This window comes from Staurois parvus, unplaced genomic scaffold (genome assembly GCF_062004578.1).
Source record: "Staurois parvus isolate SC_StPar_1 unplaced genomic scaffold, SC_StPar_1.0 ptg000126l, whole genome shotgun sequence".
NCBI classification, from domain to species: domain Eukaryota; kingdom Metazoa; phylum Chordata; class Amphibia; order Anura; family Ranidae; genus Staurois; species Staurois parvus.
Window position 1 is genome coordinate 487,869 of NW_028317922.1, and position 144,179 is coordinate 632,047.

The window sequence follows — 144,179 nt, forward strand, 5'->3', positions numbered from 1 at the left end:
CGGTTATAGAACTGAATAACCAGATGAATCAGAAGGACAAAGAAATCCAGGCTAACAAAGAGGCGTGAGTAGAAAACCTTTTGTTATTCTTTACTTTTTATGATTTGTTTTGCTTTTGCTTCACCTGTTATTTCTGAAAATGTAGCTTACCATGTTACAATTATCTTGAAGTGACCTTGTTGTTGTATAACCCCGACAGTTTTCTGCCATTCTGAAACCCCACTGCACTGTCTACTTTTTTAGTATAGAGGAATATATGCGTTCCATTAACACTCTGGAGACAGAGTGCCAAGAATTAAGAAATAAACTGCAAGAACTGGAACGAGTTAATCAGACCTTAAAGGACGAATACGACGCCTTGCAGATTACTTTTACCGCTTTGGAAGAAAAACTGCGGAAAACCACTGAGGATAATCAGGAGCTTGTAACCCGCTGGATGGCTGAGAAAGCTCAGGAAGCTAATCGCCTGAATGCAGAAAATGAGAAAGACTCAAAGTGAGGCTCATTCACTTTCATTTGTACCACCTTCAGAAGCAGTAATGTTTATTGTTTGTGTCACTTGTTAGGCTAGGTTCATACCACTGCGTTTCTCTGGCCGTGTATGCGCACACATAGCAGCCTGTTCATTTGAATGGGCTGCTGAAATGCAGGCAAAAAGTCCCTACACCTTTTCAAAAACATGGCCGCAGGGAAATCACATTATGTTTTTGCATCGTGTGTTTCCATGTGCTAGAAACTGCGCTGCAGTTTCTGGTGTGAGGGAATGCCATTAAGGGTTAATGGCACCTCAGAGTGTCTGCTTAAAAGCAGCACATTTGTGATGTGACTGACAGCATGTGCAGGGAATGCATGTGGTTAGATGCCTTCCCACACCAACAATAGTGGGAACCTAGTCTAAAGGCACAGGAAATACTGTTTTTGTTTTTAAAAAGTGTGATTTTAGCTAAACCAATTAAATTAACATGATCACCTACTCTAAAGGCAGACAGGTGGGGTGCTTTATTATTCTGTTCTTGTTGAAGGACACAATCCGCAAAACAATGAACAATACATTTCATATTTAGAGTACTTTGCAGAGGGTAGATGGTATCTAGAAAATATTATAAATAGAAAGTGGGCAGTAAAAGGCTATGTATGCTATAGGATATTGATTCCTTTTTTTCTCTGTGCATTAGTGTAAAGATTTTATAGCCTCCAGCATGTATGCTAGAGCAAGCAGCACAATCAGACCTTAGAGGACAGTACAACATCCTTATCAATAACCTTTAAAGCTTTCATGGTTGGTGGACTACAATCCTCTGAGCATGCGCTTCTAAAGAGAAACCAGAGATGTGATTTTTTTTTTTTTTCAAATATCTGTTAAGCAGCAGGTTGTTTTTCTGCCTTAGGCCAACTATAGATAAACGGATCTTTTCTACAGAATGACAGGCAGGGAGACAGCTGTCCTTTTAGTTATAGCTTCACAAATCCACCAACCCTGCTGCTACTTTTTGAGTTACATGCCTAATGGACTATAGCTTCAGACGTACAGTTGACTCCTCTTCTCATTGGCCAAGTTGCACAGAGACAATTCAAGTTGTAAGACAAGTGCTCATTATTCCACTCTAGTGTAGTCCTTAATGAGCCAATTGTTCCCAAAGAAAATTGTTAGGCAGGCCATAGAAGATGTAATTTTCTTTTCTTCAACCATGGTGTTCAGGAAAGAAAATTGCTCAAGTTCCTCCCACTGAGCTATTGTGTTCTCCTGGTGGGAGGGTGCAGGGAGCCTTCCCTGCTGGGAGAACACCTCGATTATTGCTAGCGGCTATGATCGCAAGAAAATTCCGACAGGCTGGTTGTACCCAAGTTGTACAACAATTGAACTGGGTACAATCTGCCTGCCTGTAGATGGTTCGAATCTCAGATAGTCCCCACTGAACCATCTGTGGTTAGCTTTAGGCTTGGGAGCTAAATTGGGCTTTTTAAGGCCACCCATAACCATCAATGAAAGTAAAGTTGAAGCTTCTTAATCAATTATACTGCCAGATGTTATTTCTCAGAGACACAAAAACTGTTTAAAATTTAGCATTTTTGTGTCTATTGCATTTATTTAATAATTACATAGCATTAAGCAAGTCTTTAAAACTTTATTTTAAAGTTAAGTATATGACTAAAAAGTGTGTAGGATGAGGTTACTTTCAGATGACACTGAACACTGGTTTAAGAAAAAAAACATTCTATTCAAGTGTATTTTCTTAGCTGCAAAGTGTACCTACTGTTGTTCAGCCTCCTCCAAATTCCTTTTTCTTTTTTTTTTTTTGTTCTCTGTGGTCCCACTATATGTAGGAATGTAGCCAACCTCCCTTACTTCCTCCTAAGCTGAACTCGGAGCTATGGGATGTGTAGTGTGCATATGACAGCAGCTAACATGCACTGCTTGTTCCAAACAAATAGAAGTGAGAGGGAAAAGGAGAAGTTCCCTTAGCTCTTGTTCACAATGTGCGTTTTTTCATTTTGGGTGACATCACTGATCAGTAGTGAAAGTTAAGATTACAGGTGATCGGTGTGTGTATATGTATGTATGTGTGTATGTTTGTGTGTGTATGTGTGTATGTATGTGTATATATATATATATATATATATATATATATTTATATATTTTTGTATTTTTTCTTTCAATTCTCTAGGAGGAGACAGGCACGACTTCAAAAGGAACTGGCTGATGCTGCCAAGGAACCTCTGTCTGTGGAGCAGTAAGTATGATCATTTTATCAAGAGTTCTTGTCCAGGTAACAGGAAATTAGCATGTTGATATCTTTGTTCAATGTAAGTTGCCTAGCAACACAAAAAATAAAAAAATACATATATGTATTATATATGTCTAGAGCCAAAAAAATAAAATGTCAAAAATGTGCAATATTTGTAATAAATAAATAAAAATGTACCATTATATGTGCAATAAGCTACTCTTAACAAATGTATACCTCACACAACAATGTGACCATCAAGTAAATATGTCAACTCAAAAGTGCTTACAAAGTGCAAAGTGCAAATAAAGTGCTTCACGTTATTATAAAGTGTTTATCCTCCTGTGTTGCAAACAGTGTTTTGGCTGGATACCCGTCGTCCACCACAGAACACACCACCAGTAGAAACAGACTCACTGAAAAGAAGTGACCCCTTATAGTAATACGTAGGTAGAAAATCACTTGTTTTCTAAAACTGACACATTGTGGGCTTGTTTATTGGAAGTGTTCCTCCTCCAATTGCCAAGTCCACAGTATTGCTAGCAATTGCATGAAAGAGAGAGACCTTCATAGGCAGACATCTTAGTTGCAAAATAAAAACACTTAACCACCTGCCTACAGGGCACTTATACCCCCTTCCTGCCCAGGCCAATTTCCAGCTCTCAGCGCTGTCACAATTTGAATGACAATTGCGCGGTCATGCAACACCGTACCCATATGAAATTTTTATTATTTTTTTGTGACAGATAGAGCTTTATTTTGGTGGTATTTAATCACCTCTGGATTTTTTATTTTTCTTAAACAAACCAAAAACCACAGAAAATTTTGAAAAAAAAAAATGTTTTTTCTTTTTGTTATAAAATTTTGAATGGAAGTGATTTTTCTCCACTGATGTGCGCTAATGAGGCTGCACTGATGGACACTGATGAGGAGGCACTGGTAGGTGGCACTGATGGGCATTGACAGGCATCACTGATGGGCACTGATATATGGCACTGATGGGCGGCACTGATGGGCAGCACTGAAAGGAAGCTCAGATGGGCACTGATATGTGGTATTGATGTGCACTGATAGGCACTGATATGTGGCACTGATGGGCACTGGCACGTGACACTGTTCAGATCTGACAGACAGCTGGCACTGATGGACACTGACAGGTGGCACTTCTGGGGTCACACTGATCATCAGGGCACACTGATCATCAGTGCCCTGATGATCAGTGTACATGTCCCCTCCGCGGAATGCCGATTAACAACTCTCCTCTCCTCTCAGCTGGAGAGGAGAGAAATGCCGATAACAGGCATTTCCTTGTTTACATGTGATCAGCTGTGATTGGACACAGCTGATCACATGACCGAGCTGACATCTTTGGGTCTTTTTGTGGATTGGTGATCCGCTGTGTCTGAGGGACACAGAGCACCGCCAATTGCCGCACTGCGCAGTGAGAATGGGAGGATGTCATATGACGTCCTCCCAGAACGAGAGAACCACCTTGTGCCCGTCATTGCACTATATGGCAGGGGGAGGTGGTTAAAATAACACTTGTACAACACTAGTGCTTCACTCAGCACTAAAGAAACTAATTGCTCACTAATGTTAGGGACGTGTGCATCACACTGCACCTTTCTATATGTGTATGCGCGTCCTGGCAGCGTAATGACCTCACCATGTCTTAACCCCACCTGTCATGTTTTATTAAAAAAAAAAAAATACAGTTATGATTAAAAATGTTAAAGGACTTTCAACCCATGCTTCATAGACATTAATTTAAAGAAAATATTTCCAGATTTTCTTCAGCTCTCCTATGAACAAGATTCCCAGTTTTTGAAAGAAGATAGTCTTAACTGATTTAAAACGAACAGTAGGGGCCTGTTCACACTGAATGGAATCCAACATATTACACAGCAACATAGTTTACCACAACGCTCAGGAGGTGACCTATCTGTGCTTTATGGTGCACTGCCTTGAAAAAAATTAGTTAAAAAAAAAAAAAGATGTATGCATGTATTTATTGGTAAAGTGATGGTCTAGCATTAGACTAGTGTCACTGGAAATGTTGAACTGAATTCTTTATCTTTTTTTGTCTGTCACACAAATAATTTTTTTTTTTTTTTGCCATCGGAGGATAATGGATCAATAGCATATACCAGGCTTGGGCATAAAACTGTTTGCTGACATTTCCTGTACCTGGGCAGGGATCTTTTTCATATTATTTGACAATAGATTGTAATGCAAAACTTTGTACAGCTTAAGGATAATGGTCAAATGTGACAAGTACACTGTTATGCCTGTGGGTAGCCAAGTACACAGTTTTTTGGAACACAAGTATCAAGCAGGTTTTATAATAGCAAGTGTTTTACTTGTGAACTGTTTGCTTCCTTTTTTTTTATTTTTGTATGGCTTAGACACAAAATAACATTGCCTGTTTACTTGAATGTAAAGAATACTGTTTCTAATTTAATTCACTTTCTGCCTGTCTGACACTGTTGTCATTCGCCCTTCTATTGTATACTTTTAAGTACTTGAACATGCTTTTTCCTGTTTCTAATGGCTGTGCATATTGATATGCTAACATAGCTGCTTGGTGTAAAGCTTCAATGGGCTGGTTAGTTTAACATAGGGTGTGTATTTCCCCTCCTACAGAGATGATGATATAGAGGTGTTAAATGATAATGCTGATGTCTCGGGGGATGCTGCAGCAGCACCACCAATTGGGCGAACCTCCAGGTGAGTGGGGACTCCTTGTATGTTAATAATATAGGTAGGGAGTTTACTGGTCATTGTGTCCTCAAATCAGAGAGACTGCATGGGGTTATAGTTTGCTACTATGTGTCTTTTTATATTTATAAACTTACCAGCTGTTTCATCATTTTAACTCTTGAGAATGTCCTGTTTTGTTTTGTGTTCTCACTTGTAGTAACCCTACTCTTAACTGAACAATCTCCAGACACCCAAAGAACTATAATTATGATAGATAATAAATTGCACTGATTTGTGTGTCACCCCTTCCCCCCATGCAGAGACACATAAATGCCAAACTATGTGCACTTATCCTCTATAAACCTTGTCAACATTCCTGCAGTGCTAAGCCTCACACATTTTAAGGCTTTGTTTTACCAGGGTTGTTGTCATACATTTTGCTGCAGTTCACAACGCAAGCAAAATGTAAGGACACATAACAATGTTTTCCACAGAATGTGTTTAAACCATTGTGTCTCACTGAAGTGTGTTTTAAAATAGTTCACAATTCAAGTATCCAAAATGCAGGAGTTGAAGTTTACCGTTCAACAGAATGTTTCTGCAAAACAGTGTGCTGGTAGGCACTCTGTTCTAAGGGGAGGCTTTTCACTAAAAGCTAAAGCTGACAATGTACAGCAAAGTTGAGAATTTGACTTCCAGATAATCATATTTTGCAGATGAGTGTACAGATATGTAAGCTTATGTGTTTTAAATATCTGTGCAACAGACACCCCTGATGCCAGCCTTGCCTAGAAAGAACAATAGTAGTTAGCTAGGAGGAAGGTCAGACAGGTTCAGTAACTTCCACTCAACATCCACATAATCGTAGTCATACCTTGGTGCTTGCCTGGGATAAACAATATCCATAGATATTTCAATATTTGCTTAGTGTATCCAAAATCATCGTTATTGTGCTATGGTTATCTTATATCTATTGATGAGTTTACTGGACCCAACATTTAGCGTGTTAAGACAAAAATGCTGGTAAACGCCACTTTCATGTTTGCTTGAGGAGGTCCTCTAGTGATAAGTTAGCTGGAGCTCCCAATATGTTCTGTCCAAGACACCATATTCCTGTGCAGAAAGGATAAACTTGGATGTCTGAGTAGATGCTTAAAGAGACCCTGTCACCAAACCATTCATTTCAACAAACATATCATAATATTATATGTGCATTTAACATATTTTACATGTTATTTACCTGTGTAGACATTCAAAAGCCTTGCTGCTGGGCACCGCCATATTGTCAGCAGACTCTGAGCTTTCGCCTAATTTACACTCAATAGTATTCCCCTTTGCTTTCCCCATCTCCCCATCTTTTCCCCCCTTATTTAATGTAGTCACTGAATGTTTGAAAATGTAGTGATAGTGGTAAAAATAGACCCTAAATGCTCTCCTGTTTACTCCGAAGTATTAAGAAATGAATGTGTTTAGTGGATAAAAGTTACTAAACTTTTAAATCTTAAGCTAATATATCATAGTGTTTGCTAAATATAGATTGTATTCTAAAAACTTTAATATACAAACATAATCACGTGAATATAGAATTTAAATTAAATTTAAAAGTTCTGTATTGAAATGTGTTTCAACTAGTTTGTTGTGCTCCTGGTGATTTTTCTTTAGTTTGTGATAGCAGGGAGTGAATTTATTTTTGTTACTTTGTTTCTTTCCTCTATCATTCATATGCTTTCCATAGTAACTAACCTGCATGTATGTTGCCTACAAACGTACATTTTGGCACTCCGTGTAGGATCCATTTCATACTAGCTCTTTAGTTTGTCTTGCCTGTAGCTGAATGTTGTCTTGGTGTCTTGTTGTAGGTTTTGTGGCCATTCATACACGAGTTGCAGGGATATATTTTAGTTTGAATCTTACTGATGATTTGGCTTATTCCTCTGCTCCCTCTAGTAAGAGACTCTCTCAGCCTGGCGTAGGAGGCCTTCTGGATTCTATCACTAATATTTTCGGGTAGGTCTGCACTTTTCCTGTATGACATCTCTATGATCTAGAGATTATTTTTATTATTATGGTGGTCTAATATAGAAGACGAAAAGGCTGATTCACTACTGTTTGTACAGCTGCATATTGAAGTAGCGATGAAGAGTAGAACAGGACTCAGTTTGTGCAGAACATTGCCTTGACTTTGTTTTTGTAGCTTTCACATTCTCCACAATTGTGTCAATTTAGTCAGTGTCTTGGTTCTTCTTTTAATGTATAATCAACTGCTGTTGCACTGTTAAAGACTAATTGTTCAAAACAGTGGCTTGGTTTAATTAAAGATATGCATATATTTTCACTGTACTGGCTGAAAATGTGTACTTTTGAGCTCAAAAACAAATTTTGTTCTGATCAGGTGAACTTTTATTTCACTGATCTCACATTCAAAAATGCCAAGGAAAATTGTGCTTTGTAGGAAGCTTAAAAATAATAAATCGGCATATTTTTCATAGGTTCAGAGTTTGCTTTTCTGTCCTGATTTATACTATGTCAGTCACCTTAAAGTGTAGCAATGTTCAAAACTTGAGCCAAAATCAAACTCCTCAGCAAATGTATTTTGTAGGGTATATATATTTTTATATAGGTTAGATCAGCTTTTTTCAACCAGGGGGCTTTTAGGTTTCTTGAGGGGTGCCTTGGCAAAATGATTAAAAATTACCCAAAAATTGTGTACAAGCCAGCAGGTGGATTAAGCCTGCTTTTTATTTACACAATATCACAGGTTTGCATTGTGCACCATCAAAATCTTCAAGCTGCCAGCGTCCTAATAATCAATTACATTATCAGTTGATAAGGAGGACATCGCTTGGCTTTTTTTCTCTTCTCCTGCCAATCTCCACCAGCATTGGGGTCACATAAGCTGACTGAGGGAGAGAAACATTGTAATATTAGCCAGTATCAGTGTACAAAGGTGTACTTGCTTTGGAAGAATAACTCATGTTGGGTGTCCTACATGTGCAGATGTTGCTGCGTTACGTCAAGCTATTAGATTAGTTTTTATATTTTAGAATAGGGTGCCTTGAGATCATACACTGGGTTAGTTTCAGAACTTCCTGTGTTGTTGTTCAAACCCTTAGTGTATCCAGTACCTAGGAGCTTTACCAGTTTGTATTGTTTTATTTAGGCTGTGTTGCTTCCTTATGCCGGCCATAGACGGGTCGAAAATCGGCCAATTTTTCAGCCGAAAAAAAAATCGGCCGATTTTCTCAATGTCGGTGGGGTAATTGGTTGGCTGTTTTTCGCACATTTTTTTTTTTTTATCGGTCATGTTTTTACGGTTGGTGATAACGTGGGCCGACCGAACGACCGTTTTTTTTTTTTTTTTGCCGAAAAATCAGCCGATGTTCGACCCGTCTATGGCCTGCATTACTCTGCTCCTAGTTTGCTACACAGTAGGTGAGATGGCACTGAATAGATACTTTTGTCTCAAGCAGGCAATTGCAGTTATAGGATAGCTTTACCTGCTGTAGTGGATTGCTAGCCTTTCTACTGAGCAGTTCATCAAAAACCAAAATTCAAATGAAGGCAAATAGTATTCTTTGGCCTTTTTCTAACTTCTATGGTTTGTAACTTTCTTCTAGCTCTTGTTTAAAGAGAATCTGTCAGGATGGAAATATGGGAGCTTCCATTGTTTTCTTGTTTCATAAGGCGCATACTGTATGACTGTCCTTTTTACTTGACTGCTAAAGGAGTCACTGACCAGGAATAAGTATTTGCATATACGTTGTCACAACATCACATCTGATGTACACATAATTTTTTAAGTAAGAAACTCAGCAAGTAGTGAAACAAGTTGAAGGATGATAGCCCTGGAGCATGCAAAGATCTACTAAACAGAATATTTAACTAGATGATGTAAGTTTGTCACTTTTTTTTTTTTTAAGGGAACATGTGGGAGGGTCTTAACTCCCAAATGGCTCCCAGTCCTTAGGACCGACACCTCCAGGTCTCTGTTTTTCACTGTGGCAAGAATAATTAAAACATGGGGGCAAATGGGGAGGACCGTTTTTGTCACAGATCTGAATTGCATCTTGCCCTCCTCTCCGTATTGTTGTCCAGTAAGGCCATCCAATGCATTTGGTGGCCAGTAAAAAGGTGCTGTGTGTGGAAATTGGACCAAAAGAGTTACCAGTAATAGCCATTTGCATGCTGGATGTTTAGGGGATTTCGGAGCACAATGAATAACATTTAAATATATGATTATGCACCTGGAATAGACTGCCTAAAAGGGGAACACCAGTAAACATCTAAATAAACAGATAACAGCTGTATATGAGAGCTGCTTTATCTGCCATATGGTTTGTGTCTCTATCAATCAAAGTCTGAGATGCACACAGCACAGCTCTCTCTCTTTCCCTGGCATATTAGGTGATCAGATTTTTCTCTGCTTTGGTTAAAGCTAAATGCTAGGCAAACAACTAAAATACAGAAGAAATACATATAAAGGAGCTGTTTCTCATCCATTGAGGGACACAAGAATTCTTAGACTGTCCTGGTATGCTGCTTCCTTCAGGAGAAATGGACACTGACAAAACAAAACTTTGTTATTGGCTGGATGTATGTAGGAGAGTGGACATATTTTCTTCAGCTCTGCTGTTCCCTGTTCATTTGGAATGTTTTCCACTATCAACAGCTGCTGGTGGATTTATGCTGGAAAAAAAATCCTGGAAGTTTTACTAGTCAGCCGACAAGTGCAGGTTTATCTAGTTTTTTACTGGTATTCCCTCTGCAACAGGTCTGACATTCTGAAACTTTCTCCAGGCATTTACAAATATTTGTAGCTTCAGGTCAGATATTATTATTATTATTATTACATCGAGTTTATATAGCGCCAAAGGATTTGCTCAGCTCTGTACAACAATGAAAACCATAGACCGCAAACCAGGTAACCACTCAGTGCAGGTATACTGTTTTTTATATGCAACAGGTCTATAGTTCACACAGGATCTTACAAGGAATGTTTTGTCATCCCACCTTGTGGTCTCTGGCTTTACCAACATGGTTGTTGAAGCCCTAGTTTTTTTAATTCAGTTTGAGATATTTTGAGTCAGAGACATCTCTGAATGTGTTTCCTACAATGCTAACAATTAGACTGTATGGGATGTAGCCTTCCTATCACTGGACATGGAAGGTATACTTGGCGAGAGACAATAAACAAACAGAAGGTGCTGCCATCTAAGTGTATCAATTTAATTAAAAACAAGTAAAGGGAAGGAATAAAATACACTCAAAAGGATGAGAGTAAGTGAGCATATCATCAGTTCTTATTCACTGGCAAGCCTCGGTGGACAGCGGGTGGATGGATGGATAACATGTATCCTTAAAACAGCTCTGCAGGATAAGTGGAATAAAGCTGTCAGAATGCAGATTAAGTCCATATGACAGGCTGTGTCTTCCTCCAGCAGCAAATATAGCCACACTGGAACGCAAGCCAGCGCTAAGACCAGAATCAGAGGTGATGTCTGGACGTAATGACGTCAAAGCCTGATGGGTGGTAACATGTTTTGGAGCCCACAATTGCTCCTTTTTCAAACTCATGGTTTGATCAGTTAGCCAGCTTAAGCATGTATTGCAATATATGTGAGCTAAATATCCCTGTTCTTTATTGCAAAGTCTGCTGGAAAGGGTATATACCAGCGTGCAGAGGGTCCTTCAGATTTTCTAGTGCTAATATGTGGTTACACCCCTTTAGCACCTGATAGATAAATACATGTAGTAGCTATTGGGATTTAAGCACAGGTATATCTTGTTTGTCATACAAAATGTATGGATGCAAATCGCACTGCAAAGAAGCACATGTGATTTGAACAGGAATGTGGTGTGATTCCTGTCCAAATAGCATGCGGTTTCCCTGCTGCTCCTGTGTAAACCCAGGCTTGTCATAGCCTGAGTTCACACAGGAGCGATGTGAGAAACCTCCCTACATTGATCCCATGCTGTCACACAAGGAAAAGCTGATTCACAGGTCTGGGGATTTGAAATCCCAGAGCCTCTCCTCTCTTCTCACCCCTCCCTTCTCTCCCCTCCCTTCTCTCCTCCTTTCCCTTCTCCCTCCTCCTTTCCCTTCTCCCTCCTCCTTTCCCTTCTCTCCCCTCCCTTCTCTCCTCCTTTCCCTTCTCCCTCCTCCTTTCCCTTCTCCCTCCTCCTTTCCCTTCTCCCTCCTCCTTTCCCTTCTCCCTCCTCCTTTCCCTTCTCCCTCCTCCTTTCCCTTCTCCCTCCTCCTTTCCCTTCTCCCTCCTCCTTTCCCTTCTCCCTCCTCCTTTCCCTTCTCCCTCCTCCCCTCCCTTCTCCCTCCTCCCCTCCCTTCCCCTTGCTGACCAATCCGAAATCATCTAGCCTGTACTGTAATCCCTGCAAGGAGAGGCGAGAGAGCCAATTCACAGATCTGGGGATTTTAAATCTCCACAACTTCCTCTCCTCTCCTTGCAGGGATGATAGTATGAGTTAGATGGCTTCTGAATGGTCCGCACCATGACTGCAAGGAGAGGAGAGAAAGCCGCAGGGATTTCAAATCCCTACACCTGTGAAGGATCATAATTAATGTTTCTGTGTACTGATGTATGGATAGTGGCTTTGTCATTCTTCAAGAAAGCACTGTGCATAGCGCAAAATATTATGCTTATGATTAAGCACGCGATTGTGTGAAACGCGTTAACAGGTCCTGTATTCATGTCCTGGTGTTTTGTGTGACCTATGGATCAATTAATATACACTATGTTCATCTATCCTCTGGTGTGCGGCTGACCCTTCTTCCTGTTGCATCATGTGTGGTGATGAGCCAGAGCCTGCACCTGTTATGGATTGATCTGGATTTTTTGCCTGAACGGTATACCTCTGTTCTTTGGATAGCACAAAACATGGCGAAATACAACTTGTTCCCGCTGACTATTTTTAAAAAAGGAAGAATAATATTTTTCATCTCGGTTTGCAGCCTTCCTGTTGCTCTTACAACTATTAGCCTTTGTTGCTATGTTGCCACTGGTTGCTTTTGGATGTCCTGTTAGTATAGGAATTCTAAGAATTATTGTTTCTCTCAATGAATCAGGAAGAAAATAGGATTTTAAACTCACTGTAAAATCCTTTTCTTGGAGTCTTCTGAAGGACACGGGCTACTCCTCTGTGTTTATTTTTATGTTCTCAGTACTACTTTGTTACAAATTTTAGGCTTAATAATCCTTTGCTTGACAAATAGATTTTTTGTTGTTGCCAGTTTCTGTTTCTCCTTTAGGCAGCAGTATAACCTCACAGTCTGAGAATTCCTGTCCCTCAGTAGACTCCAAGAAAAGGATTCTACAGTTAATACAATAATCCTGATTTTCCTGCAATATAATTAGTTATACAATGCTGCCATACAGCACAACCCCTTTTTTCCCCTGATGAACACTTGCTTTTCTCCCCCACACCCCCAACTTTTGATTGGGCAGTGAATGAGAAGCCACAGACCCAAGAACTTAGCCATCTGTCACTTGGCTCTCTCCTTGCCTGCATATTAATTGATTGGATCCTTGTTTCTAGTCTGAGCTCTGCTGTACAGGAAGTAACTGAGGCTCATGCCAGTTCAAATTCAGGTATCTACGCTGCTTGAGTTAAACATTAATTTAATGATGTATTAATGAATACAGAGCTGCAATATTTTTTTCTTTTAAAGCTGCCTGGTGTTCAGCTTTAAGTAACAGCTACAGGTACTGTCTGTCTCCAAGCCCATGACTGTCCAGCCCATGGCAGTGAAAGTAGAAGCAGAAGGCTGATGAGCATATCTCTTTGTCATTCTACTTTTCTCCTGTCAGCATGTTCCTTGTTGGTATTTGAGTACTGTAGCGCAACCGATTGGCTCTTTGTGCTGCTTCTCCATCTCCTAGTCTAAGCTCTGCTTGACAGGGACTGCAGGAGGCTGATACTAAGCCAAATTCAGGTACTTGCACTACTTGCATTTGAAAATACATTTAATGATGTATTAATTAATACAAAGCTGCATTTATTTGTATCTTTTATATCTGCCTGGACTTTAGCTTTAAGGATCAGGAGCCGTTTTGGCGGTAAGGACCTTCGACTGGGTTCCTTTAAAATCCACATGACACATATTTGAATGGCTTAAGGTTGTCAGATATTGAGTTCCATTCTTTGTGCCCAAAGAGTTAATTTCTATCTTCTGTTTCCTGCTTCCCTCCCTGCCCTTCCTGTGTCTGGCTGACCTCTGAACTCTCCCTACAGCCTGTCTGAGTCTCCCCTCTTGGGTCATCATTCTGACACTGCCAGGTGAATCTTGCTCTCCTCACTCTTCTATCATTCTGATTCCTGTAGTGTGTAGGGATGACGGTTGTGTTCCTCAATTTTTTCCCTTTTCCTTTGCATATATAATTGATTTACCACTCTGTTTTTATACTGAATTAAAGAAAAACTCCACCGAAGGGCTGTGGGTAAATGGGGTTGGTTAAAAGAGTAGAAAAATATTGCTTCTCCACTTTACCCTCCACATATAAAAGTTTGGTGACACTACTATGGCCAGCTTTGTGTCAGAATTGGGATTTAGATGTGTGGAATGTAGTATCAAAATTTGCACTTGGACTGTATGGTCTGTTATTAATATTCTTTCCCCATACCCAATATTCCTGGCTGGAGTTTTTCATTAAACCAACACCATTCATTTCACTTCCTTAAACTTTTTTTTTTTTCATGTTTGCATATAAAGCAGCAATAAAATTTAAAGTTTCGTTCACACAGGCATTCTACGGCATATATACCCATGTGAGAGCCATGTTCGCCCACATGGGGATGCACAGGCAGTTCTATTCATGTTAAATAGACTGCAGCATCTGCATGGACCCAGCTGCTGCTCCCATTTTTGTAGCACAGTCCTTGAATGCAGCCTGTGTGTTTTGGGCTGTGCACCTGCATAGCTGTCAAAATGTGAGAAGTCGCTGTGTCCATGTAGTTGCTGCATCCCAATTGGCATGAATGGGACTGCTTACACGGGGATACACAGAACACCTGTGTAGGAAGACACAGGCCTCGTGTGGGTGTACACGGTAGTATGCCCCTGTGAATGAGGGCTAAAACAAAATGTTGAAGAGAATTTCCATTTATAAACTCCCTGCTACTTGATAATATTAAGTAGTCCAAGCTTTTCCTCTGTGTCAGAGGTGCATTGGTAGTTACTCAAATTGTTTTAAAAATCAATCACTACCTATTGTACTTGCCTGTGGACCTTAGTCTTGCTTTTTGTTATGTAATTAAATGTATAAGTTTGCATCCCTGATTTAGATGTGGATGTTTTGACTGAATAAGCTGCTTCTATGAATTGTCTAAGAATATTGCTGTTTTTTTAAAGACAACATCTAATATTGTAGCAAACTCATCTGAGTCATGGATGAATATGCCAGTAGGAATAGTGGTCTGTTTTGTTCCAAATATCATATTTAGTATATGTACAGCTAAAGCTAGAATTATTCTTAGACCTAGTGAGAGAAATCATATTAAAATTATGTCATTGACTGCTTGGCTTTTTGCTATTCTTTTGTAAGTTCTTGAAAATTATTTATTTTATAAACTTGAAAGTAGCCTTGCCTGAGGTATATAAAGTACACAGTTTAAGTTATTCCAAGGGCATGATTATTTCATATGTTTTTAGCTTATTTTTCTGTATTCTGATCACCTATTGTTATTTGCACTGTAAGGAAAGAAAGAAGTAGGCTGGGCCTTATTTAATATTCGGGAGGAATTTACCACCTTTTCTTGTTGGGATAAAAGGGAGTGTGTACAGTATACCATTCTTTACATATGCTAATCTTTTTCAGGAGAAGGTCTATACCCTCCTTTCCATCATCCCAAGACTGTGCAGATGCTCAGGCTGGTGGTAATCGGGAAGTACGAGTTCCAGTTTCTGCTCTCCACTCTTTTGTAAGTAGTCACAGCTGCTTGTCTACATTTCATATGTTTTTGGCTTGCAATGTATTTGAACATCTTGGTCATTATTTTGATTTGCCGTGAAAAGTGACTGGGTCAGTGATGATTTGTAAAAGGTCTGATGGCACTCTGTTTCTCTCACAGCCCATTCAGCTCCCAGCAGGCTCTGTTTTTATCCCATAACACACCAGTTGTGTAGTATATGGTATTGGAGACTGCTGACATAATTGGATACTTTTCATGCTGTGTTACCTGCAGTATAAGGTAATGCAGCTGAAGCCGTTATCCCACATACATTTTTAAGGAGACTGGGGAATGCGGGTGGAATCTTTTGCAGTGCGTGATCACAAGTTTTCAATCTGAGACCTCTGTGTTGTTTTTTTTTTTCACTTTGTTGTAATAACAATATAGGGTTCAATGCGTATAAAACACCATGCCACTGTAAAAGATATTTTGATAACAATAACTTATGCTTATGTAAAAGTGACAGGGCTTATTGGAAGTTTGATATAAATTTTTGCAGTATAATATTCTTCTGCACCAAGCTAACCTGTAGCCCAAGAGTACCCCACAATGCAATTAACCTTTCCTCCAATGAAAAAAACAAATAATGTAAGATCAGAGACCGCACTCAGCTACACATAATGTTAGTGTGAAACATCCCAGGTCCATCAAAGTATGAGAACTTAGGAAGTTTTGTTTTTGTACTTCCCTTGATATGTTTTTGTGTAACTTTTGTTTTGTGTTTAGTGACTATGTATTTACTATGTTCTGGAAAACTTTTAAATGCTCTCTAGTCATGGGTTATTATTAAAGTCACCTAAACATTTTTCTAAATGACTTGACAAAGGATGCCCATGATGGAGAAGTTAATGCTGTCCGGTTTAGCCCAGGCTCACGATTATTGGCAACAGGAGGAATGGACAGGCGGGTGAAACTGTGGGAGGTTATTGGAGGTAAGTTCACACTTATCCAGTTAGCATGTAAGGAATTCATTTACTGTTGTAGAAACCTTTTCTATGAAGCTTCTAAAACTGGCTGGGAAGATTTTGAAGATGCCTTCAAGGTTTCTGAAAGGTTTAAACAATCTCTTCCATACCAAAACCTTCTTATAATAACTGCCTTATGAACAAATTACTGAATAGGCTAATTTATTTGAAAATGTTGGCAACTGTATTTAAATCTGTTTGCTAACAAAATCCCTGGAGTCTAGAGGTGTCTCACCGGCCACCTGTGCTAGGTAGGTGAGCATTTATTCAGGTAAAGTGTTGTGGTTAATTTGTTATGCTTCTTGATCAGCTTTGCATTCACCTCTTTTTCTTTGCATATTAAAAACAATTCCAGCCCACTTTGGCTCTGAAAAGGGTGTCTCTGAAGAGGGTGTTTGCAATATCTCCAGGAAAGAAACAGTCATCTACAACAAAGCTAGTTCAAATCCTTGTACTATAGTGGGTGTGGTGGTTAAGAAGAGAGTGCTTCACTTTAAAAGGCATACATAACACTTGAGCCCAAGATGACTTCCAGCTAGGGATGCCTGTGGCCTGGTGATAAATGCCTTTGTTATGCGTTGTAGCCTTCTTTTCCTTATGTTTATCATGAAGCACACTAATTAAGGTCTTACCATTGTTTTTTGATTCTTCAGTGTAGGTGAGTTAGGGGGTGAGGTTTATTTCCCTATGAGGTGGCTGAGTCCATCCATTAGGTGTGCTGTCACAGACATAAAAGGGAAAATAATAAAAACAAAAAATATCTTGTGCTGTCCTTTTAAGAAATCCATAAACCAAATATGTATCATACAAATTACAATAAATGTGCAGAAAAAGTGACCAGTGTAAAATTCTTAGTAAACTAAGTTTAAAATGCAGCCAGTGTCACTCTCATCCACAACCATAGATAACACTCCTCTTACAAGAGATTCAGACCCCTATCAAGGATAGCTTCCTCCACCAGTGACCTCCACAACATCTGATTATACAATAGCATATTGCTATGCAAAAGTTATTTTTGTTGCACATTTATTATGAATTGCATGATATATATATATATATATATATATATATATATATATATATATATATATATATATATATATATATATATATAATATTTTGGTTTATTGATTTCTTAAAGTGATAGTGCAAAACATTTTCTGTATGTATTATTTATTATCTGTTTTATTGATATTTTGTCGATGGTGCTATCTGTTTTCACATATTAAATTTGTATTTTTCGCTGAGTGGAGAGTTAACACAAGTTTATAGTTGGTGTCTTTTAATAGTCAAATAAAATTTTAGTTTTTCTTGTTCTATTGAATTTTATCCTTTTTTGAAGATAAGTGTAAGTAGTTTTTAGTGGTCTGTGATGAATAGTAAAAGGTCTGATCGCACTTCTGTCACCCTGCAGTCAATACGCTCCCAGCAGCCCCTGCTTACTTATCAGGCTCAAGTTATGCCTCGGCTTTGTTTCCAGGAAATGCTGACACTTTTGGATAACTTGCTTTATGTGTTTCTGAGATTTGCGATGCATAACAGCAAGAGCTTTCCAACATGTATGTGAAATGTGGAGTCTGGCGAACAGGAAGTGGACAGTTTGCATTGCATGATCTCTACTTTTTATTCTGAGACCTCAAGTTTGTCTTGTATTATGTCTTTACCTTGTGACAAAAATAGTCCATTAAAGCTGAAATTCTTTGTCATTACAGATAAATGTGAGTCAAAGGGTTCGCTAACAGGGAGCAACGCTGGAATTACCAGCATAGAATTTGATAGTGCTGTAAGTAACCCTATTGCAGTTTGCTTCTGCATTTATTTGTCTTCACGTTAGACACTGTACACTTTTTTTTTTTTTTTTTTTACAATTTTAGTTAAAGTTAAATCTAGAAAGAAATCAAAACCATGGGGTGCCTAATACATATCACTATAATTATTTTATTTGTTTTTTAGGGCTCTTACTTATTGGCTGCATCCAATGATTTTGCCAGCAGAATTTGGACTGTAGATGATTACCGGCTTCGGGTAAGTTTTACTATTTGTTAGATGTTAAATTGTTTTAAACTATATGAAGTCTGTGATGACTAGTAAAAGGTCTGATAGCACTGTATGTTTTCAGTATACATCCGACTCCCAGCAGTATTTCTGTTTTCCTGTCCTGCTGTAGATGTGCACGGACTGGTAATTAAATCTGCTGACAACTAGGATAACCCAGACATTCACTGCTCCTTTAGTACTGGAAGCTGTGCTAATGAGGGGGATCCAACACTAACATATTCCATGGGGTCTGATGTGTAAAATAGAAAATTCAGTGCATGAAATCTTGAAGAGACTGAGACTTCTTGCTTGAAAAGCTTATACATTTCATTTTTTCAAGGTTTTGCAGTTAAATACATTCCAAAGTTGAAGCGAACCTGTAGTTTGCAATGCAGACTTTAATGCTGGTCCTTGATTTTGCTTATATTTTACCTCCTTTTGCTCCCCAACACTTTTTTGGCAAGTGAATAGAAGTTCCCTTATGTAAGATACCAGCTTCAACCTGAAGCTTTCACAGGGCCAGTGACTCTTAAATGGGTACTATGTGGCATCACTGGATGCTTGAGTGAGATGTGCTCATTCCTTTGGTCACCTAAGGCTCATCTGAGTAAATTCTAATACAAGTGCTTTAGACTTGTGTATAGCTTATAACCTTTGAAAGGTATATCCTAACCTGTATTTACCTGATTCCTTTAGCACACCCTAACTGGACACAGCGGGAAGGTTTTGTCTGCCAAATTCTTACTAGACAATGCTCGAATTGTTTCTGGTAGCCATGATCGGACATTAAAACTTTGGGACCTGCGCAATAAAGTGTGTAAGTGATTTGTTTTTATAATGTTTTTAAGTGTACTGAAAAATGTGGGGTTCCCTCGTGAACATTTTTATTGCAAAGTCGGTTTGGGTTATATCTGTTCTCCAAAGTGTCTTTTTTTATTCTTTAAGGGACACTAGAATGATGTAAAGTCATATCTCCGGTTTTAGTTAGTGTCCCAGGAGTGAATGCTTTTTTTTTTTTTCTCAGCTCTGCTAAGATAAACTCTGCTTTTATTTTTACCGCTAGATCAAAGTTTGTAGGGCTTGCCTGTAATGTGACCATTGTGGTCTGGGATCTGCTTGTTGTGTTCCCCAGACACCCAGTGTACTGGTTTATTAACCAAAAGGCACTCTACAGGTTCAGGGACACTGCTTTGTTCCTATCCCTGAAGATTCCCTTGAAGGTATACCCATGAATGGGGTGCAGTTATACTCGAATGTTGCATTCGGGAATGGACTCTGCTTGTGACCAGGTTGGTTAGCTGCCGGGCACTCTTCAGTTTCACAGCAATGGTGTATCCTTGGGTATAACTCAGATTCTTGGGTTGATTGAGCACTAAGATGTGCATGTTAGAATTTCCAGGTCTCTATGTCCTGTGTCAGTTTGCTGCAGACTGTTTTTCAATTAGAGCAGTGGTACCTCTTTTAAGCGGTATTAAACCCAAAACCAAAAATGGAATATATTGCAGTTTACCAATCATTAGATGTGGTTACTGCCTTAGTTTTCTTTTTCTTAGGCTTCCCCCTTTGTTTTCACCTAGTAATCTGGCCAGTAACACATGTCCTGTATTGGAGTGCCTCCATTCTCGATGAAGGAGCAACACAGACACCTTTGGACAGCAGCATTGTCAGTCAGGGGGGAGGGGAGTTTTAGATGTAGTAGCAGATATAGATACACTAACAAACTGAAGCCAAACTCAGCTCACACGCTGATCATTGTAAGCACCCCTGTCCATAGTAAATGGTCTCAACCCTCTAACTGCTACATCTGAAGGACAACTTGTTCTGTTGGAAAATATCAGATCTTGCAGAATCACTAGGTGGAAATAAAGGGAATAAAACCTAAAAAAAGAAAACTAATGCAGTTATCACATCCAAGAATTCGCAAGTTGCAATAAAATAAATGTTTGCTTCTTGGTTCAATACTGTTTTCAGTGTAATCCAGTCTTGAATTTCCCTAGGATGCACATGCCTTTGTAACTGGTGTCTATGCTATAAGCTCTGCATTTTGGTACTTTCAATTAATTGTAGAGTTTAATCAAGTTACCTAGTTTCTAGTGTTCCTGTGGCAGAGATATATTGGAAAGTGATATCTACATTATTAGCTCTGCATAGACACTTTCCAGTCCTATGAGTATTGGTCAGTTAGCGCAATGGTAATGCCTTTAGTGTATCCCAGTCTTATATTTTTACCTAAAAACGTGACCTCTGGAAATAACACATTTTTCTTGGTATGCTACCTTCTAAACACCGCTTTCCTCATTATGCTATGTCCATTAGCCATAAGAATGCTGTCATGCTGGTAACAGAGGCACATGTTTGTGTGGGGGCTGGAGGGCTTAAACAATTTATTATTTTTTATTTGACACTTAAAACTTTTATTTCTCAATACTTTGCTACCATATAGGAGACCATAGCCCCCTATGCAATAGCATATAACCTGTGACAGATTGTCTTTATTAATAATTAGACTTTTGTCTTCTGAACGTCACAGGTCAAGCTGCAATATCTGTTTTCCCAACCAGCACACCTGGAGAATGGCTGCTCTAATCCAGGAAGTGATGTAATACACATTGCTTCTCTGTTCGTTCAAGGGAGGAGAGGATCAGTAAATGGTTGTTTGAGCTCCCCTCGCCCTACCCAACACCACCCCCAGTGGCGGTCCCAGACCTGCATGTGGTGCAGCAGAGCCCAGGAAAATGGAGGAGGGGGTCAGTTACGATATCTTTACAGCAACCCAAATCACTTCCAGGAGAAAGTCAACAGTTGGCTTGTACAGCACATACATGGCAGTACATTCAGGGCAGCTGCAGATGCCAGGACTGTGTGTAAGAGCTGCTGTTGTCATCGAAGTAATCCTTACATTGGTGGCAGGGACAGGGTTAAGATGGTTTTTCCAACTCTGCTCTCAATCTTAGAGTTTTCCAGCTGTTTATGCAAGTGAATGAAGCACTTCAAAAAATAGATGGCAAACTCAGCAATGGCATGCATACCATTAGCATGCATTAAAAAAGGTAATTATTCAAGAGATAAAACTTTAATTCTACACCTTTATAAAACTCCTGCCACATCTTCAATATGGGGTTCAGTTATGGTCACTGATCTTCAGGGAGAGAGTGCCTGAACTGGAAAGTGTCCAGAGAAAGGTAACAAAACACATAAGAGGGCTACAGAACCTTATTTATGAGGCACAACTACAAACATTAAAGTGGAACTTTAGGTAAAATAATAAAAATGAACGAACAGGCAGGAATTTTAATGCAGATGAGAGGTGCTTTGTCTCTTCTGCATTGAACTTACCTGCCTGTCCGCCCTGTACAGTGAGCCACGCATGCGCAGCTCACTGTACAAATTCTGCAATGCCGAATCTGACTGTGCGGGAGTGACAACATTCCCACCTGGCCAATGACAGCGGCCAGAGATCGAGACCCAGAAGCCGGCCGCTTAAAGATTTCAGTGGCTGAGTGGGGACTAGAGGGACTCCACATTACTGGAACTGATGCGAGTATAGTTCTGCTTTAAACGTAATCTCTGTAGAGAAGAGATGCTTAAAAGTGGATACGTTCGCAATGTACAAATCTTTGACTGGTGACTCTAGCATTGGAAGGAAACTATTTAACCTAAGGTCTCACGTGACCACACAATGAAGTTGAAAAAGAAGCGGTTCAAGATTAAAATGTACAAGGTATTCTTTACTGTTAGAGTGGTAAGGATGTGGCACTCCCTTCCACAGCTGGTGGTGTCAGCAGGAAGTATAGACCAATTCAAAAAACTTTTAAATATGTTTCTTAGTGAACGCAATGTACAGGGATATGGAAAATGATAGTGATATAAACACGCACGCACATTCAAGTTGAATTGGATAGACTAGTGTCTTTGGTCAACCTTACTGACTAATGTAACAAATGTAACTAAAACCTCTCAATACCCTGTGCTTAGGAAGCCATAAATAAAATAATACTAATACTGTGCAATCTGTTTAAGATTGCTGCCACCGAAAAATATAAAAAATAAATGTAAAAGAAGGAGAGAATATAACCAATTTGTGTGTACTCTCTGGTAGCGCAACCAAACGGAACATATCATAAATGTAAAAGTACATAAAACACCCAAAACAAAAGTCCATAATGGTGAAGTCCATATGAAATTCATATAAAGTTCATAGATGCATGCACACATCAATCTGTGATACCTTTCTAAACGTCAGCAACTATTATACTTATTCAGGTACTTTGTGCTATTACCCAATCCTCCACCATGGTGTAAATAGTGTAAACCACTCCCATATGTCACCACAATCACCAAAAATAATTGTTTCTCATTTTACTCATTGGCAAAAGGGCATTCAAGACTATCTCTTTTCATGCTGCTCTGCTCCTTTAGGGATACCCAATTAGCTCCTCATAATCTCCATTTTTTGGTAGGGCTGTGTGGTCTGACATGGCAAAAATCCCATGCTGTACCTGTGGTGGCTGTGTATTCAGAATGGAGACCGAGAAACTCAGGCCACCACAGCCACCATACACACATGGCCACCTCAGGTACAGCATGAGATTTGTTTATACTCTGGATTTTGGACTAAGCACTTTGTTAGCCCTTGATATGTCAGATCCCTTTTTTCCTCTGTGTACATACAGGAGCCTTGAAAAAGTATTCATACCCCTTGAAATTTTCCACATTTTTGTCATTTTACAACCAAAAACATAAATGTATTGGGATTTTATGTGATAGACCAACACAAAGTGGCACATAATTGTGAAACGGAAGGAGAATGATAAATGGTTTTCAAAATTTTTTACAAATATGTGAAAAGTGTGTTGTGCATTTGTATTCAGCCCCCCTGAGTCAATACTTTGTAGAACCACCTTTCACTGCAATTACAGCTGCAAGTCTTTTGGGTATGTCTCTACCAGCTTTGCACATCTAGAGAGTGACATTTTTGCCCATTCTGCTTTGCAAAATAGCTCAAGCTGTCAGATTGGATGGGGAACGTCTGTGAACAGCAATTTTTCTAGTCTTGCCACAGATTTTGAATCAGATTTAAGTCTGGACTTTGACTGGGCCATTCTAACACATGAATATGATTAGATCTAAACCATGCCATCGTAGCTCTGTCTCTGTTTAGGGTCGTTGCCCTGCTGGAAGGTGAACCTCTGCCTTAGTCTTAAGTCTTTTGCAGACTCTAACAGGTTTTCTTCTACAATTGCCCTGTATTTTGGCTTCATCCATCTTCCCATCAACTCTGACCAGCTTCCCTGTCTCTGCTGAAGAAAAGCATCCCCACAACATGATGCTGTTCTTTTAGAGGTTCACTTGGGTCTTATTTATTAGAAAAAGATTCTCTTATTTTTTATTTCAGAATGTCACACCTTTCTGTCAGGTATTGATGTGTTCGATATCTCATCATCTCTTCCTTTTGAGGTTCCCTTTGTTTTTCTTTTCCTATAAATCAAGGATGGGATTTCCAAGGCTTTAGCCTTCAACTCATAGGTTTCCATTTTGACCACCTTTATGTTGGTCCCAGTTTCTTCCACCCAATGTTTCTTGGTAGTGTTTTTTTTTTTTTTTTGACAAAGTAAAATATGGTACAGTGGCATGTTATAGTACACAACAGGTGATACATAATACACATCCAAAATTTACAGGCTGAACATTTGTTGAACTAACAACAGATAGTATATGCAGCATACTGGAAATTACAGTATTATTATGTCAGTCTCCTCACACAAGGGTTCTTAATTTGAGAACTACTGTACGGTGGAGCTGGATGGGTAAACCTGAACTCTCCAGCACATTTTAGGTCACACAAGTGTTTGGTGTATCAAGCCATCTATCCCATATTTTGTTATATTTCATGGGGCATCCTCTATGGATATAAATCCATTTCTTGTCAGGAAGTGTCGAGTTGACTTCTTTCAATTAATCTTGACGTGTTGGGGATGTGGTCTGTATCCAGTGGCGTGTAACAAGTTTCCGAGCACTAGAGAGGATGTTTTGCAAAAAAGTGACCAGAAACTTGTCATCTTCTAAATCTGGGAGGAGGCCCAGCAGACATGGGGGAGAGGTCTGTATGTAAACAATACTGATCTCTCCCCTGTCAGGTCCAGCACACTGCTTTGTATTGCTCTGCATAGCAGAGCAATACAAAGCAGGGTGCTTGCACAGTAAAACACAACACACAGTTAACCCTTTGATCGCCCCAGATGTTAACTTCTTCCTGCCCATTATCATTAGTACAGTGTCAGTGCTGTTTATTATTGATCACTGTATTAGTGTTACTGGGGATGTAACTGACATTCAGTTCCCCCCACAGTGTCAGAATGCCCGCCGCAGTACTGTAGTCCCGCTATAAGTTGCCAATCGCCGCCATTACTAGTATAAAAAAAAATTCCAGTATATATACCGCCATTTGTAGACGTTTTCACGTAAACCAATTAATTTACACGTAGTGGGATATTTTTTTTTAAGCAAAGACATTTATATATATATATATATATATATATATATATATATATATATATATATATATATATATATATATATATATATATATATATATATATATATAATATATAGATGCAATTGTCAGTTAAAGTAAAGCAGCGCCGTATTGCAAAAAAAATACCTGGTCAGGAAGTGGGGTAAATCCTCTGGAGGACAAATGGTTAAGAACAATATTCCTATAGATGTAAATTCATTCTCTCTGTTCTCTCTACCACTGCCATCCTTGCGTTTTTATTTAAATTGTTGTATTTTATCTTCTTGTAATTCCAGGTATTAAGACTGTGTTTGCTGGATCCAGTTGTAATGACATTGTCTGTACAGAGCAATGTGTGATGAGCGGTCACTTTGACAAAAAGATCAGATTCTGGGATATAAGGTAGGACATTTTCTGATGAAATTCGTTACGGTAGGCATGTTTATCTAACTGGATTGTTTTGAAAAATAGCCATATTCTGAATTAAATCTGTAAGCTTTTCTGTAAACTTTAAAAGAGAAGTATAGGATTAAAAAAGAAAAAATCTTTTCCAGTTTGTTGCATTGCCTTTTGGCCTATCCTGTGCGCCTACAGTATTCACAAATGTCCCAAAACTTCTTCATACCCTTCTAAGAACTCAAAGCATCCATGTTACAGGTTATCTGGAGGACCTTCTCCTGAAGGACTCATCTCCCTTACACCTGTCTGCACAACACAATTCAGATGCTTCAATTATCTGCTCTCCAGCCTTCTCTTTGCCTGGAATACTTGGATCTGATCCTGGACACATCCCAAGCAAAGGCTTTCCTTCTCTAATTTTTTTTTCCCTCAGCCTATGCTCGAGATTTGTGATGAAAGAGACCTTCTCAGTTCTAGGCTATACCATTCACCCAATTTAATTTGAGACAACCTCCAACACAACATCTTATTGACCTGGAACATACATGTTATTTCTCTTGACCAACCCAAGCTCCTGTCCAGCAAGGGAAGGAATTCCCAATCTTGGCGGATGTCCAGCCGAGCCTTAACAGTAGGAGTTTTTTTGTTTTTTTTTTCTTCTTTATCAGTGGAAATTGATAACAACAGATGCCAATCTTTCGGGCTGGGGAGGAGTGTTCCAGTCGAGGAAACGTGGTCACCTGTGGAAGCCAAGATCCCCATCAACATCCCGGAGCTCAGAAAAATACAAATAGCTCTGCAACACTGGACCCCCCCCTTCTGTGAGGACACCCAATCAGGAGGAAAACACTGATTCTAATTGCACAAAACTGGCCCAGAAGAACCTGGTACACAGACATACTCGGACTTCTAGCAGACCTCCCCTGGTTTCCTCCCAGCGATCAATATCTACTGTCTCATAGCCTTCTATTCCTTCTTTCTTCTCAGTTTCTGGCTTTAATACCGTGGCTGTTGAAGCCCAAGTTTTAATAGATAGAGGGGTCTCTTAGACTACTATTCCTACTTTGCTCAAAGCCAGAAAAGCCACTTCCAGAAAAGTGAACTATCTTACCTAGGAATTCTTCTTTACCAGGAGTGAACACAATGCAATTCAGTCCCAGAGATATGCCTCACATTCTGGCCTTTCTGCAAACAAGTGTTGATCAGAATTTGATCTTAAGCACTCTTAAAAATTAAAAAAAAAATGGATAAAGCCAAGACCTGTTCTTTCAAGGACATCTCTCACTTGTAAAAATCAAGGTGTCTCTCACGTCAGTATTCACTAGCAGCACCCTGTGCTTCCTTGGGATCTCAACTTGAGTCTCGCCACCCTGCAGAAACCACCCATTGAACCCATCAGGGATAGTCCTTTGAATTACAGCTGCTGTATTTTTATTGCTATCACATCTGTCAGATGTGTCTTTTAGCTGGCGTCTCTCTTATAATGACATCCCTTGTCATCCCTTTTAATGATAAGTTCGTTTTTTTGCCCAAAACCATTTTTTCTTCCTAAGGTGGTATCGGGATTCCACCTCATTGAGAACATAGTCCTTATCTAGGTCAATTTCTCACATTTTATGGCTACCAGCGAAGTAACGGGCTCCAATTTTATGCCCTTCCCTTTCCCTCATTATAGGCATTTGGGATAGACCTTTCAAGCCTTATAACTTTAAATCCCCCACTGTCCACTAGCCACTATACTTCACAATAAAGAGTTCAACCCGGGCCTCACCCCCAGTACATTTGATTGGTGGTCTAACAAGGGTCTTCTATGTATAGCTAATCTTTGTGATCACAGAGAATTTCTGTCGAAACAAACTCTAATAGAGAAGTATCACATGACAGAATCTGAATAATATAGATATGCCCAGATAACGCATCTCCTAAACGGAGGCCTTCCTCCTTTGCGTTCTTTGCTTACCCAACATTGCTTGCTACAAAACTGAAGACTCACAGTGGGTGAGATTTATAGTGAGGGTGCCCAGGGGGTGTCCTCAAAATCTCTACCAGTGTCCAATTACCTAAATGTATTGGCCTATGACGCATGGTCTAAGAATTCTTTGCCTGTGTTCTCTACTGTACTCCAGGATATGGAATTTACAGGAAGTAGTCAAAATTCCTCTTTTCCATATATGGCAACTTTCATGGTTCTTAGTCTAGGATTCAATTTTTATACCGTTGCTTCATATTTGTTCTTTGATATTCTAGAACTGAGAGTATAGTACGGGAGCTGGAGCTTCAAGGAAGGATCACTGCTTTAGATCTGAACCCTGAAAGAACAGAGCTGCTCAGCTGCTCTAGAGATGATCTCATCAAAATTGTTGACCTTCGTGCCAATGCTGTTCGGCAGACTTTTAGGTGAGTGAAAACTGTGATGCTTCTTTATTAGTTATTCTTTTAATGGTGATGTAGGAATTTAGGTTTTATACATTTGGATTTTCCTGCTGTCAGTGTCAATACAAAGCATTGCTTTGTAATATTTTCAATGCAATGGTACAAAGGTTGCTGACATGCAACACCCAATCAGATCTCATCTTCAAGCGATGCAGGATCTAATTAGATGTAATTGAATGCCATCATTGGATATTGCTGACCAGAATGACCTTTACATTGTGGCCTGAGTATATAGATATACTGCTTGAGAATCGTACTGCACTATTTAGATGTTCACTTCAGATGTTTTTAATTATTATGCAGTCTGTAAAACTTTTTTTCTAAAAATACATTTTCATTACTTTGATAATTGCCGTCCATAGTGGTTGGTGTGTTGATACCAAAAATTATACTGTGTTTATCTGCTAACTGCACATTATTTGTATTTTTAGTGCTCAGGGTTTCAAGTGTGGATCAGATTGGACTAGAGTTATTTTTAGGTAAGCTTTTTAACTATGAGAAAAAGGATTGTGGGAATTTTAATTCCCAGTAATTTTCAGTGTTTTATGCTTTGGTAAAGTGGTTCTAAAGGCAGAAGTTTTTTACCTTAACGCATTCTTTGCATTAAGGTAAAAAACCTTCTACAAGCAGCTCTCCCTAGCCCCCTTATACTTACTGAGCCTGATCTAGATCCAGCAATGTGCACAAGAGCAAAGACTCTCTCAGCTCTCTCCCTCATTGGCCCAGACACATCCACATCTAGGCAATCACAGCCAGTGCGTGGGGAGCTGGAGGCAGAACAGGTGACTTGCTATTGTGGTACCCGGCAGGGGAAGGGCCTGAAGTGCTGGCAGGGAGACCACAGAAGAGGAGTGTGATGGAGGTGTGGGTAGAACAGAACACACACAGATAGCAGGAGTGCACACAAGGCTTTTATTGAAAGGCAGGGATAGCAGAGTTCTGCTAGACAAGGGGCTAAGTCTGCAACATGGGGCTGGTACACAACAGTGGCCTCAGCAGAGGAGGTCTAGGCAGAGTGGCATGGAGAAGGTCCAGAGGGCAGAGGTTCTTCACCAACAAATCATGGGTTCTCAGAGGGCTATGTACTGGCCGCAGCTTCAAGACCACACAGGCAACAGTTGACAGAAGAGCAGAGGATAGAGTGAAGTCCCAGTGTCTGGAAAGCCACACAGATAATGCAGAACTACAAGTTACAGCAGTTCAATGCATCTTCTCATGAGACCTGCAGCCATGAGCTCCTCTGTCCATCACAGAAGTAAGCTCTGAATGTTCTCCCAACATAGGTACATTATATTTTCCTTTCAATTTGACCAAACCTCAAGCCCCCTGGTGCCGACACGTCTGGCTTTTCCCAGCTGCAGTACACCATGCTGTCTGTGCCTCTTGCTGAGATCAACCAACCTCATCTCCCATTCCCTGCGGGGCACAGGAACTCATAGATTTAATTAAAGGATAAGTTCACCTTTTGGACAAATATAATAAATGCAATTTTTTTTTTTTTGCACGTAAAATAATGTGCATTTATTATTTTTGTCCAAAAGGAACCTGGAAAGCATTGCACCAGCAATCAGAAGATCGCTGATGCCATGCAGGTCTCCTGCAGACCTGTCTGAATATCTGCTTGCCCTACAGGATGTACGAGCAAGCAGATATTCTTTCAGGAAGCTTCAATAAAGTACTACGGTGTCCCACAGCACCATGGTAGTTCATTGAATACTACAATCGCACAGCCGCTGAGGCTGTCGGGACTTGTAGACGCTCATTCACAGAAACCTGTGAATGAGTGACACGGCCATGTGTTGGCGGAGCCCCGCACGGCTGCACTGTTTTCAAATCTGACAGATCGTACAGGGAAACTTCACCCCATACTATCTGTCAGAGCGAGGGGGCAGCGGGCGTGGCTGCAGTTGCGGCTATGGGAAGATGTTACATGTTCCACCCTAAAACCGCGTGGAATGTGTAACATGTTCTAAAAGTGAACTTATCCTTTACGCAGACAAGCTGACTGCTTGACACACTTGTTGATTTCAACAAAACAACACAAAAATAAAATAATATTTCTGCTCTCCATCACAAGGAGGAGCAGGGCTGCTTTGTGCGAAAGCACTGCACTGAGCAGGCAAGTATGACATGTTTTATTATTTAAAAAAAAAAAAAAAATGTTATCCTTTGCAATCACTTTAATTCCAGGACTGACTGACTAATGCAGGCTATTTAGTAATCATTCATATCATTTGTGAAACAATGGCCTTGGTTACTGCATTGTACATAAAAGTAGGCCTACGTTTACTTTGTCTTCTGCATTGTATATAATCACTTCTATTCACATGGAGTGGAGTTTGTAGTGACTCTGCCACTGAGAGAAAAAAAAAAAGAAGAATCAGCAGCCTGTAAAATGTGATTATCAATTACCTATCTGTCTGGTGTACTCCAGGCTCCATTGGAATGCAGCTGCATGAGTGTGAATGGAAAATGCAGTGTTTAAATTAAACACCATTGACATGAACCCATAGTGAATTCAGCAGTTCCACATTTCCTGGCTTTAATGCCTTTTATGTTACATATTCTAACAAGAGATATTCTATTCTACATGATTTATTTTTTTACTAATCTATCACATGGTTTATATTTCAACAAGTTTAAAATGGCAATGCACTATGATTAATTTGTAAGTGAATCTAATAACTGTGTTATTTCATCAGTCCGGATGGTAGCTATGTGGCTGCTGGGTCTGCAGAAGGAACATTATATTTCTGGAATGTGATGACTGGGAAGGTAGAGAAGATCCTTGGAAAGCATCATAGGTAAAACAGTATGGAAATTGTGTGTTTTGTTTTTCTGTAACTCATAATATACAGGCCTTTCTTAAAGCAGGAACTATACCTATAGCAATTTGATAAAGAATAATGTTGTTTAGCAAGAAACATACATCCACATGAATAATTATGCTACTAAAATTAGTGTGTGCTGTAAATTGCTTCCAGCATTTTTCCTGTTTCTTCTTGCTGGAGGCTGCCAATGCGCTGAAGCCCAGAGCCCCTGAGCAGCAGTAAATCTTTAGGCTGTCAGCAGATTGGCCTCTACATTGTTAGCATAGTGCCAAAAAATAGAGAGCAACTAAACTTGAGCAGAGCAGGGTGAGGCAGTGTATTACTGGATTGTAAACCGTGTTTAATGTTTTACATAGCTATACCTGCAAAAGGGGCCAGGCTGAAGTGACCTAGCAGGACTTAGTTTTCTGTCTGAAGTTCCACTTTAAATACTTGGCTACTAATATGGCTGAGACAGTTTATGAGGGAAAAAAGAGAAGGTTGTTTTTGCAGTCCATATTACAACCTTTCTTGTATTTTTAGCTTCATTTTCCCAATGACCGTTAAATCTGCTTGTTTTGGGCAAAACAGGCACCTCCATGATAAATCTACTCCTGTGTCTATTTTTTTCTTGGGCATTATTGGCACACATTAAGATTTTTTTTGCTTATTACAGTATTGTTATTTTTTAGGATTGTTGGGCAGAAAATGTATAAATCCATTTAAAATCTTTTTCCTCTGCTTCTTTAACAGTTCGTCCATTAATGCTGTTGCTTGGTCTCCGTCTGGTACCTACGTTGTTAGTGTGGATAAAGGAAGCAAAGGAGTTTTATGGTCTGACTTTTGATCATCATGAACCAAGAGCCCACGCTAGTGATGAGTGGCGTCAGTTATTTGATGCTTTGCTGCTTTGGTGACAACCTCTTTGGAAAATAAATTCTCAATAGAACAGCAGTGTGTGATGCTGTGATGTGCAGACCACAATATTGTGCACAAGGCTCTGCACAGGATGCTCCTCACTGGTACACTGCCGTGGAATGAAGGACTTCTAAGTGCTTTATTGCTATGACACAGAGGACGTATTGTATGTTAAGAGATTACTATATAAAGATGGGTGAAAGAAGACTTTTAATATACACCCAGAGCATAATGTATACTTCTGTTCTGTTCTTTATTGAGAGATCATTTGTTTTAAATGGGCAAATATACCTTTTTAACAAAATATCAATCTTATAAGGGGGAGATCTGAGTTTCCAATTAGGAGATACATTAATCAGTTTTACAAGCTGATACATAGGGGCCACAAAGACTTTTAGAGCATATAAAGAAGAAATTGAGTTTATGGTTAGACTTCAAAGGATGTTGTTCAATGCCAAATATTTGTGTCAAGGGTATATTTTCCTATTTAAACATATCATCTTAAAAGGCACTTTAAATGTGTATTATTAAATTGCCACCATATTGGTTAATAGGTAATGTATTATATGCTTTTATGTGTAATTTCAGGTATAACCTTTTTGATTTCAGAAAGGCTTCTGTGTGCTGCACTTCAGGAATGGAAACAGCCCTTTGAAAACAATGGAGGGAGCTTTATGGTGGCCATACACAAGCAGATCTATTGCTATTGTCAAAAGGTTCCCTTCCACATCATTGCACTGCATGGACCAGCATCAGCTGTTCTGAGCTTAATGAACAAGTTCATGAATGTAAAAAAAAAAAATACTAGCCCCCTCAATAGAATAAACTGTCAGAACCCTCCCACCCCACTTACCATCATTACCTTTTTCGATGGCTATGGCTGCACTGTCTGGTACATCCATTGCATTTCTTGCCAATATCAAGCTGTGTATGGCCACCATTAGTCTTTACCTATTTAGCAGTGAATGTTTACATAGTTATGTAGATGTTAAATATATGAGAATTTTCTCATGATAAAAGTGTGCACGTGATTGAGCAATAGCTATTCTATTTGGTCACTGAATATATGTTTTAGGGATGCCCTGTTTTAAGTGAGATGATTATTTGTGTAGTGGAAGTAAATTGTGCTTCCAGTGTAATGTGCCCCTGAATGATTTACTTTTTTGTGTTTATTAAAAAACAAAGAAATTAACCTGCATTTTGTTGTTCCACAGCAACCTGCTGGTCATGACCACATGGGGACTAGATAGTCCACACGATTTTGGAACATATGGGATATCTTCCAACATGTGAAACTTCACCTTTACAGGATTAGTGCACTTTAAGTCAAGGTGTGCTTATCCTTTTTGCCACTTTTCCCTGATCTAACCTACTTCCCCCCTTCATTGATGCATACTTGCCTCAGTCATACTTTCTTTAAGCAAGTGTGTGTGTGTGTGTGTGTGTGTGTGTCAGGGGCGGACTGACAACTCATGGGGCCCCCGGGAAATAGGGGATCATGGAGCCCTTGTGTCCTTGCCCAAACTCAAAAAAGCCTGTGAAAAAAGTACCAGGGGTATCTCATGGGGCCCCCTACTGACCCTGGGCCCTCGGGCAGTGCCCGAGTTTCCAAATGGTCAGTCCGCCCCTGGTGTGTGTCCTACCTGCTTCTGACCCTAGACCCTGTAGCTATGGACTTGGTCAGGAAGGGGGGTAAATTCTCAGGAGGGCAAGTGGTTAAAAAGTCCATCCAGTTCAACAGAAAACAAAACACACACAAATCGAAAACCCCCATATACACTCACCTATACCCACAGTTGATCCAGAGGAAGGCAAAAAACCCCCCAGTAAAGCATGATCCAATTTGCTGCAGCGGAGGGGAAAATTCCTTTCTGATCCCCCAAAAGGGAATCGGCTATTCCCTGCATCAACTTTACCTATAAATATTAGTATCCAGTTATACTTTGTGCATTTAGGAATGCATTCAGGCCTTTGTTTTTAAAAGCAATCTACTGAGCTGGACAGAAACAACTGTTGAGGGATTCTGTTCCACATGTTCAAAGCTCTTACTATGAAGCAGTGGCATATCATCCATGGGTGCAAAGTGTGTGCTGCAGACGGGCCCCGAAGGGAATAGGGCCCACTGTGCTCTGACCCACTCTATACCCATGGATGAGATTAGCCTGAAGCACTACAGCTGTGCCTATCAATTCCCTCTCTCTGGCCCCTGTCACCACAGAGGATCCTGTGTGACTTGCTTCTCAGTCACACATACAGGTGAAACTTGAAAAATTAGAATATCGTGCAAAAGTTCATTAATTTCAGTGATGCAACTTAAAAGGTGAAACTAATATATGAGATAGACTCATTACATGCAAAGCAAGATAGTTCAAGCCGTGATTTGTCATAATTGTGATGATTATGGCTTACAGCTCATGAAAACCCCAAATCCACAATCTCAGAAAATTAGAATATTACATGCAATCAATAAAACAAGGATTGTACATAGAACAATATCGGACCTCTGAAAAGTATAAGCATGCATATGTGCTCAGTACTTGGTTTGGGCCCCTTTTGCAGCAATTACTGCCTCAATGCGGCGTGGCATGGAAGCTATCAGCCTGTGGCACTGCTGAGGTGTTATGGAAGACCAGGATGCTTCAATAGCGGCCTTCAGCTCTTCTGCATTGTTCGGTCTCATGGCTCTCATCTTTCTCTTGGCAATGCCCTATAGATTCTCTATGGGGTTCAGGTCAGGTGAGTTTGCTGGCCAATCAAGCACAGTAATCCCATGGTCATTGAACCAGGTTTTGGTGCTTTTGGCAGTGTGGGCAGGTGCCAAGTCCTGCTGGAAAATGAAGCCAGCATCACCATAAAGCTCGTCTGCGGAAGGAAGCATTAGGTGCTCCAAAATTTCCTGGTAGATGGATGCGTTGACCCTGGACTTAATGAAGCACAGTGGACCAACACCAGCAGATGACATGGCTCCCCAAATCAACTCAGACTGGAAACTTCACACTGGACTTCAAGCATCTTGCAGTGTGTGCCTCTGCATTCTTCCTCCATACTCTGGGTCCTTGCTTTCCAAATGAGATGCAAAAGTTGCTCTCATCAGAAAAGAGGACTTTGGACCACTGAGCAACAGACCAGGTCTGTTTTTCTTTAGCCCAGGTAAGACGCTTCTGACATTGTTTGTTGTTCAGGAGCGGCTTGACAAGAGGAATACGACATTTGAAGCCCATATCCAGGATTTGTCTGTGTGGTGGCTCTTGATGCACTGACTCCAGCCTCAGTCCACTCCTTGTGAAAGTCCCCAACATGTGTGAACTCTGCAATGTGGATCAACAATGATAGTGTTCCTTCATTTTTATATTTAATAAAAGCTCTTTTCTTATTATCTATAGCTTTTTTAACTTTGGCCGTAAGCCACATAAGTTTGATTTTTAAACTTGTTGCCCATGGCAATATATTTTGCAGTGTGTTTACATGCCGTCTTTTTGAAGAACTTCTATTTCTGTGTTTTGTTCATTGATGCCAATATTCCCCCCCTGTCTAAGTCTCGGAGAGCAGCCCTCAGCCTTGGAAAATTAGCTCTCTTAAAATTGAGCAGTTTTATTTTTCCCATGTGTGCTTGCGGTTTACAGCTAATAATAAATTAAAACTATTCTATCCAGATGTTTTTTTATATGGACATTCATAATAAGCTCTGCATGGTTTGAGATTACCAGGTCCAGCAAAGCATCATTCCTAGTAGGGGCCTCTATGAACTGTACCATAAAATTGTCCTGTAGTAGGTTTAAAAATGTTTGCCCTTTAACTGTTCCTGCAGTACCATTACTCCAGTCAATTTCCGGGTAGTTAAAATCCCCCATTATCATCACTGTCCCAGCCCTTGCAGCCCTTTCGATCTGTGCAAGGAGCTGAGTCTCCACCTCCTCATTAACACTGGGAGACCTATAACAAACTCCAATGATTACCTTTGTAGTAAGCATCCCCATGTGCAGTTCCACCCATCATTATGCCTCATCACACTCTCCATCAACTATGTCCTCTTTCACACTCGCTCTGAGATCACTTCTCACATAGAGACAGACACAACCACCTTTCCTATTTACCCGTCTCTCCGACAGAGAACATAGCAAGGAATATTAATGGCCCTGTCATGTGAAGAATGAAGCCAAGATTCAGCAATACCAATTAAATCATAGTTCTCTTCATGCGCCAAAGCTTCCAACTCACCTATTTTGCTTGGCAGACTTCTGGCATTGGTGAACAAACACTATAATTGATTGACACCTTGTTCACACATATTTTGCATATTTTTTATTTTCGTACTAATTCCACTGGTTGTAACATGGAAACCTTTGTATCATCTGCCATAGCCTTCCCTCCCTCTTTTCCCATTCCACCCACCAATAGGTACTAACTCTTGTCTGATCTGTCAACCCTGTTATAATCTAATTCTCCCTCCCCCCTCAATCCTAGTTTAAATACTCCTCCAGCATTCCCATAAACCTCTCCCCCAACATAGCAGACCCCCTTCCACTTAGGGGCAAACCATCTCTAGCATATAGATTGCACTCCAATGAAAAGTCAGCCCAGTGCTCTAGAAACCAAAATCCTTCTCTCTTGCACCAGGTCTTCAGCCATGCATTGACTTCTCTAATCTGCCCGTCTTTCCCGAGTTGCGCATGGCACAGGTAATATTTTAGAGAATATCACCTTGCAGGTCCTTCCTTACAACTTGCAGCCTAGTTCTTTAGATTGATTTTGAAGGAGCCAACACCTTCTATGTATGCTGTCATTGGTTCCATCATGGACCAAGACAGCTGGGTCATGCCCAGTCCCTCCCAGTAATTAATTAACCCGGTCCACCACATGCCGAACCCTGGCACCAGGGAGACCGCAAACCATTCGGTTGAGGCGAACCAGCGACAAATTATTATTATACAGTATTTATAAAGCACCAATAGTTTACTCAGCGCTGTACATTACAAAGGGGGCAGAACATGTGACAGAACAACAACAATACAATGCAAAACATGAGGGGATCGAGGGCCCTGCTCTTTCGAGCTTACAATCTAGGAGGGAGGGGATGGTAGCACAGGAGGAGATAGCTGTGGGGGATGAGGTGGTAGGAAGAGTGGAGGAGGTTGGCAAGTTAGCAGGGGGTGGCGTATGCTTTCCTGAAGAGGTGGGTTTTCAGGGTGCGCCTAAAGGAGAGGAGAGTAGGTGATAATCTGATGGGTTGGGGCAGGGAGTTCCAGAGGATGGGTGACACCCTGGAGAAGTCCTGGAGGTGGGCATGGGAGGAGGAGACCAGGGAACTAGAGAGAAGGAGGTCTTGTGAGGAGCGGAGTGTGCGTGCTGGGTGGTACTTGGATATTAGGTCGGTGATGTAATTTGGGGCAGTATGGTGGACGGCTTTGTACGTCAGTGTTAGGATTTTGAATTTGATCCATTGCGCAATCGGAAGCCAGTGGAGGGATTGGCAGAGGGGGGTGGCGGAGATGGAGCGGTTGGAAAGGTGAATGAGTCTGGCAGCCGTATTCAGGATCGACTGAAGCGGGGATAGCCAGCGGCGAGGCAGGCCAGTGAGGAGGGAGTTGCAGTAGTCGAGTCGTGATATGATGAGGGAGTGGATGAGCTGTTTAGTGGTTTCTGGGGTTAGGAAAGTGCGTATTTTGGCGATGTTGCGGAGGTGGAGTCTGCACGAGCTTGTTAAAGATTGGACTTGGGGCTGGAAGGATAGGTTGGAGTCCAGAATGACACCAAGTACTCTGGCCTGCGGGGCGGGTTTGATGGTGGCATTGTTGGATGTGATGGAGAAGTCAATGGGGGGTGGTGTGCGGGCTGGGGGGAAGACAAGAAACTCGGTTTTGGAGAGGTTCAGTTTAAGGAAGTAGAGCGACATCCAGTCTGTCGCTCAGTAGGTGTGTGATTCGGGCGGAGACCGAGGGGGTGAGGTGGGGGGGTGAGAGATAGATTTGTGTGTTGTCGGCATAGAGGTGGTAGTTGAAGCCGTGAGAGTGTATGAGTTGGCCAAGGGAGGAGGTGTAGATGGAGAAGAGAAGGGGCCCGAGGACGGAGCCTTGAGGGACCCCAACAGAGAGGGGGAGGTGGTAGCATTATAGGTAACGCTGAAAGAGCGTTGTGACAGGTAGGATGAGAGCCAGGAGAGAGCAGAATCTCTGAGGCCAAGGGAGTGTAGTTTTTTGAGGAGGAGGGGGTGGTCGACTGTGTGGAAGGCCGCAGAGAGGTCAAGGAGTAGGAGCACTGAATAGTGGCCATTAGCTTTAGCTGTTAGCAGGTCGTTGGAGAGTTTAAGTAAGGCAGTTTCGGTGGGGTGTAGGGGACGGAAGCCAGGCTGTAGGGGATCGAGGAGGTTGTTGTCGTTGAGGTGAGAGCTTAGGCGGGTGTAGACTAGGCGCTCGAGGAGTTTGGATGTAAATGGGAGCAAGGAGATGGGTCTGAGGTTGTTCGGGTCATTGGGGTCCAGGGAGGACTTTTTAAGTATGGGGGTGATGTGTGCATGTTTCAGAGGGGAGCGGAAAGTGCCGGAGGAGAGGGAGCGTAGGATGGAGGGGGAGGGAGGTCGTAGGAGTTGTGAGGGGATAGGGTCGAGGGGGCAGGTGGTGAGGCGGGCATCAGAGAGGATCTTGGAGACTTCCTCGATGGTAGTAGCCCTTCTGATTATAGAATCCCCTACTACCACCAGCTGTCTAGGCCTTCCTGCACTACCCTCACCACCCCTCCCAGATGGTCTGCCCTCCCGGCTGTTTGGGATAGTAGTGACATCCAGGGCTGCCACCCCTGAGCTTTCTACCCCCACATCTTCACCCAACTTGGCAAATCTGTTTGGGTGCACAAACCCAGGGCCGGCCTTCCTTTTCTGTGGGCCCCTACCACTACCTCTCATTACAGTAATCCATCTTCCTACCTGATAATCCTGATTAGCCCCTTCGCTCTCCACATCAATCCCATTAGCTAGCTGCTCAGAGAGCAGAAGACCCCTTTCAAGGTTGCCGGTTCTGCCCAGTGTTGCAACTTGCTCCTCCAGATCTCTAACGCGAGTTTCCAGAAGGGCAACCCGCTCACATCTGTCGCAGTGGTATCCATCCTGGAGCTGTTACTCCATTGCTGCATACATGTGGCATACTGTGCACTGCACAAAACCTTCAAACCTGCTAGCACATATTATCCCAGTTACAATATAAACAGGAAATATCAGTTGTCACAGGTTAGTAGACTCCTGTTATCTCCTGTTTCCAACTCCTGTTTTTAAACTCCACTTCTCAAACGTCCACTTAATGAAATGTCCAGCAAGCAAAATACAGGCAAGTTCACAAATGATACCAAATTAAAAAAGAAAAAAAGCGCCATTTACAAAAAAACACCAAAGTGTCAGCAGCATATCCCACCCAAAATAAATTTTGGCAACAATAATCCTAATTAAAAAGGTATGCGCTAATAACAAACTTATACAAAAAGTGTATATCATCATCCAAAAAAACATTTAGTGTTTTAAATAAATTATAGTGACCAAACATAAATTAGTGTCCAAAAAATATATATATTAGTGTCCAAAAAAAAAAAATATATATATATATAGATCTTCAGTGACTTGAACCAATTGTGAAAAATCCACCACCAAAGGAGATTAAATGAACTCACCAGAGCTAATGGCTGGTCAGATTATAAACCAGCAACAGCACTTGTGCTCTGGGAGCAATGAACCCGATGTCCAAATAGATATGGTGATGTTTCAGATACTTCCGGATAGTAATAATCACAGACAAACAACTTTGCAGCCCAAGCTCTTATGATGAACTTCTCCACTCTCTCATATCTCCATGAGAGCATACAATACACTCAGGGACAAAAAAAAGAACATAATGGTGCAATACGTTTTTTCATTTATTTCTTTAATAAAAAAGGTATAAGGAAACTCACAAACAAGGTGTCCAACAGACACCAGCTTCAATCGCAAAAAAGGTGAGATACAATTACCGCTCACCGCGGATCTCTCCCATACAGCACAGAACAGCAAGGCTCTCTAACGTCCACATCGTGTAGGCCACGCCCAACCGGTTTCGTCACACCGACGTCATCAAGGGGCGGTACAAATGGGAACGTCAGACAGCTCTTATAAATACCACCCTTCATCTACATAATTTTAACACCCAGCCAATCACTGCGTTCCTAGTCTCCTTAATCACGCCAGCTTGAACAGGTGTTTCCCAATTTAATTATACATATACACTCTACTACATAAAAAAGCTAAATATATATACCCTGCAAGTTTAAGTCAGCGCAATACCGTTCTCCTTCAAAGATCCCCACAAAAAAAATATAAAATTATAAAAACATAAATATATGCAGAAAAGCAATATATACTCCATCCTGTGCATGGCTCTTCAAACCACAGAAAACCCTTAAAGGGCCATGCACAGAAACTTAAAGCACAACTCCTCTCAAAATCAAATTACAAACATTTATAAAAAATATAAACCAAATTAAAATACATTATATATAACAACCATTATATGTATATCAATATTTAAAGCAGATAATATCTATGTTTAAACCTCTTGAGACTAAAGATTCCAATTAATATATCCAAAAAAGTCTCCTTTTTTGATATTTCTTTAATCAGATCTAAACAACTCCAATGACTTTTTACTCTCTCAATTCCATAAAAAAATTTTTTAAAGATTCACATCTTTAATTTCAGTCTCAACCATTTTTTATTTATTTATTTTTTTATTTTAAAACCATCTAGATATACATTCCCTATATTTTTAGGATTAAACGTAGAAGAGTTCTTCAAATTACTATGCATGTAGACCTTTGCAGGTACTTTACTAATCCCCTCTCTTATTATCTTTAGTTTTCTCAAAAAAAATTTTTTTATGTTCAGCTTTCTAACAAATTTTTTTTTTTTTTTTTTTTACAGATCGATAAAAACATCGAATTTATTTACATTCTTTCTGGGTATATATTTTAGCCCTAAATCTAAAACTTTTAACTCTTTTTTCAGTAAGACAAACATCACTTAAATTAAAAATTCCAGTGCCTATAGATCTCTTATCCTTTTCTTTTCGTTTAACTCCTCTTTTTCCTCTATACCTCCTCCATTTTTTTTCATACCATATGTATCTCTTTACTTCCATCCCCTGTAATTGGAATTGGAATATCCCATCTCTGGGTTCCATCCTCTATTCGGGTCCTGAAAACCCCCTCTATTGGAAAAATTACCCTGAAAACCTCCTCTCTGAAACCAATTACCTTGTGCACTTCCCATCAAATACGAATCTGTTTTTCTAACAAGTGCTTTAAATTATTAAAATTATCTTCCAATTTCACTCCATTTTTTTCTTTTATAGGGTTAAGTACCTCAACTAAATCCACCTTTCTTTTTTCATATACCCAAAAATATCCATGGCAGCTCTTCTTAATCACTCCAAAAAAGTTACAATCAATACCAAATTAAAAAAGAAAAAAGCGCCATTTACAAAAAAACACCAAAGTGTCAGCAGCATATCCCACCCAAAATAAATTTTGGCAACAATAATCCTAATTAAAAAGAAAAAAATGGAGTGAAATTGGAAGATAATTTTAATAATTTAAAGCACTTGTTAGAAAAACAGATTCGTATTTGATGGGAAGTGCACAAGGTAATTGGTTTCAGAGAGGAGGTTTTCAGGGTAATTTTTCCAATAGAGGGTTTTCAGGACCCGAGTAGAGGATGGAACCCAGAGATGGGATATTACAATTCCAATTACAGGGGATGGAAGTAAAGAGATACATATGGTATGAAAAACAATGGAGGAGGTATAGAGGAAAAAGAGGAGTTAAACGAAAAGAAAAGGATAAGAGATCTATAGGCACTGGAATTTTTAATTTAAGTGATGTTTGTCTTACTGAAAAAAGAGTTAAAAGTTTTAGATTTAGGGCTAAAATATATACCCAGAAAGAATGTAAATAAATTCGATGTTTTTATCGATCTGTAAAAAAAAAAAAAAAAAAAAATTTGTTAGAAAGCTGAACATAAAAAATTTTTTTTTGAGAAAACTAAAGATAATAAGAGAGGGGATTAGTAAAGTACCTGCAAAGGTCTACATGCATAGTAATTTGAAGAACTCTTCTACGTTTAATTCTAAAAATATAGGGAATGTATATCTAGATGGTTTTAAAATAAAAAAAACAAACAAAAATAAATAAATAAATAAATAAATAAAAAATGGTTGAGACTGAAATTAAAGATGTGAATCTTTAAAAAATTTTTTTATGGAATTGAGAGAGTAAAAAGTCATTGGAGTTGTTTAGATCTGATTAAAGAAATATCAAAAAAGGAGACTTTTTTGGATATATTAATTGGAATCTTTAGTCTCAAGAGGTTTAAACATAGATATTATCTGCTTTAAATATTGATATACATATAATGGTTGTTATATATAATGTATTTTAATTTGGTTTATATTTTTTATAAATGTTTGTAATTTGATTTTGAGAGGAGTTGTGCTTTAAGTTTCTGTGCATGGCCCTTTAAGGGTTTTCTGTGGTTTGAAGAGCCATGCACAGGATGGAGTATATATTGCTTTTCTGCATATATTTATGTTTTTATAATTTTATATTTTTTTTGTGGGGATCTTTGAAGGAGACTGGTATTGCGCTGACTTAAACTTGCAGGGTATATATATTTAGCTTTTTTATGTAGTAGAGTGTATATGTATAATTAAATTGGGAAACACCTGTTCAAGCTGGCGTGATTAAGGAGACTAGGAACGCAGTGATTGGCTGGGTGTTAAAATTATGTAGATGAAGGGTGGTATTTATAAGAGCTGTCTGACGTTCCCATTTGTACCGCCCCTTGATGACGTCGGTGTGACAAAACCGGTTGGGCGTGGCCTACATGATGTGGACGTTAGAGAGCCTTGCTGTTCTGTGCTGTATGGGAGAGATCCGCGGTGAGCGGTAATTGTATCTCACCTTTTTTGCGATTGAAGCTGGTGTCTGTTGGACACCTTGTTTGTGAGTTTCCTTATACCTTTTTTATTAAAGAAATAAATGAAAAAACGTATTGCACTATTATGTTCTCTTTTTTTTGTCCCTGAGTGTATTGTATGCTCTCATGGAGATATGAGAGAGTGGAGAAGTTCATCATAAGAGCTTGGGCTGCAAAGTTGTTTGTCTGTGATTATTACTATCCGGAAGTATCTGAAACATCACCATATCTATTTGGACATCGGGTTCATTGCTCCCAGAGCACAAGTGCTGTTGCTGGTTTATAATCTGACCAGCCATTAGCTCTGGTGAGTTCATTTAATCTCCTTTGGTGGTGGATTTTTCACAATTGGTTCAAGTCACTGAAGATCTATATATATATATATATATTTTTTTTTTTGGACACTAATATATATATTTTTTGGACACTAATTTATGTTTGGTCACTATAATTTATTTAAAACACTAAATTTTTTTTTGGATGATGATATACACTTTTTGTATAAGTTTGTTATTAGCGCATACCTTTTTAATTAAGAAGTTCACAAATGAGCAAGCTCAGAGTGAGCTCTACAGCAAGTTATATAGGTCCTGTATCACCTGTGACCAGTTAACCCCTCTCCTTAATTAGCAGACTGAAGGAAGACAAGGAAAGGAAGAAAAAAAATGCTTAAAGTAAATAAATAACCCAAAAGGTTTTACAATTTGCAAAATGTTTAGGTTTGAAGAGATCTTCATTGGGTAACCTGGGCTGTGGCTCAATACACATATAACTACAATGGTTGCAGGTGCCACACATAAAGGTACCCTTTAGTTTACAGGGGTCTCTCCTAGTGTCCCCCTTAAACTCACTTTGAATCGGTCTTTTATAGATGTAACCCTTCTAAAGGTAATCTGGGGAACTGGGGGTTCAAATTAGCCTTGCAAAGGATTGATCGTTAATAAATGGCAGTATTTTTGAATGATGTTCCTAAGTATGTTGTGTTGAATGGAATATTTTATGATAATTCTATTGTAAATGCAAGGACCCAAGGACCCTTTCTTTTGATGTCTCTATATCTATATTTCTAGTATTCATATTAGCACGTTTGTAGGCTTTTTTTTAACATGTTTTTGTGTATCCTCTCTCTAGTAGACTAACCCTTAAAGCACCTGCTTCCTCTTTAAATGACTGCTCATCAGAGCAATTTCTTTTTATCTTAAGATATTAACTATATGGGAGAGATGTAATCAAGGGTTGGGGATGAATACTGGAGGCATGCAGAACAGTATTTCCAGCCGTGGCTTTCTGATATAATCGGCTGGCTAAGCTTCCATCATCTTGTACTTGAGTGGTCACATCTAAAAATGTAACCTCTTTCCTATCATAGGTCATCTGAAACATAAGGTTGAAATGATATTTGTTCATTCTCTCAACACATTTGCATAATAAGTCTTCTGGACCATCCTACACAAGTAGGATATCATCAATGTATCGGCTCCACATAGAAATGTGGTCTGTATACATTGATAGAGTCTCATCATACATGAACATACGCTCCCACTCCCCAAGGTACAGGTTGGCATATGATGGGGCACAACATGTCACCATCACAACCCCCTGCACCTGGCGGTAGTGGGACCCACTTAAGCCAAAGACTACTCCTGTAGGTAGAAAATCCCCCACATAGAATTATACACCCCCTAGTGGCCAATAGTGATATTCCACAAAATAACACTTAAACTGTGCAAAGTGATAAATGTTATACAAAATATAATGCAAAATCAATTTCAAAAACAAAATTATTAATGCCACACTGTGCAAAAAAAAACAAAAAACATTGGAGAGGGAGCCACAAGGTGAGAACAATAAGTCAGGCTGAGTCGAAATGGATCTTTCTTATGCAAACGCTGACACCTAGAGGTTTAAATATCAAATTTGACCTCAATTGCTTCATTAATGATTTTTAATGATTTCTGATACTGCTTGGTCTAATTTAAAATGTTTAATGTACAAATTGGTGGTATATAAATGATTTATATATGTATTTATTTATGTAAACATGTGGTATGGGTATTACACAGGAGTTTCATTGGAATAGGTTTATTAAATTGTATTTAATTTTTTATAATTAAGTAATTTTAATCAATATTTCTTCAAATTTTATAATTACTATTTTTTAATATAATCGTAATACTATAATTAATTTTTTAATTAAAATACATATTTTTAATGAATGGGGTAGCTTTAATAAATCTATATAGGAGAGTGGAATTTTTTTTCAGTGGATATATGGTACACATATATCTATTAATCCCCTAGTTACATATACATATATATTGACATATTTACCAATTAAAGTTTTTTCCTTTTCATTGTGTATGTATATATGGATATATATTTTATATAGTGTATAATTAAATATAATTTTAAGAATTTAAATAGATCTATTTGTTTAAATAAAGTAATTTTAAGATTGAGGATTAAATGTAATAGTTTGAGCAGAGAAGGTTTAATGGGAGACCAGGGGGAGTAGGGGCAGCATATGGCTGTCCTGTGTAGATCGGGCTACAAGAAAATGGAGGTTGTACACGCCCCTTGTAAATTATCCCAAGAGCTTAAAAGGAAGTCTTGTCATCAAATGCGGCATCCTGAAGAAGCCACGTGATCGTGGCGCAACGCGTCAACGCATTTCCGGTGACGTACTTCCGGTTTCGGGTTCGGACGCCATTTTGGTACACCTGAGTATACCCATAGCACATGGGAAATTGCTTCTTTCTGTTGGAGGATATGTGAGTGCGTTTTTTGTTATCTTAAAACCTTGAGTGCATTAAAATAGTGTTGCACTATGAAGGTCTGCTTTTTTCTTACATATGCGCCCTGTATTTGAGCCCGTTTTGTGAGGGAAGGTATGTGAGAGGAACTCATTGCCTGGAGGAGGAGCTTGATTAAAGTCGGTGGTGGCAGTGGAATACAATATCCTGGCAGATATATTATATATATATACAAAGCCTTGTGACCTGCAAGGGTCGAATGTGGAAGGTGAGGGGGCACTTTGGCTATTAATGAGGGGAATCACTTCAAGAGTCACGAAGAGCACAAATTGCAGCATGGAATGAAACCATAATCACTGTGTATTGAACACTTTTTTTATTTTTGCACAGTGTGGCATTAATAATTTTGTTTTTGAAATTGATTTTGCATTATATTTTGTATAACATTTATCACTTTGCACAGTTTAAGTGTTATTTTGTGTAATATCACTATTGGCCACTAGGGGGTGTATAATTCTATGTGGGGGATTTTTTGCACTAGATTTATATAGATTGATTATTATTTAATATATTATGGAAGGATATAAGTTGAGCGCTTCATCATGTATATAAATTGTTTGCACATATCTTGAGGTATAAAGAATAGGTGGTAGCAGCTCACTTTTGATCACTAGGTTTTGTGGAGCGCAGGGGGCTTTTTTGTATATTTACTCCTGTAGGTAGGGCTATAAAACTTGTTTGGTCATGGATAAAGAAGAGACTTTGTCCGTCAACGAACTCAGAGAAAGGGATTTTACGGTAACCAAAAAAAATTCAATTTTTACATTACAGACTCCTCCGCTGTATATACTATAGTGGAGATGACATGCTGTGCATCTGACTAAAGTGTTTATGTCTCAACAGTTGCTAGTAGTTAAGCAGTCCCTGACTATTCTAGTGAAGTTCTGAATATAGACAGTTCTCTGTCTATATTCAGTGTATGCAAAATCATATATATCAGAGTTTTCTTTAAAAAAAAAAAAGATTGTGCTGAGGTTTATACATGTATACTGTTAGACTCATGCTTGTGGAACAGCAATCTAAGCATATTTTATGGGTATAAGAAGGCTTTTGCTTTAGTTAACCACTCCCCTTTAACCATTTTGCTGCCAGGCCCTGCACCCACTTTTAAACCCAGGTGGCCAGGCTATTTTTGAATTTTTTCCATTGCTCTTTTATTTTTCCCTTACAGCTTTCAGAGTTTATAAAAGACCCCTCCAAACTATACATTTTCTGAAAGCATAGGACCAGTAGAAAAGAGAAAGGTTCTACTGATTTTTTTAGGCCCTGTAATATCTGCACAAATGTTTATTAAAACAATATTTTAGCTAAAAATACACTAAAATCCTTATTAGTGGATACATACATAGCAACATTTACAAAATGCTTGCTAAATTCCAATGAAATATAAAAGTTAAAACTGTATTGAGTTAATAAGTAACACTATTTGTGCATTTTAAATTGCACCTTTTTGTGAAATGGTGAAAACTGAAGGTGCACAAAACTGTAAATAAAAACTATTTACTTTAAAAATCTGAGGTAATCAATTTTCAATTACAGCTTTCAGAATTTGTAAAAGATCCCCCAAACCATGTATTTTCTGAAAGCACATGACCTATAGAATTAATTAAAAATGTATGCTGCTGATTTCTTTAGACCCTGCAAGAGTTGCACAAATGTTCAAGTTGATATTTTAACCAAAAATACACTAAAATCATTATTAATGGATACATAGATTGTAAGATTTGCAAAATTCCTGCTAAATTCCTACTAAATATGAAAGCTAATGCTGTATTGGGTTAATAAATAACAATTATTTGTACATTTTAAATTGCGCCTTTTTGTGAAATGGTGAAAACTGAAGGTGCGTAAAACTGTAAGTAAAAACAATTTACTCTAAAAATCTGAAGGTTACCATTTTTCATTTCAGAATTTGTAAAAGACTCCCCAGACGATACATTTTCTGAAAGCACATTACCTGTAGAATTGGAAAATGTGCTACTGATTTTTAAGTCCTGCAATAGTTGCGTAAATGTTCATCAACTCGCTATTTTCAGTAGAAATACACTAAAATGTTTTTAGTGCACACAAGCACAACATAACTTGCAAAATTCCTATTAAGGCCTTATTCACAAGGGGAGTACTAAAGTGTATGCCCCTGTAGGGCTGTGCTTACCCATACGGGGATGCACAGGTGTTCCAGTGGGAGTGGAAGAAAGCCAGCGGCTGCATCAGAGCTATTGAGAAATCTGAACAATTTTACTATAAATTCATGGTCACTGAAGTGAGCTTATAGCAGAAGGAGAAATGTCAGGACTGTATGGTGTATGGACCTGGCCAGCTGCAAGCAGTGCTAGACGTCTGTACGCCGTACGGACGTGGCAGCGAAAGGGTTAAACCCTTCCCACTGTTAAAATAATTTGGCCATACCACTGCACAAGCCCCTCGCTTCTCTGCTTAAGGGCCCATTCACACCAGAAATTGCAAGTAACTGTGTTTTTTCATTGTACTTATGTGTGCATTTGATGCATGTTTTACATGCAGTTGATGTGCGTTTTAATTGCAGTTGACATGTGTTTTTCTATATGCACTTGACCTGTGTTTTTTCCTTGGGCTTCTATGTGCACTGTGATGCATTGCAGTGCGTTTGCATGCATTTTTGTGTGTTTACAGTGCAGAAAAATGCTGCATGTTGTACTGCACTGCAACAGCTAGAACTATTCCCATAGGATGGCCTGGATTTTGGACTGTCTATGCAGTTGGAGTGCAGCTAACTGCATTCCACAGTGTTCGGTGTGACAGTTCCCAAACACACCCCATGTCTTTACAATCCTAGCAACACCACTGGTGCGATGAAAACTATGCCCACTCTACCACAGTGCACTAAGCATGCCACTTTCTTTCCACATAGCTGAGCTCTTACATGCCAATTATCAGTTTGGTTGCCCTAACCCTCAAGGGGCATACAAGGTCCCTCACTTACATTCATACATACACATAATAGGGCCAAATTAGACAGGAGCCAATTCACCTACCAGCATGTCTTTGGAATGTGGGAGGAAACTGAAGGAAACCCACGCAGGCACAGGGAGAACATGCAAACTCCAGGCAGGTGGTGCTGTGGTTGGGATTTGAACCAATGACCCTAGTACTGCCAGGTGGAAGTGCTAACCATTTTGCCACTGTGCTGCCTGTCTCTCTCTCTCTCTCTCTCTCTGCAGTCCATACCTCTTTTAATACAAGAAATGATTTTGCTCGCTTTGGAAACTTCAGCTTGGCATTGCTTGCTATTATTAAAGTGTTACTAAACCCAGGACCCTGCATTCACTATACACAAAACATAGAAATGCAATTATGTTAGTAAATATAAACTGTTAAATACCTTTTCTCATCAGCAGTTAGAGCAGTCTTATGACTTCTATCAGTGTCCAGCTGAGCACATGTTAAAGCTTATAGGAGGAGTTTTCTTTCTGCTCTAGGAGAATGCAAAACCTTTTACCTCTGTCTGGACAGAGCCGATTGGCCCTGTGCTGATCACATGCACTCTCCCAAGAATTAAAAAAAGCCTCTCTAGCAATACACACTAAACTGAGCATGTGCAGAGTGTGTCCACATGATATGTCTTATCAGGAGATAAGAGGGAGACACTGGAAGAAGGAAAGGATCAGAGAAGTCAGGATCGAACAGCATTTTTAAACAGTGCAGAGGATTAACCCTTTAGATTCCACAGTGACTATAACAAGCATGCTTTACTGTATATAATGACTGATTTTACTGTTGTTTGTTTAGTAACAGTTTAGGCTTATGATCTACCAGAACACCCAGATGCTTCTCCACCAGTTGTACTCTCCCTATTAAGTATAATGTGTGCATATTATTAGCCCCCAAGTGTGTAACTTTACATTTATCAATATTAAACCTGATTTGCCACATAGTGTCTGAGAGTGATGGAGCATTTTTGAAGAAAATCATAAGTAGCTTAACTAGTTTATTATTTTTCTTTGTTATTTTACCTTCCACTTCTTCAGTCAAGTCTTCACTATCTTCCAATGCCAACATAGAAGCAGTGTGTCTGGATCAGTGCAACCTCGGTAAAACCTTGTAAGCTGAACCTGGACCCAATGCTACGGGGATGGCCTCTAATGTTGCTTTTGACACTGCATCCTGCATGAGCGCCCACCTTTGACACTTGGTGCAACATGTTGAGTTAGCCACAGGGTGCTGTACAGGTCCAGTGTCGTAGTCCATTGCTATGGAGCGTAGTCCCTAAATACCCCTACACATGTATGCCCACCACGATGGGCGAAGCCTGGGCTTTATTTGCGGTTCGGTACCATGAACAGATAAGACAGGGACATCCTGTATCTCTAACTATTACTTACAATTCCTCAGCCAGATTACAGCTTTAATACAGCCATCTCCATGCAGGCCCCAAAAACTCCATGCCTCTTGTACTCCCTTTTCTTTATCCTCGATGACACAAAGATTGCCTATATATTGAAGAGGGAGCTTCACACAAAATGATTGCTCACGTAAAATAGCACATTGTGTCCATAAAAGCCTTGGCATTGTGCAGCATGACTCTCCTCCATCCTGTCATGCCCTTTTGGGTACAGAGACTTAAAAAATCCTACAAAACGTTGTTCATGAACAGATAGAATGAGCAGTCTATGACCACTGTGTTCACTGCAATAATCTTCACTCCTCCCAAAATCTTTACTTAACTCCATCCAGTGGAAATAGAGTTGGTTATTCCTGCAGTCGATCCTATTGAAGATGTTCCTTCATTCAAACATTCTGCAAAGTTTGAGACACTCCTAAAGGCTCTCTTTAACCTTGCAGGCCAAGCCCTGCAACCTTCTTTTGCTGCAACTTCAGTATGTCAAACTTCAGCTAAATGGACTAAGACAATGAAGAATCAACATGACACCATATTTCAAGAGCATGCTCTTGCACGGAAATTTCAGCAAATACCTTTTGTTCTGCTTTTCTTTGTAGATGCTCTAGAACATGTCATGAGACAAATTTCCAGAATGGTCCTAGACTCCATTTACATGTGCAAAATCTTATTGCTAAAAGTTTGGACAGCTGAAGATGCCTGCAAAAGGTGCCTCACATAGATGACTTTCCAAAGGAGAGGTCTCTTTGGTGAGGCACTTGACCAATTCATCAAAGAGGTTACAGGTGAGAGGTGATTTTACTTCTGCAGCGAAGGGTCCCAAAACCACCCTCTTCAGGAGCCCCTAAATTCTCTAAATGCAGAGCACCTGTCTGTTCCAACCAGGCTGCAGTTTAAGAAAAAAAGTATGCTTTCAACACAAGGCTTGGCCCACCAATGCCACGAATCATTCACAAAGCCCTCTTCACAATGAAGCATTAAAGAATGTGGTGTTGGTTCTTCTGCATGCAAAAGGCGGAAGCTGAAAACATCTGGAAAATCTGCACAGGGTGAGACTATGCAAAACGAACCAGTGAGTGTGGTGTGTATCCTCTATCCTTAGGATTTTTTCTCTGTTTGGATCCATCCGGCTTGGGAGTTCTTCAGCCTATCAGCACTTTTTTGTTGCACAGAAAGGTGAATGAACTGTTGGTTCATGCTTTATCCTTTAAACAACTTTGCAGAGCTACCATGATATAAAACTATGTTACATTCCTGTTCAAGCAAGGCAGCAAATGTACAGATATCACTTAAAGGTCACAATTGCAAAAGTGGATGCACGGATTGCATGTTTCCATTAAAGCATGTGGTGTCGGTTCTTTTGCATGTAAAAGGTGGAAGCTGAAAACATCTGTAAAATCTGCACAGGGTGAGACTGTGCAAAACGATCCAGTAAGTTTGGTTTGTATCCTCTATATTTACGTTTTTTGCTCTCTTTGGATCCATCTGGTGTGGAAGTTCTTCACCCTATCAGCACTTTTTTGTTACACAGAAAGGAGAGTGAACTGTTGGTTCATTCTTTATTAGTTTGTAAAGCACTGTCATCTCTTGTATCTAGAGGATATATGGTTTATGGTCTATTAGGTGATTCATCGCTAGTGGGCAGCAGCTACCAGCATTGATTTTGATTTTTTGTTTGTCATTTGAAGTATTTGTATTACCATCAGTGCGGGTACATTGAGGTACAAATCTTCAGCAGAGCACTCTCACTTTCCAATGCGGAGAGATACCTGTTATCCTATGTACAGCTTGCATCCGAGATGCTTGGGTGCAGGAGGTGGTTTCCATAGGCTACAAGCTAGAATTTCACTCCCAGCCCCCTCAGTTCATCACTTTCAACCTCCTTGTGTTACTGCACAGATAATCAGAACTTCAGGCAGCCCTAGTGGGTCTTTGCAATCCGGGAGTCATTGCCCAGTTCCTGTGGCAGAACAGTTTCAGGGTTTTTTACTCTAACCTGTTAATGTTACCCAAGCCATAACGGGGTATCCACCCCATCTCAAAGCCCACAATGTCTTCCTTCAGGCTAAGAAATTCTGCATGAAATCCACTAGGTTTGTCATAGCCACTTTCACCAGAGACACTTTATGGCCTTTATGTACATCAAGGACTTGTGCCTGCATGTCTCCATATTTCCTGCTTACCAGAATTTTACACACTTTGCTGTCCTTGGACTTTCTGTTTGTGCCCCTGCCCTTTGGCCTCTCTTCTGCTCCTTGAGTATTTATTCCAGTACTACACCTGTTGTGCTCTTGGTGCATCCCTATCATGGAATACTTAGGCGACCTCCTGCTAAGGGAACAGTGGGTGAAAATTCAAGAGGAGAACTTAGCCTTGACTGTCCACTCATTGCAGAGGTTTATATAGATTCTGAAACTTCAGAAATCAGTACTGGAATAGGAGTATCTGGGGCTAGCCCTAGACACAGCTCAAGCCATGAGTTTTTCAGTTTTTCAGACTTGTACTTAAAATAGTTGTAAGGCTGAAGGGTTTTTACCTTCATGCATTCTAGGTTGTCCCTGGCTTGGCTGCTCAGAAATCCATCTCTTGAGTTGGGAAATTATTCCCATCTTTTGAAAGACCCTCATGACAGATGCTAGTCTGTTGTGCTGGGAAGGAGTCCCAGCACAACAGGAGGTCTTCAGTCCAGATTCAGTCAACAAAATGTCATATTAGTGGTGTACCTTAACCATCTGGGAGGAACAAGAAGTCTTGCTGCGTCAAGAGAGGTAGACCGGATCCTATCATGGGCACAACGTCATGTTCCTCTGTTTGAATCTCCGCTCTAATTCATCCCAACGGTATTCTTTTGGGTTGAGGTCAGGACTCTGTGCAGGCCAGTCAAGTTCCTCCACCCCAGACTCTCTCATCCATTTCTTTGGGATGAGGGGCCATCCTCAAACTGTTTCCACAAAGTTGGGAGCATAAAATTATCCAAAATGTCTTGGTATCCTGACACCTTAAGAGTTCTCTTCACTGGAACTAAAAGGTCAAGCCTAACCCCTGAAATAGAACCCCTCACCATAATCCCCTCTCCACCAAACTTTACACTTGGCACAATGAAATCAGGCAAGTACCTTTCTCCTGACAACACAGACACGCCCAGTGGATTTTCAGACAGAGAAGCATGATTCGTCACTCCAGAGAACAGGTCTCCACTGCTCTAGAGTCCTGTGGTGGCGTGCTTTACACCACTGCATCTGACGCTTTGCATTGCACTTGGTGATGTAAAGCTTGGATACAGCTGCTCAGCCATGGAAGTCCATTCCATGAAGCTCTCTACGCACTGTTGTTGTGCTAATCTGAAGGCCACACACACAGAGGTTTGAGGTTTTTAGCTTTTGACTCTGCAGACAGTTGGTGACATCTGCGCACTGTGCGCTTCAGCATGCGCTGACCCCACTCTGTCATTTTTTTACGTGGCCTACCACTTCTTTGATGAGTTGCTGTTGTTCCCAGTTGCTTCCATTTTGTTATAATACCACTAACAGTTGACCAAGGAATATTTAGTAGCAAGGAAATTTCATGGACTTGTTGCAGAGGTGCCAACCTATCACGGTACCACGCTTGAATTCCCTGAGCTCCTGAGAGCGACCCATTCTTTCACAAATGTTTGTAGAAGCAGTCTGCATGCCTAAGTGCATGATTTTACACACCTGTGGCCATGGAGGTGATTTGAACACCTGAATCCAATAATTTGGAGGGGTGTCCCAATACATTTGGCAATATAGTGTGTGAAAAAATGTGTGGCTGAACAGAGCATCAGGGGAGCGAATTGGTAAGCACTTGTTTATATTATCTGCATCAATCTGTATTCTGCACAGATCAATGCAGGTTTAACTATAGGGCATATATTAAACAGTTGTTTTCTATGTGCCCTGTTCCCACCACAATGCTGTTACACTTCAATAATAAACAGGCATACCTCGGTTTACGAATTTAATTTGTTCTGCGGACTTTTTGGATAGCACAAAATTTGTAAACCGAAATGCCGTTTCCTATAGGAATGCATTGAAAACCAATTAATCTGTTCCGGAGGTCAGAAAAAAGTAAACGCTACTAAAATACCTCATGAGTTGTTCTATCAAGTCATGTGGTATTTTAGTAGTGACAACCATGTGTTAATAAACGAAGGGAGAAAATGGACTTTAAAGGCACAGAATACATATACACATATTAGTAAAATTACTTGTACTTTATTTTGACAATAAGTCATGACAGAAAAACATTTTTAGTTAAAATTCCATTGTACAATGTCCCTGCGGACAATCTCACACATCCTGCCATACTGAAGTAACAAGACTAGTGATAAGACATACTGTAACCATCAGGAAAGTCCTATGGGGGGGGTGAGGGACATTAAGCCGCTAGAAGAATGGCCCAACATGTTTCGCGACAACAATCGCTTCCTCAGGGGCTGAATTATAAAATCTAAAAAGGAAACATATACATGTAAATATATTGATTGTATCATAAACATGTGAGAATCCATATGAATATAGCATATAACTTACATATAGTATTTATGTGTGCCAAGCAACAAAAGATCTCCTATTCCCAGAGAGCGAACTCCTCTACTGCTCACATAAGGTAGGGGGCCATCCAAGAGCCAGATATTGGGGCACAATAATGGCCAGCAATCAGAAGTCTCATAGGTCTAAAAAACCATATAAGGGAGAAAGGGTCATGATATATATTACACCTATAACTAAGGTATACATAACATATGGGCTACAAATCTACCTTTAAACCAGGCTATACAGATGATAGCAATACTGATTAACTAAATATTACCTTTAATCTGGGGGCCCCTTTGTTAGAGGGGCTTCCAGATTCCGATAAGCCCCCTGCCCGCAGACCCCCACAACCACCGGCCTGGGTTGTGGGGAAGAGGCCCTTGTCCCCATCAACATGGGGACAAGTTGCCTTGGGGGGAACCCCCTGCCCCAAAGCACCCCGCCATGTTAAGGGCATGTGGCCTGGAATGGTTCAGGTGGGGGCGCTCGCTCATCGCCCCCCCCCTTTCCTGACCTGCCGGGCTGCATGCTCGGATAAGGGTCTGGTATGGATTTTGGGGGGACCCCCACACCATTTTGTTTACAATTTTGGCATGGGCGTTCCCCTCAAAATACATACCAGACCCAAAGGGCTTGGTATGGATGGGAGGGGGGACCCCACGCCATTTTTTGATTTATTATGGTGCCGGTTTTTAAATGTAATTACTGCTTTTTTATTTTCTTCACTATAGCTCAGAGATTCAGCTGTCACTTTCCCCCCAGCTAAACGGAAGAAAGTTTCCTTTTAGTTTATTTTCCTGAGTTAAAAGAAATAATGTTTCCTTTTAGTTTTTTAAAAGAAACAAAGTTTCCTTTAACTAAATGACAGCTAATTCTGTGAGCTGTAGTGAAGAAAAAAAAAAGCTGGCAATTGCATTTAAAAATCGGCACCAACATACACTTCGTATTGTGAAAAAAATTAAGTTAACCGAGGTGTTCGTAAACCGAGGTACATCTTTAGATTATAACAACCCATGCACTGACCCTCGCCACCCCTATACAGAAGACACCAGTCCACATGTGTTTTAGAATGCTTGCTGGCGTGAACAAGCCCCTGATATCTATAGGCTGCCGATGCAGCACGCTTTTGACATGAACTTAGATGCTTCTGTTAACATTTGGAATTCTTTGCAGGTTTATTTTATCTCCTTCTTACAGCATTTTACCTGATTAAAACTGCATTTGAATTTGAAATATGAGGTGGGAAACAGTTTGGATGAATACAAAAGCCCATAATTACTAGCCCAAAGGAAGGTAAATGTCTGCATTAAAGTGAACCTGCTGACATTGCTGATGCTTCTCAAAATACTCCTTGCCTGGCTGTCATTCTTTGCTTTCAATACGTTTTGAAATACAGGTATAAACTAGGGGCGGACTGACCATTTGGAAACTCGGGCACTGCCTGAGGGCCCGGGGTCAGTAGGGGACCCCATGAGATGCCCCTGGTACCTTTTTCATAGTCTTTTTTGAGTTTGGGCAAGGACACAGGGGCCCCATGATCCCCTATTGCCTGGGGGCCCCATGAGTTGTCAGTCCGCCCCTGGTATAAACAATTATATGGCAAGGAATGTGACTTTTGCTTTCATTTGTTGCATGACTGCATCGTGACTTGAAGCTGTTAACCACATGCCGCCCAGCCACTGTAGAAATACGGCGGCAGGGCGGCACGGCTGGGCAAAACCACGTTTTAAAACGTGTGTTTTCAAAACCTGTCCCGCCGATCACGGCCGTGGATCTCAGTCGCCGGGTCACAGCCGGTCGTTACCGGCTATGTCCCGGCGATTAGCGGCAATCACTGACAGAGAGCACAGCTGCAGTAGCTGTGCTTTCTGTCAGTTCCCTGACAGCTCCTGACATGCTCATCGGGACAGAAGAGTTTATCTGTCCGGATCAGTGTGTCTCCATGCAGTACACACCCCCGCCCCCTAGTAAAACACTCCCCTCACACAGTTAACCCTTTCACTGAATAATAAAGTTAACCCCTTTCTCCCCAGTGCCATTAGTACAGTGTCAGTGTTTTTCTTTTGCACTGATCACTGTATTGGTGTCACTGGGGATGTCAGTGACCCCAAGTCAGTTCCCCCTCAGTGTCAGAATGTCCGCTGTAGTCCCGCAGTCCCGCAATCCCGCAGTCCCACCATAAATCGCTGATTGCCGCCATAAGTTACTGATCGCCGCCATAAATCACTGATCGCCGCCATTATCAGTATAAAAAAAAATTAAAAATCCCAGTATCTTTCCCGCCATCTGTAAACGCTATAACTTTCACATAAACCAATTAATTTACATGTATTGGGTTTTTTTTTAGCAAAGACATGTTGCAGAATACATTTTGGCAGAAATTTATGACTAAATTTGATTTTTAAATTTTTTTTACTGGACATGTTTTATAGCAAAAAGTCCAAAATATTATTTTTTTACCTCAAAATTGTCAGCCTTTTTTTTTATAGCGCAAAAAATAAAAAACGCACAGACGATCAAATACCACCGAAAGAAAGCTCAATTTGTGGGGGAAAAAGGAGGTAAATTTCATTTATGTACCGTATTGCATGACTGCGCAATTGCCCATTAAACTACCGCAGCGCTGTATAGCAAAAAAATGGCGTAAATTGCAGTATCTATACCATAGTTTGTAGACGCTATAACTTTCACACAAAGCAACCAATATACACTTATTGGGATTTTGTTTACCAAAAACATGTAGCAGAATACATTTTGGCCTAAATTTATAACTAACTTTGAGTTTACTATATATTTTTTATAGCTGAAAGTAAAAAATATCGTTTTTCTTCAAAATTTTTGGTCTTTTTTTGTTTATAGTGTGAAACACAAAAAGTGCACAGGTGATCAAATACCACTGAAAGAAAGCTGTATTTGTGTGAAAAAAAGGACGTAAATTTTGTTTGGGTGCAGCATTGCATGACTGCGCAATTATCAGTTGAATTAGTGCAGCGCCGAGTAGCAAAAAGAGGCCTAGTCATTAAGGGGGGTAAATCCTCAGGAGGGCAAGTGGTTAAAATCAGTCCTAGCCTGACAACTATGATTTTCTGGAGTGGGTCAGCAATGGCAACCCACATATCTCTCTAATAATAAGTTTATTTTAAAATCCACGTTATCATTAATTAGCATTGTGAAAGAGCACAATCTGCTCAAAGTCAGCTATGCTTTTAAACACACCACTGTGTTATTTTTTTCTTATTATAATTTATAAATGACTTATGCATATCACATCATATACAGCCACATGTATTTCTGTAATATTTGATACTCATTTGAGAGATTCCAACCTGACATGCACTTAGAGTCGTTCAGACACTGTACAGACATCAGTGTATTATTATACAAGATCTTGTATAGTCTTGTATTTGTATTATTATTTACAATTTTTTTTCTAATTGTTCCCTGTCATTTGATCTGTTTCCCAGTTCTGGTACTTGCCAGCCTTTTCAGCCATGTTCAAGATTTTTTATTATAATTTTTACACATACCAGAGAAGATGGGGACGGTTACTATTGTGGTACAATGATGAAACTCCATTGAAAATAATGGTTCCTTTTCAGTTTTGTTTTGATGAACTGTGCTGGAACTCCCACCTAAGAGCACATTACAAAAGGTGCTGGTGAGTGCCTCACATGTATCCCTTACCGTTCTGTACCTAATCAGTGGGATTATGGTAAGATTATGTGCAGGTGACTTTAAATCTGGCAATGAGGTCAAGTGTGTCGGGCTCACAGAGGATTTACAATTCATTCTTAAGGTGCGTGACAAAATCGAGCTGACATACTGCGTGTGTGTATGGGTGTGTATTGTGAGCGTGATTAAATGTGGATGCTTACCAGCTGGCTAACCGAACATGCTGTGTCTTTAGCAAGAAAAGTACATATTGCCTAGATGAAGTTTACTGTAAATTGTCTCCTTGTTTTTAGCAATAGTTAGACAAAGGTACTAATTTGGCAGTGTGATTACTGCACAGTCACTTGAAACCCTCATCATTGGCACAATCAAATCTAGATAAACAGAATCATTTCAGGACAAAGTAACAGATTTTCCTTAAAGCCTACTCAATGTCTTCACCACACTGCTATACCAGTTTGTTTTTTGGAGACCTCGAAAATACCTTGTGCTTCTGGGTATGGAAGATCATATGACCTTCTCCCCTTCCTCCCAAGATGCAGAGCTTGAGACTGAGCACCCAATCACTAGCCAGAACACTGTCACATGGTGCAGGGTTATTAAACCCTCTGTAAGCACTAACACAGAGCTTCCACTGGGTTCCATGATTCCAACAGAGAGGGGAGGAAAAATGCAGTATCAGAGTGTGGGTAGCTTTTAAGCCAACCTGTCACTACTCCCTGAATGAACAAATGACAGATTGCTCCTAATGTTTGTGTTCACCAGGTGTGCAATATGGGAAACCTGTACTGAGAAAATCGTCTCCAGGTTACGTTTCCTGTCTGATAAGCTAATCAAAGTTTTCAATACTTTTTGAGTCACTGACATAATAGGTCACACAAGTAAAAAATCTTTACTCCAAACCAAATATGATGGTTGCCATTGCAAATCTCCTTCTGAAAACACTATGCTGACCATCTGGTTTCAATTATTTAAGTCACTGACCAGGAACAATTATGCAGGAAGAAGTCAGAGGTCTTTATCTACATACTTCTTCCAGCTTATGCCTCCATGCTTCCCTGAGTACAGTTTTCCTTTAGGCCAGAGTCCTCAGCTTAGCTTGGCTATTAATGTTTGTCACATCTACTTGTTCTATAATGTTCAAGACATTTCATAGCTTATCCAAGACACTTCTTCAGTTCTAATTTGTCACAGGCTAGCCTGCAGTTTCTTGCTTGTATATTCTTACCTCTTTACTGCAGTGCTTTTCCAGCCCTGATTCCTTTCACATGTATGGTTGGTTGTGCTCATCTATGGGCATCTATGGGCGTGGCCTGCTGTTCTGTGGGTTTTATTTCCTTCCCTTCCATCATTTCCTGGCCCGCCTTCTATTTTGCTTGCCTTTTTAAGATTTGCTCAGTCTAACTCACATTGCCTGAGCAACTTCACAGTTCTCTGAGCTCTCATTCGTTGTTACTTGTGTATCCTGTGCCTGACTACCCATGTACCAACCCTGGCTACGTTCACCATCTGTGCTTGTTTGCTATCCGTCCTGACGTCAGCTTGTCTCCTGGATTTCCTTTTGTCTCTTGCTGGTTGTACTCTGCACATGTGAGTGATCTCCACATCCTCAGCTGGGCATACCTGGGGGCCACGATCTGGTTCCTGCTTGCTGCAAGTCCATCCCCACCATCAGGGGCTCTGGAAAGAAGCAGGGTGGGGCTTAGACTCCGCACCCTGGGGAACCCCGAGTTGGTGGTCTACAATGGCTCACTACCACAGATGCTTGACAATTTGCTGAGGTCGTGAACTCCTCAAAGACACCACAGCCTCTTCTGGAACAACTAAAGTGTTTGGCGCAGAGTTGATGTCTAGTAGGCCTATCAACAATGGATTATGCAGTGTCTGCAGGAATTTTCCTCCAGTTTGGACCAGCTACAGGCTGTGTCAACATCCTCACCCTCCGTTCCGACTTCTGTTCTTGTTCCTGCTGCTCCAGCTCCCGCTGTCCCTCCTGGGGAGGGCAGTCCTTTAAAACTTCAGCTACCTACACTGCCTTGCATTTCTGGTGATCGTAAAGATTGTCAGGGCTTCATTAGTCAGTGCTCAATTCACTTCGATCTAGCTGGCCACCATTTTCCTACTATCGTTCCAAGGTGGCTTATGTGATATCACTCCTTTTTTGGAGACACTCTGGCATGGGCCTCAAGATCCTACTGTTTCCAGTCTCTCTGCCTTACTGCAAGGTTTCCGCAAAACCTTCAATGTGCCTGGCAGGTCCTCATCTGCTTTTGGAGCTCTTCTTCAGCTTTCTCAAGGAAATGTGACTGTTGGTCAATATGCAGTTCAGTTTCGCACCTTGCCTTTGGAACTGGCATGGAATAATGTGGCCCTTACTGCAACATTTTGGCAGGGTCTAGCGGATCCTATTAAGAATGAGCTAGCCAACAGAACCATTTCCACCACCCTGGATGACCTGATTGCTCTTAGCATCCAAATCGATGTTCGCTTCCAGCAGCAAGATCTGGAAAAGACTGGTCCACGTTGCCCCCCCATGGGTCGTTTAGCTTCTGTTGTTCAGAAAGCTCCAGAAAAACCAATCTCTGCAGTTTATCATCATCTGAAGAGCTTATGCAATTAGGCAAGACACGCCTCACTCTACAAAAGCACCTGAGACTTGGTCTATGTCTTTACTGTGGGATTGACGGTCATATAATAAAGTCCTGTCCTTTCTGTCCGGGAAACTCTCAGATCTAGGTCGCTCGGAGGGAGGTGATCTAGACCAGAGCCTGTATTCTGCCACCTTTCCTCAATTAATCATACCTGTCTCCATTCATTGGGGCCTGCACTTGTATCGATTTTATGCATATGTGGACTCTGGGGCAACCGGGAACTTCATTGAGCAGACTTTGGCCGCTGAATTGGGCATTCCTCTCATTTCTCCTAGATTGTAAGCTTGAAAGAGCAGGGCCCTTGACCCCCTCGTGTTTTGTTTTGTTACTGTATTGTCTCATGTTCTGTCCCCCACTATAATGTACAGCGCTGAGCAAACCTTTTAGCGCTATATAAATACTGTATAATAATAATAATAATTTCCTTGGAGGTGCCCCTTTCAGTATTTGCAGTTGATGGCTATTGACCTCCAACCTGGGCCTACTCCACCTCGAGGTAAAGTCTACCCTCTCTCCATTCCAGAGACTCATTTCATATCTGAGTATGTCCGGGAAAATCTGCAGAAAGGATTTATCCGTAAGTCTAATTCTCATGCTGGGGCTGGCTTTTAATTTGTGGAGAAATAGGATGGTATGCTCTGTCCCTGCATTGATTATAGAGGTCTTAAAGCCATCACCATTAGGGCTTATGTATACTGCAGCTGCTAAACTAAAGTTTAGGAGCAGTTGTGCATTTTTTTCAGCAGCCCCTGAACTCTACTTTATGTTTTCCTATGTGTCCATGTACACATACTGTAGTCCTTTACAGTAGTTTACAGGCAGTTGAGGTTACAGGCATTTTTTTGAAAGCACACAAATCACGTTCTGGAGTACAGTTTACCTGCGTTTCAAACTCCAAACACCCCGGCACCTGGTGTAAGCAACTTTGTTACTCAAAGATGGAATCCACTACACTGGACGCTCACTGGAGTGGCGTGCGTTCCACTGCGGATGTGACATTGGCAGAAGTTGCGTCATCAAACCTCGACGCGTTTCGATACAAGATCAACATCAGGAAGTGCTAGCAAAGCTGATTACACCAGGTGCCGGTCCAGGCACTTTGTGAGTTTGTTTTTATCAATTTTACCCCCAATAATTATACGATACAGGTTTACACTATGGGATGTCCCTTTTATCCTATTTTTTCTCTTCACATACTGATATATATTTATCCAATTCTTTGTACCTGCGGGGGTCTGGAGACCACTAATCTTTTGGCATATACTTTGTTCAGCCTTACGGACCATCCTGGGATATGAGTATAGGCTAAGAATCTGGAGATAACCAGCATTTTGGGATTAACCCCTGAAGTGTGAATGACCATTCTAGAAATAGATGGTCATTGGATAGTGGTGAGTGTCAGTCCATGTGGGGTACTATTGTCAAGCACACACTTTTTTGAAGATGATTTATTGATCAAGATGTAACATTTACTTGATCACCAACACAAGCACTGGGTTCATATATTTGGGACTGGTTATGATTGAATACATGCACATATTTTGTCTTCCTTTTTTTTTTCTTTTGTTTGATTATGCGCGGTCCAGTTGTTTCCTATACGTGTGTCATTGTCTATCTTAACGACATACTCATCTTTACTCCAGATTTGAACACTCATCGTCAGCACGTATGTACGGTTCTACTTCTCAGAGACCACCGCCTGTATGCAAAGTTGGAGAAGTGCCACTTCGAGCAAACCCAGGTTCCCTTCCTAGGCTACATAGTCATGGATAAAGGGCTGCTTATGGATCCAGCCAAACTTCAGTCCATCTCCAACTGGCCCCAGCCCTCTGGTCCGAAAGCCATGCAGCGTTTCTTCACTAATTTCTGTCTTCAGTTCCTTCCTGATTATTCCTCACTGGTGGCCCAATCACTTCTTTGACCCTAAAGGGTGCCAACACCAGAACCTGCCCTCCTGAGGCAAACAAGGCTTTCCACAAACTCAAATCCACCTTTCTCTCTGCATCTATTCTCATACCTCTGTGATTGTTTGCTATTTGTCCTGACCTCGGCTTGTCTCCTGCATTTCATTTTGTCTCTTGCTGGTTTCACTCTGCACGTGCAAGTGGTCTCTGCATTCTCAGCTGGACATACCTGAGTGTCGTGACCTGGTTCCAGCTTGCTGCAAGTCCATCGCCACCATCAGGGGCTCTGGTGAAGATGCAGAATCGGGCCTAAACTCTGCATCATAATTACCATAAAAAGGCATATATTGTTGTCAAAGACCAGGATGGCAGGTATGGAATTTGTGGAACCACCCTGTTCCAGTTTCATAATCCCATCCTTGATGTCAGGAAGTCTGCATAAGTGTTATTCTCAACATCCACCTTGACACATTCCATGGTGATTGGATTAAAGTGCTTGTGTTATTTGTGTGACTATAAATCCTAAGGTATATTTGGCAATTTGGACAGGATGCCTGAGCTCATCTCTAGTGCCATTATATTTGTGAAGATTCTCATTTATTTAGGTATCACCATGGTATAGATAGTAGTAGGACAGTTGTGCTCAAAAGTTTTCACACCCTGGCAGATATCGTGCAATTTTGGCATTTATATTGAAAATATGACTGATCATGCTAAAAAAAAAATGTCTTTTATCTAAGGATAGTGATCATATGAAGCCATTTATTATCACATAGTTGTCTGGATCCTTTTTAAGTAATAATAATAATAAAATAAATCACCCAAATGGCCCGGATCAAATGTTTACATACACTGGAATGTTTGGCCTTGGTATAGACCAGCAATGGGCAAACTACGGCCCGCGGGCCGTATACGGCCCGGCGGACCTTTTAATCCGGCCCGCGGAGCTAGGCTCCCGCAAGGCCAGTGGTCGGCAAGCCGCGGCTCTTTACAAATTTAGATGCGGCTCTCCTGTGTGCCGGGCGCCCGCTCCCCTCCCTCCTCTCCTCCTCTCCCCTCCCTCCTCTCCTCCTCTCCCCTCCCCTCCTCTCCTCTCGGATGGCCGCCCCCCCTCTCGGATGGCCGCCCCCCTCCCTCCTCTCGGACGTCAGGACTCTGCAGCTGTCAGGATGTAGGCGGGGCAGCGTGACGAACTCCTCTCACAGTCCTCCCTGAAGACCAGAACGGCGCGGGAATACGAGAGGAACGCGCGGACCAAAGGTAAGTGAATTGACACAGGGGGGGGACTTACTATATGGGGGATGAATTACTATATGGGGGACTTACTATATGGGGAATGAATTACTATATGGAGGACTTACTATATGGGGAATGAATTACTATATGGGGGACTTACTATATGGGGAATTAATTACTATATGGAGGACTTACTATATGGGGAATGAATTACTATATGGGGGACTTACTATATGGGGAATGAATTACTATATGGGGGACTTACTATATGGGGAATGAATTACTATATGGGGGACTTACTATATGGGGAATGAATTACTATATGGAGGACTTACTATATGGGGAATGAATTACTATATGGGGGACTTACTATATGGGGGATGAATTACTATATGGGGGATGAATTAATATGGGGGATGAATTACTATGTGGGGGATGAATTACTATATGGGGGATGAATTACTATGGGGGATGAATTACTATATGGGGGATGAATTACTATAGGGGGGATGAATTACTATAGGGGGGATGAATTACTATGGGGGACGAATTACTATATGGGGGACGAATTACTATATGGGGGACGAATTACTATATGGGGGACGAATTACTATATGGGGGATGAATTACTATGGGGGATGAATTACTATATGGGGGATGAATTACTATGGGGGATGAATTACTATATGGGGGATTAATTACTATGGGGGATTAATTACTATGCTTACTATGGGGGAATATTACTATACTTACTATGGATGACACATACACATCATTCATCTACTCTTGGTCCGGCCCCCGGGTCCAATATATGAACCCATTGCGGCCCTCAAGTCAAAAAGTTTGCCCACCCCTGGTATAGACACACAAGGTTAATTTCCTACATCTGTGGCTTTTTAAATTGCAATTAGTGTCTGTGTATAAATATTCAATGAGTTTGTTAGCTCTCACATGGGTGCACTGAGCAAGCTAGAAACTGAGCCATGGGTAGCAGAAAAGAACTGTAAAAAGACCTGTGTAACAAGGTAATTGAACTTTTTAAATATGGAAAAGGATATAAAAAGATATCCAAAGCCTTGAATATGCCATTCAGTACTGTTCAATCACTTATTAAGAAGTGGATCTCTTGATACTAAGTCCAGATCAGGTAGACCAGCCACAACTTTGCATACAAAGAAAAATACACAGGTAACCTTAGCAGAAATTCAGGCTGCTCTGGAAAAAAAGACAGTGTGGTTGTTTCAAGAAGCACAATACTATAATACTTGAACAAAATGGATGGCCAAGTTGCCAGAAAGAAGTCTTTACTGTAGCAATGCCACAGAAAAGCATGGTTACAATACACCTGACAACACCTTGACACCCCTCACAGTGCCTGGCACACTGTAATCTGGAGTGATGAGGCCAAAATAGAGCTTTATGGTCAAAACCATAAGTGCTATGGTTGGAAAGGAGTCAACCAGGCCTATAGTGACAAAAAAACTATCGCAACTGTGAAGCATGGTGGTGGTTCACTGATGTTTTGGGGGTGTGTGAGTTCTAAAGCCACAGAGAAATTTGTGAAAATTGATGGCAAGATGAATGCAGCATGTTATCAGAAAATACTGGCAGACAATTTGCATTCTTATGCACGAAAGCGGAGCATGGGATGCCAAGTTGACCCTCCAGTGGTTACAGCAGAAAAAAGGTGAATGTTCTGGAGTGGCCATCACAGTCTCCTGACCTTATGCAAGATGACCAAAGGCTTTGCATGACCTGGAGGCATTTTGCCAAGGCGAATGGGCAGCTAAACCACTTGCAGGAATTCGGGGACTCAGACAACTGTGACAAAAGACTGCATGCTGTCATTGATGCTAAAGACGGCAATACACAGCATTAAGTATTAAAGGGTATGCAGACTTCTGAACAGGGGTCATTTCATTTGTTTACTTGTTACCATGTTTTGTTTTATAGTGTCACAGGAACACCTTCTTTATCAGGTTGATAGAGAAGCAGGATTGCTTTGAAACACATATATTTTGGGGTACACAATGGTAACAACAGGAGGCTTTCAGTTTTTGGAGTCCAGACCTTGCTACAGCTCCATTCATCTCTGCCTGGAGTGTCATTTCCACTTCAGCCCGTGCTCTCCCCAGCATGTGGCCAAGGCAGGGATCTGGGATAACTCATATATTGACTCTGGACTTATCTTCCAAGCCAGCTGACAAGCCTCTATACCCCACAGTTATTTGTGAGTGCAACTATTTATGTCCCTTGAAAAAGTGAGAGTATGAATAAAGACAGGACTCTCAGCTGGTAAAAAGCAACATCTGCTGAGCTATGAAAGCCATGCTGCACCTTTTTACTGTACTGTAAGTACAGGCTGTGCCTTTTTATTTGCAGTGCTAGGTACTGTATATTTAAGCATTAGCGTTTGGCAAACAACAGATTTTTGTTTACTTTCTTTTTGCCTTTGTACAGCCTGTCACTAAGAATATATAATGTTGGTTATACAAAAACTAATGTCTCTGGTTCCCACTATAATTGTAATCCTCATGCAATGATGACGACATTTATTTAAAAAAAAAGATTGATCAAAAGTCATCACAATATCTTTTACATGTAATAATCACAGTCAATTAATCAATATAAATGTTTTATTTTTTTAATATTATTGTGTAGGTAGTAGACATGGATATACTGTATATTTTCTGTAACTCATCTCCAGCCCTCTGTCATGTGCAGTAGTTCCATAACACCCAGAGACTTTGTAGCCCAAGGAAGGAATTCAATTTGAGCCAGATTGGTAAAAACATTGAAGGGAAGTTAATTCATCCATTATCAAGTAATATCACTAATTTTAATACTGTACAGCTAATTACCAGTTAAATTACTAAGAATATTTGTACATTTATGGATTTATATTAATGTTTTTTAATCCTTGTTTAGTCCTAATAGTTACTATCATAAATATGCTAGCAGGAGGGAAGCACAAAATCAAATTTATAGTTAACAATTGGGAATTGGACCTAGGAGAAACTATATATCCTAAAGACTAGCTTACTGGATTTACTAGACTGGAAGAACAGCTTCCATAATCATATATTTCACAATTATTGAAGCTACCTATAAAGTTATCTTCAGACGTAATATGTTCCAAATGCACCTCCTTTATATTTTTAACAATGCAATCATCCCAGAACATTCTTCCTCATTTGTTGGACATTAGAGATGAGCGAATCGAACATGGCGAAGTGGAATTCGTTTTGAATATTAGGAAAAATTCGATTCGCGCCGAATCCGAATATTAGCAAACTTCGGATGCACGAATCGAATTTTCCCCGATCGGCCGATTTTCATCCCTTCTACAGCCGGCAAAAAGTGTCCCTGCAGAGAGCTCCGCTATTTCTGACAGTTCTCTGACAGTTCCTTCACATTTACAGCGGTTGAAACATTGTATCTATTTGTTTCCATTTAGGATACAGATATTTTTATTCGGAAACAAATAGATACAATGTTTCAACCGCTGTAAATGTGAAGGAACTGTCAGAGAACTGTCAGAAATAGCGGAGCTCTCTGCAGATACACTTTTTGCTGGACTGGAATTCTTCTTATTTTCATCCTACTTCTTCTTCTTCTTCTTCTTCTTCATCCTCTTCTTCTTCTTCTTCATCCTCATCCTCTTCTTCTTCTTCATCCTCATCCTCTTCTTCTTCATCCTCATCCTCTTCTTCATCCTCATTCTCTTCTTCTTCATCCTCATCCTCTTCTTCATCCTCATCCTCTTCTTCTTCTTCATCCTCATCCTCCTCTTCTTCTTCTTCTTCTTCATCATCCTCATCTTCTTCTTCTTCTTCCTCACCATCATCCTCTTCTTCTTCTTCTTCATCCTCATCCTCTTCTTCATCCTCATCCTCTTCTTCTTCTTCATCCTCATCTTCTTCTTCCTCATCCTCCTCTTCTTCTTCATCCTCATCCTCTTCTTCTTCTTCTTCTTCTTCTTCTTCTTCATCCTCTTCCTCTTCCTCTTCTTCTTCTTCTTCATCCTCATCCTCTTCTTCATCCTCATCCTCTTCTTCTTCATCTTCATCCTCTTCTTCTTCATCATCCTCATCCTCTTCTTCTTCATCATCCTCATCCTCCTCTTCTTCTTCTTCTTCATCCTCATCCTCTTCTTCTTCTTCTTCTTCCTCACCATCATCCTCTTCTTCTTCACCATCCTCATCCTCTTCTTCATCCTCATCCTCTTCTTCTTCTTCTTCTTCTTCATCCTCATCCTCTTCTTCTTCTTCATCCTCATCTTCTTCTTCTTCATCCTCTTCTTCTTCTTCTTCATCCTCTTCTTCTTCTTCTTCTTCTTCATCCTCATCTTCTTCATCCTCCTCTTCTTCTTCTTCTTCATCCTCCTCTTCTTCTTCTTCTTCATCCTCATCCTCTTCTTCTTCATCCTCATCCTCTTCTTCTTCTTCTTCCTCATCCTCATCCTCTTCTTCTTCTTCTTCTTCTTCTTCTTCCTCATCTTCTTCTTCCTCATCCTCTTCTTCTTCTTCTTCATCCTCATCTTCTTCTTCTTCATCCTCATCCTCCTCTTCTTCTTCTTCTTCTTCATCATCCTCATCCTCTTCTTCTTCATCATCCTCATCATCATCCTCTTCTTCTTCTTCATCCTCATCCTCTTCTTCATCCTCATCCTCTTCTTCTTCTTCTTCTTCTTCATCCTCATCCTCTTCTTCTTCCTCACCATCATCCTCTTCTTCTTCATCCTCATCCTCTTCTTCATCCTCTTCTTCTTCTTCTTCTTCTTCCTCATCCTCTTCTTCTTCTTCCTCATCCTCTTCTTCTTCTTCCTCATCCTCATCCTCCTCTTCTTCATCCTCATCCTCTTCTTCTTCTTCCTCATCCTCTTCTTCTTCTTCATCCTCATCCTCCTCTTCTTCTTCTTCATCCTCATCCTCTTCTTCTACTTCTTCTTCTTCCTCACCATCATCCTCTTCTTCTTCTTCATCCTCTTCTTCATCCTCATCCTCTTCTTCTTCTTCCTCATCCTCTTCTTCTTCTTCCTCATCCTCTTCTTCTTCTTCCTCATCCTCATCCTCTTCTTCTTCTTCTTCTTCTTCCTCATCCTCCTCTTCTTCTTCTTCTTCTTCATCCTCATCCTCATCCTCTTCTTCTTCTTCTTCATCCTCATCCTCTTCTTCTTCCTCTTCCTCATCCTCTTCTTTTTCATCCTCTTCTTCCTCTTCTTCTTCTTCATCCTCTTCTTCATCCTCTTCCTCTTCTTTTTGTCTTCCTCTTGCAGGTCACTGCTCATGCGCAGATTTTTTATCGGCAAAAAATCGTCCGATTTGCCCACTATTGCCGCGGGTGCTGTATGGCCTCCCATTGCTGCTGCCTCCACCGCCACACTGTGGCTCCACACTCTGGTTTTGGCCCCGTGACTGCCCAAATGAGTGAAGTGTGCGGTGATTCTAAGATCGACGGCACTCATCTGCATGTCATACTGACTGACAGTATTTTTTCTCTTCCCCAGCAGACTCCAAGGGCATTTAAATTAAAGGTACAGTGTTCTGCACTAATATAAAGGCTCTCTGAAGCCTAGAAACCCTTTTTATAAGTTAAATTCGCAGCGAATAAATTTGCATCGAATCGAATTTATTCCGCAAATTCTTCGAATCAGCCGAATCGAATTTTTGAATAATTCGCTCATCTCTATTGGACATGTCTGAAAATCTGCAAATTATGGATAAAAATTTACAGTTTGATATATACTGTATATATATATATATATATACATACTAATTTTTAATTGCCTGAATCAAACTTTGTGATTCTACTCAACTGTTCAATCCCAAATATTCCTAGACATTCCGGTTAATTCATTTGTACATTTTTTCTTGCACCCAAAATTATAATGGCTATCTCTTGGAATTCATCATAAATATTTTTTGAATGATTTATCTAAAATTTGGACTAGATAATGATCAATGATAATCTCAAAGCATTTTTAAATGATAAAGTAGAAGACTTTAGGAAGGTCTAAAACCCTTAGCTTAAAGATACATTCATTCAACTATCATAAATGTAAATCTTTACCTTAATCTTTTTCTTATACCCTACTGTTCTTTCCTCACCTCATTTTTTTCTTCTTTCCTTGTTCTATTCATTCTAAATGATACAGTTATAAATTTTTGTCTTACTGATGTGAATTTTTTATTTTATTCTGTTTTTTTTATGTAAATTTTTTTTTTATGTTAAGTATCAAGACAAAATGAAAAAAAATCTTGCTAATTTAAAAAAATCATATTAATATTTACATTGTGGTGTGTATATTCCATACAAAGTGATGGAATGCTTATTACCAGCAGTATAACTAATGACCACAGAGAAAAACAATATTTTTTTTTTTTGCCAGTCATAATAGTGAGCAAAATATAACAAATGATAGTTGGATGCATGGGTGTAACACATTGAAGGTTTTGTTTACCGGAAGATGCAATTTGTAGGCAGTTGGTTGCCTTCTCATATAAAAGCCATGTCAAGATGTTTGGACTCAAGCCTTGTAGCATGACCTCCTTGCCAACCCTTGATGAAAGCAGCAGGTACACATAATGACCATAATAACTATGCCTATGCTATGTCCTACAACTTCTTGTTAATGCTCATTGGTGCTGACACAGATACTTCTGGCTCATCTCCTAATCCCACTTCCTTCACACCCTCAGTTGAGGATTAATTGGGTTTTCTCCTCCCCACCCTCCTGCTGCTGCTACATATTGGGCTGCTGGTACTTGGTAGACAGAATCTATCATTGTTTATACCTGGAATCTACAGATCCCTCACTTGATCTTCCTTCTGTGCATAGTAAGAAATTGTGAATGATTTATTGGGATTACAATAGCGATTTTATTGTTTTATATCTTAACTATGAGACTTTTTAAAACAAATTATCTTTAGTATTTACTGCTGTAGTGTAATTGTATTTGTTTTTTTCCTCTAGATATTTGGCTATGATGTAATTCTAAATATATTTGCATGTTAAATACGTGATTTTTCTTTAACTGAAAAACAAGGACTCTACCGCTACGAAAATGCATTGTTTTCATTGAAATTACAATTTCATTTTAAGCAAAATCTAAAGTTCCTTAAACATTCCAATTTCTGTTTACCAAAAAATAACAATATTCTGAAGAATTAAGAAGCATTGCTTCCTAAACACTGTGCTTTGAATAATAGGAATAATAGGAACAGAAGAAAACAAGACAAAGGGATAACATGAAAAAGTGAAACAGCGCAAAATAAACTACTGTATGCTTCAAACATCTAATTATGTGGTAAAGAAATTCCTACTTTTTAAAATTTAGCTTCACACATCTGGACGAGGTGCACATAGGCTCACTTTGCTACAGCCCACAAGTCTATGGATGCTCTTGCTACACAAAAAATTGCCATCAATGCAACAGAGAAAACCTAGCTTTTATTGCAATGTATACTTTACACTGAAAGGCAAATTCTTCTGCAAGAAGTCACTCTACAAGTGTCAGTTTTTACTATTAAAACTTTTTGTTATATCATCATTATTAATGCATATATAAACCCCAAAACTCAACTGTAATATATTACAGCTTATTACTAGTCAGTAATGGCTGCATTCATTTTCACTTTTCTGGCTAAGAACATTTTTATCAATTACAGAAAATACCCTTTAATTTCACCAGAGATCCAGAGTCCTTGTCACTTCCTGTCAGCTAAAAGAGAAAGCACAAAGAAAATTATTTTTCTTATTTAAACTTCAAGTCCCATCAACCTATAATGTAATGGAGATTAATAAAGGCAGACATGTTTGAAGTCCAGCCTATATGACAACCGTGGCTCCCTCTATAGCTTTTGCATAAAAATTGGATGCCAAGAGAGAGGAATTTGTTACTCACAGGATTACCAAGTGAAAATAAAATGAAAAAATCCTGAAATTACTGTACCTTTAAAGAGAAAATATGATTTTAGCATCACAGTTGACTGTCATCTAAATTTTAGATTTTTGTTTTTGATGGCATTTTTTAAAGTTCTGGTTCATGTATAGGCAGATTGGATGCGATTTGAACCACATGCAATCCACATGGCATGTGAAATAACATTGCTTCCTATGGTGTCTGTTCACATATGTCTGGTGCACTTGCAGTGTGGATTGAAAAAGAGTCATGTTCGATTTCTGAGCAGTGTGGTCTGGTTCAGGTGCAGAGCACAGGCTATTGACTTCAATGGGAACTGCTTCCAAACCACGCATGTATAAACAGGGTAAAATCCTGACCTGATCCTGTCCTGAACTTGATGTAAACCTGAACTGAAACGCTGAACAACTACTGTGTCAATTAGTTGTGAAACCTGAGCTTCAATCCGCACCGCACATGTGTGAATCAGCTCAAAAAATTAGCTAGAAGGAATATTTGAGTACTGCTTTTTGAAAATCCTAAAAAGAAGCAATGTTTTCAAAGCACACAAACTGCAATTTTACATTCTAGGAAAACCATGGGGTGCATTTATAAAACATTTGCTTAGCTGTTCATCCATCAAAACGGCATATACTGTAAATTTGTTGTTTGCAATTGGGGTCAAATATTCTTTGCATATCGAATATGGAAATGGGGAAAATACTGCATTGTGCCAAGTTAGATGGAGCTGATGAACATACTTATTTCCTGTAATACTCCATCTAGTGGCTATAATGCCGCATTTTCCACATTCACACTTTCGATCTTCAGAGAATATAGCCTTAAGACATTGATTTTGCTCAGTTTGCACAGTTTCGATAGATAAACAGTTATGCAGATTTTTTTTATAAATACACCTCATGTGTCAAGAAAGCTTATGACCTGGGAAAATCGTATTCAGAATGAGAGAAAACAGTGACTAGAACTTTATGGTAGTGTTTCAAATGTACTGAATATATGGTAGTAGCAATTAGCAGTGTCATTATCATCTTTTCTAATGCAATATGTTTAGTGCATTTTGTAATCTGGTGTCCCCTGAGCTTTTAATCTTCCTAAAACCTTCTAGGTACACTACTCAATTGTGGTCACATTTTTATCCTGTTAATAGGATCATCTTTATTACCTCAGTAGATAAAAGAAGATGACAGGAAAATGCAAATAAGCAGGAGAAAGAAATAAAATAATTATTTCATCTGTTGCTGCCACTTTGCATGTTATAGGATTTGTTTCTGATTGCTACTCACTATATTTTACCTGCTGATAGTGCTGATGCCAATGAAGTTTTTTTTTTTTAGTTCCCTTTTTTTTTAGAGGAAAGAATTCCTCTAAAAAGATCTTGCATGTTTTATACCCAGGGAAAACCTGCTACAACTGATGATTTGTATCTGTCTGTTGTCTTCTGATGACATAATTGATGATGGAATCAGTAGGATCAAAGAATGGCTAATGTATGATTCACCTGAATATTTGCATGCAGATCTGCCTGATCCACAGAGAATAATGTTGACAAATTCAGTATACTGTATTCAGGTGCTTCAGAAATGTTTGAGGTTCACCAATTTTCTAATCAGCAAATGGCAAGTTCTAAGAACAATTTTATTATTTATACCTCTATGTGGTTCAGCAGAGGTTATTAAAGGAAGCTAAGTGGCTGTAGTGAATTACAGGTGGCAACTAAAATTATAGCCTATAAATCCATATATCTTATGCAAAAAATTAGAACTGTAACACTTAGAATTACTTTGAAATAAAACATTTAATACTAGGGCAAGTGGTTAGCATTTCCACCTGGCAGCACTAGGATTGTTAGTTCAAATCCCAACCCCAGCACTTCCTGCCTCGAGATTGCATGTTCTCCCTGTGCCTGTGTGGGTTTCCTTCTGGTACTCCAGTTTCCTCCCACAATCCAAAGACATGCTGGTAGGTTAATTGGCTCCTGCCTAAATTGACCCTAGTATGTACAGTATATGTATGAATGCGAGTTAGGGACCTTAGATTGTAAGTTCCTTGAGGGCAGGGACTGATGGGAATGTACGATATATATTGCTGTGTAAATTGCCAGCGCTATATAAGTACTTGTAAATAAGATAAAAAAAACCTTAAAGTATAATGTACATAGTCATTAAAAATACACTGTTTTCCTTTTAAAACGTTTATTAAGTATTGGGAGATGCAAAAAAAATTGAAATGCATACAAAACATAGCTATGTATTTTAGCCACTACACGAGCGAAAGTCAATAACGTTTTCTTTGCCAACAGATCTCTGAGACCAGATACCATGAGTAAGTCCCGATCTGTTATCTACAAGAAAACCTCCCGTGATAAGGCGGTAAGCATTCCTAACTATACAGCACAATTTTCAATAAATTATTACAGTTGATTTAACTGATAGTTTTGGATAGAGTAGACAAGGATTAAAACCTGCCAGTTTTTTGCCACCTGGGCCCCATTTTGTTAGACTTACCTTTACTTTATTTCCAAAATTTAAATCAGGTAGTGGGAAAAAATCTTTTTAAAGTGAAGGAAAAGTTCCAGTTAAATCTCAAAATTTAATTTTGTCCTTGGTTTCAGTCTCAGTGATAGTAGTCATCAGGACAAATAGAGAGGGTAAGTCTCCACAAAAAAAATGTTTCAGGCTAAGAACTCTTTCTGCCAGTACAGAAAATACCTGTTAATCCGCATATAAATTTGTGTCCTCTTAAAGTGGTGGTAAAGTCTGTTTTTACACTTGTAGGCAGGGGCATATCTACTTGTAGGCAAAGGCATTTGCCTAGGGTGACACTTTTTAGGGGGGCGGCACCGCCCCCCAGAATAAGGGACCTGGTGAGCAGCAGCGAACAGAGCCATGCAGGGCCACCATCCAAGGGGTACCACCGGGACTGGCCCGGACAGCAGGAGGATCGATGTGGTGAGGGAGAGCAGTTGCAGAAGGATGCACTGTGTATCTCTCCCTCCAGCAGCTGAAAGCCGATTTAAGGTTTCTCCCTCCCATCGGCTTTCTGCTGCTGGAGGGAGAGACAGACCTGTCTAGATGGATGGGTGCTCTGGTGTTCCTGAGTGGCTGCTGAGCTCCTTCCCCCACCTGCACTCAGAGCTGGGACCAGGAAACAGCTTGGAGCAGGGAGATGAGAAGTGGCAGAGAGGAAAGAGCCAGGAGGAGGTGAGCTGTGTTTTGTTCTCTGGGCTCTCCCTCCTGTCATCCATCCAGCATGTGATACACGATCACTGATAGATTGTATGGGACTGCACACACTCAGTATGATTCCCACTCCCTGCCCTCATTTCATGCTGCCCGGAGATCAGCAGCCCTTGGAGGAGGTGTGTGTGGGGTGGTAATCATATTCTGTGTGTTTGTATACAGTCCCATACGATCTAACAGTGTATCATGTGTTGGATGGACGACAGAAGGGGGAGCCCAGAGAACACAACACAGCTCACCGCCTCCTGGCTCTTTCCTCTCCACTTATTCTAGGAAGCATTATGTGGATTTTTGGTGGGGGGGTGGTATTTCCTAGGAGGAATGGGGAAATATGTGCTAGTAGGGGAGAGAGAGAAAAGAGAGAGATGGAAGAGGGAGAGAAGAGATAGTGAAAAGAGAGAGATGGAAGAGGGAGAGAATAGATAATGAAAAGAGAGAGAAGAGTAAGGGAAGAGAGGGAAGAGAGAGGGGAGAGAGAGAAGGGAGAGGTAGAGAGGAAGGGGCAGAGAGGGGGGGAGAAAGAGAGAGGGAGAGAGGAAGATAGAGAGACAGAGAGAGGGAAGCGAGAGGGAAAAAGAGAGGAAGGAGAGAGGGAGAAGAGAGAGAGGGGAGAGAAGAGAGAGAGTGAAGAGAGAGGGAAGAGACAGAGAGCAGAGAGAGAAGGGAGAGGGAAAAGAGAGAGGGAAGAAAGAGAGAGAGAAGGAAGAGAGAGAGAGAAGGAAGAGAGAGAGAGAGCAGAGGGAGAGAGGGAGAGAAAGAGAGGGAAGAGAAAGAGAAGAGCAAGGGAAGAGAGAGGGAAAATATAGAGAGAGAGGGAAGAGGGAGATAGAGAAGAGAGAGAGGAGAGAGAGGGAAGAGAGAGAGAGCGAAGAGAAATAAAAGGGAGAAAGAGAGAGAGAAGAGAGAGGGAAGAGATATATATACACACATACACTCATTGAACTCTCTCGCTCTCTCATTGTGGGAAGGGGGATTGCACTGTAAATATCACCTGCACTGTTTAGGAGATTTTTACTTGTATAGAGCACCGGCACATGTGTTTGAAGGAATGGCATGCCTGTGGCATACCTTCTATGCTCTGTTCCGCAAAAAGTGACTGGAAGAGGGACCAAGTGAAGATGGAAGCCCTGTCAGTGGTGACAGCTTGCCAATGGAGGTCTTCGTTTTAAGGTGAATTTCACATAGTGGGCTAGTATACAATGCATACTAGCACATTATGACATTGCCTTGCAGGAGCAAACCTTTTTTTTTGACAGTTTACTACAGCTTTAACTTCTTGTGCGTTATGAACTACAATCTCAAACAGTTTTATCTGCTTCCCCAGCTATCTTCTATAAACTAAAAAACAACTACCCTCTATGCAATGGAGGTAAGAGAGAGAGTGTTTGTAGTCAGTGGCTAAATGGGTAGCACTTCTGCCTGGCAGTACTAGCATCGTTGGTTTAAATCACAGCCACAGCACCTCCTGCCTTGCATGTTCTCCCTGTGCCTGTGTGGGTTTTCTCTGGGTACTCCAGTTTCCTCCCACACTCCAAAGACATGCTGGTAGGTTAATTGGATCCTGTCTAAATTTGCCCTTGTATATGAATGTGAGTTAGGGACCTTAGATTGTGGTTAGGGACTGATGTGAATGTACAATATATATATGTAAAGCTCTGCGTAAATTGACGGAGCTATATAAGTACCTGAAATAAATAAATAGTCCAAAATATGGTAGAATGTCTTCCCTCCATAAATACAGTCCAATGAGTAAGAGTTGTCAGCCTATATTTTATAGTGTGTTGTTGGGAGGGTTGCCAATAAAGGAAAAAAGGCTTGAAAAAAAAAAATAGACAAATGCAGCCGCAGGATTTAACCCTAGCCACTGAAAATATTTTTTCCTGCTGGCTTGTACATCACTACAGGATGTACAAATCGGCAGAAGGGACCAAAGTATTTGTGGAATATTTGCAGAGACTGGGGAACAGAGATGTTGCAGCTTTTTACTACACAAGCTGCTGGTAAGGTAAGTAAATAGAAGCTTATTTTACAGGTGACTTGTTTTTTTAAGTGACCCCACAGTGATCGGGTCACTTACAGTTGTTGTCTGTGTCCCTATTGACATTACCTTAAATCCTGTTTTCTTGCCAAGACAGAAACTATAGGGAGACCTCTCAGTGGGGCACAGACAGCAAGGACAAAAAGCAGTTTCTAATTCTTTTCCACTCTATTTTTTCTAAAGTTTGAGTTTCTTAATAAATAATTGCATGTTTTAGTTAGACCTGTGAAGCTGTATTCACTTCAGTCCTTCAGTCATGTACAAAGGCATTTGTAAATTCTTTTTTTTGTACATATTTCATTTTGGGAGATCACATGAATACAGGTACAGTTGGCTAAGTGAAAAAAATGACTCTTTCAATAAGTGACTATGACAGTGACTTTACTGCTTACAGTTAGGTTGTTTACGATTTATTTCTAAATTAAATCGGTCACATTCATTTTTACTGGATTAAAGCTGAACAAATAATTATAACTGACAAATGTAATTTGAGTAAATCATAACAATGATAATGGTTTATTACTATGGATAAATTCTTCATTTTTTTCACAAGGGTGTTAAATAGCAACATTTTCTTTTTTTTTCACATACAGGTGAGTGTATATCTCGGTAAAAGGGATTATGTCGATCACATAGAGTCTGTGGATCCAGTAGGTAAGTTCACAAGAAGTTCAAAGAGCATCTTTGTGCAGTGCAATATTGTCAATAAAACTTGTACTGAAACAATTTATAGCTTCATTAATATTGTTAAATGGAAATGGTTGTATTTTTTTATTACCACTTCTATTTTTTTCTTGTTAGTATATTTTGACTCCTTATCATTATTTTTTGTACTGCAGATGGTGTTGTTTTAGTGGATCCTGATCTTCTTAAGGGAAAAAAAGGTAACTAGCCAAGGGATTAAAATGGGTTAGTCTAATGCATTGCACTATTCTTTTTTATGTTATCTTCTTAAACCATGCTTGTTCTTCAAATCTACCTTAACCCCCTTATGTCTTCTATCTGTACATTAACATTCCCTGAAAAATACCCCAATGCAGAGATAATGGTGTTATAAGATCATTTTTGAAATGAGTAGCACACACGGAGTTTACACAATTTAATATATTCAATGATAAACATATTTCTGGTGTGTCAAATCCACTAATTACTGTATCATCTGCCTCTTTTCTATATGCTCTTCACAGTTTATGTCACCCTAACCTGTGCATTCCGCTATGGTAATGAGGATATTGATGTCATTGGCTTGACCTTCCGCAAGGACCTCTACTTTGCACGTACACAGGTGTATCCTCCTGTAGAAGATGTAAAATGCCTCACAAAGGTCCAGGAGCGGCTAATGAAGAAGCTGGGGAATAATGCATATCCTTTCTTGATGGCGGTAATACAGTATTTTTTGTTTGTTGAGGTTTTTTTAACACATGAAAGAAATGGCAACAGTTTGTGCAACCTTCCTAATCTAGCACTTGCAAGAACAACATGCATACATCTTCAAACAAAAGAAGTTCTAATACAACCAAAAATATATTTACTACAGGCTTACTTATTGAATGCCATGTCTGCTTGGGCTATATATCCTATTGCAGTTATTGTTTTATTGGAGATTATTGTTGAAAGGTCATGCTGAAAAAACAGCATTCAATCAGTGCTTGCAGCCAATGGCTGGTTGAATGAAAAAACAACTCTACATACAGTATATACCCTGCTTTACTCTGTATCTCCTCCATCATTTAGGATTGTTAAAGTGTAGGTACAGCCAAACATTTTTTCTTGTGGATAGAGTAAGAGAGGGTTAGAACCTGTTCAGCTTTACTGCTATCCAGGGCTCCATTATAAATGTTTTCCCTCTTGGGACTTCCCTGGGACTTTCTGTCCCAGTGCTAAAAAAAAGTGTTTTCATTTCTGCATGTGTTGCTGTTAGGGATTTACCTTCGTGTTCTGCCTGGTAAATCTATTGTCACCAGCACAATAAAAACCCATCATGAGTAATAATCCTTCACCGCTCTATTGAAACTAAGCAAAACATTTTTTGTAGTGTGATTGTAAAAAACCTGTGCATTACAAAACCTAATAGCTCAGACTGAAAGATGCATACAAAAAGAGAAATTATTCTTTCTCAAATATTTTTTATGAGGTTTTAATTACAGAGAGCCTGCCTAATAGGAGGTACTACTATAGCTATCTGCCTCTGTAAACCCTATAGTACTCTGTGAATTCTTTTAATTTATAAAATGTTTATTTATAAAATAAATATTTTTAGTTTGCAAAAAAAGGCATCGGAAGCATATATAATGTACATGATTATGACTTCAAAGTGAAAGTATATGTAAACCCTCACCTTGTAAAACAACCTATTCAGTTGAAAATAGAAATGAAAGTTAAAACAATCGTGTATAGATATAAAAACAGCAGACACATATCGGCAATATGAAATCCTGGGCTTACATACTGCCTAATTCTCCATAACTTGAAAAATACAGTAATTTTATATATATAAAAATTAAGGGTATATATATATATATATATATATATATATATATGTTGTCTTTCTTACAGTTTCCTGACTACTTGCCGTGCTCAGTAGCTCTTCAGCCAGCTCCAACAGATGTGGGCAAGGTGAGTAAAAAAAATACAATGCATTCTAATGTATAAAAACTATCTATAATTAGGATAGTAAAAGATCTCTTTCTCTTGAAAACAATGGTTGCTCTAAATGGGAATAGTTGATGAAGAAATAAAAGACATTGATATATTATATAAGAAATGTATGAACTTTTCATACATAATTATTTGCTTAGGCATACTAGCATACAATGTTAGATAATCGCTTTTTATGTTTACTTTAAGGCTTGTGGTGTGGACTTTGAGATCAAAGGATTTTCAACAAGCAACTTAGAGGACAGAATTCACAAAAAGTAAGTTAACAAGCCAAAAAGTAAGTTAACAAGCTGTTTAGTAATTATGGTTTGCTGCATAAATTCATTTGAACTTTTATTTGTATATCATCAGTTGTATAAAATGGGCTAGAATATTACAGATAAAGTATATCAGGTAAAACTGTACGATTTCATTGCAATTGTTTTGAACTACATTTTAGATACATTTCTGTTTTAAGTAGAAAAGACTAGGGATTGTCAAAATTAAGGGTTTTTTCTTTGCTGAAAATTTCTTTGAAAGTATTTTTATTTTATTTAAAAAATCACATAAGACTGTATTCTATACACTGGACCTCAAACTTTTTAATAAAATTTCACGCGATAACCTTTTTGAAGCATAATCTGTTAAAAATGACTTAAATGTCTTTGTTCTTCATGTGTAGTAATATTTTAGATTGTATAGAACAATTGAGGATTAAAAGACATTAATAACAAATACATTTATCATTACATTTATGAATCATGACTTCCAATAAACTGTGAACTTGTGGCTACATGTATTATGCCCAATATCCACAAATTAAATTTAATGCACATTTATAGCAACAAATTAATTTGATCATTGTTTTTTTGTTTCAGGAACTCCGTGCGACTATTAATACGCAAAATCCAGTATGCCCCTGATCAACCTGGGCCTACACCCCGTGCAGAAACCTCCTGGCAGTTCTTTATGTCAGACAAACCTCTGCATCTGACAGCTTCCCTGTCAAAGGAGGTAAGAGTGACAAAAAATAAAGAGCTGCATTTAATCCATTCTCAGGAATTAACAGCAGGGATGGCTGACAGATCTGAGTGGCTACACTCAGGAAACTGGGACCAGATCATATATATTTAAAGTAAGATTTATCAATAGTAAAACAACAGTCATCCAAGCACCAGCAAACATAAAGATGACAGTTAACCAACAATCCAGAGACAAAATACCTAACTGAACGACCTAACAGAATAACAGAAATTCTAACTATCAAACTAATTATATACAATCGGGGAACATATGAAAGCAGGGTAAAAAACTGGAGGTGCAGGGAACATATAGAAAGGGGAAACAGAAACTGGGATCAGGAACAAGGGGGTGTAGGAACAAGGCAGCAAGGTTCAGGGCAAAGATACTAGGCAGAGAGCACAATCAAAGAGTAATAACAAGATAACAGTAGTAGTATCTGGCAGCAAACAAAGCAAAACATTGAAGCAAGGTGTATCAGCAGAAGAGGGACTAAATATGTCCCCATCAGACAGAATCAGGTGGAGGCTGATTACTGAGATCTGCTGGCTGCTGGGAGACACCTGCTGGTGAACACCAGAACTACAACCTTCTGCGCTTTGAAGCACAGTGCCACCAGCAGATGATGTAGGTCCTGATATCCATACATAGTATGTTTTTTTTTGCAAAGCTTATTTGCATTAAAGCATAACAACTTGTTAGAAAAATGTCTTTCAGCTAGTCATAAAGTAGCTTTTTCAATGCTTTTCCTTGAAAAATAAGCTAATATACTACAATATACATATACATTGCATTCTGAGTGATGGGTGAGCAGCTGTGTTGGGCTCTTGAAGTCTCTTGAAGTTGGGCTCTTGAATGGGGTCTAACTGTGCTTTTATTGTACAACCTCCTGGAGAAATAGAGGTCTATTTCTATGTTTGAGACAGTTTCCAATGTTTTCCACGCACGTGAGCACACAAGAATATATAAGGGGGTTCTCATTTTGCAAAATAGCTGATAGCTTCACAGACAGGGGCGGACTGACCATTTGGAAACTAGGGCACTGCCCAAGGGCCTAGGGTCAGTAGGGGGCTCCATGAGATGCCCCTGGTACCTTTTTCATAGGCTTTTTTGAGTTTGGGCAAGGACACAGGGGCCCCATGATCCCCTATTGCCCAGTGGCCCCATGAGTTGTCAGTCCACCCCTGTTCACAGGTTTAGTGTGAGGACATCATAATATCATTTCTCCAATAATACCACCCTAAATGCACCCTCCTACTCTCTTGCCATTTAATTTTTAAAATTTTTTGCAGGTATTTTATCATGGAGAGCCAATTACTGTGGCTGTAACTGTGACCAACAATTCGGAGAAAACAGTCAAGAAAATATCTACTTCAGGTAAGTTGTGTAAAAAAAATAAATCTTTTTTTAATATAAGGGGTTAAAGAAACAAAAACCTGAAGTCCTTTCACATTATTATATTGGAAAGAAGCTGATGTACCTGATGAAGATTACACAGAGTGCTACCAGAATGGTTTAGGGGCCTTCATTCAAGATGTCATGTGGAATGCACACTGTATACAGTTAAGTACAGCTCACCACAAAACCCTGTTGCTCTGTAAAAATTAAAAATAATACTTTGCTTTATCAAAAGTGAATTTTGCACATTGCTTTAATGATAAAAGTTATTAATAATGCAGATATTTAGAAAGGAAATATCCTGGGTACTGTATAGAATGCATTTTTAAAACTACTGTGAGACATTATTAACATGGTGCAAATCTGCGATACCTTATAACAATCACTCTGACCTCCTCATGTACAATGTATTGCACTTTAGTATTCGGTTTGTCAATGAATGAGTAATGCATAGCGATGCCAGACCAAAGAAAATAAGCGGAAATTAGTACATTTATATGGATAGTAACTCAGTGATGTCTTCTTCTTGCAGTGGAACAGACTGCAAATGTAGTGCTGTATTCTAGTGACTTCTACACCAAGACTGTGGCTTTGGATGAATCTGAGTAAGTACAATCACAGAAGGAAGAACTTGTAAACTTAGATGTATTTTTGCAAAACCTATTTTAATTGATTAAGGAAATTGTATGGTGTCACCAAGAAAATAAAGGGCCAATAAAGAAAGGTGATAATGTGCACTAATACAACAATGAGTCCGATCAGTCTTCGGGTCCAGGATTATTTACTGGCTTGTTCTCTTATTTTCACATTGTAACTTCCATAGAAATAAGTTTTAGGGTAGGGATAAGGTGTAAGTTGGGGCAGAAATGTTTAAGCATGCTTTTGAAAGATATAAAGAGCCACTATATGCCAATTAAAGGGAATGTAGGTAGAGAACAAAGGTTATATTATTGCTGATATACTGAGAGTCTTGTATGGATTAAAGGAAAACTTTAGATTGCTGACAGGAGAAAACGAAAGCAGTTCATAATAAGCCATTTTGGTGTACACATACGTGATCCATCTTTACTGTATTTAGGTGTCCTTCTACCGCTGCTCAGTTCTCTGGCATTCTCAGAGGATCAGTTCTCCACTGAATGCCTTTTTATGAAGCGGTGTAGATCGCTTCTCTGAATGAGAAGAGAAGCAATCTACAAACGCTTTGAACGCTAGAAAACGGCCGCTCGTGAGATTACAGTAAGAGATCAGTCAAACACTGTTTACTAAACAGCGGTAAATTACCGCTGCTTCATTTGCGGTTCCTCTGATTCTCCACCTCTGGGCTGGAGAGTCTGGAGAGAGAACGCAGATTGCCAGTGAAGGGCTGACATCACTCCTTCATACACTGGCCATCTATGTGCTGAAATGATCAGCGGAGAACATGTTCTCATGATCATCTCTGTTTCCTAAACCACTAATGATCTGTGTTTCATAAAAGGACACCTTAGTGTTTCCAAATTGGTGTTATACATCCCCACTGTAGGCAGTACATAAAAAAAAAATCTAAAAGGAAAACTGGATAAAGTCCATATGACATCCAGGGCTATCTTGCCCACCCAGAGTTGATTCTTCCTATATCTCGTGCTGCTTTCTTGGATTCGGGAGCCAGCAACTTTTGTTCTTACATATGCTCTAACTTTTTAGTGATATTAACATGGTATTGTGTGTAAGTATGAACGCCGCTCAGACCAATCCCCCGGGGTCTCGGTCGACTCTAGGATGCTGCTCCCTCTTCTCTCTGCCGGCAGGGTGATTATGATTTGCTGTCAGCCTCAAGTGGTGCCAGAAGCACATTAATGGTTCATATCAACAGGATATGTTACACTGTCATGAGCTGAAAGTGTAAGTGGTAGTTGAGAAGAATGAAAGAACCATTTACAGTATATAATTTTACAATCACAAATGGGTCCTACTTTCATTTATCTTCTTTTTTCTTGGTGGTATGTAAAATATTTATTTTATGGGAATTATTTTATAGACGGCTAGCAGTGCTGCATGAAACACTGAATATTTTTTTAAACAATCTGTTAGTTTAATGTTATGTTATTTCTTTTTCTAGTGGAAAGGTGTCATCAAAGGCTACTTATAATCACACCTTCACCCTTCAGCCTCTTCTGGCATATAACCGAGAGAAAAGGGAAATTGCTCTTGATGGCAAACTTAAGCATGAGGACACCAATCTGGCATCTAGCACTCTGTAAGTAAGTTTAGATGCAGGAACTTTGGAGACAGCCAACATATATTATTGGGTGAATACTTTGTAAATCATGGTGTCAGACTTATTTAATTTTGCCAAGATTTTAAAACTTGTTCATACACTTTTAAAGTGACACTAAACTCTGGTTTATAAAAATCTATTCAAGTATTAACTCAAAAAATACATTCTGTTGCTTCATCCTACCTCAAATTCCTTTTTTTTGCTGCTGACTTCCTGCTAGAGGGTGGCTGCATTTATTCTTCATGATTACTCTTATTATTATTATTATTATTATTATTATTATTATACAGGACTTATATAGCACCAATAGTTCACAGCACTTTACAACATAAGGGCAGACAGCTACAATACAAATGAATACAGGAAAGATCAGAGGGTCCTGCTCATTAGAGTTTACAACCTCTTAATTTATCCCATCGTATGTAAGAATGTAGCAAACCTCTCTTGCTCGCTCCTGAGATGGACAAGGGACTATAACCTATGAACTATGAAATTTGTAGTGTGCATAGAGCAGTGTGCAGGACCGCAACTAATGAGCACTGCTCATTCCAAACAAGAAGTAAGGTGGAAAAAGATGAGATTTGGCAGAGGAGGACATTACAGCAAGGCAGAAAAATACAGTAAGGTATGATTTTATGAAAAATAAATTACAGGGCCATTAGGTAGTGAATGTGTATAAATTATGTTTGCAGCATAAGGATAGAGTTTAGTGTCATTATAATTTATACTCCAATTCCTGCCAGGATTAAGTGGAAAATATGTTTAGGGCCCTGAAAATCCCAAATCCATCCCTTTATTAATTGTTAGGATAAACATTTGATTATATGTCAAGAGATTCACCTACTGGAGCTTTTTGACATTAATACCTCTAAAGGACAATGTCACCATGTGTTTAGCTTTTTCCTTAGCCTTAAATTGCTAGGAAAGTATTATATGTTTCTAGTTAAAACTGAATGCTAGGATAGGCAAATATTGTCTAAATGCAAGAAGCATTTGTATTTTTACTTGAATATTTGTATTATTTGTCTATTTCTTCCATATCTGTGCAGTAGTTCAATGTGGTAGTGCCGTATTTGCCGGCGTATAAGACAACTGGGCGTATAAGACGACCCCCTACTTTTCCTGCTAAAATGTAGTGTTTGGGCTATACTCGCCGTATAAGACTACCCCTCATCCAATGCACACCAGTGGGAGGAATAGTGCCCCATCATTGGTATCAGTGGGAGGAATAGTGCCCCATCATTGGTATCAGTGGGAGGAATAGTGCCCCATCATCGGTGTCAGTGGGAGGAATAGTGCCCCATCATTGGTGTCAGTGGGAGGAATAGTGCCCCATCATCGGTGTCAGTGGGATGAATAGTGCCCCATCATTGGTATTAGTGGCAGGAATAGTGCCCCATCATTGGCATTAGTGGCAGGAATAGTGCCCCAGCATTAGTATCAGTGGGGGGAATAGGTGCCCCATCATTGGTATCAGTGGCAGGAATAGTGCCCCATAATTAGTATCAGTGGGGGGAATAGGTGCCCCATCATTGGTATCAGTGGCAGGAATAGTGCCCCATCATTGGTATCAGTGGCAGGAATAGTGCCCCATCATTGGTGTCAGTGGGAGGAATAGTGCCCCATCATTGGTATCAGTGGCAGGAATAGTGCCCCATTATTAGTATCAGTGGGGGGAATAGTGCCCCATTATTGGTGTCAGTGGGAGGAATAGTGTCCCAACATTGGTGTCAGTGGGGGGTGGAATAGTGCCCCATCATTGGTGTCAGTGGGGGGTGGAATAGTGCCCCATCATTGGTGTCAGTGGGGGGTGGAATAGTGCCCCATCATTGGTGTCAGTGGGGGGTGGAATAGTGCCCCATCATTGGTGTCAGTGGGGGGTGGAATAGTGCCCCATCATTGGTGTCAGTGGGGGGGGGGAATAGTGCCCCATCCTTGGTGTCAGTGGGGGGGGGATAGTGCCCCATCCTTGGTGTCAGTGGGGGGGAGGAATAGTGCCCCATCGTTGGTGTCAGTGGGAGGAATAGTGCCCCATCCTTGGTGTCATTGACACCAATGATGGGGCACTATTCCTCCCACTGACACCAATTACACTTGCTGACCCTGTTCTAGTATGGTGCTGCTGCAGCCAGCATATGTGGTTGCAGCAGCACCTCTACACTGAACACTTACCTACTGCTCCTGCACTCGATTTTCGCGGGCCGCTCGTCTCCGCCCCCTCACCGGTGATTGGCCGCCTGTGTGCCTTTCCTGAGCTACAGTTCTGGCGGCCAATCACCGGTGAGGAGGCGGAGCCGAGCAGCCGCTCGAACATCCAGTGGCCGAACTGAAGGAGCAGCCGCGCTTCCTGGACCGGATCGTCGTGGGACCGGAGCCAGGTAAGAAACAGCCCCTGCCCACCCCTGTACTTAGTGTCCCTTCCGTTGGAAGGGGGGGGCGGCGGTGGCACCGCACCGCCCCCCTAAAAAGTGTCAGTATGCTGTATACCAGCGTAAAAGACGACTCCCGACTTTTGAGAAGATTTTCAAGGGGTAAAAAGTTGTCTTATACGCCGGAAAATACGGTAGGTGGAGCTGCTGGGTCCCTCCCAGAGCTCTGCTTTCTGAACAGGCTATTTGTAGCATAGTGATGACACCACTAGTGTTACAAGGTATTTTTGGATTAGCAAAAGCATTTATTATACACAAAGTGGATTTATATAAAATTGTGTCTATTGTGGACTATATTAAAATATTTTTGTGTACACGGAGTTCAGCTTTAACAAAGAAGAAACTATATTGCAAGAAAACATGGAAATAATAGTACAAGCAATTTGAAGAAATATAGGACCTATGCTTAAAGTGTTCCTAAACCCACAACAGTAAAATCAGTCTGTATATGCAGTAAAGCATGCTTGTTATACTCACTGAAAAAAATAGGCGCTGTGAAAAATGCTCTCAGACAAGCACCTTAATGAAGGTGCATCTTTATTGGGTGAGACAAAGTAGCAAATATAATAAAAACCATTTGACCAGCCTCAAGTGAACAGTGTGACTCCAACGGACGGCCTGTCCACTCTGAAGGGAGCTGAGATCAGAGAACGCTCCTGTCAACTTCAAATCACATGGTGTCAGCGTACCGGCGTCCGGGGTGGTGTCACCATGGCAAGCGAAGGCAGTGTCCGGTGTTGGCTTCAGCTGGGAGCATGTGTAGGGTTAACAAGACAACATGTTTTGCGCAGTTGCGCTTTGCCAAGTCTCTGGTAACCCTGGCTGGTGGCCATTATATAGAAGACCATTAAAGGGAAGGCTGGCTGAGTGTAATTAGCAGGGGATGGGGTGTCAATCAGAGCGGACAGCTCGTCCTGAAGCACTGCTAAATACAAATTTAAAAGTAAAAATTGCAAATTATAGAAAGTGATGCCAATTAATGAAGTGATATGTATAATAACACTATTGGAAAGCATGATTTACTTTTATCTTTAGCAGAATAAATGTAATAATTAAACAATAAAATAATGAAGAAAAAAAAAAAAGGAAAATAACTTTTCTTGTGGAAGAACTCTAAGTCAAAAATTACATCGCTGGTTCATAGAAGCTATGTCAAAAAATGCGTTTATAGTGAGGTAATTATTGGCATATGAACAAAGAAGGGGGTGGAGAGAGGTGAAAGCTTAGCATATGAAAATAAAAATGACTGTATAAAAGGAACTGCTAAAAGGAATATAGTACAATCAATACGGGTATCAAATTAGGTAGCTCATATGTTCTTAATCAAATAAATGCAATAGATGCGTAGTAACATGTATTCATAATGGAGTAAGCACAATATATACATGGTAACAGTGAAAATTAAAAAACAAGTGTTAAAAGAAGACAATAATGTGTATAAAAGAAATATCAGTACATAACCATAAATAATGGTTAGCAAAAAAAAAAAACCCAAGAGGATCCTAGTTCCAGGGACTATAAGTCATACTTGTTAGATAATGCTATGGATTTCAAGATCCTCATTGAGACCATTGGGGGTCATAGAACCTAACTTGTAGATCCAGAACGTCTCTCTCTTACATAAATGACATCTCTGACTGGATGTCGCTCCATTTCCTCAAGCTTAACCTCTCCAAAACTGAGCTTCTCATCTTTCCCCCTGCCCGTGCCCCCCCCATCCTATCCATCACTACCAACAACACCACCATCAATCCCGCCCCGCAAGCCAAAGTCCTTGGCGTCATTCTGGACTCAAACCTTTCCTTCCAACCTCATGTCAAAACACTTACAAACACATGCAGGCTCCACCTTAGCAACATTGCCAAGATACGCACCTTCCTTACCCTAGACACTACTAAACTACTCGTACACTCCCTGATTATCTCACGCCTCGACTACTGCAACTCCCTCCTCACCGGCCTACCCCAGTGCAGGCTCTCCCCGCTTTAGACCATCATGAACTCAGTGGCTAGACTCATCCACCTCACCAACCACTCCACCTCTGCCACCCCCTCTGCCTATCCCTCCACTGGCTCCCTATTGCCCAACGCATCAAATTCAAACTACTCACTCTGACCTACAAAGCCATTCACAACACTGCCCCTAACTACCTCACCAACCTGATTCCCAGGTACCACCCTACCCGTACCCTTCGCTCTTCACAGGACCTCCTTCTATATTGCTCCATGGTCTCCTCCTCCCACGCACGACTGCAAGACTTCTCCAGGTCCTCCCCCATCCTCTGGAACTCACTACCCCAATCCATTAGACTGTCACCTTCCCTCCTCACCTTCAGGTGCTCCCTGAAAACCCACCTCTTCAGGGAAGCCTACCTCACCCTCACCTAACAGCCGTTCTCCTTCATTCCTCCTACCACTCCATCCCCCACAGCCACTTCCTCCTGTACCACTACCCCCTCCCTCCTAGATTGTAAGCTCGAAAGAGTAGGGCCCTCTAACCCCTCGTGTGCTGTTTGTAGTTGCTTTACTGTTTCATGTATTGTCCCCCCCTCTATTGTACAGCGCTGAGCAAACCCTTTGGCGCTATATAAACTCGATGTAATAATAATAATAATAAACGGGCTAGTCTTTCATTGTCAGTAAATGTACCCTTTGGAATATGTTAGATTGCTAAGACCTCAAGAAGACTGAAATTATTTTGATGGGATTGCAAAAAATACCTGGGGACACTATGCTTATCGCAACCATCTCTTATAAGTCTTCTATGCTCCCCTATGCATTTGTGTAGAGGGCGTGTGGTGCGGCCTACATATAGGAGCTTACACGGGCATGTGAGGACGTATATGACGTAGTCAGTTGCACACGTAATAAACTGACGAATATGGTAGCTGTTGCCCTGGGAGTCCAAAACCTGTGATCTGCCATGGGTGATGGACTGACAGGTGAGACAACCTCTTTTGTTGTATCTCTAGATACCAGTTCTGTTGTCAAATGTAGGAAGGGGGCCGTTATCTTTGTAGGTAGATGGTGACATTTTGCTTGGGGCTAGAATGTTTTTCAAAGTACGGGCGCTCTTGAAAGTTACTTGTGGGGAGCGTGGGAGAATAGGTGCTAGTCTAGGATCTAATTGTAAAATGTGCCAGTGTTTGCGAATGATGTTTGTAATGTCATGATGTGATGTGTTGTGTTGAAACCAGTGATGAACCTCACCGAGTTGGACTGGTTATGGGCCTGAGTGTGTATTTGGTCTTTCAATACGCTGTGTTTGGTGTATGCGTTTTTAATAAGGGAAGGGGGATAGCCTTTCTCAGAAAACTTTTTTGAAAGGAGAGAACCTTGTTCTTGGTAGTCACATAATTTTGAACAGTTCTTCCTTAGTCTTTGGAATTGGCCACTGGGAATATTATTTTTCCAGGCTGGATGGTGACCACTGGAATAGTGTAGATATGGGTTCCAACTAGTGGGGTTGGTGTAATTTGTACTACAAATTTCGATATCTGTGGCTGATAAAACCAAGTCTAAAAAGATTATATCTTGGGAGTTAACAACATGAGTAAAAGAAAGTCCAAGGTAGTTTGAATTGCAATATACGACAAAAGATAAAAATTAATTCAAATCACCATCCCAGATTAATAAAATGTCGTCAATATAGCGCCCAAAAAAACCAATATATTTGGCAAAGCGGTTGTTTACTTAAATATTGTTTCTCCCAAAAGCCCATTGTGAGATTGGCGTAACAAGGGGCGAAATTCGCTCCCATCGCAGTCCCTTTTGTTTGCAAGTAAAATCGGTCAAGGAATGTTAAATAATTATGGGTAAGGCAAAATTCTGTACATTCAATAATAAATTTGGCTTGGGTGGAGTTAATAGAACTTTCAGAGGATAAGAAATATTGAAGGGCCTGTAGGCTTATTCGGTGGAGGATTGATGTGTATAAGGAAGTTACATCAAGTGATGCCCAATGATACCCATGTTTCCACTGGTAATGGCTGAGGATTTCTATCACATGACTGGAGTCTCTGATGTAGGACGGCAATTGTACAACTAATGGTTGAAGGAAATAGTCAATGTACTTGGAGAGGCCATTAGTAAAACTATTTGTGCTCGCAATTATAGGGCGACTCAGGGGATGTGTAGTAGATTTGTGTATTTTTGGCAAATGATAAAAATATGGAGTACTACAAATGGGGGGAAAGAGGAAAGACCTTTATCTCTTATTTATTACACTATCATTATAGGCTTTGTCAATGAGTAACTTGAGGGCTATTTGATACTCTGGTAAGGGATCTGCCTTACTAAAGCTACTAAGCTGATATGTGTCGATATTGGAAAGGAGACAAATGGACTCATTGATGTAATCACTGGTGTGTTGTACAACAAGACTTCCTCCTTTGTCAGCTTGCTTAATGACAATGTTTTTATTATTCTCTAAGTTTTTTAAGGCTTGTGCTTCGGAATTACTCATATTGTAACTAGTAGGTGGATTATTGCACAAACTAAGAAGATCTTTATAGGCTGCCTGGCAGAAGGTCTCGATGTATGGTCCCTTGGACTGTACTGGAAAAAAACTGGATTTGGATTTAAAATTGGTGTGAATGATATCTGGGTCTAAGGAAATACTGGGTGTTTGCATGTTAGAAGGATGGCTTTCCATCCATAGATCCTCTAGCATCTGGACTAATATTCTATCATCGTCTTGAAAAGAAGAGTCTGTATTGATAGTATGAGAATCAATACTAATAGTTTGAGGATCAGTATCAGATGGGGAGATATTAGAATAATGTCTTTTGATAGTTAAAGACCGGATAAAACAGTGAGTATAACAATAGTAATAGCATTGTGTAAAAAGGCTGTTTGATCCTTTCTTCTGTTGATGACAAAAGATATTTAGCAGTTTATATTTACTAAAATAATTGCACTTCCATGTTCTGTGTACTGTGGGAGACCAGATATACTGAATGCAGGGTCCTGGGTTTAGTAACAGTTAACCCTTTCTGCCAAGTTTATAATCACATTTAGATTTGGATTGAAACCAGGAATTTCAATATATAAAGCCATGGGCGGTTAAATCATCTGCTGCCAATGCAGCATGCTTGTGAGATTGAATGAATACTTAGTGTAGCTCCTGATAAAAACAAAAGTAACAGGTGAGAACAAATACTCCATTTGTGAGTGGTCAAAATGAAGTCAGAGTGGACTTATGAAGATGTGGACCAGGCCACCTTAAAAAAAAAAATCACCAGGTATATATAGTATCCATAATTTTCCTTTTAAATACCTCGTTTTAGAAGATATTCTACTTTTCAAGAAGCCAAGGCCCACTGTGAGAAATTTAGAATGAGAGCATTCATGCAGTGAACCAAAATGACAAATATGTTATTGTTAGATTTTATTACTTACTATACTTTACTCTATTTTCCAGTCTAAAGGAAGGCATTGATCGCACTGTTATGGGAATCCTAGTCGATTACAAGATTAAAGTGACTCTCACTGTCTCTGGGTAAGTGATACATAGTAGATTTTTTATTCCAATTAGGGTCTAACTATTCTGTAAATTAGAAAAAGAGTATTACTGTGATTAAAACATTCTCACTCTACTTCTTCAAAAGGATAGAAATGTCTGTGTGCTTGATAAAACATGGCACATGCATGATGTGGGTATAGAAAAGAATTACCCAACTTTATAATAATCACATTTTATTGCTTTGTAGTCGGAAATGAAGACACGCCATTTTTTTTTATCCAGCTGGAACTGGATCTGTCTTCATTTCAGGCTGCATAGCAACAAAATGTGATTATTCTTTTCTATACCCACTGTATTTTGCATTTTTCTATATGTGCCCAGCTTTAAAAAGAGCAAAGTTGCTGGGAGTATCCATTATGACACATTTTGTAACAAATGCTGTCATTACTGTATAGTGGCTGTCTGTAAACCTCCTGGTGTTCACTTGGCTGTTACGTTGTGGTGTATGTAGCACAATTTACAAGTGAATAAAAGTACTACTGTGCAGATAGGTAGGCCAGTTATTACATTGATGTAAATAAAAATGAATTAAGGCACTAAGTTTTACAGCCCCATGCTTCAGTAGAGTTTTTTTTATTAAACCCAACTGTGTCATACTTACAGGGTCAATCACAAAGCTAATACACTAGGATACGCATACTTATTTACAAAAAAGTGATAAATATTTTAATTTGAGCCTAATGAGATTTGAGATAGATTTGAAAATTACAATCACATCACTAAGTTAGAGCTCCTTTTCCTTATGTTAAAGCTTTGTGATTTGAGCTTAATCTGTTTAAAACGGATTCACAGGAAACATTGCAACTGTGCTGAAGAAAAAAATCCAGTCAATTTATGCTTCCCAAAGATGAAATGCAGACAAGCACCTGAATACATAGACATAGTATAAGGGAAATTCATATACTCTACTTAACCTAGGCAAGATATCCTGCCTTGGAAAAAGAAATTGTTATCCTATGCAGACATTTCATCAAGACAGGTCATTAACCTCCACTGCATCAGTCAGCCAAGAAGTGAAGAAGACAAACCTTTTGAAGCCTGATTGACTTCTATTGCTGGCTCTGCCTTCAGTCTGAATTCCCCTGTACTGGTGAGATCAGGGGACTGCTATCACTCCAAAGTTAGGAAATTAGCCTAGTTTAATTTCAAGTAAAAGTAATCTTTTTTTAACCATTACGACACAAGATAAATTGATGCTTTGCATATATCTACCTGGAGTTTTGCTTTTACATTTTATGTAATCTCGTGAAGCCAGACCAGCCTGCTTTTTTATAGTTCTTGTAGCAAGATTGCATTCTCTTATCACATCATTCTGAGCTGCACAACTTCCCTTTCATGGTCTAGTGCAGGGGTCTCCAAACTGCGGCTCAAGGGCCGGATATGGCTATCCTTTATCAGGCCCTTGGAGCACTATTGCTCCCACTGAGACCAACAATGGGGCAGTACTTCTTCAATTGAAGCCAATAATGGGGAACTATTCTTCCTACCAATACCAATGATGGGGCACTACTCCTCCTGCTGACCATCAACCCTGCAGCTATGTTTATTCTCACTGATGCTGGGGCCAGGACTTTCTACCCTCGCTGGCCCTAATCCGGCCCTCCTAAAGTCTGAAGGACAGTATACTGGTCCTTTGTTTGAAAAGATCGGAGACCTCTGGTCTAGTGCATGGGGTCAAGGCTGCAATGTGCTGGAGAATTAACTAAGCTTGGTGTGCACCACATTAACAGAGTGGATACATCTGCTTCAGGTCTATTTGCACCACCTGCTCCAGTTTAAACTTCAGAGTAAAATTAGAAATGAAATAGAAATGAGCACATGTCTGCACCTAATTAAGAGAGGGACTATAGCAGTTTTCCATGTAGAGAACTGCCACAGATTCTCACCAGGTGTGACCTTGTCAAATGGGATGTGAGCTGTCAGCAGACTGCTCACATCCTTCTCTCTGCCTGTGCAGGAATTACACTACATGAGCAGAGCATTGTGCTTACACAACTCATTACTAATTCCCCCCAGAGACAGTATATAGAAAGTATTTAGTTCAGCATTTTTAAACAACAGGGTATAAGACATGTCAATGCTATATACTAAGCAGCAATTGGGATTTCTTGAAAATAAATGCTGTCAGACCCTACATTACAATCCCCTGTGGTCCATACGCAGTTCTTTTAAAAACCTGGAGAAAATTAGAGCCAAAGATCTCCGTGAACAAATCTCCATACCATACTGCAGAACCATGTATTTGCTTGATCTATAACAGACTCAATGTATATGTTTGTCAGATTCATAACTATTTTTCTTCTTCTTCCCCCACTGACAGCTTATTGGGAGATATGACTTCAAGGTATAGAATCATAATGATATTATTCAACTTGCATACAAAAAAGTGCTTGTAGTACATTGCTTGTCAGGACTGTCTTTTCCTATTTTCAGGCTCCATGCACACTTGGCGTTTTAATAACGCTGGTAGTGTTAGCTGTGTGAAGTCACCTTAAAAACATTTTCAGCATTTTTATGTGTTTTTCATTAGCATTTAGCCGCATTTTTTCCACTTTGTTTGCTCAAAAAAAGTCCAAAAACGCTGGTTTGCTGCGTTAGAGCGTTTTTACAGCTAAAAAAACTTCTCTAGAAACCCTCTAGTTCTGGGTTTTTTCCAGCCAAAAAACGCCCTTGCCAAAAAACGCTGATTACAGCCTATGTGTGCATGGACACATAGGAAAACATGTTGGGGAGTTCACTGGCTGTAGAAAAAAACACCAAAAGCCAAAAACTGCAGCTGTAAAAATTTCCAGTGTGCATGAGGACTTAGGCCTAGTCAGGTAATCTGTCAGTTTTTGCTTGTGGGCACATTACTTGTGGGCCATTCTGACTTTCCTTCAGCCTAGACTAAGTTTTTTACTTGAGCACCCCATTTGTATTAAATCAGCATTAAACTCACAACAAACATTTATTATATTACAGCTTACCAATCCTTAGATGTGATGGCCTTATTAGTTTTTCTTTTTTTTTTTTCTTTCCTTTATTTTCGTCCAATTATCCAGCCAGCAAGTCTGTTGGTTTTCAACAGAACTAACTGTCTTGCAGTTGTAGAAGTTAGAGGGTTAAGACAAATCATTTACCACTGACCATTTTTTATATATTTATGTAAAATCTTTACCCTTAAAGGAAAAAAAACTGCTGCTGTAGCTGCTTAAAATGCGTTAGCTGGAGTTTGTCCTCAATTTGTTAATATAACAAAATGTTTCCTAGTGCATCTAACACTCCCCTCCCCCCAGATTGACAGGGTATGGGCGGCTGTCCAAAGGTGTCTCTGTTGCTCTTTCATCTAGAGTCTAGGCACTCTAATACAGGAGGTGTGTTATTGGCCAGGTCACCAGGTGAAAACAGAGGGGAAAAAAATCCCTAAAAAGAAAACTAATGCAACCACCACATCTAATGATTGCTAAGCTGCAATACATTACATTTTTGGTTTTGGGTTCAATACCACTTTAGGTTTACACAAATGCTTTTTCTCCATCAGGAGGTCTGGTATTCTTTGTGAAACCAGGGCTGCCTTTTACTTTCAGTCTTGTCCAGTTTATGCCATCCTATCCATTTACTAAAAAAATCTGAAATATAGACTAATACTGCTACTTTTTTTATTAATGTTCTGTATTTTCATTTCCAGACAGTAGGTGGAGTGCTCGTTTTTTTTTTTTTTACCTGTATATTTTTGTAGCGATACCCCCATAAAGGCCGCTGGTCAATAGTGATGACCAGAGTTCTCCCCTACTACTGCAGAGGCTGCCAGCACACACAGAGAACAGTTCAAGCACACTAACACAAGGAACAGTTGGAATGTGTCTTTGTGATTTATTGCTAGAAACTTAAACAATGGGAGAGGGTGAAGGGTATGGGATTCTCCAGACTACAAGGTGTAATATAAGGAGGCTCTTCTCTGTTCTACGATCCTCAGAAGCAAATCTTTTGCTAAACTTCAGAATAAAGTCCCCTTTGAATGAAAAAGGGAAAGGCCAGAGGTAGGGACCCCATGAAACTACTTTGCTCAGATATTCCAATAGTACACAGTCACCAGGATCTTGTGGAACAGTCAGTACCCACGAGGCCAGGGAACAACTGTGCCCATTCAGCTTTCTCCAGGTGCCTTCTAGTGATTTTCTGCAGACTGGATCCCTCAGGTGAAGTCTTGGTGTGTTGAAGATAACCCTAGGGCCCCCAGCTTTCCCATAGCTAGGGCCTCGATGAGCAACAACTGAACTTGGTAGGAGTTTGTCAAGGGAGATGGGTGGTGGTAGCTACCCCCACCGAAACAGGTGGAATCTCTTCTACAGGAAGATCCCACTACTCTGGAGTTCACTCTATTTATCAGCCTCTTTAACCATCTACTGGGACACCCCTCCAAGGAATTGGCTGCTACCTAATAAATATAAAGCTGCATATTTGACTCACTCTCACCTCCCTATATTCCAGAAGTCTCCAGAAGGCAGGCTACAGGCTATGAAACCCAGAGCAGGCTATAGAAATCAACAGCTGCTCCAATGACTACAAAGGAGTCGCTGTTCAAGAGGGTGCTGTACTTTTAACTGAGCTGTTAAAAATACATTTTCTTGGAGGGCTCGATAGCTTCAGCAGAAATTCATACAGACAGCTGATCAAGTCAGAATACTGACTTACCCTCCTCCCTCTCTGCCTATTTGTTTAATTGTTGCTCCTCAGAGTTTTATTCAGAAATGGAGAATCTTGAAGGTAGGCAGTGTGGCTCTGTGCATCCTGTGTCATGGGTGCATTCTCTATTAAAAGGAATGTTTTATGATTTTGCACATTTTCTCTCCATTATAGCCAGGACTAAAAATACAAATGAAATACAATTCTTTCCTTAGTCAAGGACAAATTAATTAGAATATTTAAAAATATAATATCCAGCCTGCTGTGTATTATCAGCTGCTTTGCTGGGGCCCTATTAGCAAGCTGAGGAACTTCTACCAGAACATCCTTAACACGCTCTAGAGTCTCTGACTTTGAGACAGTTGTGGTTCCTCTTCTGGGGAGTCAAAGTACCTAAAGGGATAATTCCCCTTTACCAAAAAGCTGCCTATGCAGATAAGGGGTGTCTGTGGATAAAGTGAAACGGTGCAGCTCTAACTAAAGTTGAATAATGCCCTTGCTATAGGTGTAGGCCATTTACATACCTCCTGAAGCCTGACTGGAAAACTCCCAGAGCATTGCTAGGTGAGGCCTAGTCATTACTGCTCACCTCCACCATCACAGGAGTGAGCTCTCAGACACTGAGTTCAGAGCTACTGTACCAGGGGAAAGAGAAAATGTGAGGGGATTGAATCAAATAAAAATCTCACTCTTTGATGGTGGAGGTGAGCAGTAATGACTAGGCCTCACTTAGAGATGTCCTAGAAGTATTCCAGTCAGGCTTCATGAGGTATATAATGGCAAACACCTATAGCAAGGGCATTATTCAACTTTAGTCAGAGCTGCCCAGTTTGTTTTTATCTACAGACACAGCTTATCTGCATAGTCAGGTTTCTGTTAAAGGTGAACGAACACTTTAATATGAGACCTGCAGACAGAGTACTTAAGCACACTGCATTGGCAGAACTTGTTGCACATGCCCAGGCCTTGTAAGGATGGCTTTCACACAGATTTCCATATTGTCACTCTGTAACCAATCATATTATGCATATTATCGAGCAGCTGAATCCACAACAACGCTATAGTCACTCTGCACAAAAAAGTTATTTTTGTATCTTTACAAATAGACTTGGCTATAGTAATAAGATGTAAATAAAAAGGTGTACCAGAACAGCCAAAAAATTGTGCAATACCACTCAAACCTACATCCCCATCTGACAGAAAAATACTGAACTTTGCATTTCGATTATTTACCTTTGTAGTATACTGGGATTTCATTACGTGTTATTTGTTCTTCACAGTGAGGTCTCTACAGAACTTCCTTTCATCCTCATGCATCCTAAACCAGACAGTGGAGGTAAGATATGATTTCAAGTCAACACTGATCAAAACACACAATGATTAAGGACAAAAAGTAGAAAAAAAAAACCCAGTATAATTAAAAGCAATATAACCATATGGATGTTGTATATTAAGACTTTGCAAATAATGTGATCCAAAAACTGTTGTGCTGAAAATACACTAAACACACCCTTGCAGATGTCTGAAATAATACCTTCAATAATGTGTACTAATTAATTAACATCTAGTGTAATGAAAAAGTCCACAAATGATAAGTGCAAATTAAAACTGTGTATGTAAAAACTCCAAAACTCCATCCATAAATACCCATATATACACCCATCACCTTTTCACACACAGCCTCTTACCAGCACTGAAGACTCCAAGCTATAGATGGTCTGTATAAAGATGTGTGGGCTTGCTGTAATGAATTCTTGCACTCCAGGAACACAAATCATGCTGACAGGAGACTGCAGAGTGTACCTCCTCTCTGAAGATGTTGCCCGGCAAATCAATCAGCAGCCTCCAATATCGTACCACCATCGGATTTAATAATATATAAACTACAAATCTACTCAATAGACTCCAATATAATTTGCATGTAAAATCACAAAACTACTGCTAGCACTGGCTCCAGTTGTCAGCACAGGCTCCGCCCCCGATGCGCATATCATCTGAAGATGTTCTCAAGGGGATCGCGCCTCCTGTGACAAGTTTGTAGCCACCAGTGGGCTAAAGCCTGCTGTCGGCTGATGTCACTGAGCCGGTCCAAGCTCTGAAAAGATCCTGACCATATGGTCAGAATCCATCCAGAAGCCTGGACTCGCACCTCCAATGAGAGCCTGAGCCAGCCGTTCCCACCCCTCCACAGCCCAATGCTCCAGTGAGCGCTGGGGGGACAACGCAGAGAGCCGGAGACTGACATTCACAGCTCTGTGCTCATAGCAGAGGGGGAGTACTGAGCATTCAGCGGTGTTTCAGTTCTCACTGCAGAGCCAGTGGGGGACTAATGTAGCATCAATCCAAGCTGAGTATAAATTTTTTTTCTTCTAAAGCTCATACTTCTCTTTTAAGTAGAGCAGAAGCTGATAATTCCCAAATTAGCAGAAATTACATCTTGTATTACATAATTGCTCACCAGTCTCTGTTATCAACAGTGACATTTTTGACCACTTCTCCATGCACAATTTCTGAAAGTTGCAAGATGCAAGGCAGTCCATAAACCTCTATTCTTTTTCTTGAGCCATTCCTTGGTGGATTTGCTAAAGAGTTTTGGCTCATTATTATGTTTAAAGACCAATTTATGGTTCAGCTTTAACTGTTGGACCAATGGCCTCACATTCTCATCAAGCAAGCTTTGATATGATGCATATTATATAGTTGCCTTAATGACTGCAAGCTGCCCCAGGCCCTGAACAGCAAAGCACCCTCAAACCATATATTATGTATCATATTTCTACCCCCGTTTGTCATGAGGTTCTTCTCCTCAAATGCTAAAACAGCTTGTTTTCTGTTATTGTGACCAAACAACTTTAGATTTGATTCATTGGTTATCTGGGGGTGTGTGTGTGTGTGTGTGTTCTTATTTTGTTTCCATGTGACAAATTTGCATGGGCGTATACTTACTTTTTCAAATGATTGTATATTATATATCACCATGCTATCCTTTTATGTTTCTTAATCTCATTATATTTGTCTCTTTTTTGCTGCTATTCAACACAATCACAGCTAAAGAAAGGTAAGACATACAGACATATTCAGACTTGGAGGCTGAATATACACATTGACATTTGCTTCACTACCTGCTTTCTTTGATATGTACCAATTGAGTACATATGGCTGAGGCACAGAGAAAGAATTCTTCACAATGGTGAGGAAGTATAGCAACAATAGGTGGTTGCATAAAAAAGCTCTGCCCTGACCAGCAGTTAGGAATGCTTTGAATAATAGTTGACTGTGCCTACCCATAAACTGTGCAGTAAACAGAAAATAATATTTGATGTGACTATGCTTTACCTTAAAGCAGAGTTCCAGTCATGTTTGTAAAAATTACAAGTCAGCAGCTACAAAAGCTATAGCTGCTGACTTTTAATAAACAGCCACTCACCTGTCCCACGATCCATCACTGTGCTTGGCCCAGCGGTTGTCAGTTTGTCTCCTCCAGCATATTTACTATGGGCACCCGTTTGTGACAGCTTATGGCTTTACAGCTGGGTGCCCACTGTGCATGCACGAGTGGTGCTGTGCACTGTGAATGGGACCTGTCACACCTCTCGAAAGACTACCGGAGGGAGAGGGGGGAATGAGAACTTCTGCTTCTGATTTCCTAGGCAGTTGGAGCGGAAGTGGGAACGGTTACCTGTCAAAATTAGGTACCAGCTCCCCCTCTCCTCCCCAAAAGCTCCATTTCACAAACAGGAGAGGCGGAGAAGGCCTTAAAGCGGAACTACCCCTTTTGCGTGGACCTCTGCTTTAACCCTTCTGTGGACAAACTGCCTTCTCTTAAACCTACAGATGTCAAATTTTGACTCAAATCCAGATCACCTGCTAATTTTCTATATCCCAGTCCTTGACATTTCATGTGCATATTAGTTATTTGGCTGTATGTGCCACTCTGATTACTTTGTGGTTTCAGCTCAAGGAAGGCCACTTCTGGTAAGACTTATCTAGATGGTGAATATTGTATAAGGGTCTTAAGGGCTTTTACCAGTTCAGAATGGATAAAGGTTCCAGAAATCTTTGGAATTTAAAGGAATATAAATTTGAAGTATTTCTTATTTGCTGCACTCACTTCTGTGATCAACCACAGTGTTTACAGTCCCCAATTCTGCCCATTTGTACCTCTGCAGAAAAATTTGGACAATACACTTGGAAAACTTGTCTACCGCAAAACTTTTGCTTGGGAGAAACTTTGTTGAATACCTTTTTTCTTGTTGTTAAGCTCACTTTTGTCATGGTGCAGGATTGGCCATGCCTTTCTCAAACTCACCTTTTTAGTATTGTTGTTTCTTGAGAGAAAAAAAAATCTGTGCTTAAACCTGAACAACTCACCAAACGAAGCAACTGTATAAATATCACAAAAGATATCATCACACACTTATATAAAATGTACAGCATTACTCAGAAAATTAATAAATACTTAAAAATAGCCAAGGGATTCCAATGTGTATGAGTACTGCTGCTCTGTGCTGTTTAACCATTTTAATTCAAATGGTCAAATAAATCTGATGAGTTGACCCACTGAGTACATTGTGATTGGTGTGAAATACAGGCCCTTTTTCCTCACCGGGAGTAAAGACTGGTTTTTCGGTGTTCGCATTTGTGGAATTTATCATTGAAAACACTGGTATGTAGACTTACAACTGCATTTAAAGTAGCTGAAAACCTGAAAAATGAAAAACAATGTGATCAGAAAGTTGAATAAAGAACAGCAGTAGAAAGCATTTAAGCTGAGGTTCATATCTGTCCATGCTCCCTGTCAGAGTGCAATCCTCCATGGTGTTCTCAGCTGGGTAAATCCTAAAGGTTTCACAGGTAAACACAATGCAATTTAGGTTATAACAGTATTATCTATCAAATTGTGCAAAAGACTACTGTTTTGGGGATTTGGACTTACAAGTACTTTAACCTCCTTGGCGGTATTCCCGAGTGTAGCTCGGGGTAACATTTCAGTACCAAGAGCGGTAACCCCGAGCTACACTCGGGAATACCATGCGGCGCTGCTCCATGCTACTGCATTTGTTCTTCACTTACCTTACCCTGCGCTCCCACGATGTGTCCCCTGCAGCGTCCCCGGCCATCTCCTTCGGCCGATGCCGGCATCCGGCTTCTGTGTCCTGTCCCTGTGACGTCGGGACGTACGGGTGCCGCCGGCGGCGGGAAATTTAAAAATTTTAAATAATGTCATTTTTTTTTTTTTTTACATAGTAAAACATTGCTGTCTCAACCAATTTCACATACATTTTGTCCCTAGTGCTTTGTCATGCGCCCCGCCTGCATTTCGTCTGTTCTTTCTGCCTGGAAACTGAGAAACGTCCATGGCGTCCAAAAAGTGTCCCTTTAGGTCAAAAGCGGGTTTAGATCAGCTAGAGAACAGCGATAGTAAATCAGAACCACTTGCAGAATTGAATGATAATGATTCGTGGGGAAATTCGTCATCAGACACTGAAAACAATTCTGTGACTTTGCTCAGTGATGTGCAAAATTGGCGCTCTATTTCAAATTTCAGTGTTTTCGGTTTGATTATATTATTGAATTAAATGTATTATTATTATGTTATTTTTTATGATTATTAAATTATAATTTATGATTTTGTGTTTCAAATTTTATCATACCCGGGATGTTTAATAGACTCTTGTTCGGACAGATTTCAGTGAGTTATTCCTAAAAATTACAGGCCTACAATAAAAAAAACTACAGATTTCCATGAAAAATAATGGTACCGCTTTCAGCACCAAAAATTTGAAATAATCATACCGCTAGGGAGGTTAATACACTACTTTCTTTCTTCTTTTTTTAGGGACATTCAAAAAGCTTGTATCTTTAGGCAACCCACAGTGCTTTGAGAATTCTATGTCATTTATTTAGTGTGTGTATGTATTTATTTATATATATATATATATATATATATATATATATATATATATATATATATATATATATACACACACACACACACACACATATATATATATATACATACATACATACATACACACACACAGTATATATACTTTTTTATAAAAATATAAAGAACCTTTACTTTACTATTTTACTAATAGACAATATAATCAAGGCAAAGGATTCCTAAAGCACTGTGGGTTAGCTAAGAATACAGCACAATAGAGCTGCAGTTTGTCTGACTGAAACGTCTAAATAAACTGTTAGATAAGGGATGTGTCACATACAGTCAGGTCCATAAATATTGGGACATCTACACAATTCTAACATTTTTGGCTCTGTACACCACCACAATGGATTTGAAATGAAAGGAACAAGATGTGCTTTAACTGCAAACTGTCAGCTTTAATTTGAGGGTATTTACATCCAAATCAGGTGAACGGTGTAGGAATTACAACAGTTTGCATATGTGCCTCCCACTTGTTAAGGGACCAAACGTAATGGACAGAATAATAATCATAAATCAAACTTTCACTTTTTAATACTTGGTTGCAAATCCTTTGCAGTCAATTACAGCCTGAAGTCTGGAACGCATAGACATCACCAGACGCTGGGTTTCATCCCTGGTGATGCTCTGCCAGGCCTCTACTGCAACTGTCTTCAGTTCCTGCTTGTTCTTGGGGCATTTTCCCTTCAGTTTTGTCTTCAGCAAGTGAAATGCATGCTCAATCGGATTCAGGGCAGGTGATTGACTTGGCCATTGCATAACATTCCACTTCTTTCCCTTAAAAAACTCTTTGGTTGCTTTTGCAGTATGCTTTGGGTCATTGTCCATCTGCACTGTGAAGCGGCGTCCAATGAGTTCTGAAGCATTTGGCTGAATATGAGCAGATAATATTGCCCGAAACACTTCAGAATTCATCCTGCTGCTTTTGTCAGCAGTCACATCATCAATAAATACAAGAGAACCAGTTCCATTGGCAGCCATACATGCCCACGCCATGACACTATCACCACCATGCTTCACTGATGAGGTGGTATGCTTAGGATCATACGCAGTTCCTTTCCTTCTCCATACTCTTCTCTTCCCATCACTCTGGTACAAGTTGATCTTGGTCTCATCTGTCCATAGGATGTTGTTCCAGAACTTTGAAGGTTTTTTTAGATGTCGTTTGGCAAACTCGAATCTGGCCTTCCTGTTTTTGAGGCTCACCAATGGTTTCCATCTTGTGGTGAACCCTCTGTATTCACTCTGGTGAAGTCTTCTCTTGATTGTTGACTTTGACACACATACACCTACCTCCTGTAGCGTGTTCTTAGTCTGGCCAACTGTTGTGAAGGATGTTTTCTTCACCAGGGAAAGAATTCTTCGGTCATCCACCACAGTTGTTTTCCGTGGTCTTCCGGGTCTTTTGGTGTTGCTGAGCTCACCAATGCGTTCCTTCTTTTTAAGAATGTTCCAAACAGTTGTTTTGGCCACACCTAATGTTTTTGCTATCTCTCTGATGGGTTTGTTTTGTTTTATCAATCTAATGATGGCTTGCTTCACTGATAGTGACAGCTCTTTGGATCTCACCTTGAGAGTTGACAGCAACAGATTCCAAATGCAAATAGAACACTTGAAATGAACTCTGGACCATTTATCTGCTCATTGTAATTGGGATAATGAGGGAATAACACACACCTGGCCATGGAACAGCTGAGAAGCCAATTGTCCCATTGCTTTTGGTCCCTTAACATGTGGGAGGCACATATGCAAACTGTTGTAATTCCTACACCGTTCACCTGATTTGGAGGTAAATACCCTCAAATTAAAGCGGACAGTCTGCAGTTAAAGCACATCTTGTCCGTTACATTTCAAATCCATTGTGGTGGTGTATAAAGCCAAAAATGTTAGAATTGTGTCGATGTCCCAATATTTATGGACCTGACTGTACCTGGATAGTGAGCCTGACGTGAAGAGGCAGGCTTCCCGTACAACTCTGGCTCAAGGACTGCTGATGGTGAGACAGCGGTCACAGGGGCACAGTGAGGTATGAGTGCCTGTGATCAGTCTGGTAACAGCAGGTGAGCTGATGAGTTGTAGGCAAGGAGCAGGGTTCTGATGCAGCCGTGCGGGATGGATGGATACTCAAGCGCAGCATGCTGAGGATGCAGGGTCAGACGAGCCGGGTTCGGTATCAGTCAGGCAGATCAGGCTTACAGCAGCTGAAGGAAGATTAGTCAGGTCACAGGCCAGGTCAGTAACGGAAGATCAATCAGACAGGAGCAGAGACAGAATAATAATCCAAAGACAAGCCAGAAGTCAGGGCAGGAAGCAATCAAGCGGAGATCAGGAACAGGCTGGTTCGGTATCAGGAGACAATCACTGGAATCAGGAAACACGAGCAGAGAAAAGACCATACGGCAATGGGACAACTACTGCAGCTAGTTTAAATAGCTCTTTTGGCGCCAGCATTAGTGACAGGCGCACGCCCGCATGTGTGAGTGCGCATGCACATGTACGCACTGATGTCTAGGTACCTGTACATCTGTTTGGCTCGTAAGGACTTTGCTCGTAAGCATATTTGTGCACCGCGGAACTTCACCTGCACTTTGGGCAGGTCTTCCTGATATTGCCCCCTCCCTATTGGCAGCCTCCGGATGCCCAATTGGCTCCTTCTTTGTGGGTGATCGAGAAAGAATTCACAAATTAAATTTGTAGCATGCACATTCTGTGCAGGTTCCCATGAATTTTCCTCCGGCCCATACCCCTTCCATTTGATTAGGTATTTCATCTGGCCCCTCCTTTTCCTACAGTCCAGAACAGCCTCGACTTCGAATTCCTCCTCTCCATCCACAATTATAGGCTCAGGAGGCCTTGACCTTTGATCAGAAAAGGGGTTTGGCACTGCAGGTTTTAGTAATGACACATGGAAAACTGGGTGGACTTTAAGGGATTCTGGTAATATTAATTTGTAAGAGACATCATTAATTTTAGGTCTTACCGGAAATGGTCCCACAAACTTAGGTGCTAGCTTCCTTGAAGGACATGCCATCTTCAGGTTGGTGGTGGTGAGCCAGACCTGGTCTCCTGTGTGCAGGATTAATTCTCCTCTTCTCCTTCTATCGCAGACCCTCTTCTTGTCCTCCTGGGCTTTTGTGACAGTCTCCTGTAACAATTTGTTATAAGTAGAAAAAAAACTTAGTATATCTTGAGCAGCAGGGACAGAAATTTCCGGCACAAGGTCAGGCAGGAAGGTAGGGTGAAACCCACAATTAGCAAAAAATGGGGATTGTTTGGTGGCAGCATGATTGGAGTTATTATATGCAAACTCCGCCAATGGCAGGAGCAATACCCAATTATCTTGGACAAAAGAAGTATAACACCTGATGTACTGCTACAGGGTCTGATTGGTCCATTCGGTCTGTCCATTGATTTGTGGGTGATAGGCTGAAGAAAAAGACAGTTCGATTTTCAAGGTTTCACATAGTGCCCTCCAAAATCTTGATGTGAACTGCACCCCTCGATCTGAAACAATGTTTACGGAATTCCATGGAGCCTGACAATTTCTTTAATAAAGACCCGAGCAGTTTCAAAAGCAGAAGGTGTATTTTTCAAGGGAAAGAAATGGGCCATCTTAGATAGCTGATCTACTACCACAAAGATGGCGGTAAATCATTCTGATGGTGAGCGTTCAACTATAAAATCCATTGATATCATCTTCCATGGTCTATCAGGTACAGGCAGAGGTCTGAGCAACCTCCAGGCTTTATTTCGGGTACTCTTATTTTGGGTACATATGGTGCATGCGTTTACCTAAGCTTTACAGTCTTTTCCGATATCTGGCGACCAGAATGTGCGTTGTGCTAGCTCTATTGTCTTGGAGACCCGAAAGAGGCCCGCTAAAGGATGGTCATGACAATATCCAAGGACAAGGGTCTGCATCTCCTTGGGTACCACAATTTGCTCACCTTTCTATAGCAGTCCATCCTTACTTTGTACTGTAACTCCAGGTGGGCTGGATGCTCCTGCCGATGCCTGCTGTAGTTGGAATAATAGGCTGGTCTGTAGTAACAAGAAATTCCCTGCCGGTAAAATGGTGTCTGGTATTGGGGTATCTTTTGGATCCTCGAACATGCGTGATAATGCATCGGGTTTGGTGTTCTTGGATCCAGGCCTATAGGTAATGTGAAAGGTAAATCTTGAGAAGAATAATGCCCATCAGGCCTGACGTGGTTTAAGGCGTCTAGCAGTCCTAGTCGGATGTGTGGCTCCTTCTAGCAGGTATCTCCATTCCTCCAGAGCTACTTTAATTGCCAGAAGCTCCCGGTCCGCTATGTCATAGTTCTTTTCAGCTGGAGAGAGTTTCCTTGAGAAAAATGCTACTGTTTGCATTAATTCCTTGAGTCCTTCCCATTGGGAAAGGACTGCCCGAACTGCGTTTTCTGATGCGTCTACCTCTAGGATATAAGGCAGTGTGGAGTCTGGATGGCTCAGAATAGGGGCAGCTGTGAATAGTTCCTTCAGGGCTTCGAAGGCGGCCTGTGCTTCCAGAGTCCAGTGGAAGTGGACCCCCATTTTGGTGAGCTGGGTAATGGGTGAAATGAGGGCTGAGAAGTTTTTAATGAATTTCCGGTAGAAACTGGCAAAGCCTACAAATCGTTGGATACCTTTTTTATCTGAGGGGACTGGTCAGTCCAAGATTGCTGAGACTTTCTGTGGGTCCATTTTAATTCCTGCTGTGGAAATGATTAGCCCGAGAAATGGAATACTCTGTTGCTCGAATTTGCTTTTCTTGGCCTTGGCATAAAGTCCGTGCTGACGAAGTCGTCCTAAGACCTTTTTAACATGCTCACAATGGATCTCCAAGGATGTGGAAAATATTAGGATGTCATCTAGATAAACTATGACAAAAATGTCAAGGTAATCTCTGAAGATATCATTGATAAAATGTTGGAAGGTAGCAGGTGCGTTGCATAATCCGAAGGGCATGACCAAATACTCTAAATGGCCAAATCGGGTGTGAAAAGCAGTCTTCCATTCATCCCCCTCCTGGATACGGACCAAGTTATAGGCTCCTCTTAAGTCTAATTTTGTGAAGATCACTGCAGTTTTAAGTCTTTGGAAAATTTCGGGAACCAAGGGAAGGGGGTAACGATTCTTTACCGTAATTTTATTTAGTTCCCGATAATCCACACAAGGTCATAGGGATTGGTCCTTCTTTCCCACGAAGAATATTCTCGCTCCTGCTGGAGATGTAGACGGGCAAATGAATCTCTTTTGTCATAGTATTCAGGTGTGTGTGCTTACTTTCCAGCAGACGATGCTTGTGGTTCACCTTGGAGCAGAGAGATAATGAACCCCACTTTAACATTTTCCGTGGAGAAGGTTCTTGGCTGGAGGTTGAAGTAGAGCTGACATGCGCTGAGGAAAGCTCTAAACTTGCTTCGGTTCAGGAGGCGGCATCATGCCAACAGTATTAGTGAGAGGTTCTGTGGAAGTCCTGGCTGTGTTAGCTGCAGACACAGGAGCAGGTGTATCCAGCATCTGCATGCGTTCCTCCAGGTGCACATATCCTTCCTGCAGAGTTTTGACTGCTTGGGTCAGTGCTGCCAAATGCTGACATATTTCATCCAGAGGTGAAGGTCCTCTTCCAGGCTCAGACATGGCCGTATGGTACTGTCACGTACCTGGATAGTGAGCCTGATGTGAAGAGGCAGGCTTCCCGTACAACTCCGGCTCAAGGACTGCTGATGGTGAGACAGCGGTCGCAGGGGCACGGTGAGGTATGAGTGCCTGTGATCAGTCTGGTAATAACAGGTGAGCTGATGAGTTGTAGGCAAGGAGCAGGGTTCTGATGCAGCAGTGCGGGATGGATGGATACTCGAGCGCAGCATGCTGAGGATGCAGGGTCAGACGAGCCGGGTTCGGTATCAGTCAGGCAGATCAGGCTTACAGCGGCAGAAGGAAGATTATTCAGGTCACAGGCCAGGTCAGTAACGGAAGATCAATCAGACAGGAGCAGAGACAGAATAATAATCCAAAGACAAGCCAGAAGTCAGGGCAGGAAGCAATCAAGCGGAGATCAGGAACAGGCTGGTTCGGTATCTGGAGACAATCACTGGAATCAGGAAACACGAGCAGGGAAAAGACCATACGACAAAGGGACAACTACTGCAGCTAGTTTAAATAGCCCTTTTGGCACCAGCATTAGTGACAGGCACGCGCTCGCATGTGCGAGTGCGCACCGATGTCCAGGTACCCACATATCTGTTTGTCTCGTAAGTACTCTGAGCGTGTGCATATTTGTGCACTGTTAGCAGGCCTTCCCTGACAGGATGATTCAATGTAAGGGAAGAATAGCCTTGCAGAAGTAGATCTTGCAGAAGCAGAAAGGTCTTCCCTCTCAGGGGGGTGCATGAACAGCAACCTTAAACTTTCAGCCTCCTATTTGGAATACATCCTCCAACATCTTTAAAATTAACCTATGGCAGGCCATTGATGATCAAGTATTTAAGGGATAATAAACCCCAAAACAAAACGTTTTATATTGCAGTATACCAATTCTTATATATTGTTGCTGTATATCATTAACAGTCATTGTTTCCTCTTTCGCAGTGAACAGGAAGAAGATCTTGTATTTGAAGATTTTGCACGTGATCAACTTAAAGATGAATTGCAACCTGAAGAGAAAGAGGAAGAGGAAGAAGACGAGAAATGAGTGGAAAGTGAAACTCCCCAATATACAGTATATTATATCCTCTTACATTGCAGCTTGTATTATCACCTTTCTACTGCATAGGAGACATTGGAAACAGTAATGAAACCCTGAATAGTACACAGTATAATTTAATGCATTATTCTCCTTGGGTGTTGTATCAGAGTTTATAGATATATTAAACGATAGTGTAGCCCTTTAAACCATTACAAGTGAAAAGTGGAAATCAGTGGGACCCACTCTGAAAATTTTTAAAAATAACATGATATGCTACAAACTTTAAACAATAAAGATTTTATTTTTTAGTTTTCTAGTTAAGAAATATATATATTCATGTGAAAAAGGTACACCTTATGGAAATTGTTGAATTTTTTCACGGTTGAACAAACAATAGATTTTCATTCAAACACTGATTACAGATAAAGATGATATACATGAATAAAAACTCCAGGAAAAATTGCCTTTTCAATAATTTATTCAACAAAATACCAAAAGATGTTATGGTATACAGTGGAAAAAGTAAGTATTAAAAAAAAAAGAAAAAGAAGCTGGGGAGTCCGCCAGAAGCACAAGATATGGGGAGGTGCCAGTAGATATACCTAGTAAGATGTTGCCTAAGAACAATACATGAAAACCAGAAAAAAAGAAAAGAAAGTAGGCTACACACCTATAAGGCTTTCCTCAAACCAATGTTTATTGTATAACAAATATGTCATAAAAAAAGTAAAAAGACAATGCATCCAAGATACAGATACCAATCTCAACCATATCGCCCCCCCCCCCCCTCCCCCAGAGAGAGTTCCCTAAGATGGGCACCCCCAAAAATAGTGTACAAAGGAGGTACCTAATCCGCCATGATACGAGACCACAGCACCAGCACCGCTTCTCCCCAAGACACCCCCCTCCAGCCGGAATACATGTGTCTGTGTTTGTGTGTGTACATGTGTCTGTGTGTATATGTGTCTATGTGTGTTTGTGGGTGTATATATGTGTGTGTGTGTACATGTGTATGTACATGTGTTTGTATGTATATGTGTGTGTACATCCATTTGTATGTGTTTGTTTTTATATGTGTGTGTGTGTGTAAGTTACTTTTAATCTTTACTCCTTGACTCCCTGTCCTTTCAGAACTGCTTATTTAGGACTTGTTTGTAATAGGAGCAAGGACAGATGTTACTTTGCATAGCAATTCATGCTCCAATCGCTTTTTAGAGGCATTTGACACATGATAAAGAGGCAATATGTTACCTCCTCATCACCTGTTTTAACCCAGTAACAAGCAGCATCACCACACCACAACCATGTGCAATTCGCACTCAGTTGCAGGGAGGTTTTAGTTCAACCCCATTTTCTTTTTTTATTTCAGTGAAATGTATTCACAGTGCACTGTGAGTAGACTTTGCTGTGTCACACATTTCACAGAGTCTGATTTCCAATGTACAGATTTGCTGAGAGGAGGAGTTTAAGGAGACAGAGTCAATACAGGATTCAAAGCTTGCAGGTATCATGGGAGCTGTAGTCCTTAGAAAATGAAAGTAAAGAGCAGAGAAGAAGTTGAACACCATGCTGGAAATCCAGGAAGTTGTGGAAATAGATGGCCAGCAGAGAAACAGCAATCACAACATAAAAGGAGGTTACTGACGCAAGCTTACATTGGTTTGTCAAGGGGAACTATTGTTCCTATTGTTGCATTTGCCATTACCATGCTGATGTTTGAAAACAAAAGTATAGGCTGGGACTTTAGACCTCCTTTAAGGTCAATGGGACCCCTTTGCATTGCCACATGGTGCCACACACCTGCTGGCTTTGTCTTTTGCAAGATGCTGAAATAGCTCAGTTGGGAGAGCATTAGACTGAAGATCTAAATGTTCCTGGTTTGAACCCGGGTTTCGGCATCTGTTGTAGGTTTAAGGAGAGTCCACCTGTCTGTGAGCTGTTGCTTTACTCATGAATCGGGCTAGCGTATGCTCCATGCTTTGGCTTCTCACCTGTCTGTTGCTCGTTACAGAGCGGTGGCTTAGTCTCACTGGTAATTTAGTTGTGAATCTTGCTGCCTTTTCTCTTTTCCAGCAACATGCATGGACATAAAAATGTAAATTCTCCATAGGCTCCTGTCACACCAACTTATAATAGCCAACAATTGCTGAGGAATACACAAGCCTTAAGACGAAAAAGCTCAGTTGGGAGAGCATTAGACTGAAGATCTAAAGGTCCCTAGTTCAATCCCGGGTTTTGGCAACTGCCTGTGTTTCTTTTGGTGTAACGCTTCCTGGCAAGACTGGGCAGTCCAAGGCCAAGGTTTAGAAACTGGTTCAGTGCATATTAGGGTCTCGGGCGCAGCACATTTTCCTTCACTCTGGTCCTTTGGTAGTACTATGGCTGGTTTAAGGCTTCTTTAGAGCAGTGTATTTGGAGTCCTCAAAACTTCTATCTAGCTTTAAAATGTAAAGCCATATATTGCTTTCCACATTGCATTTCATTGATTTCTAGCCTACTCGTATGAATTTGAACAATCTTGAATATTGTAAACTGACTTTGTGAAGATCCACCAACATTTTCTTTTTTGATTTCAGTGAAATGTATTCACAGTGCCCTGTGAGAAAACTTTGCTGTGTCACACATTTCACAGAGTCTGATTTCCAACGTACAGATTTGACGAGAGGAGGAGTTTCAGGAGGCAGAGTCAGTACAGGAATCACAGCTTGCAGGCAGCAAGGTACCATGGGAGCTGTAGTCCTAAGAAAATGAAAGTAAAGAGCTGAGAAGAAGCTGAACACCATGCTGGAAATCCAGGAAGTTGTGGAAATAGATAGCCAGCAGAGAAACAGCAATCACAACATAAAAGGAGGTTACTGACGCAAGCTTACATTGGTTTGTCAAGGGGAACTGTTGCTCCTATTGTTCCTATTGCCATTATCATGCTGAGGTTTGAAAATAAAAGCGGAGGTTGGGACTTTAGATCTCCTTTAAGGTCTCTGGGACCCCTTTGCATTGCCACATGGTGCCACACATCTGCTGGCTTACTCTTTTGCAATATGCTGAAATAGTTCAGTTGGCAAGAACGTTAGACTGAGATCTAAAGGTTCTTGGTTCAATCCCGGGCTTGAGCATCTGTTGAAGGTTTATTTTTATTATTATTTTTTTTATAAATATTTTATTGATTTTTCATTAAATATTGTATTATCACAATCCATACGAAAATACATTATCACATTTCTACTACACATAACTTCTTTGAACACAGTTATGAAAACAACACAAACCTAATCCTTTATACCTTTAAACTATACCCTCCCAACTCCATATCCCTCCTCCCTCTCCTCCCTCTCCCACCCGCTCTGATCCGTTTTTACTCAATGTTTTCTTATCCCTGTCTCCTTCTTATGTCTTATTTATTCTCCTTCTTTATATAATTTCCTATAAATATCCCATTTCTTTGACCTTTCCCGAATATCTATTTTATCCTCCTCTAAATGTCGGAGTTCTTCCATCCTGTAAACGTAATCCATCCTACTTATCCAATCTTTTATTTTCGTTACTTCTTGTTTCTGCCAAAATTTTGGAATCAATCCTTTTGCATTTATAAGATGGAATTCCACAGAGTTTTTATATTTCTCTACTGTATTCTCTGTTTTATGGAATAAACAATTCCCAAGTTCTTTCGCTATGCTCTTATCAGTGATCTCCTGTATTTGGTATATTATCTCCTCCCAGTATTTCTGTATTTTACAACATTCCCACCCAGGGGTGGACTGACAACTCATGGGGCCCCTGGGCAATAGGGGATCATGGGGCCTCTGTGTCCTTGCCCACATCAAACTACACCCAAAAAGCCTAAGAAAGGTACCAGGGGCATCTCATGGGGCCCCCTACTTACCCCAGGCCCTCAGACAGTGCCCGAGTACCCTAATGGTCAGTCCACCCCTGTCCCCACCAAATATGTGTCATAGTGCCCTCTTCCTCACATCCTCTCCAACATTTAGGTGAATTATCTACTTGTTGCTTATGTGCAATACACGGTGTAACATACCACCGTGCTAAACATTTATAATTAATTTCTACTACTTTCATGTCTATAGCTCCTTGTGCTATATATTTTCTTTCTATGTTGCTCATCTAGTGCCATTCCCAATTCCCTTTCCCATTTTATCATGTACGTGGGTGGAGTGACTCCTACACTTGTGGTAAGAATTTTATATATTTGAGAAGTACCATGTTTCTGTAACCCATTTCTACTGAGCAATTGCTCAAAGGGGTTAAAATCTTTAACTGTCCTTAGAGGCTTGGGAAGCAAAATGTTTAAGTTGTAAATATCGCCACTCATTTAAACTGACAAACAAATTCTTTTTTTAAATTTTTGAAAGGAGCATATTGCTTCTCCCTCCATTATATCCCTTAACTTGATGTCCTCTTTTCTTATGCACTTCCCTGAAATATTTTCCTTCCCTGGCAGTAAGAAATTCGAAGCTCCTAACGGCATTAATAAAGAATTAAACTCCCATCTTTTCTGCTTGTGAATAATGTCCCAAACCCTAATTACATTTCGTGTATGTGCTTGTGCTTTCTGCTAGATTTTGATATTGATGCGGTAACCAAACTATTATATTCAACTGTACCCCACTTAAAGTCCTTTCAATGTTCACCCAACTTTTCTTTAGTGCATTATATGTCCAATCAAATATACGTGACAGTAATATTGAGTAATAATATCTCCTAAAATCAGGTACACTTAACCCTCCATTATCTTTATCTCTACATAATACATCATAGCTTATTCTAGGTCTTTTATTTTTCCAGATAAACCTCAATATCCGTTTTTTTATTGTATTGAAATAGGTTCCCGGCAGCTGTATAGGTATCATATGGAACTTATATAGAATTTTCGGGACAATTACCATTTTTAATAAGTTTTTCCATCCTATCCATGATCTAAGTCCTACTGCTAATTTCCTCAACTCTTCCCTAATCTCGTTTATTAGTGGAATATAGTTTGCTTTATATATATTCTTTAGGGAGGAGGTCAGTTTTTTCCCTAAGTATTTTAACTCTTTTTCTCTCCATATGAATGGGAATTCTCCAGATAAGCCTTCTTTTCTATTAATGGAACACTGACGTTTAAAATGTCCGATTTAACAGGGTTTATTTTTAAATTTGTCAATTCTCAATAGTATTTCATTATTTTCATCAGGTTGGGTAGTGTCATTCTAGGATTAACCACATAAAATAGCATATCATCTGCATATGCTATTACCTTATGTTCTGTTTCCCCTATATTTATCCCCTTTATATCAATGCTGTTCCTAATTGTTGCTAGGGGAGACTCCAATGACAACACAAATAGCAGTGGCGAAAGAGGACTCCCTTGTCTTGTCCCATTTTTCATCTTAAAAAACCCTGACACCGAACTATTGACCTTCACTGCTGCTGATGGAAAACTATATAATTTTCCTATCCATTCTTTCATCCTGGGCCCAACTGCCAAAACATCCAATGTACCTAACATAAAATCCCAATCTACCCTGTCAAAGGCTTTCTCTGCATCTACTGATAATATCATAAAAGGGTGTTTTTCTTTTTTACTTTTTTGTATTAGGAGTAATGTTCTCAACCCATTATCTCTTCCTTCCCTCCCTGGGACAAAACCCACCTGATCTAGGTGGACCCAGTCCGGCATTAGGTTCTTCATCCTATTTGCCAGTACTTTTGCATATATCTTGGTATCTATATTTAACAATGAAATGGGCCTATAGCTGGCACATTAGGTTCTATCTTTTCCCTCTTTCTGAATTGATGTAATATATGCCTGCAATGATTCCTCTCTCATTTTCATCCCCTCTCCCAATGCATTCGCATATATACTCAACTTAGGGACTAATTGTTCTTTAAATTTTTTATAATATCTCACCGTATACCTATCTGGTCCGGGGCTCCTCCTCACCACTGTGCTTTTCAATGCCACCTGAATTTCCTCCTCTGTTATTGGTTTTTCTATGAAGATTAATCTTTCTTTTTCAACTCTTGGTAACCCTGCTTCTTTCAGGAATGTCTGTCTCTTTCTAATTCTTACCTCTTCTTTTTCTTTTGATTGCTTTGGTTTAACATCATATAATATTTTTTAAATACTTTAGCTATATCAGTGGTTGAGTAAACCAGTTCCCCATTTTCACTTTTGATCTTTTCAATATAATTTCTAGTTTTCTTTTTTTTCAATGCTCTCAATAAATATTTTCCAGGTTTATCTCCCCACTGATATCTCTCTCTTGACATCATATTAAATATTCTTCTTGTTTCTTCCTCCATTAAGTTACATATTTCCTCTCTCTTACTTATTATACTCTGCTGTAACTCTTTTGTCATCCTCTTTTTATGTATCTGCTCTAATTCATGTAATTCCTTTAAGAGCATATTAATTTTCTTTTTCCAATCTTGTTTTTTTTCTTTACTCCAATCGCAATCAGAATTCCCCTGATATATGCCTTATGTGCTTCCCATACTGTAGCCATTGAAACTCCTTCAGTCTCATTTCTTTCAAAATATTGTTCGATCTCTTTTCTTATTCTTAATTCTGTCTCCTGATCCTGGAGGAGTGTCTCATTTAATTTCCAAATATTTCCCTTATCCTGCTCTCTTTTCCATAATAATTTCACTGTGACAGGCGCATGATCAGATATAGTTATCACCTCTATATTTATTTTAACAACCGCCTCCATAAGCCTGTGTTCTATCATAATATAATCCAGTCTTGAATACGTTGCATGTTCTGGAGAGTAGAATGTATAATCTGTATCTCAGGGGTGTTTCACCCTCCATATATCTACTAATTGATTTTGATATAACATTTTCCTTATAGATTTCAAACAACTTTCTTCCTCTCTTTGCCTATGCGACGTTGTGTCTATCTGCGGTTCCATACAAAAATTAAAATCTCCTGCCACAATTAACTTGCCCGCTTTGAATCCATCACCTTCCTCAATATTTTTTTCAGGTATGTCACCGAATTTCCATTCGGGCAATAGATATTAACCAATGTACACTCTATTCCTTTTAATCTCCCTTTTAAAAACAAGAATTGCCCCTCAGGATCCACCATTCTATCTTACAGTGCAAATCTTACATAACTTGCTATTCCTATAGCCACCCCCTTTGCTCGTTTAGTAGGTGAATCTGCATAATACCAAGTTGGGTAATATTTAGAGTACAACCTTATATTTGTTTCCTGTAATAAATGAGTTTTCTGTAAAAATGTCACTGCATGTCAAAGTCCTACCTTTTCCCAGAGGTTGTGCTGCTCCATGTGCTGGCATCCATCTTGGGTTTCTGCAAAGAGCATGGTGGGAGTCTTTTATGCCTTCAGGCCTCTGAGGTCCATCCCCCAGAGGGGTGTGGTTGATTACATATAAGTCTGTTGTCCGCACATGCCCTTTGCATTCGTGTCTTGTGTGTTAGTGTTGCAACAGCTCTGTGTATACTCTCGTGACTCTCCTGGAATCTGACTCGGCTTGTGACTAGACCATTCTCTGCATTTTCCTTTTATCTGACCTCCCGTTGCTGAACCCGGTCTGTGACCTGTGATTCTTGTCTACTGTTCTGTACCGTTTGTCCCGTTGTTGTCGACCCGGCCTGCCCGACTACGCTATTGTCTGATCTGATTCCTACCAGCTACACGCCATTGGCGGCGGCCATTACCGCAGCTGGGGTGTCTCGGGGGCCGCGACCTGGTTCCTGGCTGCATCAAGTCCATCCCCACCATCAGGGGCCCTGGTGAAAGGCAGCCTGGGACTTAGAATCCACGCTCTGAGGGACTCCGGTCTGTGGGTGGTGGTTGTCGTCAGTCAGTGCGTGACCCTGCCTCTAGACCTGCCTGTCCGTTCCACAGCTCCTGCCCTGACACTGCAATAGATCACTGTTGTAATTTATTTAGAATCCTATGCCTTTTCCCTGGGCTATTCAGCCCTTTAACATTATAGGTTGCAAAACTAATCTCCTCCATTTCTCATATACATTTTTAATTTCTACTAGCATTTCATCTTTCCTCCTAAGGGACTCAGACCTAATTCCAACCCCTCTCCCCCCTCCCCTCTCTCCCATATCCCACCTCCCCCCACCCATATCCTTTAGGCTCCTACCTAGCCTTTGAATCATTTGTGGTCCTTGACCCACCCTTGATTCAATATTGGGGCTAAATTCTAACCACGCCAGCCCACCTAAACCACCCTCCCACCACCTGGAGCATTTGTTTAGGTAACAATATAGCCTCCTGTTTCCCATCCCTTCTATTTGTCTAAGTAAATATGTAGAAAAAGGAAGGAAAAAAAAGAATAAGAAGAAGAAGGGAGGGGAGAGGAAAGAGCGGAAAAAAAAAAAGAGAGGGAGCGCCTCACGGTAGGTCCTCTCACGACCCACCCGCATTCCCCTCATCCTCTCTCTCCCCTTCCCCTCCCCCCTCCCTAATTATCTCCCCTTTTAATAACTGACTGCCATTTCTGATTTTCTAATCCCTGGTTCTCTTCTATTCCCATTTCCCATCCCGGGAAATCTATTTTCTGTATTTCCAGTCTCTCTAAAAAGTCTTTTAATTCTTCTGGAAACCTTAATCTTGCGGAACGACCATCTTTCCATCCTATTAGACATGCGGGATATCCCCAACTATAACGTATATTCTGTTTTTTCATTTGTTCTAATAGTGACTTTAACAGCCTCCTTCTGGCCAATGTTTCTGGAGATATATCTGTGAAAATCTATAAGTTTGTATCTTCATATTTTATAACTGGACAGACTCTTATCTTCTTCCACAAGTCCGCTCTATCTTTGTAATAATGAAATCGTACAAATACATCTCTGTGCTTTACACTCGCGGTTCCCTGAGATCTTCCTATTCTGTGTACTCTATCTATCTTCAGATATTCTGTAGCAGGCCTGCCCAGAATTGTATTAAACATTTTCCTTGTTATTTGCTCCAGATCTTCTCCTTGCGGTATCTCTGGTAAACCACGTATCCTCAGGTTGCTCATCCTAACTCTATTTTCTTGATCTTCTAGTTTATATAGCAGTCTCCTATGCTCCTTTCATGTCTCCTCGAGCTGTTTACCTAAAGTGGATATTATCTGCATATGTTTATTCAGTTTTTCCTCATTTTCTTCCACCCGTGTCAACATTTTCCCCATGTCCTTATGTATTACTGACAGTTCTTATTTTATAGACTGCTCTAGTTTTGAAAACATTTTTCCATCTCATGTTTAGTGATCATTTGTACTTCTTTTGCATGTTCCACCTCTTTTTCAATAACTAGCTCTCTTCCTGTATCTTCTATTCACCTTGATTCATGGTAGACAGTCCTATAGATAGCCTAGAGCAATCTGCGATACTGGTTTCCATCTCCTCTCTTCCTTTTATCCCCTGTTGTCTTTCAGGGGTTTGGCACTCTGTATTTTTTTCTTGTGAGGGCATATATTTTTAAATTTTACTTGCTTGAGATACTTTGGCCCCTCCTCCTTTCCCAGTTTTGACTTGCATGTTCATAGTAAGTTTTTACTGTATGGCCCTTAATAATTAAAAAAAAAAAATAAAAGAAGTTCTATGTTACTTATTGTGTTATTGATTTTCTCCTAGTCCATTGTCCAAAAATTCCAGAGATAATCTTATATAATCATCTGTCAATTCCTTCTTTTCCCTTCTCCTTTCCCATCAAATCCATATTTTTTCATTTCTTTCTCTTCTTCCTTCTGTACCCTCCGGGTAACCTCCCAGACAAACCTTAAGATATATTTATTTTATTCTGACTCACCAACCACAGGTGCACATCTTATGTCTCCTTCATTTCTTCCTTTTCAGCCTCCAATGTTCCTCTTCTCTTGAGTATTCTTTTGAATGTATTGTTTCTATTTTACCCAGTGGTGGACACACTCAATTTTTCTCACAGGGTCACCCTCTGTGGGTCTCCAGTTCCAGGGTCTCACCAGGGACGAGTGAGTACACCTCTCTACAACTCACTGGCGTTCTCACTCTCACTGCCTGCAGCATCATCCGACCGACCGACCTCCCAGAATCCCCTCCTCCGTCTCTCACGAGATCTGCAGGGTCAGCGAGGTCTCCCTCCAAGCAGCTCGTCCTCTGGCAAAGCCATCCTCACTCCTCCGTTACTCTCTCTCTCTCTGGTCCCCTGATCCTCAGACAGTCCGGGCATCCAGGGATAGCAGCAGTCTGGGTTCTAAGAGAAAGCACCGCAGGTAGATTTTTTTTACTCACCCCCGTGAGCATGGCAGTCTCTGGTGGGTCACAGGTGCTCAGATGATCCGGTGCTCTCACCATGAGCACTCTCTCAGTGCGATGCTTAGGCTCCTCCCCCCGTTGTAGGTTTAAGGAGAATCCACCTGTCTGTGAACTGTTGCTTTACTCATGAATTGGGCTAGCGTATACTCCATGCTTTCGCTTCTCACCTCTCTGTTGCTCATTACAGAGCGGTGGCTTAGTCTCACTGGCAATTTAGTCATGAATCTTGCTGCCTTTTCTCGTTCATGGTAACATGCATAGGCATAAAATGTCAATTCTCCATAGACTCCTGTCACGCCAACAATTGCTGAAGAAAGCACCTGTCTTAAGCTGAAATAGCTCAGTTGGGAAAGTGTTAGACTGAAGATCTAAAGGTCCTTTGTTCAAATCTGGGTTTTCGCAACTGTCTTTTGGTGTAACGCTTCCTGGCAAGACTGGGCAGACCAAGACCAAGGTTTAGAAGCTAGTTCAGAGCATATTAGGGTCTCAGGCACAGCAGAAAAGCAATTGTACAACTTCCCGCAGTATATAGTTTTCTCAGCCAATGTGCAAGGACATGTCCAAAATCTATTCTTCTCAATAGGACCAGGTAACACCACCACATAGCGCTGCAAAGCCTTGGGGAAAAGAAGGCTGGCATGTTGCATTGTTGCAGCCCTCACCTGCATTATGCCAATCAAACCAAGTGGAAGAGTCTGCTTGTTCCAGGGTGAACAAGACCTTTTTTAAACCATGGGATGAATAAAATCCAATACTTCTTCGTGTTGATGTATCAGACTAGAAAAAAGGAACAATTGCACAGCTGAAGATTCTCAGCTTCCTCAGGTTGCAGGCCGCTTCTTCTTTCATGCAGACAAAATGAGAAGCATAACCACTCTTTCCTAGAAAAGGCAATATCACTTATTCAACCAGTTTCCTTGAGGAGTCACATCTGTTGCAGGATCTCAAATGACACAGTATACACGCAATTCATTTTTATTTTGCCTTTCACTTTAGTTTGAAGAAAGATATATGATTGTATCCCTTTTATCAGGAAAATTGGGTGAAAATGGCTACGTCAGATGAAAAGCAAAGCTTTAAAGCGAAGAAAGATTACAAACTGCATCACTTTTTTAGGGAAAGTGGCTCAAAATGGCTACGTCAGATGAAAAGTAAGAGCGTTAGCAGCTAGATAAGGTTCCTTTCGAAAAGAGAACACTTAGAGCATTTTCCTTCACTCTGGTCCTTTGGTAGTACTATGGCTGGTTTAAGGCATCTTTAGAGCAGTGTATTTGGACTCCTCAAAACCTCTATCTAGCTTTAAAAATGTAAAGCCATATATTGCTTCCCACGTTGCATTTCATTGATTTCTAGCCTACTCGCATGAATTTGAACAATCTTGAATATTGTAAACTGACTTTTTGATTTCAGTGAAATGTATTCACAGTGCCCTGTGAGTAGACTTTGCTGTGTCACACATTTCACAGAGTCTGATTTCCAACGTACAGATTTGCTGAGAGGAGGAGTTTCAGGAGGCAGAGTCAGTACAGGAATCACAGCTTGCAGGCAGCAAGGTACCATGGGAGCTGTAGTCCTTAGAAAATGAAAGTAAAGAACAGAGAAGAAGCTGAACACCATGCTGGAAATCCAGAAAGTTGTGGAAATAGATAGCCAGCAGAGAAACAGCAATCACAACATAAAAGGAGGTTACTGACGCAAGCTTACATTGGTTTGTCAAGGGGAACTATTGCTCCTATTGTTCCTATTGCCATTACCATGCTGATGTTTGAAAATAAAAGTGTAGGCTGGGACTTTAGATCTCCTTTAAGGTCTCTGGGATCCCTTTGCATTGCCGCATGGTGCCACACACCTGCTGGCTTGCTCCTTTGGAATGTGCCGAAATAGCTCAGTTGGGAGAGCGTTAGACTGAAGATCTAAAGGTCCCTGTTTCGATCCCGGGTTTCGGCATCTGTTGTAGGTTTAAGGAGAGTCCACCTGTCTGTGAGCTGTTGCTTTACTCATGAATCGGTCTAGCGTATGTTCCATGCTTTGGCTTCTCACCTGTCTGTTGCTCATGACAGAACGGTGGCTTAGTCTCTCTGGCAATTTAGTCGTGAATCTTGCTGCCTTTTTTTTTTTTTTTTTTTTTAAATTTAAATATTTATTAGTTTTTCATATTATTACAAAAATCCATAAAAGGAGACACAATACATATAAATATTCATTACATTTCTACATTACCCCTTCTAATAACTCTTTTCTTTCCCTCCCCTCCCAACCCATTCCCACCCCCCTTCCCCCTCCCTCCCCTCTGCAAGTTCTCCAATCTCTCGAGGCCTAATAACTTTAAGTAACTTCCTAGTTAAAAGTTTTCTATATTTCTCTTTCAATCATGATTTTTCCCATTTTTCCCATCTCGTATAGTATACTCCCAACCTATCTTCCTGCATATGGTAAGATTTTTCCATTCTACTAATCTGGTTTACTCTATTGATCCAGTCTTCCTCCTTTGGCACCTCTGTTTCCTGCCAAAACTTGGGTATCAAACCTTTTGCAGCATTTAAATAGTACCATACGCCTGATTCTTTATATTTATTTACTGTTGTCTCAACATTATGTAGGAGACACATCGTTGGGTCTAACCCTATGTCATTTCCAGTTATTATATCTATCAATTTAACTATTGTCTTCCAAAAAGCTTGAATTTTCGGACATTGCCACCATATGTGAAACACCGTGCCCATCTCCCCACATCCTCTCCAATACATTTTTGAATTCTCCCCACTCATCTTGTGCTCAATACTCGGTGTAATATGCTATCGTGTCAAACACTTATAATTAATCTCCACTTCTCTCATACTAACATTCTCGTGTATCAATCTAAATATCTTTTTCTGTTGATCCTCGTCTAACACCACATCCATATCTCTTTCCCATTTCGTTATAAAAATTAACTTTGTGTATGTGTCTAATTCTGTGAGTATTCTATAAATGTTAGCAATACCGTGTTTCCCATCTCTACGTGTTTCTAGCAGCCTTTCAAACATATTTCACTCCTTTTTAATCTCAGGGGTTTTGGGAGATTTCCAATGAAACATTTTAATTGGTGATATTTCCACTCATCTATTCTAGTAAAAATATCTCCCTTCTTCTCTTTTAATTCTTTAAATGATCTCAATTCCCCCTCTACCAGTACATCTCTCAATTGGATATCTTCCTTTTTAAACCATCTCCCTGATATCTCATCCTTTCCTGGGGGGAAATACTCGGTGTTTGCAAGAGGCATTAATATAGAGTTGAATTCCCATTTCATGTTTTTGTGTAAATTATCCCATACCCTTAAAACATTTAAAGTGTAAATACTTGTGCTTTCTTTAATTCTTCTATAATGTGCTGGAACCCATATCATCTTACTCAAACTAATTCCACTCAGATCATTTTCAATTTTTACCCAACTTTTCCCCTTATGGTTAAATGTCCAATCATAAATTCTTGCTAAAATTACTGCTTTATAGTATCTCTTGACATCAGGTAGTCCCATTCCCCCTTTCTCTTTAGTCCTACTTAATGTTTCGTATGATATTCTTGGTTTTTTATTCCTCCATATATATCTTGTTAACATTTTTTTTATTATCTTAAAAAGAGCCTCTGGGAGTTTGATTGGAACCATTTGAAATCTATACAGTATTTTAGGTATAATTACCATTTTAACTAGGTTTATACGTCCTATCCATGATGGATTTCCTCCTTCTAATATTTTTAATTCTTCCTTGGTCTCGTTTATCAAAGAAATATAGTTTAATCTATACAATTGTTTATATGAGATAGCAAGTTTTATTCCTAAGTATTTTATATCTTTTTCTCTCCATATAAAGGGGAATTCTTTTTGTAGCTTTTCCTTTTCGCTCTTTGGTATATTGATGTTCAGGATCTCTGTTTTTGTTGGATTAATTTTTAGATTTGATAGTTCACCATATTCCTTCAGGATCTTCATTATATTTGGTAGTGTTATTCGGGGGTTGCCTACATAAAACAATAGGTCATCCGCAAAGGCCGCTACTTTATGTTCTATATTTTCTGTCTGGATTCCCTTTACCGCTCCACTATTCCTTATCATTGACAACAGGGGTTCCAATGACAAAACATACAACAGGGGGGACAGTGGGCAGCCCTGTCTCGTTCCATTGCACATCCCAATGGGTTCCGACCTCTCCCCATTTACCGTGATGATTACAGTGGGCTCCCTATATAATTTACCTATCCACTCATGCATTCTCTCTCCGATCCCCAACACTTCTAAGTTGTCCATCATAAAGCCCCAGTCCACTCTATCAAACGCCGTTTCGGCATCAATCGACAAGAGCACCACCGGGGCTTTCCCTTTTCTACTTTTCTGAATAAGCATCAGAGTTCTCAACCCGTTGTCCCTACCCTCTCTCCCTGGGACAAAGCCCACCTGATCTCCATGAATCCATTCAGGCATTAGGTCTTTCAGCCTATTTGCTAGAACCTTTGCGTACAACTTGGTATCGGTGTTTAGTAATGAAATTGGTCTATAGCTGGAGCACTGAGAAGGATCTTTTCCCTCCTTGTGAATGAGTACAACATGGGCCTGAAGAGATTCTCTTCTCTCCTCCATCCCACCTCCCAGGTCGTTCATATACTTCTTCATCTTAGGTAACAATAATTCACTATATTTTTTATAGTACTTAACTGTGTAACCATCCGGTCCTGGACTTTTTCCACCCCCTGTACTTCTTAATGCTGCTTTTATTTCTTCCTGGGAAATTTCCGCGTCCAAGGAGTTCAATTGTGCTTCACTTAGCTTTGGTAATCCCGCGTTTTTTAAATATATCCTTTTTTCGTTGATACCCTCTCCATTTTCTTTTGGAGAGCCTTGGGGACTAATATTATACAACTTTCTATAGTACTCCGTGAACACTTTAATAATCCCTTTAGTTGATTGGACCAACTCCCCCTTAGGACTTTTTATCTTTTCTATATAATTCCTATTTTTCTTTTTATTCAGAGCTCTCATTAAGTATTTTCCTGGTCTGTCTCCCCATCTATATCTTTCGCTTAATACTTTGTTATATACTCTTCTCCTCTCCTCTTCCATCAATCTCTCTAGCTCATCTTTTTTATCCATTAACTTCTGTCTTGTTTCTCTTGTTATTTTCTTCTTTTGTATCTGCTCCAAGTCCAGGATTTCTTTTAGGAGCCCACTAACCCTCTCTCTTCTTTCTTTTTTCTTCCTTGTTCCCATCGCAATCAGGATTCCTCTTATATATACCTTATGGCTTTCCCATACTGTAGCTGTCGATACTTCCTCTGTCTCATTCTCCTTAAAATATACCTTGATCTCTTCCCCAATCTTCTGAGCTATATCCTCATTCAAGAGAAGGACCTCATTTAACCTCCATCCTAAGCCTCCCGTCCACCGTCTTCCCCATCCCATTTTCATTATGACAGGGGCATGATCCGAGAATGCACTTATCTCTATTTCTATTTTAACCAACAGTTCTATGAGTTGATGGTCTATTAAAATATAATCCAGTCTCGAGTATATCTCATGTGCATTAGAGAAGAAGGTATAGTCTCTGTCTTTCATATGCATTATTGTCTAAGTGTCCACCAGTAGGTACTCGTGGATCGCTTTTTTCAAAGCTCTCAGAGACCTACCACCTTCTCTCTGCACAGAGGAGGTTGCATCCTTTTGTGGATCCATACAGAGATTTAAATCTTCTGCTACTATCAAACGCCCTTTTTTAAAATCTATCAATTTTTTCAGCAGACCCTTCAAATAGATCTCCAGCTTCTTGTTGGGGCAATATATATTGGCTAATGTACACTCGATTCCCTGTAATTTACCTTTCAAGAACAGGAATCTCCCCTCAGGATCGGTGGGGAGATTCTATCCTCCAGCTCAAATCTCATATTCTTTGCCAATCCTATTGCCACCCCTTTTGCTCTTTTAATTGGAGAGTCAGCGTAATACCATGTTGGATAATATTTGGATTTTAATTTCACATTTGACTCTATCTCAAAATGTGTCTCCTGTAAAAATACCACTGACGTTGCCCTATGATGTAACTCTTTAAACAACTTAAATCTTTTCCCAGGACAGTTCAACCCATTCACATTATATGTTATAAACTGTATTTCTTCCATCCTTCTTAATTCTGTCTATCTCTCCTCTAATTCGCCTCCTCCTATTAGGCCCTACTATCGTGCAGAGTATTAGCCCAACATCCCCCCCCCCTCCCTCCCGCCCAACCCCCATCTCCCACCCCCACCCCCCTCACCCTATCTTCTTTTTCCCCTACCCATTTTTAGGCTTGTAAACTGCCTACAAATCATTTGTGGATCTATTTCCACCATTGATTTAAAACTTAGGGCGTAAGCTCCGCCCATGTACGGCTCACCTCTCCTCCGACCTCCCCAGATCCCCTCTCTCTATCAACTGGACTCAGAAAGAATCTTTACTTCCCCCCCTTAACTGGAGCTTCCAGAAGGACTTCCACATCGACAGGGGAGAGACAAGGGGGGTGAGAGAGGAAAAAAAACAAAAAAACATATTTTTTACTTAATTCTCCCTCCTTTCTCTCCCCAACCCTGGGGCCTCCCTCCCCCCGACCCGCTGCCAGTCCTCTTTTCCTGTATCATCTGCATCTCCTTTTTCTTCTTCTTCTTCTTCTTCCCATCCAGCTATCTCCATTCTTTGCAAGTCCAGTCTATCACAATAATCTTTTAGTTCCTCCGGGAATCTCAAATAATCTGTGACCCCATTTTTCCAGCCAATTAGAGATGCTGAGGTACCCCATCTATACTGCACATTCTGTTTTCTCATTTGCTCCAACAGGGGTCTCAGGGATCTCCTTCTCCATAGGGTCTCTGATGTTAAGTCCGCATAAATTTGGATAGTCAAATCTCCATACTTAATTAATGATCTTCCCTTGATCTTCTTCCAAATCTCATCTTTGACCCCAAATTTTTGGAACTGGACAATTATATCTCTCGGTCTTTCCTTCTCAGTAGCCTGTTTGAACTTTCCTATTCTGAACACTCCATCTAATTTGATCCCATCTGTTTCAGGTCTGTCTCTTATGGAGTTTAAAATTTTTTTAACTAGATCATATAATGTTTCCCCTTTTGCCGACTCTGGAATTCCTCGTACTCTAAGGTTACACCTTCTTTCTTTATTTTCTTGAACTTCCATCCTATAGATCAATTTTTTCTGGGTATTCTCCAAATGGTTTATTTTTTTCCTTAGATTATCTATGTTTTGGGCCTGGGTTTTAACTTTCTCCTCTGTTTCTTCCATTCTCGATAGCAGATGCCCTAAATCATTTCGAATAGCTGTCATTTCATGTTTTATCGTTTTCTCCAAACTTTGAAACATTTCTATCATCTCCTTCTTATTTGGTACTTGTAGTTCACCGTCAAATTCTTTTTTTCCCAAGCCATCTGCTATTTGTTGGCTACAGCTGCTATTCATGCCCAATGATAATCTAGGACTATTTCCTGAGCTAGTGTCCATTTCCCCTTTTGCACTTGCGCCTTGGGCCCTTTCTGGCGTAATATTTCCATATGATGTAAATTTCTTTATCGTGCCTGTTTGAGACTCTTTGAACCCTGCTCCCTTAGGACCTTTATTCTTCATATCCTCTGTAAATCTTTTTTCTTCTATATTCTCAAGATGGGGTTATACCACTCCTTTATGATTTGTGGACCAGACAGGCTTGCTATTTTTCCTATATGTTTTGCTCTCCTAGGACATCTGGGCCTCTTCTCTTCTTCTCTTCTAAACCCTGGGAATCCTCCCCTAACCTCCTTCACCCCTTGGTCCCCTATGTCACTCAGGGGTCCACTACACAATAAGCCCCCAACAGCTCTCACTCACCCTTCTCTTCTCAGGACAGTGGCTCCAAGCTTGAGTGGAGGGCTTTCACTGCAGCTCAGTCCTGGGGGGGGGGGGGATTCCTCTGGGTTTCCAATGCTGTGCCTCTTTTTTTTTTCCTTTTTCTCCTTGGGATTCGTCCCAGGGAAGCAGGGTGGGTCTCCTGGTACTCACGGGTCTCCCTGACCCAGGATCGATCAGCCAGCCGGGGTGTATAGGCAGCAGTGAGCCGGCGTCTCCCTGTCACATCAGGACGCCGGCCGGCTTCCTCTTTCCCCCAGAGATCCTCCGCGGCTGGTCACGTGCTCCCGCAACGTCACCTCTCCTCCCAGCCGCTCGGATCTCTCTCTCATGTAGCGCCGGGGGAACCGGCGCGTCACTGCAGCCTCCGACCAGCTCCCATCTCCGGCTCTCCGGGCTCTGCTCCACAGCCCTCCAGACTCCGGCAAGTCGGTTCCTGCTGAGGGTCACTGGGAAGGTCGGGAAGCGGGACCTAGCAAGGAGCTAGTGCCGCTCACTCCCCACAGCCACCATGTTCAGGCTCCTCCCTCCCAACCTCTGATGCCTGGGTGTATTGCACGGGTTAGGACTTTTTCTGGGTGTGCCAAGATGGCGCCCGTACCGAAAGTAGGTCACCACGGACCGGAAGCTGCCTCACGGCGTATCTACGCGTTGCATCACTATACCAGGTGACTTCATCAGGATAAATCCAGAAAGAGTCCTGAGGAAGTCACATGGTATTGTGACGCAACGCGTCGACCTGACGTAGTGACGCACTTCTGGCGTGGACGCCATCTTGGCACACCTTTTCCTATACCCATGCAGAATACACCCAAAAGCATGTGGGTTTTGAGGCTGTCAGACACTGAAGATCTATGCGAGTGCATTTTTTGTATTTGGATCTTTTTGATGAATAAAACATATTGCACTATGGGAGGTTGTGTTTATGTTTGAGATACTGGCACATACCCATACCCTAGTTGGAGAGGAGCCACTACCTGAGTGCTGACCCCCTAGGAGGGAGATCTGTGTGCGGGGAGAGCAGACGAGTGGAGAGGCTGTATGCTAGAAGGATCTGAGGGTGTGATCCCACAATACGCTTTGACCCTTACGGGTTGAAGTCTTGAGGTGAGAGGCTAATCTAGCCGTCGGTTGGATCTTTTTTACCAGCAGTTACCCTACTTATATCAGCACAAGTGTTGGATTTAAAGTAGTGGTATCATCCACTTATTGGACTTTGGAGCACAGATCAGACTTTTTAGTTTGATCCAATCAGTGTGTTGTTTGCACAGTATTTGCACATTTTGTCACATATATTTTTTCCGTTTGATGTATGTATATTGCACATTGATTTTTTCATATATATTACACTTATTGGTGGTATATATCCTCTGTTATATATTGTGGCACTAGTGTATTTTTTGGTGAGTTTGTTTTTACATTTAAATGCACTAGTCCTATGCATGGTTTTATACATTTTATATTTAGCTTGCAGTGGTATTGATGTATCACTTTTGTCACTGGATTCACCTTGCACGTTTTAGTTTGGCTGTTGAACACTATTTTTGATGTATTGTATCTACTTGTCACATCACTTGGTGATATATTCATATCTATATTATTTTAAAGGTATTTCACTTTTTGATTGTGGCACCCGTTGTGAATATTTATTTAGTTGGTGTCATGATTTATTGCACATAGTATGCTAATTGGTATATATTCACATAAGGGCACATTTTTTTGGTAATATATAGGAGTAGCGCTACATTTATTTTTATTTAACCCCTTGTCCTCCTGAGGATTTACCCCCCTTCCTGACCAGGCCTCTTTTTGCTACTCGGCGCTGCACTAATTCAACTGATAATTGCGCGGTCATGCAATGCTGCACCCAAACAAAATTAATGTCCTTTTTTTCACACAAATAGAGCTTTCTTTCGGTGGTATTTCATCACCTGTGCGCTTTTTATTTTTCACGCTATAAACAAAAAAAAACAAAAATGTTGAAGAAAAACAATATTTTTTACTTTCAGCTATAAAAAATATATAGTAAACTCAAAGTTAGTTATAAATTTAGGTCAAAATGTATTCTGTTACATGTTTTTGGTAAAAAAAATCCCAATAAGTATATATTGATTGCTTTGTGTGAAAGTTATAGCATCTACAAATTATGGTAAAGATACTGCAATATTGAAATATAAAAAAAGAATAGAAGAGGTGCGCATGCGCGGCCGGCCGGAGTACATGTTCCGGCACTAGCCCCCAGCGCTGATTATACCCATATACGGCACTGAACTCCAACAGCCCCCGGGTCTCCTTCCGGATCTGCACCGGACCTCAGCGCATTATAATATGCCAGGGAGGGTGTTGGGGAAGAGCCGTGGAAGCTCTCAGCTGGCGATGTCTGCGGGGAGGGGAAGATCCAAGATGGTGCCCGGCTCGGTGCCCGCAGCCCCTGCCGTCTCCTCTGTCCCCCACAGGGTAGCACCTCTCTCCCAGAGGGGGAAATCAGGCTCCACTTCCTCCAATGGCCAGGACAGGACCGCAGCAGCCTTGTCTGAAATGGTGAGTGATTCTCTGCGGCCCCCGAGGTCACCGTCCAGTCCTGCCCAGCCCGAGTCTCAGGCTTCGGCCTATTCATTAAGCCATGATTCCCCTGCCTCTTCACCACTGAGTAGAGAGATAGCAGCCATCTTCTCCAGCCAGAATAGCGGCCCGGAACCTTAGGACGACAGTCTGGCTCAGTCGCCGACGATCCTTCCAGATCCACCACAATACTCAGGTGATGCCACCTTAATAGCTCGGTTCGCTGATTTACTGCAACGCGAACTGGATAGAGCTACCTCAAAATTGGCGGCTGACCTTAAACAGGATTTTCAGGATTTGGGCCAACGACTGGACAGTATTGAGTCTAAAGTTGATGCTACAGTCCATAGTGTATCCCAAAATTCCAATATGATTACCGACTTGCAAAACCGCTTGGCGGAAGCATATTCTAAAATTGATGATTTGGAAAATCGGGCTCGGCACTACAATTTTCGCATTCGAGGACTCCCTGAATCCGTTAAAGAACTTACTACATGCGCACAAACCCTTATGCGGGCTGCACTACCAGATATCGATGATCTTCACACTGAAATAGATCGTATTCATAGAGCACTGATTCCCCCTAGACAGGGGGGTCTGCCCAGTGATGTAATTGTAAAACCTCACTTTTTCCAGGTCAAGGAAGCGATTATGAAGTATAACAGGGAGACTCCGGACCGGGACATAAGATACAAATTTTTGCTGATGTCTCATCGACCACCACCCAGAAAAGGCGATCTCTTAAGCCTCTACTTTCTCACCTAGTGCAGAAGAATATCCAGTATTGATGGGCCTACCCTTTTCGATTACAATTTAATTTTAATGGCAAGCCGTATGGATTTTCAACATTTCCGGATGGCGAGGATCTACTGCTTCAATTTGGTATTATCTCCTGCAGTCTTACTTCCCACTCCCCAACAAGATCGGCGTCCCGACCTCCACCGCTTTCGCCATTGTGGACTGCTCCATGGGCTGGGAAGACGGGGCCGCGGAAGTCACCCGGGAAGACTTTGTGATTTATTATATCCCTTTTTGGGTTAATTTTTCTTAGGTGGTTTTTTGATCAGTGGTGGCTTTTCCGTGGATTCTTGGGATTGTTGGCCACCGCCGCTCTGCTGTTGTGGGGGGTCTGGCGGGGGGATGGGGAGGACCTTGAGGTTTACTCTTATCCACCCACCGATTATGGTAGTTGGGGGTTCGATTATTCTTGCTAGTTTCTATACTGTTATTTGATATATTTTGATGGGTTATTGTTCTTGTTGGCGCCGGGGAGTGTCTATGTGCCCTCCTTGAGTGGAAGACTCTTCCCTGAGTTGTTTTCTCCAGGCAGATCCATTCCATTGCAGGGCTACAGCTCTGCTATTACTGGTACGCAGTTTGATTTGCTTATGCTATGTTATTTTATTTTGTATGCTACTACTGGTTCTATGGGACAAGACGATTCTTTCTTCAGTCCGAATGTCTTCTCTGTTTTCTCCCTCGTTTTCTTTTCTCTCCTCCCCCCCCCCCTTTTTTTTTTATTTCCTCTCTCCAGGGTCAGCTGCCAGCACACTTAGATTCGTTGGGCCATTTTCTTGCCCAAGGGGGTGAGTCCCAGCTTCTATAGGTACTTAATTGTCGATTATGTCATCTCGACACCCTACTAGAGGAACTATTCGTCTACTCTCCCACATTGGTTCAGGGGCTCAATTCCCCCTCTAACTGTATAAAAGCCTTTAATGCATACCGCTCTTTTGGGGCGGATATAGTTGCTTTACAGGAGACCCATTTTCCCTCCTCCTTCTCACCACGATATGTTCATAAGGATTACCCTGTTTGTTATTTTGCTAGTGCTACAGAGAGGAAGCGGGGGGTTGCCCTTTGCTTGTCTCACCGTCTGTCGTTCACCAAATCTAAAATCATCCGGGGCAGAGAGGGACGGTATCTGCTGGTGAAGGGCCACTTGGGGGGTCACTTAGTTACTTTCGTAATCTACTACACCCCAAATACCAATCAGGTTGAATTTTTTCAGTCGTTGCTGAGCTCTATGACTAAGGAATTCGAGGGGGATGTTATCCTGGCCGGGGACTCTAATTTGGCGTTGGATCAGATTTTGGACCATTCCCAAACCGCTGTGCTTCAGCCCCCTCCTAGACAGAGCCATAAGTTCGCCCAGCTATTGTTTTGTTATGATCTGGTTGAAGCTTGGAGGGAAGCTAACCCAACTTCTCGGGATTACTCTCAATATTCTAGGGCCCATAACTGTTATTCTCGTATTGACCATATATTTCTTCATGCGCACTACCCGTAAGTTGTCTCCTCGACATTCCCGAACGGCTCTTCCTAAACTTAGATTGACTGATGGAACGTTGTCCCAAGATCCTGGTAAGATCCTCCAAAAATGTCATTCTTTTTACACTGAACTTTATAGCTGATCACCAGGGATTACCTTCCTCGCCTTTTGACGTGTTTTTGAGCTCTGTTTCTCTCCCCTCTCTTCAGGAAATCCATAGGGAATCTATGGAACGGCCTATTTCTTATGAAATCTCTTGCCTCTCATAAAGCCCCTGGGCCTGATGGTCTTCCTCATCAATACTATAAAGTTTTTCCTGACATCTTGATTCCCCATATGGCTCTTTATTTTAACTATTTACGAGAGGGGGGACTGGTGCTCCCTGACGAAAACAGGGCATTTATCAGTGTCCTCAAGGATGCGCCTATAGTTTCTAATTATCGGCCTATCTCCCTAATTAATTGCGATTTTAAGATTCTCACTAAAATCTTGGCCTTGCGTCTCCATAAATTCCTGGCCCTGTATATTCATGATGATCAGTCCGGATTCATAAGCGGTCGACAGACTTCAGACCAAATTCGTCGGACTTTGGCCCTGTTGTCGGCCGTGCAATCCAACTGGGACAAATCCTCACAGAGGGAAATTCTATTGTTATCCTTAGATATTCATAAAGCATTTGACAGTCTATCCTGGGATTATTTATTCCAGATGTTGGATAGGTTTGGTTTTGGCCCTTATTTTACGACATTACTACGGGCTTTATATTCTAGCCTGTAAGCTCACGTTTCCATCCGTGGATATAAATCAGCCCCCCTTTTGATAGAGCGAGGAACTAGACAGGGATGTCCTCTTTCTCCGCTATTATTTGCGTTGGCAGGCAATGGAACCACTGGCGATTGCTATCCGTTCTGATCCCACTATTTCAGGTATCCGCTGTGGTCAACGGGACCATAAATGTGCTCTATTTGCCGATGATGTCCTTACGTATGTATCTAATCCTCGGACCTCTTTGCCTGGTCTCCTCCACCTGTTTCATCGTTTCTCTGACCCTCTGGGCTTAATCCCTCTAAAACAATTGCCTTAAATATTTCATTACCCGATTCAGAGGTTGCTCATCTCCAGGATAACTTTGACTTCCAGTGAGCTTCTCGTTCTCTTCCTTATTTAGGGATCCATCTCACGAAATCTATCTCGTTGTGTATAGGGCAAATTATCCTCCACTCTTTCAACGCCTTCGATCTGATTTATTAGAATGGCAGGATCTTTCACTGTCCTGGTTTGGCAGAATTAACGCTATTAAAATGACCTTTTTGCCGAGATTATTGTATTATTTTAGGACGTTACCGATCATGGTTCCCAAACAGGACCTGTTACTACTGCAAGCAGCAGTCTCTAGATTCATCTGGAGGGGAAAACGTCCTAGGGTTAACCAGTCAACCCTATTCTCCTTGAAGAAGCATGGCGGTTTGGGACTTCCTAATCTTTTTGCCTATTTTCAGGCGGCTCAGATAGCACAATTATCGTGTACTACGGCCAGGAGTTATGTCCCTCAGTGGGTTGGCATTGAGGCCTTATCTTGCTATCCTTATGCTATTGGGGCTCTTATGTGGCTTTCCGGTCGTTTGCGTCCTCCTGTTATGTGTCCTACATTGTCCTATTCGTTAACGGTGTGGGATAGATGGCGAGCTCGCAAACATTTATTCTCCCCGCATACTCCCCTAGCTCCAGTTTTTTGCAATCCCGAGTTTATACCCGGCTTGTCACCGTCGGTGTTTCAATGGTGGATAAATAAAGGGTTACTGCATATTGGGGACTACCTGGATGGGCTTCGTCCCCGTTCTCTCCAAAGTTTCTTGACAAGATATCAATTGCCTCCTGGGGAATTATTTCATTATTATCAACTTATATCATTTATCGGTAGTAAACTCAAATTAATCACAGAACCTTGCACACTCAGTCCGTTGGAGGTCTCCTGTGGAGCGACTGGGATGATGAGGGGTCGTTTATCTATTATTTATGCTTCCCTTGTTGATCCACTCACAAAATTATCTTATATGACTCAATGGGAACAGGATTTGAATAACTCATTAGAACTGGATACTTGGTGAGATGTGGCCCATTCTTTATCAAAGATCTCGATTAATACTGTTCTTATCGAATCCAACTATAAAACGCTACTTCGTTGGTATCTGGTTCCCACGCGCCTGGCTAAAATGTACCCGTCAGTGTCACCTACTTGCTTTTGACATTGTAGACAAGAAGGCACTATGTTCCATATATAGTGGAAATGTCCGGTGGTAAATAGGTTTTGGATCCGAATGTTTAATTTTATCTATTCGGTAACAGGAGTTAATATCCGACAATCACCTGAAGTGGCGTTATTTCACTTGCTACCCACTGATGTTCCCAAAAAATTGATTAAATTGATTCTCTGCCTCTTATTGGCAGCTCGCATCACCATAGCTAGAAGTTGGAGACAATCACTGATCCCATTGGATGGGGTTAAACAAAAACCCAATTGGATAATGGTAAATGATAAACTCACAAGTATTGTCAACAATGATGTGGCCAGATTTGAGGTGACGTGGGAACTATGGATCAGATATATTTCTGTTAGTTAATGGTGCTACTGCTCAAACCCCCCTCCCCCCCTTTTTTTTCTCTCTAATCTTTCTCTCTTACCTTAGACCTTTTTATGACTTTTCTAGTCTTCATCCTTATTTCTTTTCCTTCTCTGAGCTGATCTTTGATACTTTTGGTAAATCTATAAGATACTTGCCTATATTCACTGATAGATGTAAAGTTTCCCGTCTGGTGGTGATGGTGTCCTTTGTATACAATGTGGTTGACTAGGGATATTTTTCCTATATTTCTTGTGAGCCGCTATGTTCTAAGAATATGCTTATGTACTCCATCTCACCATGTCGGTGAATATTGTCTATATTTCTATGTATACTGTTGTATACCGATCTTTCAATAAAAATATTGAAGTATAAAAAAAGAATAGAAAAAATATATTCTTGTTTTTTTTCTTCATTTTCCAAAAACATGTGGCAACAAATGTGATCTGCAAAATACTTACCATGCTTTTTATCAAATTCCTTGGGGTGTCTACTTTCCAAAAAGGGGTCATTTGGGGGGTTAGGTGCTATCCTGGAATTTCAGGACCTCCGAAACTGTGATAGGTAGTCTGGAACTGTAATGAGGAAATAAAGCCCTTTAAAAGCCTGAAGGTGCTTATTGGATCTTGGGGTCCTGTACTTGGCTAGACTGCCAAAACGTCTCTCGCTTGTGGTACCCCCATACTCATGAGAAGTAGCAAAATGTATTTAGGGGAGTAATTCCACATATACCCATGGCATGTGTGAGCAGTAAATCATTTAAGTGACAATTTTGTGTATAAAAAATATATTTTTTTTTGTCATTTTCCAAAAACTTGAGGTAAAAAAATAAATTCTTCTATTGATTCAATATGCCTCTTAGCAAATAGTTTGGGGTGTCTACTTTCCAAAAAGGGGTCGTTTTGGGGGGTGGGGGCATTCTATGTCCAGCATTAGAAGTTTATGCCACACATCACTCAATCTTCTAACCACCTGAAGACCAAACCTTTTCTGACACTTTTTGTTCACATGAAAAAAATCAGTATTTTTTGCTAGGAAATTAATTTAAACAGTATATATTATTTTAAAGCAGACACCCTAGTGAATAAAACGGTGGGTACTACAATTTATTATGGCACATAGTATTCGCGCAGCGATTTTTCAAATGCAAATAAAAAAAAAATACACTTTTTTTACTTTTAATGCACAAAAACACAATATATTGGCCAATTCTTTGGTAAAATATAAAAGATATAAAAATGGTATGCCGAGTAAACAGATACCAAACATGACATGCTTTAAAACTGCGCATGCCCCGTGCAATGGCGACAAACTGCAAACATTTTTAATATCCATAGGCAACACTTTAAAAGCCTCTAAAATCTACCATTTTAGATTTACAGAGGAGGTCTAGTGTTAGAATTACTGCCCTTGATCTGACGTTCACGGCAATACCTCACATGCATGGTGCAACCGCTGTTTACATACCGGCACAGGGTCAAGGCTTGTGCACACAGGTGTGCGCGCATGGGAAGGGCGATTTTTTTTTTTTTTAGTTATTTTGATTTTTTTTTATTATTTTCACATTGTACCTTTCATTTTTTTTTAGCACTTTTAATGCTATAACAGGGAATGCAAATATCCCCTATAACTTCAATGGGCATTGCCATATATTCTTTTTTCAGAAATCCGGGGTCTATCAGACTCTGGATATTTCCTCTGCCCTTACATTATCTAATCAAACCAAAATCAGTGTGATCAGATGCTTTCCCAATTTACAAATGGCGCTGTTTATATCCTGCGAAACGGAAGTGATGAAATGCTTGTAGCTTCCGAATTGTTAGACTATAGAGATGATTGGCACCACTCTGGTCTCCAATAAGCTCTATGGTCAGCTGGCAGAAACACCGGCTGCGTTCTCAGGTTCCCCCGATCGCACGGGACTGCCCGAGAAGGCCCTGGAAGGCAGCAGGGGAGGGGGGGCATCATCTCCCGCTGCTTGTAAAAGCAATCCTGCAGTTAATTAGCCACTAGGATTGCTTTTACATGAAAGCCGATCGCCGGCTGAAAAAAACGATACCAGGATGATGCCTGCAGCTGTAGGCATCATTCTGGTATAACCATTCAAAGTCCAGTGATGTACCAGTACGTCGCTAGTCCTTGTTGGGTATATATACTATGTTCTTTTTTTTTGTATGTAGCCTGTGGACTGAATGAAAAAATGAGAAGAAATCTCTGCCAGAAAAAGTGTGTGGTATGCCTACCATTAGAATATACCGCCCTGCATCCACCCACTTCTAATGGTGGGCACACATTAGGTCACACTTTGCCACAAGTGCTAGTTCCAAGATTGAACAAATGTCTAAATAGTGGTATGCTTAAATAAAAATTGTCCACGTACTGTATAAGTGGTACCCCATATGGAAAAAGGATGACAACTATCTTGTCACTGCTCCCCATGTAGTCTGGGCATCCAGGGGGCTCCATGTGACTATCTTTTCCCTCGTAAATCCAAAACTTCTAAGTATAGCCTGTCGCCCTCTCACAGGTCTTCTACATCTTGACCCCATATCTGGCACGCTTGCTGGGGAGAAATTGTTTGACTGCAAGGCGGCCAGAAAAATTAATGAGGGACTCATCAACGCAGATGTTTTGCTGGGGAGTATAGACATCTGCAAATTTTTGGTTAAGGTGATTTGCGAGGGGCTGAATTTTGTGGAGCCGGTCAAATTCAGGGTTACCCCGAGGATGACAGAGTGTATTGTCGCTGAAATGCATAAAACACATTATACTCTCATATCTATGCCTGGCCATGGCAGCAGAGAACACGGCATATGATGAATCGGGTCTGCGGACCAATACAACTGCAATTCATTACTTTTAGTAATGCCCATGTTGGCTAGGCCCCAAAAAAATGTAAATTCGAAAACCGTAATGAGTTTCCATGCGAATGGTCTGGCAAGGTTTGAATTTGGGTTGGCATCGATAAATTGTTGTGCATATAAATTGCTTTGATCCACAATCAACGCATACAGATATTCCGTGAAAAACAGCTCCAAAAATCACGGAGGTATGTGAAAGACCATGATGTACTAGACCGCTGGTACTCGCCAGTTCACCAATAGGTAGCGTGGCACTACTACTGGCACTCTGCTGCATATGAGAGTCATCAAAATTTACCGGCAAGTGCTAACAGAGATCAGGCCTGATTCTGCGAACACTGCGGTTTTGTGTGCAATGTATCAAGTGACAGTGACCTACTGACACTGCACTTGCTGGGGGAGAAGGGGAGGTAAGCGTAGGGGCTAAACGCAGGTGTTGGCAGGTGCCGGGGCTGATCCCGCTAACGCTGCTTTTTTGGGGACGCTATACTAATGTGAATGCTGGTATAATGCTGATCTAATCAGAGATATTGACCCGTTCAGACACTATACTAGCAATGGAGGTTTATTGTGCATGAGCGTGCTCCTGGCAATCAAGGGGTTAAATATGATGACTGGTGTACTGATGGGCAATCTGACGCTACCTGGGAGGGGCGTGAAATCCACGGGAGCACGAATCAGGTATATATATTTGTGATTTTGCACACCCATGCCGCACTGTAGTAGTATTTTTGCTATAGGGCGGTAACAGAAGCGGTTTGTGTTATGTTGCTGTGTTATTTTAACTGACAATTGCGCAGTCATGCAACACTGCACCCAAATTAAATTTACATCCTTTTTTCCCCACAAATTGAGCTTTCTTTTGGTGGTATTTCATCGCCTGTGCGTTTTTTATTTTTTGCGCTATAAAAAAAAAGGCTGACAATTTTGAGAAAAAAAAACAATGTTTTGGACTTTTTGCTATAAAACATGTCCAGTAAAAAATGTAAAAATCAAATTTAGTCATAAATTTGTGCCAAAATGTATTCCGCGACATGTCTCTGCTAAAAAAAAGTCCCAATACGTGTAAATTAATTGGTTTACGTGAAAGTTATAGCGTCTACAAATGGCGGGAAAGATACTGGGATTTTTTTTTTATTATACTAATAATGGCGATCAGAGACTTATGGTGGTGATCAGCAATTTATGACAGTGATCAGCGACCTACGGCGGGATTGCGGGACTGCGGCGGACATTTTGACACTGGGGGGGAATTGACTTGGGGTCACTGACATCCCCAGTGACACCAATACAGTGATCAGTGCAAAATAAAACCACTGACACTGTACTAATGGCACTGGGGAGGAAGGGGTTAACTTTTTTTTAGGTATTGAAAGGGTTAACTGTGTAAGGGGAGTGTTTTACTGGGGGGGGGTTAGGATGCTTCACAGAACACTGATCTGGAGAGATAAACTCTTCTCTCAGGATCAGCTGTGTGCTCGGAACTGACAGATAGCAGACTTGCTCTTTGTCAGTGATTGCCTGTAATCGCCGAGACTCGGAGGGTTGTGACCCGCCGAAACCCGGTGATGGAAACCACAATCAGCGAGGCGGGTAGGGTGGGCACAAGCCTTGTGTGCGCCCCCTACCTGTTTTGCAGAGCGCTGTTTTTTAACATCGCTCTGCGCAGAGGTGCCGCCTTGCCGCAGTAAAAACACTGTGGCTGGTCGGCAACCAGTTAAACCACAGATCACGGGTATATGATTTAATGTTAGCAGCTTCTCATAACAGGATATATATTTAAGATTAGGAGCGCAGGAGGTTCACACCACCACTTTTTGTGATTTTATACTCATTTTGTATCAGTTTGGACACTATTTTGCACTTATCACTTTAAGTTTGGTATATAATTTGTGATAGGGGTTGTTTAATCATTTATTGCACATATTAGTATTTATCGGAGAGTGAAATATATGTGTATATTTGGTATATACACATAATTTGGTCACTTTTTTTTGCACGTATCACTTTAAGTGTGATTTATGAAATTTATTTATGAAAATGATTTGAGTGGTTTTGTATGTATTTGTAGGTTTGGCACTATATGTTGGCGCACATTGTTGCACTTTAAAATGATTTTTATTATAAGGTTATGGTTAGAGATGAGCGAATTATTCAAAAATTCGGTTCGGCTGATTCGCCGAATTCGCGGAATAAATTCGCTTCGAGCCGAATATATTCGCTGCGAATTTAACTTATAAAAAGGGTGTTTCTAGGCTTCAGAGAGCCTTTATATTAGTGCAGAACACTATACCTTTAATTTAAATGCCCTTGGAGTCTGCTGGGGAAGAGAAATAATACTGTCAGTCAGTATGACATGCAGATGAGTGCCATCGATCTTAGAATCACCGCACACTTCACTCATTTGGGCAGTCACGGGGCCAAAACCAGAGTGTGGAGCCACAGTGTGGCGGTGGAGGCAGCAGCAATGGGAGGCCATACAGCACCCTATGACAAAATGGAACCCACCAGCAGTGTGAGGAGACCTGAAAGTGGCACATGGCAGAGTGTGGCGATGGAGACAGCAGCAATGGGAGGCCGTACAGGGACCCATGACACACTCTGGACCTGGCAGCAGCATGAGGAGGCGGTACAGGGGCCCATGACAGATTACGGGCCTGGCAGCAGCATGAGGAGTCGGTACGGGGGCCCATGGCAGATTACGGGCCTGGCAGCAGCATGAGGAGGCGGTACAGGGGCCCATGGCAGAGTGGCGGAGCGTAAGCAGCTAAAATTGAAGGCCATACAGAGGCCTATGTTAAAAAGTCCCCCCAGCAGCAGCGTGGGGAGACGACTATCAAGAGTCCAATGGCAGAGTGGCGGAGCAGAAGCAGCTTCAATTGAAGGCCATACACAGGCCTAGGTTTAAAAGTCCCTCACAGTTAATTCCAATAACGAACTCTACTCCTCTGTGCAATCTAGTTACGAGACCCTGGGCAGGTCTGGGTCCAATTTGTGGTAGAGACTGGTTTTGTTCAGCCATGCTTGAGCGAGTAATAACAGGTCTGTGCTGCCCTTTGGTGTCTGGCTTAATGCGCACAACACTGAACGTCCCAGCGTTTGTTAACGATTTGCCGTTAAGTGATGCAAACCCGCTGAACCACGTTCATGAGGAGCCGGTACAGGGGGCCATGAATCAGTATGGACCTGGCAGCAGCGTGAGCAGACGACAGAGGCACATGGCGCAGGGTGGCGGTGTAGGCAGCATTATTCTGAAGCCATACACAGGCCTAGGTTAAAAAGCGGAAGCCGTCAGCAGCGTGAGCAGACGACAGAGACACATGGCGCAGGGTGGCGGTGGATGCAGCAGTATTCGGAAGCCAAACACAGGCCTCGGTTAAAAAGCGGAAGCCGTCAGCAGCGTGAGCAGACGACAGAGGCACATGGCGCAGGGTGGCGGTGGAGGCAGCAGCAATGGAAGGCCATACAGCACCCTATCACAAAATGGAACCCACCAACAGTGTAAGGAGACCTGAAAGTGGCACATGGCAGAGTCTGGCGATGAAGTCAGCAGCAATGGGAGGCCGTACAGGGACCCATGACACACTCTGGACCTGGCAGCAGCAAGAGGAGGCGGTACAGGGGCCCATGGCAGAGTGGCGAAGCGTAAGCAGCTTAAATTAAAGGCCATACAGAGGCCTATGTTAAAAAGTCCCCCCAGCAGCAGTGTGGGGAGACGACTATCAAGAGTCCAATGGCAGAGTGGCGGAGCAGAAGCAGCTTCATTTGAAGGCCATACACAGGCCTAGGTTAAAAAGTCCCCCCAGCAGCAGCGTGGGGAGACGACTATCAAGAGTCCAATGGCTGAGTGGCGATCCGGGAAGTCAGCGTTGTGATTGCAGATGCAATGCAGAAATTTTATGAGGTAATGCCGTGGGTGCGAAGAAGATCATATACAGTCGTACTTCCATCCATAAGACCTATGTAGTCAGTTGGTCTCTGCCTTTCTGCGCCAACGTCCATCCTCAGACACTGTGGGCCCTGTGCGCTCGCGTTCCGCTGCCATGGCAGCAGGGGAGGGGTGGGGTGGTAGGAGCAGTGGCAGCTCCACCAGCAGCGGCTGCCTCAGTCTGCAGTCGATGATGAGTAGCTTTCTTCACCAGCGCAGTGAGGAAACTACTAACCAGCCGCAGCAGCAGCAGCATCAGGTGGACCTGGAGCAGGACCTCAAACAACAGGCTTGGGCCTACTTGGACAGCACCCTGCCAACCGAGGTAGACAATCCCCTTGACTACTGGGCAACGAAACTTGACCTTTGGCCCCAACTAGCTGAATTTGCCCTTGAAAGGCTGTCATGCCCGGCCAGTAGCGTGGCATCGGAGCGCGTGTTTAGTGCGGCAGGAGGTATTGTAACTCCGCGGAGGACACGACTGTCCACCCAAAGTGTGGAGAGACTCACGTTTGTGAAAATGAATCAGGCGTGGATTAGTCTGGATTTCAAACCACCAGTTCCTGACACAACTGACTAAATCCGCCATGAATCATGCCCCAAACATGTTATTAGGGACAAATGGAAGACCTCCACCTGATCCGTACATTTGTATATATATTTTATTGAGAGGCTGCTGGTCGGCCGACTCATGTTTTGCACATTTTTAATGACTTATACTCTGCAGGTCGGGCCCCTCATGAATTGGGGTTTTTAAATTATTTATACTTCGCTGGACGACCGTCACATGAATTGAACCTTTTTAATGACTTATACTCTGCTGGTCGGGCCCCTCATGAATTGGTGTTTTTAAATTATTTATACGTCGCTGGACGACTGTCACATGAATTTAAACTTTTTAATTATTTATAGTCGACCAGTTCCAGACCGATGGAATAGCAATTTTTTTGTCCATCTCATCAATGAGGTGGACTGTTTATTTATTGGCCACGGTTTGGCCCCCTCCTGTTTCTTACCTTGTTAACTTGTTGTATCGGTCACGGTTTGTGGCCAAACATCGGCCTATAAATAGATGTCTACACAGTGACAAAAAATTATGTCGCCAGACAGCGGCCCCTAAGGCGACAGATATACAAAGCAATTCCCGAGGTGTTCAGTGAGCGGCTTGAACGGCTAGGTTATTACTAAATATATCTTTCTGGCCAAACATCGGCCTATAAATAGAGGTCTACACAGTGACAAAAAAGTAGGTCGCCTTACAGCGGCGTATCCTACAAATTGACATTATAAGAAATGGTTTAGACCAAAAAAAAAAAACAAAAAACTTTGATGCGATGCTATACCTTAGTAGATTGTGGAAAGTCGACAAGTCAAGCGTAACTGTGTACATTACAGAAAATCTTAACAAGACAACCAAACATGTGGCCAAACCGCTTTACATGGACTGTTCCCATCGGAGTGCCCTTTACATAAACTGTTCCCATCAGAGTGCCCCCTTACATGGACTGTTCTCATCGGATTGCCCCCTTACATGGACTGATCCCATCGGAGTGCCCCCTTACATGGACTGTTCCCATCGGAGTACCCATTTACATGGACTGTTCCCATCGGAGTGCCCCCTTACATGGACTGTTCTCATCGGATTGCCCCCTTACATGGACTGATCCCATCGGAGTGCCCCCTTACATGGACTGTTCCCATCGGAGTGCCCCCTTACATGCACTGATCCCATCGGAGTGCCCCCTTACATGGACTGTTCCCATCGGAGTGCCCATTTACATGGACTGTTCCCATCGGAGTGCCCGCTTACATGCACTGATCCCATCGGAGTGCCCATTTACATGGACTGTTCCCATCGGAGTGCCCCCTTACATACACTGATCCCATCGGAGTGCCACTTTACATGGATTGATCCCATCGGAGTGCCCCTTTACATGCACTGATCCCATCGGAGTGCCCCTTTACATGGATTGATCCTATCGGAGTGCCCCTTTACATGGACTGTTCCCATCGGAGTGCCCCCTTTACATGGACTGATCCCATCGGAGTGGGAGGGAGGGGGGTTTGGGAGGACTCGGAAGGTGCTCTGCGGTGACAGGAGCAGACCAACCCCACCACCTTTACGACCGTTAGGTCCGGGTGAGTGGGTCCACGTGAGACCTCCGTAGGAGAGTGTAGCAGGGGAAGTAGAGTCAGTGGCCTGAAACCAGGTTTCCGTGATCACTAGGAGGATGAGGGAGCGGGAAGCAAAGAGGTCGTGGATGGCGGTAAGCTTGTTGCACACCGATCGGGCGTTCAGGAGTGCACATGAAAACGGGGGGGAGATTTTAGG

At 40.9% G+C, this 144,179-nt stretch overlaps 2 protein-coding genes, 1 long non-coding RNA gene and 2 other non-coding genes across 7 annotated transcripts in view; 4 read left to right on the plus strand and 1 right to left on the minus strand.

The window, feature by feature from the left end:
• Positions 1-32,657, plus strand: part of ATG16L1 (autophagy related 16 like 1) — a 55,496-nt gene extending 22,839 nt beyond the window's left edge. The window contains exons 4-19 of one of the 3 annotated variants that reach the window (XM_089672326.1): positions 1-64; positions 244-495; positions 2,667-2,732; positions 5,370-5,453; positions 7,374-7,433; positions 13,674-13,718; positions 15,257-15,359; positions 16,216-16,321; positions 18,067-18,137; positions 18,308-18,379; positions 19,088-19,208; positions 25,202-25,307; positions 27,552-27,701; positions 28,169-28,216; positions 30,440-30,541; positions 31,301-32,657. The exon at positions 1-64 is cut by the window's left edge and continues 10 nt beyond it. In XM_089672326.1, the coding sequence (XP_089528452.1) occupies positions 1-64; positions 244-495; positions 2,667-2,732; positions 5,370-5,453; positions 7,374-7,433; positions 13,674-13,718; positions 15,257-15,359; positions 16,216-16,321; positions 18,067-18,137; positions 18,308-18,379; positions 19,088-19,208; positions 25,202-25,307; positions 27,552-27,701; positions 28,169-28,216; positions 30,440-30,541; positions 31,301-31,394 (1,544 nt within the window). In that variant the 3' untranslated portion in view covers positions 31,395-32,657. The remainder of the gene's footprint in view (positions 65-243; positions 496-2,666; positions 2,733-5,369; positions 5,454-7,373; positions 7,434-13,673; positions 13,719-15,256; positions 15,360-16,215; positions 16,322-18,066; positions 18,138-18,307; positions 18,380-19,087; positions 19,209-25,201; positions 25,308-27,551; positions 27,702-28,168; positions 28,217-30,439; positions 30,542-31,300) is intronic. The other 2 variants (XM_089672328.1, XM_089672329.1) reach the window with 2 other exon arrangements.
• Positions 15,460-15,732, plus strand: LOC149466497 (small Cajal body-specific RNA 6). Its single transcript, XR_016312058.1, has one exon.
• On the plus strand, positions 18,427-18,694 carry LOC149466498 (small Cajal body-specific RNA 6). Its single transcript, XR_016312059.1, has one exon.
• A 21,205-nt stretch (positions 32,658-53,862) lies between the features above and the next one.
• Positions 53,863-99,832, minus strand: LOC149466499 (uncharacterized). The gene is made up of 4 exons (XR_016312032.1): positions 98,027-99,832; positions 71,341-71,386; positions 54,197-54,339; positions 53,863-54,113 (listed from the first exon to the last, which is right to left on the minus strand). It is a non-coding gene; the product is annotated as an uncharacterized LOC149466499 (long non-coding RNA).
• SAG (S-antigen visual arrestin) lies at positions 70,373-109,891 on the plus strand. Its single transcript, XM_089672335.1, has 16 exons — positions 70,373-70,502; positions 73,887-73,956; positions 77,458-77,518; positions 77,704-77,748; positions 78,052-78,245; positions 79,421-79,480; positions 79,712-79,779; positions 80,380-80,515; positions 81,814-81,898; positions 82,452-82,524; positions 84,018-84,155; positions 92,027-92,104; positions 94,449-94,472; positions 98,074-98,129; positions 99,842-99,851; positions 109,335-109,891. The coding sequence occupies exons 2-16, from the start codon at positions 73,906-73,908 to the stop codon at positions 109,435-109,437; spliced, it is 1,182 nt and encodes a 393-aa protein (XP_089528461.1). The 5' UTR covers positions 70,373-70,502; positions 73,887-73,905; the 3' UTR covers positions 109,438-109,891.
• Positions 109,892-144,179: the final 34,288 nt, after the last annotated feature.

Bases quoted from the DNA above. Each gene is read 5' to 3' on its own strand.
- SAG (XM_089672335.1), top strand. From the start codon at position 73,906: ATGAGTAAGTCCCGATCTGTTATCTACAAGAAAACCTCCCGTGATAAG. The intron at 73,957-77,457 runs GTAAGCATTCCT...TTTCACATACAG, and splicing joins AAACCTCCCGTGATAAGGCG to GTGAGTGTATATCTCGGTAA. The intron at 82,525-84,017 runs GTAAGTACAATC...TTCTTTTTCTAG, and splicing joins GTGGCTTTGGATGAATCTGA to TGGAAAGGTGTCATCAAAGG.